The sequence below is a fragment of the Pipistrellus kuhlii genome, unplaced genomic scaffold, assembly GCF_014108245.1.
Source record: "Pipistrellus kuhlii isolate mPipKuh1 unplaced genomic scaffold, mPipKuh1.p scaffold_m20_p_11, whole genome shotgun sequence".
Classification (NCBI taxonomy): Eukaryota; Metazoa; Chordata; class Mammalia; order Chiroptera; family Vespertilionidae; genus Pipistrellus; species Pipistrellus kuhlii.
This window is the reverse complement of record NW_023425416.1, coordinates 45,273,315-45,417,493: the sequence shown is the minus strand read 5'-3', so window position 1 is coordinate 45,417,493 and position 144,179 is coordinate 45,273,315. Positions and strand designations below refer to the sequence as shown.

At 42.3% G+C, this 144,179-nt stretch overlaps 2 protein-coding genes and 1 long non-coding RNA gene across 6 annotated transcripts in view; 2 read left to right on the top strand and 1 right to left on the bottom strand.

The window, feature by feature from the left end:
- Positions 1-14,203, bottom strand: part of WDR48 (WD repeat domain 48) — a 33,350-nt gene extending 19,147 nt beyond the window's left edge. For 2 of the 4 annotated variants that reach the window (XM_036431902.1, XM_036431903.1), the window contains exons 1-5: positions 14,053-14,202; positions 4,759-4,899; positions 2,559-2,637; positions 1,392-1,474; positions 1,136-1,265 (exon numbers count right to left, since the gene is read on the bottom strand). In XM_036431902.1, the coding sequence (XP_036287795.1) occupies positions 1,136-1,265; positions 1,392-1,474; positions 2,559-2,637; positions 4,759-4,899; positions 14,053-14,100 (481 nt within the window). In that variant the 5' untranslated portion in view covers positions 14,101-14,202. Of the gene's footprint in view, positions 109-1,135; positions 1,266-1,391; positions 1,475-2,558; positions 2,638-4,758; positions 4,900-14,052 lie in introns of those variants that run through there. The other 2 variants (XM_036431904.2, XM_036431905.1) reach the window with 2 other exon arrangements.
- Positions 14,204-15,530: 1,327 nt separating this feature from the next.
- LOC123652070 lies at positions 15,531-28,598 on the top strand. The gene is made up of 3 exons (XR_006741157.1): positions 15,531-15,664; positions 17,321-17,466; positions 28,489-28,598. It is a non-coding gene; the product is annotated as an uncharacterized LOC123652070 (long non-coding RNA).
- Positions 28,599-51,843: 23,245 nt separating this feature from the next.
- On the top strand, positions 51,844-122,292 carry SCN11A (sodium voltage-gated channel alpha subunit 11). Its single transcript, XM_045579432.1, has 27 exons — positions 51,844-51,977; positions 58,568-58,841; positions 62,506-62,624; positions 63,800-63,901; positions 72,138-72,266; positions 73,737-73,840; positions 75,802-75,975; positions 76,721-76,784; positions 78,887-79,028; positions 81,147-81,344; positions 82,266-82,439; positions 85,039-85,168; positions 86,240-86,478; positions 89,843-90,010; positions 91,950-92,321; positions 93,847-94,272; positions 97,853-97,963; positions 98,904-99,018; positions 101,201-101,355; positions 104,720-104,893; positions 105,734-105,835; positions 106,300-106,569; positions 107,245-107,298; positions 108,533-108,670; positions 114,671-114,775; positions 117,783-118,053; positions 120,662-122,292. Exons 2-27 carry the CDS (start codon positions 58,575-58,577, stop codon positions 121,696-121,698), a joined length of 5,340 nt encoding a protein of 1,779 aa, XP_045435388.1. The 5' UTR covers positions 51,844-51,977; positions 58,568-58,574; the 3' UTR covers positions 121,699-122,292.
- The last annotated feature ends 21,887 nt before the right edge of the window (positions 122,293-144,179 follow it).

Here is a 144,179-nt window from a genome sequence, read left to right as displayed (position 1 = left end):
GCCGTTTTGCCTTGTTCCATCTTGCTAGTGTCTCTTTGAGGCAGGCCTTACATCTACAAAGAGGTAAATGGATCATGATAACCTCAGCAGGGACCAGCTACTGAAGCACTGAGAAAGTGCACAGGGGAAAAGTCAAGAACAAGGGGAGAATAGTGTTTAGACTTCACATATCTCCCGGGGGGGGGGGGGGGGGGGGGGGGGGAGAGGTAGAAGCAAAACAATATTAAAAAAAACTATAAACCAGCCTCCCAACGTGTCCCTCTTGGCACATACTAGGTTGTATTAGAACTGCCCTCGCTATGTCAGTGTGAGTGTTCCACAGTCATGACAAATTGAATCTATAAGACAGGGATCTAGAGGGTTCAAGCCCACATCCTGGAAACAGACTTTCCAGGCCAGGCTTGGCCCAAAAATGTGCTCCACAGAGTCCCTTCTGGCACCTGGCCTACAGGACTCGAGTAGGTTGGGCCAAGCATGAGGCTGGGTTTCAAGTTCAGACTTGGGTGGGTCTGAGCTGGTCACCTGAGATCTTAGCTGAAGAGGCATCCACACTATTGACCTGCTGTGAACGTTCTGAATCGCCCCTCGCAGCACCCTAGCCTTCCTGAACTCCTCTGGAACTGGCTGGATTCTTTGGGCTGCTCTAAAGAAGTCCTGCAAAATTCGCACTGAAAACCTTTCTTTCTTTGCTTTGGGTATTTTCCATTTGGGCCATGAACTCAAAGGTTCTTAATACACAATAACACTTTTGAAAGTCAGAAGCTGCCTCCTTTGTCAGGTAGTCACCACCTCCAGCAGCAGTGTCTGCTGAGTGTGTGGCTTTGGGCGGGCGACGCTGTGGGAGATACAAAGGAGCAGTGAGACAGACTCTCCTGCCTGCAGGAGTTCACACTGCAGCTGGGGACCTACGACATGCATGTGGACAGCGGACACCTGGAGAAGTTACCACTTTAAACACAGTGAGGAACCAGCTCCTGTCCAAGCATACTCTTGGGAGCTAGAATGCCGGAGGTAGAAGCACTCTCTAGATATGAACCACTGTCTCAATGCAAACTTATCAAAGATATCTTATAAACCATTCTTTTTAAAAATCAACTTGGAGCACTTTCAAAGACATTTTTTTCAAACACCTTACTTGTGACAGTGTTATTTGAGGCAGTCAATGCTGTTAGAGTATTCACATCCCAAAGGAATATTTGTCTGTCCAACCCAGCCGAGGCTACCAGTTCTTTATCCTTGGCATATGCTAAGGCCTTTACATAATCCTGTAACAAAACACACGTACTATGATCTACATTGTAGATCAGTAAGAAATGAGCCACTTAAAGTACTAAGACCCCAATATTACACTAAAGACACTGAAAATTGAAATATTATATTAGCTCTTTTACCTTGTGTGTCCTTAATGTTGACATACAAAATCCCTTATGTGCATTCCATACTTTTACTGTCGTGTCAGAAGAAGCAGATATTACTAGAAGAGGCAAAGAATTAATAAACACCTTAGTGATAAATACTTCAATATTTATAATATTCCTAATATTAATTCAAACATCTGTTCATGTTTATACACACATATAGTACATTTATAATCTAAAAGCTTTTTCTAGCCCTAGCTGGTTTGGCTCAGTGGATAGAGCATCGGCCTGTGGACTAAGGGGTCCCAGGTTTGATTCTGGTCAAGGACACATGCCTGGGTTGTGGGCTTGATCCACAGTGTGGATCGTGCAGGAGGCAGCCGATCAATGATTCCTCTCATCATTGATATTTCTGTCTCTCTCTCCCTTTGTCTCTGAAATCAATAAAAATAATATATATATATTTAAAAGCTTTCCCAGAACCTCTTGTATTCTGCCTCAAAATTTTAATAGCTAAGGCAAACAGTTTTTAAAGTTCCAGTTGAACTAATCTGATTAGGAAAATTTTTCTAACACAGACTGAAAAAGCAAGAAATGAATCCTACCATAATAAGAACAGAAAGAGATATTAATAAGGTTTAAAGGAGAATACATATTATATGAGTCTATTTATAGATGCTTCAAATATAGGCAAAATGAAGTGATAAGTATTTAGAAGACAGTGGGGCAAGGGATAGTGACTGAAAGGGTGGCGGGGGGGGGGGGGGGGGGGAGAGGAAACACTTCTGGTGATGTTTCTTAGATGGGTGTTCACCATGCAAACTTATATTGAGCTGTACTCTCAAGGTGTGTATGCTTTTCTGTATGTATGCTATCTATATATATAAAAGCCTAAGCAATGATGCACACTGACCACCAGGGGGCAGACGCTCAGCGCAGGAGCTGCCCCCTGGTGGTTAGTGTGCTCCCACAGCCAACATCCTGCAGTGGCCAACCTCCCAGGCGCCCCCCCCCCCCCCCCCCCCCCCCCCGGATTGGGTGAGACGGCCCTGATTGCTGACCAGGCCAAGGGACCCCACCTGTGTACAATTTCGTGTACCAGGCCTCTAGTGTTTTAATAAAAAGTTTACATGAAAAATGAAAAAATACATCAAATTAAATTAAAAGCTTCCTGGAGCCCAATATCAAAGAAATACTTACATGTTTTCCCATTACAACAGAGTACAATGTCGTTTACCCAATCGGTATGGTGCTCCATAGATGCTATGTATGGATCTTGCTGAAATAATAAAAAAAAAAATCACAGGTTATCATTAGCTTATCTTAGAGAATAAACTGTATTACAAATTATAGATATGTTTAGAATCTTCAATTAGTGTGACCCGCTGCTCTATGACCTTAAAAATCTAGCCCCAACAGCTGATAACATGTGCACAGAAGTTTTGTTTCAGGATAGTTTTATTACCATTAAAAGCCTAGGTTTCCAGGACAAATGCTTAATTTTTATGCCTAGAGTCAGTGAAGGCAACAGTGCTACAGGAAGGCGTTCCTGGAAGAGACAGGACATGGACCCATCTGCAGGCTGGGAGATGTGATCAGGGTGCCGAAGGCTCACAGCAGACAGCAGGGCAGAAACCAGGCGGCCCAGTGGTGAGGAGCCCAGCCTACTGCAGGGGGAGAGGACACTTTTGCTTTTAGCTTCCTACTGTGGTCTCTACCTTCTGAATTGAGGTCCTCCAGAGAAGAAATGGAAGCCAAGGGCTAAAGGAGTACTACTCCGGTCACCATTTCAATTCAGTAATTTGAGATCCTTCTATTCCTCTCACTTGGCTTAATTACCAAGCCAAGTATTGAGTTACATCCTACACCCAAACAGGCAAGTTCAAGACACTTCCTGGCACAGAGAATGGCACTCGCTCCAAGTCTGTTTGAGAAATGACGCTATTCAATCTTGTCACAAAACAAAGGTCAGAAAAAAAGATATTTAAGGGCAGCATAGGCGGCTTTCTAGATTCTCCTAGGTTAGTTTTTGTGAATGTTTTTCCGTAATTTGTTTGAAATATAGTACTAACAGAAACAGAGAATGAACATAATGTTAATTCCCAGGAAGGTGACATTCCAATTCAAATATAAGCTTCAAAAAGCACTTAAAAGCCATGATTTTCTTACTTTCCATGTTTCTGACATTGGGCCACCTCTATTGCCACTGTTAAAGAACCTAAAGCCCACCAGACCAAAATCCATTTAAAGAAACATCACCTAGCAAGTGTGCAAAAAAGTGGGTCTTTTTGGACTGAACATCAGACTGGCAGAGCATGCTAGCAAGCCCCAGACTGGCAGAGCATGCTAGCAAGCCCCAGACTCTGATTCTCTCAGGGTTAGCAGGGCTTTGAGGGTGGCAGTGCTCTAACTCCCCGTCACTTAGGAGCCATTTAACCATGGATTCCTGCAAGCCTGTTTTCCGCCTACGAACACGAACCGCAACAGCTGCCTCGAAGGAGGATTGTGAAAATTAAGACCATACTGGATATGAAAGTGCGAAGAGTGTCTGGTACATAGCGAGGAGCTCAATACATGTCTTTTTCTTCCCCGAACCTGCCTTTCTATGTCATTCACAGAACGGACATTCAAACAAAATAGGAAAAGAATTCCTTGCAATTTGACTGGGGGTTTGTCTTCACATGTGTTTAGATGCTGGTCCCTGGGTAAGAAAGCAGGCTTTAAATCTGCAGAAGGGCAGAACGTTCATGCCTTCATACTTTTACAACAACCTTGAAGAGATCTAATATTTGTTCAAGATTAGCCATAACTGTAAAAGCATAGTCAACCTTTTCTTGATAGCAGTAAAAAGGGTTGCCAAGAAGCCTTTTGGGAACATATTTATAGCAGAAAAATAAATGGTTGCAAGTAATTCCCCCACCAGACGAATCTCTTCATGTCTTTCTTTTTTTTTTTTTTTTTTTAATATATTTTATTGATTTTTCACAGAGAGGAAGAGAGAGGGATAGAGAGTTAGAAACATCGATGAGAGAGAATCATCGATCTGCTGCCTCTTGCACACCCCATACTGGGGATGTGCCCGCAACCAAGGTACATGCCCTTGCCCGGAATCGAACCTGGGACCTTTCAGTCCGCAGGCCGACGCTCTATCCACTGAGCCAAACCGGTCCCGGCTCTTTATGTCTTTCTTATCGCAGACCTAGTTTATGGAGTCCCTGCCTTGGCTGAAATACTTCTGAATCTCCCCTAGGGGTGTTTTTCTCGAAGGCTCCTAGAATGCTGGCTGCAAGTGTTTATCGAGTGTACCAAATAACTCTGAAACTCCGAAAGGCCTGCCAAATTAGAGCAAAATTATCGGAATATGGATTTCAAGAGTCAACTCAACCCCACCCGGCCTCACCTTGTGCTGATTGACGCTCCATATCCTGATGATGGAGTCTCGGCCGGCTGTGAAAAGCCGATTGAGGGCGGGGTCCAGCTGCAGGGCATTGACTCCATTTCGATTGTACTTCTCCACTTCATCTCGAATAACATAGGAAACCTGACAAGTGAGTCAACGTTTGCTTTTTATGAAGTGACAGAACATGCAGTAAAATGCAGCCTGCTAGCGGCAGATCTGAAATTCAAAACCCCATATTCCAATATAAAATTTATTTTTCAATCCAATAAAAACTTTACTTTACTCTATAAAACAGTGAAGAGCTGAGGAGAGAAGAATGACATTAATAAGAGCTCCTGTAACGGCTTCCTAACTGGCCTCCCACACTCTGTGGTTTGTCTTTGATCCATTTCCCACAAAGCAGCAAGCTGGAGGGTTTCAGCTCTGCTCAGAAACCTCTCCTGGGCCAGCTCTCCTGGCCTCCCGAGGTGACCAGGACTCCTCACTGCGGCTCCAAGTGCCTTGCTCACCTCTCCTGCCACTCAGCTTTGCTCACTCTGCCCTGCCCCTCGCACACACGGAGCCTCCAGAGCGTCCCCTGTCCTGGTCCCTCAGTCTGGGAGGCCTTCCTCCCCTCTCTCGGGCCACGCCTGCTGCAGCCCTTAGGTTTCTGTTTAAGTAATGTTTCCTCAAAAAGGTGTTCTCTGACCTGGCAAGCAAATGAGTTTTGGGTTCCTTTAACACCACATGTGTCAAACACAAGGCCCTCGGGCCAAATCCGTCCCGCCAGGCCTTGCAATGTGGCCCGCACCGCGCTGTCATCACTGTACTCCGCTGCGTTTCCATCACAATGACAGTTTATGACTGTTCAGTAAACCATTCGGCCCGTGATTTAGGCTGGATTTTAGATTTTGGCCCCTTCTCTGATTGAGTTCGACACCCCTACTTTAACACCATCAGCTTCTCCTTCTGAGCACTTTCCACTGTTTTGTTACTGCAGTTAACGTTCTGTTTGCTTCATGTGAAACTCAAGAGAATCAACCAATTACAATTATGCAAAAGTCCACAAACTGGCCAGCAGCCAAAAGCAAACCTTTTCTAATTTAATGAAATAAACAGTTAAGAGTGGAACAGGAGGTTCGGGGGAAGTGGGGAGATCTATTTACAATTGCAACAAGAATGAACACCTAAAAGAACCGATAGAACAGAACAATGTACATAAAAGAAAAATTTGAATAAAGGAGGTGCTATATTATGGCACAGGAAGATTCAAAATTAACAACTCTTTCCTAAATTTGTGAATTTAAACCCAACTTTGGCCATAATCCCGTTGGATTGCTTTCTAGAAGCTGACAAAACATATATTACTAGAGACCTGGTACGTGGGGTCCCTTGGCCTGGCCACAATCGAGGACATCTCGGGGGATGTCTGAGAGCTGATTTCAGCCGGATCCCTGAAGGCCAGGCCGAGGGACCCCAACAGTACATGAATCGGTGCACCAGCCCTTAGTGTGCATATAAGATCTTTGGTTAATCTCTCCCTGCCTAGCCCTCTTTGAGATTCATCAGTTTGTTCCATGTTTCCATACCTGTGAGTTGAGCGTCTGCCCCTTAGGAGTCAATGCACGTCATAGCTACCAAATGGTCGGACGGTCACTGAGATTTTTATATAGATAGATAGAAAGATTTTTAAGTAACCCCTAAATTTTTCCTAACTTGGAAAGAATATATGTCTATTATAGAAAAGATAATTGTGTGTGTGTGTGTGTGTGTGTGTATTTGGGGAATACCCAGTTATTTAAAAAAAATGAAAGCATATTCTTTAAAGATCTTAAGAGGTATTATAAAGCTAAAGGTACTAGAATTATAATAAAGTACCACAATAGGAATATATTAAATAAAATCAATGGAATAAAACAAAATCTGGAAACATTTTTTCTATTATAAATTTTTTATTTTGATTTAAACATAGTGTTTCAGATCAAGGAGGGAATGATAATTATTAAATAATAAATTATCCAGGAACATCTAGTGATTCTACTGGGAAAAATTATATATCCGTTTTCCAAATCTTAAACTAAAGTGAATTTTCATGTGGACTTAAGGTTGAAATAGAATAATTTACTCATAAAAATACATTTAAAAAGACAGGTGAATATTTACATGGACTACTTTAAGAAGGCTCTGCTAACATGACAAGAAATACAGTAATCTTTACAAAGGAAAAGAGCAATGCTGATCTGACCAAATACAAGTCAAAACCTTTTGCATGTACACAAATGTTCACCGCAGCATTCTTCACAAGAGCCAAAAAGTGCAAACAACTCAAATGTCCATCAACTGACAAAGGATAAACAAAATGTGGCATATGCATGCAGTGCAATATTTTTCAGCCATAAAAGGAGTGAAGTACTGACACATATTATAATGTGAATGAATCTTAAAAACATTGTAAGCGAAACAGGCCAGTTATAAAATGGCTCATATTTTAAGATTCTATTTATTCTAAATGATCAGAATATGTAAATCCACAGAGACTGAAAGTAGATTAGTGGTTGCCATGAGCTTGGAGGAGAGGAAAATGGGGGTGACTGTTAACGGGTACGGGGTTTCTTTTGGGGCTGATGAAAAATGTTCTGAAATTGGGTGATCAATGCACAACTTTATGAATATATTAAAAAAATCATTGAATGTATACTTTAACAGAGTGACTTTTTAATATGTGAATTGTATGTCAATAAAGCTGTTACTTTAAAAAAATGCTTTCTGAAAAGAACAGTATAAACAAGGTTAAAGGGCAAACATCTATCTGGGAAAACAATGAAATAAATATACAAGACAAAAGTTTACTCTTGATATACGATTCCTTACAACATAATAACATGTCAAACTCTCCAACAGAAAGAGGAATAAAAATCATGAAAAGGAGGTTTTTCTTAAAAAATGGCCAATGAACATAAATAATCAATGACATGAAAAGAGTCAGAGTTGTATACACAAAGACAACAAGGATGTTGTCTTAACTCAGTCCTTTGGGCACAAGTAACTGTAGCTGAAATTACTCAAGCCTGCTTAAATTGAGAAAAGAAAAATTTTAACATAAGGATACAAGATATCTAACAGCACAGGGGCAGGAAATACAGTTATGACTCACAAAAGACATTTAATAAAAATAAAATCATGACACTTTTCGCTGAAGCCTTCCAAAGGCTTTTTTTCACTACATTTAAAGTTCAAACTCCTCACATGCTTCCTGCACCTTCACATTCTCCTCAAGCTAACTCCCCGCCCCCCTTCCTTCATTGTAGTCACACCAAACTCCCGTTCCTCAACACACCCAGCTTTCTTCTTCCCGTCCCTCCCCATCTACCCATCTACGGTTCCCTAGGCCGAGAAGATTCCCCTCTCCAATCCCTCAGGCACTCTTCCCCAGCTTCCATCTTGTCTGGCTCACCTTAACCCTATGTCCTAGCAGAAAGGTCACCTCCTCTCAAAGGCCTTCCCTGATCTCCACCCTCTACCACTTACCCTCCTCATTTCTCTCAGTTCTTACCACACTCCATATTTATCTTTTTTGTCACATCTTCTTCATTCTAATGTTGCAAGAGATCAAGAAACTTGTCTGCCTTGTTCCTCCCACCACTCATTACAGTGTCTGGCATAGAAGGCATTTAATACACATTGGTTGCATGAATCAGATATTAGAAAGCCATCAGGAACCAAGTGGGCTTCAATGTCCATTTCAGTCTCTCTCAATCCCTCTTTCTCTAGGGCTTTATGACCCTTTGTCTGCTTTTCTCCACACACTTCCTTAAACAGAGACTATGTAGCGTGCAAATCTTAATTTTCAGATTTCTCGAGATTATCTGATTGGTCCAGTGGGGAAGGGTCAGTTCTCATTTCAGGCAGAAAGTTATTCTTAGCAAACAGGCCTGGGCCACTTCTTCAAAGGTGTCTCCCACAGATGTGTGGTTAAAAATGGCAAACAATTAGAAGTATCTTAATCGGATAAAATTTGGCATATTCATAAAACAGAATACTATTTAATCATTAAAAATGACGCAGATTTAGAATGAATGACATGGGAAGATAGCCATGCTATATTTAAGTGAAATGTGTGTGGTCTAACACAGCCATGTATAATAATCATTACTGTAAAAATGTTTCAGAATATTAAATATATATTTAAAAAATACATATACAAGTTTGGAAAAACACATAAAAAACTATCCCAAGCAATGGAATTATGGGACTGTCACTCACGCCTTTTTTATATGGTATGAATGTTTTACAACAGGCATATATATTACTTAGTTTTTTTAATTTATAATTTAATTTTATCTAATTCTTGCCTATACTCAGAATATAAAATACTGAAAGACTGTAATGAAAAATCACGTACCTATTGTCTGTGTAATACTCCCCACACCAGTCTCACTCCCTAGGAGTAACTCATTTCAACTCTTGGTTTCTTCTGGAGAGTTACTGCATTTCTTGAAATATTGTGTTTATTCTACAGCTTTCTGGTTTATCCATTTTATTTATTTACTTATTTATTTTTTTGGCTTATCCATTTTAGATTCACCTATTAACTCAGGCTATGGTAGATTAGGATGTAACTCTGAAACTACCCCTAATAACTCCTCTCTCTCCTCTTCTGATATAGATGTATTGCTATTTTGGTTGAATAAATAATCAGTGCTCCACTGTTGGACTTTGTAATTGCTATCTGCTGACTAGCTAAGTACTATATTATGAATACATTTCCTTCCTCGGAGAGCTTGTTCTTTTCCCTAGAGTTCTATCTTTCTTCCTTTCTTCAATGGTTTCCTCTACTTTAACTTCAATCTTCTTTAATTGCTGCACCCTATTAGATTTTACAGCAAGAATCCACCCCACCCCCTCTCCCGGGCTTGCCCCTCAGCATCCTCCACCTTGCACTCAGTCTGGGCTGGCTGCCCTCTATGTCTGCTGGCACAGCTCACCTCCAGGGCCTCCCTTTACTGCTTTTCTGGGCTACAGCCATTGTTTCCACAATTCCAACGTCTCCCTTCTTTGTTTACTCCCACCCTCTCCTTTCATGCCTCAAACCTCTCACTTCCGCCAGCTGCAGAAAGTTCTGTTTTTAAGGGCTACTATGATTAGATTGGACCCACTTGGGTAATCCAGGATAACCCTCTATTTTAAGGTCTGTAACCTTAATTATATCTGAAAAGTCCTTTTTATCAAGTAACGTAACATACAGGTTCCAGGGTTCAGGACATTTGGTGGTGAGGCATTCTGCCTACGACAGCAACAAAACACTTTATGTGAAAACACATGTGGATATATTATGGAATAAGTACAAAATTCACAACACTTTTAAGAAAAGAAGGGAGATATTGAAAGCATTTCCGGTTCCCAAAGGGGATACTCCGGGCTCTTTCCAGGCTCCCCTGAGGTGTGTGTGCATTCACTCATCTCCCTTGGGCACCTCACACACATCTAAATCATGGCATGCTCCACACCCAGCTCTTGAGGGTCCCTCCCAAAATAGCTTTTCCTGTAGTCTTCCTCATGGATGGAGTTCATGGTGACCCTATTTTCCCAGTTGCCCAGGTACACAACCTTGGTGCCATCCTTACTTTAATTTCAAGCACTTCTCACGAGCCTGGTGGGCTCTATCACACAGCATCTGGCCTTCCCACTCTGCCCTGTGCCCTGCATTCTGTTCTGAGCACAGAAGCCAGGCCAATCTTATTAACACATGTATATCCTGTATATTCTTCTGCTCAAAACCCACCTATACGTCCCATTGCGTTCTAGACCTCACTAGGCCCTGGTGCTTTGCGTGGACTGGTCTGCAGTTACCGCTCTGATTTCATCTCCTGCTCCTCCTCCCCTCACTCCCTCCCGGCCAGCCACCAAGGCATCCTCATCTCACCTCGGGACCTTTGCATCTGATATTCTCACTGGCATGCCCGCCCCTTCCCTGGCAACCTCATTTCCTCAATTCTTTTGGATCCTTACTCAGAAGCCAGCCTCTCAGCAAGGCATTCTCTGGCCACTGCAACTGAAATGTCACTTCCTCATCTTCTGCTGCTTATCACTAGCTAACTATTGATTAACCTTTAAAAACTTATTTCCTCTCAGCCTTTTATTAGGAAAAAGTTAAACACAAAAGTCGAAAGAATTACACAGCAACGATTCATATACCCGCCACATAGATCTGGTCTACAATTAACATTTCCTATACTAGTTACTTTATCTCATAGCCACCTGTTCATTTGATCCGTGTTATTTTTCAATGCCTTTCAAGGTAAGTTGCACATCATCAATGACACTTCCCCCTAAATACTTCAGCATGTATGTCTTTAACTAGAGTTCATTATTTATTCATGGCTCCTTTTTAAAAAATAAATTTTACTTAGAGTGAAATGCACAGACCTAAGTGTACATAGATACTTCTGATAAATGAATATACTACTAAGAGACTCTGAACATTGCACCATCCTAGCAAGCTGCCTCATCCTCGTCCCCAACCTCTACTCTCCAACTCCCAATCTAGATCTGATGTTTTCTCCATACATTGATTAGCTTTGCTTGTTCTATAATATCCTATAAATGAAATCACACAGCTCTTTTATGGAAGGCTACTTTTAGCTATCAAGCTAACTCAGGCTCAGTTTGGCCAAGAAAAACTGGCTAAATATCAATAATTCTCACATCTGTTTTTCCTGCTCAATCCTGTGGACCATGACCCTCTGCTCGAACCTTTATTTTTAGTGTTGACTTAAAAAGCATTCTGAAAAGCAGTCTTGCCGGATTTTTCCTACTCAGTGGTTAGTAAAAAATGCCCTCGGGCCAAACCCTGTTTAGTAAACAAGGTTTTACTGGAACACAGTCACACCTAGGCATTTAGGTATTTTCTATGGCAGAGGTCTGGTTATGACACAGAATGGCCTCCAAAGTGTAAAATCTTTACCATCTGGACCTTTGGAGAAATTTTGCAGACCCCTGTTCTAAACTGACACTGCAGGGTTTTTTGTTTGTTTAAATATATTTTTATTAATTTCAGAGAGGAAAGGGGAGGGAGAGAGAGAGATAGAAACATCAATGATGATAATCACTGATTGGCCGCCTCCGGCACGCCCGGAACTGGGGATAGAGCTTGAAGCCCAGGCATGTGCCCTTGACCGGAATCGAACCTGGAACCCTTTAGTCCACAGGCCAACGCTTTATCCATTGAGCCAAACCAGCCAGGGTGACACCACAGTTTTAATTACCCTTCCTACATAAAACGTAACTCAGATATGGCTACTTTGTAAGGATCTTTTCTTGAGGAGTCAGGATTTGGCATCATTCTACTTCCTTTAAAAAGTATCAAAGATTAATCAACCAACCCAGAATTGGGACTCAAAATGAGGACTAAACACCATACAGAGCTCTGAATAGATCTAGAATAACTAAATATTTAGCAAGGAAAAGAGTTAAGTACTGGTAGAATAGACATTTGTTGGCTGTCTCTCCATTCCTCTCCATTGGCTCCCAATGTTTTTTCTTCAAGGCAAGCAAATTCTAGGTTCGCTTGCCTTGAAGAAAGGCAAATTCTGTGGTTTTTTATATTGGTTGTAGACCTTAAGGAAAAATTCTGAAAGCAGCTAACAAGACTCACTAAATCTTGTGTTCAGCAGACTAGTCTTAGTTCTTTTGAGTGCTCTTCATAGGAAATAGTTTCAAGTCACTTTATTAATCTGATTGTCATATCTCAAACTCTAATTCTGTACTCTGATCAGTGAATGGAATTATCACCTCTCATTCTATATGCAGTAGCTCATATTCAGCTTATTAAAACACTCAGTTTTCCACACACGCTGCAGATTTATATTTGCCCATCTTATACTTTTATATTGCCTTCAAGTCTAAACACAAGACTCGGAGTGGCCTGATTAGCTCTCCTTACTACCCTAAGGAGTGTACCATTCTAGTGTCTGGAATACTGTTACCATTTTGAGTTACATTATACTCAGAAGCAGACATCCTCCCCACTAGGTTTGCATGCTGGGTTACTTAAATTCTGTCAATGATACACTTAAAAATCACCTAACAGCCCTGGCCAGGTGGCTCAGTGGGTTGGCGTGTGGTCCCATACACAAAAAGATTTGCGGTTTGGTTTCCCAGTAAGGCACACACGTAAGATGTGGTCTGATCCCCGGTGGGATGGGGCACGTACTGGAGGCAACCGATCTGTTTTTCACTTCACTCAACATCTACTGAATGCCTGGATACTGTTCTCATCAATGAGATCAATAAAACAGGGAAGTGAACTGCCCAGAGGACTTTATGGCTTACCTCACTGAAGGAACACTCACTGATTTCATCCTACATAGCATGCTGCTTTATAAAGAAAGTCCGGGTGTTACTTATTCCTACACTCTCTCCATTCTTTGCAAACCAAGTGCTCAGGCCTGTTTAATGAATTGCAAACTAAGTGCTCAGTAATGTTTAATGAATAAGGGCGCCATACCCTCACTTCTACAGAAGACATACCTGCAGCAAACACCTGTAGTAAGGCTTTACTCCCTGCATCGCTGGAAACAGCTAACAGGAACTCTCAAACGCACCCACAAAACAAAAGTAGGTTCACGAAGGCAGAAAGCACACCGGAAGGATAAGGTAACTCTTTACCCTGGGCTAACAGATGATAGAAACAGAAAATTCAAGGATGCACAGTGGAGATGAAGACGAAATTAAATTCCAAAACAGTAAAAAATCCTATTTTCCCCACTAACACCAGCCGACTCCCTCGTGGTTTCCACCCCATCAAGCAAAAAAGCTCCGGCATCAAAGACCGCCGGGGGCTCTCCCGTGCAGAAGCCCCTGCAGAAACCGCGCAGAACGGCCTATGCCCCGCCACGCCCCCGCACAGGCCCCCTTGCGCCGCGGCCGCCAACCGGCGGGGAAGCGCCCGGAGGCCTCCGCTCCGGCGCGGCGAGGGCAGCGCGCTTAGGGACCGGGAGGCAGGTGGGCGGAGAACGAGCGTCTCCCGACTTCGCAAGCCCGATCCCCCGAGAAAGCGGGTGATCGGCAACCCCGGGCTGCGAGCGGCGCACCAGAGGGTCCCGGGACAGGGCGCAGGCCGGCCGGGTGGGCCGCAGACCCCCGCCCCCTCCAGAAGCCGTTAGCGCCGCGGCCCCACCCCTCGCGACCGGCCGCGCCCCGTCCCACGCGCCCCGAGCCGCTACCCCGGCCGATCGCGGCCCGAGGCATCCGCTCGCCGGAGGAGGGCCGGGCTGGCAGCCGCGTCGGGGAGGTCGAGGAGCCGGGCTCCCATACCTGCACTTTCCTCCGCCCGGCCGTGTTCTGCCGGTGATGGGCCGCCATCTTGCATGTTGACACTCCTACGTCACTTCCGGAAGTGGCGCGGTCCGGGCGGAAGTCGCGCCTCTTCCCCTCCGGCCGAGGGCCGGCGGCGAGGCGAGGCGGGGGTTAGGCTCCCTGTGGCCGGGCCGGCGGCCCTGTGGGCGGGTAGACGGACCGGAAAGTTGTCGGGCGAGCGACATGCCGTAGGGAGCTGGTTTCCGAGCCGAGGGAGCATCCAACCCCGTTGTGTGCGCCTCTCCCCCGGCGGGTTCTCTCCCCGGTGCCACCTCCAGAGGCCCCAGCGGCGTGAGGGAAGCGCTGGAAGAATTAACAGTGCGGGCCATGGGCGGCTTGGACAGAAACCCTCCCCCCCTCCCCGCAGTTTTCCTAGATTAACCAAGGGAACCCGCAGATTTGCCATGACACCCCCTAAACTGGTTTGAAAGGAGGAAGACTGTAAAGGAGGCGGCCCCCATCTTCTGGAGGAGCCAAGTATTTGTTTACGAGTTAAAAGGATACCGTGTTTCCCTGAAAATAAGACATCCTCCGAAAATAAGACCTACTTACAAGTTTCCTTCTGAGTGAAATATAAGGCATCCCCCCGAAAATAAGGTCGTCCGTACCCCCTTCCCCCCCCCAGGCAAAACATGAGAGATTTGGTCCACTGATTCTGAAAGAAATGGAGTCACAAGAAATTCACCAGGAAATTCAGGAATTGGATTGTGATGATGATGTTCCAGATGATGATGACATGATTGTCATTGAATAAATGAGTAAATTCTTGATACTGTAGGATTCAGTTTGTCTGGTTTGTGTTGACAACTACCGTACTACCGTACCGTATACAGGTAATAAATTTCCTTTATTTTCATTTAACAATAAATGTGTACCCTATTCTTCATGGAAAAATAAGACATCCCCTGAAAATAAGACCTAGCGCATCTTTGGGAGCAAAAATTAATATAAGACACTGTCTTATTTTTGGGGAAAGAGGGTAGTAGGAAGCTGAAAAAATACATACTGCCTAAACATGTTCTCCCGGACAACTTATTATTTTTTTAAAATACATTTTACTAATATATATATTTATTTATTTAACAGAGAGGAAGAGAGAGGGACAGGGAGTTAGAAATATCGATGAGAGAATCATCGATCAGCTGCCTCCTGCACATTCCCCACTGGGGATGTGCCCGCAACCAAGGTACATGCCCTTGACCGGAATTGAACCTGGGACCTTTCAGTCCACAGGCCAAGGCTCTATCCACTGAGCCAAACTTGTTGCGGCCGGGACAACTTATTTTTAAAATATATTTTATTGATTTTTTACAGAGAGGAAGGGTGAGGGACAGAGAGTTAGAAACATTGATCAGCTGCCTCCTGCTCACCCCCTACTGGGGATGTGCCCGCAACCAAGGTACATGCCCTTGACCTGACAGGGACCCCCTCAGTCCGTTGGCCTGGGACAACTTCTTAAGTTGCAGGCGCTGAAGGAGTTGGGTTCGCTCTAGAACCTGGTTTAAATCACCTCATCCCGAGAAGCCCTTGTGGGTGAAGGTTTGACTTGGAGTTTTCCGGACACGTCTAGGTGCCAAGGACATGAGACTCTGGTGAAAGTGAATCCTTTGGAACCACCCTGCCCCCAATATAGCATCCAGGAGGCATGTGTGGCCAGTGCGCACTTGAAACATGGCCAGCTCGAATTGGGATATGTAACTAAAATGCCCACCACATTTCAGAAACTTAGTGCAAAGAAAAGGATGCAAAGAATTTCAATAATTTTCATACTGGTTACATGTGGAAATGATAATGTTTTGGATATATTGGGTCAAATAAAGATTCTTATTTTTTTACTTTTTATAACATGGCTATTAGTATATTTGAAGTTTCATATGTATTCACCTTTTTGTATAGTGCTAGGATAGATATAATGCTTAGGAAAGTTCTTGTCTAGACAAATGCCTTTTTAAGTTAATAAAGAAATGCAAATTAGAAGAGTAGAAACGAAAGGCAGAAAGCTTCGTAAGCAAAACTGGCAGTGATAACTTGTAGGAAAATTACCTGTACTGCATTTTATTACAGACACATTTATTTATTCATTTATTCAAATATTATTTAGCACCTAGTAAGTATCAGGCACTATATTAGGTACAGGGAATCGGTGTTAAGTGCACATAGTCATAGAACTTAGAATCCTGGGTACGATGGGCATTAAACATATAAATGAATATGGAGATAATTACAGTGAAGAAGGATGCTTATAAGACAGGTAATGATCCTTGAGTCAAGATCTGAGGATGGCGTTAAGGAGAGGGAATGGTCTGAGCAAAGATCTTATGGCAGGAGGGACTGTGGAATGTATATATCCTAAAGAAAGGCCGAACAGTGGTTCCATTGATTTGGAGCTGAGAATGCTATCTATTTTGCATGTCTTGTGTCACTGGATAGTCAAGAGAAGGAGAAGGACAAGGTTATGGTATTGGTGGGAGTGATTAATCCTGATAACCAAGCAGAAATAGGTTTGCTGGTATACATAAGCACTCAGATTCCTTAGAAATCAGACACACAGATTCTTTTTTTTTTTTTAATATTTTATTGATTTTGTACAGAGAGGAAGGGAGAGAGATAGAGAGTTAGAAACATCGATGAGAGAGAGTCATCGATCAGCTGCCTCTTGCACACCCCCTACTGGGGATATGCCCGCAACCAAGGTACATGCCCTTGACCGGAATCGAACCCGGGACCTTTCAGTCCCCAAGCCGACGCTCTGTCCATTGAGCCAAACCGGTCTTGGCAGACAGACACACAGATTCTTTAGAAATGAAGGTATTAGTTGAAGGTAAAGGGAACACAGAATGGCTGGTAAAGCAAGGAAGTCAGAATGGAGGTAAAATCCTCATGATCAGAGAAACAAATGAGAGGTGTCATCTCTACTTGTATTTCTTTTATCAATGTACTAGAGGCCCGTTGCACAAAATTTGCGCAAGGGGCTAGGCCCTTGCAGCTGCTGCGGCTTGCCTGGGTCTTGCAGCTCTGGCTTCATCCGGAATGACATCTGGAAGGTTGTGCGGCTGTCTGGTCTAATTAGCATATTATGCTTTTATTATTATAGATTATAGATCATGTATACTTTTATATGTTTTAACATTTATTTATTTATTTATTTATATCTCCCCCTTTCTCTTCCCTGCCTCTCTCAACTTCTATTTTCTTTCTTTAGCTTTTACTTCGCTTTTGTTAGTAGGGTGGGCTATTGTTGGTAAATTTCATTATTTAGTCCATAAGTTACAGAGGAATGGATATCACCGTGAGGTTCTAAACTTAGAAATGGATGGACAGATGTGGTAACTGATGAAACATTGGATTGACTTCCTCAGAGGGTGACAGTGAGTATGCCTTTGGTTGTGTGAAGAATAGTTGCAGTATTCTAAGTGACAACTTTTTTTGACATATAAACATTGAAAGCGGTGGTTATATTGGTGTTGGGCAGCTAAAAGGATGACTTCCTTGACATTTTTGTGGTTTTACTTACTGCTGTTCATCATTTGAATTCTCTTTCTGTGTTGGAGGAATTCCCCGCTATGTGCCTTGGTGGTGGTGAGCACTGCTTACAGAAAATGAAAACGACAGTTACTCACTTCTTTTTTTCTAGCCTTTTACAGCAAGAATGTGTGCATGTGATTAATCAAATGACATCTCATCTGTAACTTTATGAGAAACTCTGAGTCAGCACCATTCAGCCAAACTGATCCCAAATTCCTGATCTACAGGAACTGTATGAGATAATAGATGCTGACTGAAGTGTCCTAATGGTATAGGGTAATTTATTATGCTGCAATAGATAACTAATACATCCTCCCTTTTCCACAAGGAGGGGAAATGTCAGAGCACCTCCACAACTCTGCAAAGATATTTTCACCATCAGCCTCATCAAACTCCATTTAATTCTTTGTCTTCTCTTGTGTAACTGCCAGGGGGCTTATCCTGTCGGAATTCCTCTTGGCATTTCCTGCATAGAAAGCTTGGCATCGCTATTCAAAATGTAAGAAGGCTTGACACCTATTATATTGTTCTCTGATTTTGAGAACTCTCCTTAACGACAGCATGAAAACTTGACATCCTGCCAAAAAAAAAAAAAAAAAAAAAAAAAAAAAAAAAAAAATGCACACACATATTAAATAAAAATGCAGAAAAATTTAAAAGTAAATATGAAGCCTGGCCAATGTGGCTCAGGGGTTGAGTATCCATCTATGAACAAGAGGTCATTGTTCTATTCCTGATCATGGCACATGCCTGGGTTTGGGCTCGATCCCCAGTGTGCGGTATAGGCAACCAATTAATAATTCTCTTCTCCCTCTCGTTCTTGCTCTCCTCCCTCCCTCCTCCCCTTCTCTATCCCTCCCCCTTCTCCTCTCTATCCCTCCCCCCTCTCCTCTCTATCCCTCCCCCTTCTCTCTATCCCTCCCCCTTCTCCTCTCTATCCCTCCCCCTTCTCCTCTCTATCCCTCCCCCCCTCTCCTCTCTATCCCTCCCCTTCTCCTATCTATCCCTCCCTTCTCCTCTCTATCCCTCCCTCTCTCCTCTCTATCCCTCCCCTTTTCCTCTCTATCCCTCCCCCTTCTCCTCTCTATCCCTCCCCCCTCTCCTCTCTATTGCTCCCCCTCTCCCTCTTTATCTTTTTCCCTCTCTCTCCCCTTTCCCCTTTCCCCCATCTTCTTCTCTTTCCTCTCTGAAATAAATAAAAATATATTTTTTAAAAATAAAAGCAAATATGAATCCTAGAGGGCTTCTGCTTCCAAATAAACCAGGCTTGTTCTCGTTAAATCTTGCTCTGAGAGGTTGGTCCTTCCCTCTGCCAGTTACTTAAGCAAATAATAAACTTCGGTTTCTTTGTAAAGTAGAATAAAAACATTACATATCTCAAGGTAAATGAAACAATCTTAGCACAGTACCTGGTATGTGGGAAATCAATATATTTCAGGTATTATTTTTAATCATCACCTTGTTCAGGAAACAACCACAGGAGGTTGTCCGGCCACAGGAGGTTGGCTGTGGGAATGCACTGACCACCAGGGGGCAGGTCCGGCGTTGAGCATCTGCCGCCTGCTGATCAGTGTGTTATCATAGCAACCAGTCAACCAGTCATTCCGTAGATCAGTCATAATGGTCGCTTAAGCTTTTATATATAGAGTTTTTTTTTTTTTTAATATATATGTTTTTATCAATTTTAGAGAGGAAGGGAAATGGAAATAGAAACATCAGTGATGAGAGACAATCTTTGGTTGGCTGCCTTCTGCGTATCTCCCACTGGGGATCATGCCCACAACTTGGGCATGTGCCCTGACCTGGAATTGAACCGTGACTTTCTGGTTCATAGGTTGATGCTCAACCACTGAGCCACACCAGCTGGGCTCAATTGGATATTTTAAACATTAATTTTAGCCTTAGCCAGGTATCTCAGTTGGTTAAAGCATTGTCCTGATATACCAAGATTGCGGTTTTGATCTCTGGTCAGGGCACATACAAGACTCAACCAATGTATATGTAAGTAAGTGGGACAACAAATTGATGTTTCTCTCTCTCTCTCAAAAAAAAATCAATAAGTAAAATATTTTTTTTAAAAAAATATCAACTTTAAAAAGAATAGGATCTTAATGCGGAATTGCTAAGTAAATAAACTTCTTTGTGTAGGCTGTGTTATCAATCAGATTTGTGGAGAAATTGAGAAGCTGCATAATATCCTTATAACTCTTTAATGGTTCTCTATCAGGAAGGCTGTTATATATAGTAGACTACAAGATTATCCTATATAATAAAGGCCAATATGCAAATTGACCGAACAGTGGAATGACCTGTCACTATGACACACATTGATCACCAGGGAGCAGACACTCAATGCAGGAGCTTCCCCCTGGTGGTCAAGTGTATTCAGCCACTCAGCCAGAAGCCCTGAGCCAGGCAAACGGCTGGCAAGTGCTAAGGGATGTCCAACTGACGGCTTAGGTCTGCTCTCCAGGCGTAGGCCTAACCTGTCAGTTGGGCATCCCTTGAGGGCTTGTAGACTGTGAGATGGTGCAGGCCAGGCTGAGGAAATGCCCCTGAATGAATTTCATGCACCAGGCCTTTAGTAATTAAATAAGTTTGCATAAGTAAAACACTATCGTATAAACAAATATAGAGACACAGAATCACAGAATGCTTGAGATGTTTGTCAATAGTTGTGTGCTATTTTGTCTTGTCAGCAAATCTTCAGGTTTAAATACATTCTTAGAGGGCATGGAATTAAATGGCTCATCATTCCACAATGCATTTATTTTTTAACACATTGGGAAAAAATAGACGTTAGTTCTTTTATCTCTTTCTGTCTATGTTTTTTAATGTCTATATATTTTTTACAATATTAGAAATACTAACCAATCCCTTTTCCATTCCAAAAATGTTTCAGTCTTTGTCTAACTTATCCACTGGAGGGCAGTAGAGAACCATTCAGGCCATCCTTGATTTTGGACCTTCCAGACTCTTATCTGGTAAGTCAGACCTTAAAATTTAATACATATTTCCTGCTGATAAAATGCCACAATCAAAGTACCTTTTTAGGAAATCTATTTGGTCGCCTAAAATCACAAATGTAATTTTTTTGTGGTGGGACTTTTACACAGGAGCTGAACTGAGTGAGGCTTCCTAAAATGCTAGGCCGCAAAAGTAGAATGGGTGTGATTCGTATCCCACAAACTGATATATTTCATGCACTAGTGGGGGTATCCCTCAGCCCGGCCTGCGCCCTCTCACAGTCCAGGACCCCTTGGGGGATGTCCTCCTGCCTCCTTAGCACTTCTACGGAGGCGGAGGCGGGAGAGGCTGCTGCCACTGCCAGCCATGAGCCCGGCTTCTGGCTGAGTGGTGCTCCCCCTGTGGGAGTGCACTGACCACGAGTACGCATCATAGCGAACAGTCCTTCTATGGGTAGTTCCTCAATTGGCTCGATTTGCATATTAGGATTTTATTATATAGGATGTCATATTAGATTGTTAAAATTAACTATAATTTGAGCTCACAGCCAATCAAAATGATGGGAAAGTAAACCTCAGTCATTGTTAAGGCTCTCTGGCTACTGTAATCCACTCTAAAGTTACTCATCAATCCCAGGGGTCATATACTGGAGGCACCAACAATTCTCAGGCTATACTGGTTACTGCTGAGAGGCCCAGTGTTGTTTGAAAATGAACAGGCCTCTGGCACTGGGCTTTTTTTTTTTTTTTGGTTACAGCTAGAAATCCCAGTGTCCAGGCCCCACCTCCCTAAGATTACCTGCCATCATTGACCAGCTTCTATCACCAGCCTGGATGCTTTCAACAGCAGTCACAGTCCTTGACCTTGCAGAACCTCTCCTGCTCTTACTGACTTCTTCTCTGGCCTACCAAGAGAATTCATTAGTCCCCTGCACACCTGTTCCCACCCAGATTCACAGCTCAACTTCTTCAGGAAGCTTGGGCTCTCACTAAAGGCTAGACCAGGGGTAGTCTTTAAGAGCTTCTGCTTAAGGCCCAGTAATACAAAGCACTTCTGAGATCAGCAAGCACTATGGACCAGCAATCATCAGCACAAGGTTGGGAAGGAAGGAAAAGTACAGCAAAAACAAAATACACTCTAGTGTTTCTACCAATTATCCTCCGCAGAAGCTGGAATTGAAGACAATTTCCCCCTAAGTAATCGCCCTACAAAAACCACAGGCATTCTTTATGCTTCTAAACACCTTCAAAGTGCATTCAAAATTATGGTTGTGAGTCTGTAAATCTTCCTTTGCTAATTTGTTGTACATGAATGCCCGCAGAAGCTTTTGAATGGTAAATGCTGTGGGAGGGGCAGTTTCCATGGTGACTGTTCAATGCACCCTTTTTTCTTGCACTCACTCTTGTTAGATCTTCATTGCTGATCTGCTGTGAATTAGAAGGTAACAGCTTAATCACATCTGGAGGGCAGGAAGAGATGTGAGAGAGGCAGCCTTTCTCTACACAGCCACATCCTGAACCCACTGAGTTGGACTATGCTTGCCTTGTGCCATTTCTTCTTCATGGTTGCCCTGGCCCCTCTGTAGAAAAATGTACTTGCCAACACACATGACAAAGAGCCAATTTCCTTATTAAAGAAGGAGAGCTTATAAGTGACTATGAAACATACCATAATGCAATAGGAAAAGGACAAAATAGGCAAAGGACATAAACAGGTAGCTTATAAGAAAAGAAAATGAATGGCTTACATTGTCTGAAAATATACTTAATTTCATTCATAATAAAGGAAACACTTAAATTAGATTTCATTTTTCACCTACCAGGTTGAAAAAGATCTAAAAGTTTGATAATGTATAGTGTTCAGAGAAGGTGGGAAACCCATGATTTTATGCAGTTTTAGTGGGAGGATAAATCAGTATAATCTTTTTGGAAAGTAGAATTAGCAGTTCCTCTTTTATAAATTCATCCCACGAGTGTAATTACACTTGACTTAAAAATACAAGTAGAAGAATATTTATTGAAGCATTCTTGAAGCAAATGATTGGTACAGGTCAGAGTTATTGATACTTCTAAACAGTTAGGCACACAGGGCATGAGAAGCAAAAATAAAATTGAGTTTTCATCACATCCAGCGAATTGTATGCTTAATCTGATTGCTAAATGCATATTGTTAAAGGATATTTCCAAAAAAAAGAGAGAGAGAGAAAAAAAAAAGGCCCAATGGTGTGACTAAGTTGTTGAGTATCAACCTATGAACCAGGAGGTCATGGTTTGATTCCCGGTCAGGGCACATGTCTGAGTTGTGGGAAGGCTCTGTCCCCAGTATGGGGTGTGCAGGAGGCAGCCAATCAATGATTCTCTTGTTGATATTTCTATCTCTTTCTTCCTCTACCCTCTTCTCTGAAACCAATAAGAACATATTTTAAAAATTAAAAAAAGAAAAAGTAAAATCACTACTTTCATGCAGGTGTAAAATGAACATAAGTTGAAGATTTCATCTTGCTTACAATGAAGGGACTAGGCAGATATCATGATTAGTTCAAAGGATAAGTCAAAGAAGCACAAATCACATGGAGTAAAGGAATGTTAAAGCGAATGCTTGGATGGAAGCAAAACAGATTTTTTTCCACGAGTGAGTAAGGATATCTCTCCACCTGACAGAATTGACTTGCATGTAAATTGATAGGAATTATTCTGCATTGTTATCAGTTATGGGTAATTTGCAGAATTATAAAATAGCTCTCATAGAAAAAGGATCAGTAATGATGTAGGGTCTGCGACAATACAATTTTCCATTGATTGGAGCAATTTTCTATATAAGATTGAAATGATAACTGCAAGGATCTAACAATATAAAATGCTGGGGTCCCAATGACATATAAAAAAGGACATTCAAATGTATGAACATAGGTATATGAATATGTTCACATTCACATTGACTTCCTCAGTGGAGACAGAAGAAATTGGTAGTTGTGGCTGACACTGGGGAGAGGAATCTGAGACAAAAGGGGGATCTGTTTTCCACTGTAGACCTTTCTATACTGCTTGATTTTTTCTTTGCTTTGCCATGGGCATATATCAATTTTTTTTAAAAGAAAAAAGGCAATCTTTCATAAACCTTACTGTGACAAATGGTAAATAATGAAATATGTAAATCAAACATTGCAGAAAACACAAGGAGAAATAGATGGAAATGTAGTAGTCATGGCAATCCTCTTTCTGGTTTTGATGATGGAGCAGACAAAAAGTAGGACTATGGAAAGCAATTTTCAACAGTCTGCATATTAAAAGCATTTTGGGAGCTCCTTTAGAAAAGCATTTTTATTTCAAACACATGTAAAATAGATTAGTCTGATGAACTCACATGACCCACCATCCAACTTCAACACTCAACAATTCAAGACCAACAAATTCCCCATCCACTTTCCCACCCCCCCCTTTTTTTTTTTTAATATATTTTATTGATTTTTAACAGAGAGGAAGAGAGAGGGATAGAGAGTCAGAAACATCGATGAGAGAGAATCATCGATCAGCTGCCTCCTGCACACCCCCTACCGGGGATGTGCCCGCAACTCAGGTACATGCCCTTGACCGGAATCGAACCTGGGACCCTTAAGTTCGTAGGCCAATGCTCTATCCACTGAGCCAAACCGGTTTTGGCAACTTTCCCACTTTTTTATTGAAGCAAATTCCAGAAGTCATATCATTTAATCTATAAATATTTTTTCTGGTGAATAGCTCTAAAAAAATAAGAACTGTCTTTAAAGACCATAATCACAATACCATAACTATTTTAAAAATAAATTCATTAGTACAATAAAATAATTAGTACAATATCATTGTCACACCTAAAAAAAATGACAGTAATTCCTTCATCAAAGATTCAGTATTAAAATTTTTAATTGTTTCATAAATGTCCTTTTAAAAAATTTCTTTGTTTGAATTAGAATCTGAATAAAAACCACACACACTGATTATTTGATGTGTCTCTCAAGTCTGTTATAAACTATACATTACCTGGGGATCTTCTAGAAAATACTGTTGTTCAGGCTTCTTCTTGACAATGTTGAATTGAGCCCTCTGTTCCTGGAAAATAGTGATAGTTAAGACACACACACACACACACAGCCTTGTCTGCGTTCTAGAAAAGACACTGCAAAGAACCATCATTTTCCATATGACTTAGGTAAGACTCACATAGCCCCCCTCATTTACCTATGACAAGGCCAGTCACAAACCCTTGAAGTTCCCATTCTTTGTCTCATAAATAATTAGCTGAACTGCTTGTTCCACTGAGCAATCAGGACAAAATGCGTGTTAGCCAAATTTTGGTTAAGATCCTCTCCTTCTGCCAGGTCTCTGAGTTTAGTCCCACTCTCAGCAAGAGCCAGCACACAGCTAACTCCTTCTTAACCTCTCCTGAGAAAAGGCTGACCTCAGAGTTAAACATTCTCTGACCTGCTATCCCATCAGGTCACTCTTGTTTTTTCTAGTCTTGTTTACTCCTCTATACTGTAAATGAAAAATTCTTTTTGCTTAACAGGAGATGGTATGTATGGTCCGAGCTTCTCCCAATGCAGTAGACATCCTCCATCTATTGAAGGTCCCTCCTACCCTTTTCCCCCTCCCACCCTTTTCCCCCTTGCAGTCATCCTTTCCAAATAAAGTCTCTCCATAAATTTGGATTAAAAAAAAAAGTGACAATTCCAAGAACTTTTGATGTTATTAATATTTTTCTGTAGTTTATTATAATATGAAATGAGATTTGAGGACCTCGGCTTAGAGGATGTGAATAGTACAATTGCTAGGATAATCTAATACACACATGTCTGTGTTAGTCTCTGTTCCTCCAGAAAGCAAGTACTGAGGCGAGTCTTGGTGTAAATGGTTTATTTAGGAGGTAATCTCAGGAAGCACAAGAAAAAGCAGGGACAGCGAGACAGAAAGGAGGAAAACCACATCCAGGATGCATAAAGGAGTGGGCTTTCTGCTGTGGATAACAAGCTCAGTTCCTCTGGGGAACATGTACAATCGCCCTTCAGATTTGACCTCTCCAGATGACCGTCCTGTGGAGGTAAGTTGGGTATGTTTTCAGCCACACTGTTGCTCACTGAATGTATAAAGTGGCCATGAGCCAAAACCGGTTTGGCTCAGTGGATAGAGCGTTGGCCTGTGGACTGAACGGTCCCAGGTTTGATTCCAGTCAAGGGCATGCACCTTGGTTGCAGGCACATCCCTGATAGGGGGTGTGCAAGAGGCAGCTGATCGATGATTCTCTCTCATCGATGTTTCTAACTCTATCCCTCTCCCTTTCTCTCTGTAAAAAATCAACAATGTATATTAAAATAATAATAAAGTGGCCATGACATCAGGGAATTATGCCAGGCATAGACTTTTTGTCATGAAGATTGATCTGGCTATTGCTACTGTATAGTGTGCAATATGCCAACAGCAAAGGCCCATGCTTAGCCCCTCATATGACATCACCCCCTTGAGGGAAAAGCCAGACACCTGGTGGGAAGTCAGTTATACTGGAACCCTTATTGTCAAGCAGGTAGAAGCACAGAGTGACATTATGAGAGTGAGGTATGGGTTGGAGGATGAGAACGAAGGGTGGACCACACTGATCCTGTGCTTTATGCCTCGCCCTGTCCCTTCTGTGATTGCCTGGGGCTTGCCCCCTGCTAGCTTCATTTTCCAGACCCCCATGTCAGCTGGCCTCTGGCTGATTCAGCCAATGGGAGGCGCTACTGGGAGCCTGGAGAAAAAGAAAGGAAGCCAGAGAACTTCTTTCTCCCTTGCTTCCTCTCTGCCTCATTTCTGGCAGGGACCGTGTTTCTTCCATAGTCTAGTTATGGCACAGCCAAAGTTGGTGTATGTGAGTTTGTATGTGTGTTAAGTCTTTGAAACGTGTCTCTGGACCACTACTTTTACTATATCTGCCAAGAAAAAGAGAATTGGAAGACACTGTTAAGGATGCAGTCTATTAAAAGTGGTTTTCTCTAAATGGTGACATTATTGATAACTTTTCGTTATCTGGTTATTTTTTTTTAAAAGAAAAGGATGCTCCCTCTCACCTCCATTAGTGCTCTTTGATGATCAGTGCAAATTGTCACCTGGTATTTATTTTCATGGGTCCCTAATTGCAGCTAATCAAGCATTTACCTTTGCATTTATAAGCTCTTACTGCAGGTACATTTTTAGCCATCCTTAGTAAAGACACATAATTGCAGTAGAAACCATAGAAATGAGCATAAGCAAAAGTAAGAGATGAGGATCATCACTTATTACTTAGGCATACTTCCTTTTTTTCTAAGCTACATAGAGACCAGGAAGCGAAAACAGATTCTTAAGTAGAATTTATGAAGCAGGGAAGCGGGTGGCAGGGAGCCCAAATAAAAACATCATGGCATTTGCATGTAAAGAAGCCCTACCCAGTACACTAATTTTATTCAACAAATAGAATTATGTATTATTTAATTTGTAAATCTCAAAGACCAAATATTTTTTTTCTAAAATGTTCTTATTTCTATTTTTAAAGGTAAAAGAATTATCTTGTCTAGATCAGTCTGACCTGTTTTTGCTATTCAGAATAGTATTGGGAGAACATATGATAATTTTCAGACTTAATTGTAACCTTGGTGACCATCAAGTGCAGCCCTCTTATTCAACAGGAAATTGAGACCAAGTGCTTTGTTAGATGAGTAAGTGGCAGACCTAGAACCACAAACCATCCTCTTGACTCTATCTTCTCTGCTTCCTATAAATATTAGTGGTTCTCAAGTGAACAGTGGTTTTTCTTCAAGCCACATGTATCCCTTCTCAGCAACCCTGCTTTGTGATTCTTTATGCCTCTTCCCTAGATTGAGAATTTTCTGCTTCTTAAATCAAAATTTGAAATCCCAAATGTACTGTGATTGTGGTCTCTGAATCAAAAGACTAAACTGCGTGCTCTCTCTCTCTCTCTCTCTCTCTCTCTCTCTCTCTCTCTCTCTCTCTCTGTCGTTTATGAAATAGGACTTTAAAAATTTTATTTTAGAGGGAGAGATAGAAACATCTATAAGCTGCCTTCTGCGTGCCCCCTACTGGGGATAGTGTCCCAAACCCAGGCATGTGTCCTGACCAGGAATTGAACTGGCAACCTCTCTGTGCATGGGAGGACACTCAGACAACTAAGCCAAAGCAGTGTTTTCAAAGTTGAGGGCAAGCCCGGCCAGTATGGCGCAGTGGTTGAAGGTTGACCTATGAAGCACAGTTTGATTCCGGTCAGGGCACATGCCTGGGTTGTGGGGTTTATCCCCAGTAGGGGGTGTGCAAGAGGCAGCCAATCAATGATTCTTTCTCATCATTGATGTTTTTCTCTCTCTCCCTCTCCCTCTCTGAAATCAGTAAAAAAAAATATTTTTTAAAGACTTAAAAAAAATTGAGGTCAAGAAAAACAACAACACTAGAACTTCTACTTGTATTATATTTTTTCCTTTTTCAGTTTTTATCTTAAAGTTATACATGATTAAAGTCAAATAGCTCTATAGGACTCCCTGGGAAAACACTAGCCCCTCTTCTCCATTTCCCTCTCCCCAGAGGCTACCACTTCCAATTCTTTTCTCAGGCTTTTATGATTTATTTCATTCCATATCTCTAAATGACATGATTATATTTCTATATCTTCTTTTTCTTTTTTTTAATATATATTTTATTGATTTTTTACAGAGAGGGAGAGAGAGGGATAGAGAGTTAGAATCATCCACGAGAGAGAAGCATGGATCAGCTGCCACCTGCACACCCCCCACTGGGGATGTGCCCACATGCCCTTGACCGGAATCGAACCTGGGACCTTTCAGTCTGCAGGCTGATGCTCTATCCACTGAGCCAAACCAGTCTCGGCTATATCTTCTTTTTTCAGAGTTAGTTATCTATTGACTTCCTACTGCACAAGATAAGGATTTGGTGTTTTATTATAAAGCATATAATTATAAAGAATAGCCAGATGGAAGAAATGCATAGGACTAGGTATGGGGGAAGGGGTGTGGAGCTTCCATGCCCTGCCCAGGTGCACTAGCTTTCTGAACTCTGCCCTTTGGCTTTTTATGGTGGCTTCATTATGGAGGCATGATTGACTACATCTTTGGCCTTTAGTGATGACTTCAGGGGTCAGAAGGTGGGGCTGAAAGTTCCAACCCTCTAATCTCATGGTTGGTACTCCCTGTCAACCATCCCCCATCCTGAGGCTATAGGGACTTTCCAAAAATCACCCCATTAACATAAACTCAGATGTGACTGAAAGAGGCTGGCTAAAAAACGACAGACGTATCCAGGTCAGAAGCAGCAGTGCCTCCTAGAGTTGGTTGTAATGTGGACAGTAAAATCAGAAATGGAGCTTAACCTCAGTAGATGGCAGTAGTCACAAAGCAGATACTTGTGGAGTTTTGTTCTTTGTTTTTCAGTACTTTAGCTTTAGGTGTTGAACACAGCCTACGGCTTAAACACGCAGGCTCTGGAAACCACAGCCTGGATGGACCCTACAGTCCTCAGCCAGCATCACCTGGGTTGCAGGTGACCACCTTTGGCAGGGATGGACCATTCCCTCTTCTCCCGGTGTAGTCCTTTTACCCAGAAACCGCAATGCTGACTCCTGTTCATGAGCTCAGGGGAGTCTTATTATCAAAGTAATTACTATAGGAATTTGCAAAATGAAGGTCATACCAACCCGAAATGCTTAGTAACAAATTCTTATAAAGCTAGTCCCCGCTTCACACTTCCCTCTGGTTTAACACTGGCATCCATCTTCCCCCAACGATAATGTCAGACGTTTCACTGTGATTACTATGCCAACCAGTTGCAAAGTGAAATGGCCACTCTTGCAAAAGATGTGGGATTTTACTAAGATACTGAAAGTGATGGTGGAGGACTGATTCAATAATTATTAGGAAGTCTCCAAGAAATGAAGATTTGGCAGAGTTTTTTTGGTCACAAACGGGAGAGAGAAAATCAGCTTAGATAATGACGTACTGGAGACTTCAGGAAGGGATGATCAGAAAAGGGATAAAGCCTTTGACTATTTTGCAAAATTTACTTTCTTTACTGTGAAGGTCCAATGAGAAGTGACAGGTGTCATATTTTTCTATCTTACAAATTTCCCCCCTGGAAAAAGCATTCCCAAAACATGTCTTGATTCACTGTTATGTTCTAAGAATTAGTTCACCGTTGCAGTAATAATAAAAATGTGGTTAAATATAAAATAAATTTACTACCATAATTTTTAATTCTTTTAAAGATAAAGCCCCAATTCACACTCCCCCCTACTTCCCACTATTTATTATAAACTCTTGCTTCCCATTTAAATAGATTTTTTTAAAGTGACCTTTTCCTAAGACCAATTATCCTCAAAAGGTTTTTTTTTTTTTTTCCTAAAGAACTCCTTAATTGTACCCTATAAGAGCATATAGGGCCCACTAGGCATGAAAGCATTTTGAACGTGCTGTGTTTTTGGTTAGCGGAGATTGCAACCCTGGCTCCAGATCGTTGGCCCAGCTCCCTCCCTCAAGAGGAGTGAGGTTTCCTCATGAGAGTGGTATCTGCTTGTCCCAGACTTGAATCAAGGAAAGGCTGGGCTGGCTCACAGAAACTGCTCTCAGGGCTTCGTGAGAAATCCAGCTGCTGATGTAACTGGCTGTTCTTCCTCTCCTTAGCACTGCAGCCACATTTCTTAAAAAGCAGTACATGTATAAATAAAAGATGTACAAGGTGAACCAATTCTTAGGAAGCAGGGGAGGCATTCATAGTAATCACAGTGAAACTCCCCGTTTCATGGGAGGGGATTGTTAAATCAAATATTTTCTCTTGGGAAGGGGATTATTAAAATCCTTCCCTCCCCATCCATAATTTATAGACATTTAATGTATTTATTTTATAAATTAGGTGGCAAAGGTGATAGCAGGAGATCAGCTAGGAGACCATTGCAATAACTGAGGTGGGAATTGGTGGTCACTTACACCTAGGTGGAACAAAGGAAGTGTTAAGACTGATTGTCTTTGAAGATAGATCCAACATTTACCTTGATGCATTGGATATGTGATATGAAAGAAAGAGGAGTAAAGGATGATTCTTGGTTTTTGTTTGTTTGTTTGTTTGTTTGTTTGGCTACTGAAAGGACTGAGTTTCTGTCAAGGGACATGGGGAATACCAAGTGGTTTGAGCATGAAAAAATCCTATAGTTTAGCCTTTGATGTGTGAAGTTCAAGATGTCTACTATATATCCCAGTGGAGATATCAAATAGGCAGTTGAAAATATGCGTTTATAGATTAGGAGAGAGTTACAGGCTGGAGATATAAATTGATTGTCAACAGCAGATAGATGGTAGTTGACGGATGAGACGACTAAGGGTGGTAGAGGAGAGAAGAGGCCCAGGATGGAATCCAAGGGCACTAATATCTTAAGATCTTGTGGAGAATAGGAGGACACAAAAATGAAGAATGAGTAAGAGCTGCCAGAGAGGTTGGAAGAGAACTAGAAGAGTGTGGTGTATATATAAAAAAAGGTGTATATGAAAAAAGAGAATGATCAACTGTCTTCTGCAGCTAAATTATCAAAGATGTGGACTGGGAAATAGTCATCAGGTTTAACAACTTGAACTTCACTGGTGATTTAACTTGAGAAGTTTTGTTATAGGGATAGAGGCAAAGGACTCATTTGAATGGGTTCAGAGAAAACAAGAGGAAAGGAATTGGAGAAAGTAAGAATTGACAACCCTTTTGCTGCAAAGGGAAGTAAAGAATTGGGGCAGAAACTGGCAGGGGATGTGGAGTCAGAAGAAAGTTGTTTTTGTTTTTGTTTTTTGTTTTTAAATATATTTTATTGATTTTTTACAGAGAGGAAGGGAGAGAGCTAGAGAGCTAGAAATGTCGATGAGAGAGAAACATCGACCAGCTGCCTCTTGCACACCCCCTACTGGGGATGTGCCCGCAACCAATGTACATGCCCCTGACCGGAATCGAACCCGGGACCTTTCAGTTCACAGACTGATGCTCTACCATTGAGCCAAACCGGTTTCGGCGAAAGTTGTTGTTTTTTATTAACATGAGTAAATGACAACATGTTTGCAACCTGGTAGATAGAAATTATTCATTAAAGTGGAAGACATTTTTGTTGCAGAAGAGAAAAAGGGAGAAATGATGAAACTGTGTTTCTGAAGTTATAAGAGGGGATGAGACATGGGCACATGTGGAGGGGCTGGATCTAGATAGGACCATGGAGAGTCCATCCAAAGTAAAGAGGGGAGTATGGTTAGCTTTTGTGGTGTAACAAATCACCCCAAAACTTAGTGGCTTAGCGGGATGGTTGGTTCTTATCTGGGCTATCTTGACTGATCTTTCCTGAGCTTGCTGTGGTTAGCTGGTAGATTGGCTGGAAGTTGGATGATTTCAGATCATCTGATTGGCACTCATATATTATATATCTGGCAATTATCTGGTTGTCAACTGGGTGCCTCTTTGTTTCCCACATGGCCTCTTGTCTGCTGGAGGCTAGCTTGAACTTGTTTACATGGTGGTCTCCAATTTCCAAAGCTCAGCAAGGGAAGGCAAAATACAATGTGTAAATATTTTTCAAGCTTTCATTTTCTAATGTCCTACAGGCCAAAGCAAGTCATAAGGCCAACTCCATATTCAAGAGTTAAGAGAAAAAGATTCTACCTCCTAATGGGAGAAGCTGCACATTGACATTACAGTGGGAAATGGGTTCAGGGAGGGAGAGAATTGGTGGCCATCTTTGCAACTTGCTATAGGACAGAAGGCAGTGACTATGAATGCAGATGTTAATAGGTGGGTAGACGTAACTGTGGGATTCTGGGGAAATTATCTTCTAAGTGTTTAATTTTCTCAGAGGTAAGGTCTCATGTTGAAAGCCCCTCATGTTGAAAGCCCATGCCAGCCTTATGTTGATTTATTCACTGATAATGAACAACAAAACTGTCAAGAGAACCAGGTGTGTATGGCAGCTTCTGGAGTCCACCTTTGGGAAAAATGTATCCTGGGAACCACCTAACCATGAAGTCTGGGACTCCTACAAAGGGATCTAATTGGATAACTGCTGGCTGATGTCATGGAGCCTGACAGCCAGATGCATCCATTCTTGAAAAGGTCAGACTTTCCAAGTTGATTAAAATATTCTATCTGCTAGGCACCCCCTGCTTTGGATAATGCTATATGGGTGCTGCTGCGCTCTGCTCTTTGACTATTTTCTCTGTGCATCAGCCTTTTATCCACCTACTCTCCACGACATGTGTTGACAACAAGGGTGCAATGGCTCCTGTTCTTCCTGATATGGTCCTGGAGGACATTGTGACTTCTCAAACATATTTCATCCCAACATTTACCTGATGAATCTTATTAATTTAACCGCCAGTGTTTGAGAGGTGTTGACACTTGAGGTTTTCTTTCTTTGAATATATAGATTTTTTTTCAGACCTCTATTCCTTTTGGACTTACAGTGTTTCCCTATAATTTTAGGCAATCTCATTTAGTGACTAAAAGCTTCTATTGGCCTGGTTTTATGATCGATGCATGACTTGATTATTTCAGTGAAATTAATTCCTCTCCTGTTTAGTATAAAAGTGTGCATGTGGAGGGGCTGGCTCCAGACAGGACCATGGATAGTCCAGCTAAAGTAAAGAGGGGTGTTTGGTTAGCTTTTGTGGCATAACAAATCACCCCAAAACTTAGTGGCTTAGCAGGATACTAATAATTTTAGAGAGATGAAAAATAATCCAAGGTCAGCTTTATGGACTGAATGTTTGTCTCTCTGCCTCCAAATTAGTGTGTTGAAGCCCTAACCATCACCACAATAATGGCATTAGGAGGTGGGAAGTAATTTGGTTTAGATGAGGTCATGAGGGCGAAACCCTCATGATGGTATTAGTGCCCTTACAAGAAAAACCCAGAGAGCTTCCTCTCCCCACCCCTACAACCCCCACTTCTCTCTCTTTGGCAAGAAGGTGGCTGTCTGCAAACCAGGAAGTGGGCTCTCACTAGACACTGATCTTAGATTTCCCCTAGAAATTCAAGACCAGCCTCCAGAACAGTAAGAAATGATCTTGATCTTGGATTTTCCAGCCTCTAGAACTATAAGAAATAAGTTACTTAAGCTACTTAGTCTATGGTATTTGTTATAGCAGGCTGAACTGGTTAAAATAATCAGCATAACTTTGAGACACCTAAACAGTCAGAAAAGGTGAGACACGTTTTGGCTCAGTGCCTTTAAGTGGCATTTAAGATGCACTTTTGGTCAGGCTCCCTTTGCTGATTCTTGTAGCTTTGGTCCTGAATTCTTCAATGAATAAGACTCCTAGGAGTGTCCCATGTCTGGGGTCTGTTGCCCCTCATTAACCCCTTTAGAAATATTTTCTGCTCTCATGGCCAGACAAGTGCATCCCCAAGCACTTGGAAGTCACATTACCTCAAACAAACACAGTCACAGTTGATCTAAGGCAGAAAAGTGCCTTGGGAGATGACTTTTTCTCCCCCCTTTTCATTGCAATCATTTTCTGGGACTGAGTGGGCCAAGTGCAGCATAACCACTGGTCCTGAGAATCAGTCAACTCTACCTGTCCTTGAAAGTCACTGGATGCTCAGCAAGTCACCTAACCTACCTGTGCACTGGTTTCCTAATCTCTAAAATAGTGACTGCACCGCTCTGGTGGGGTTGCTCTAAGAATTAAGTGAGGTGAAAGGTGTGAAAGAGTTTTTATATGACACAGTGACTTTAAGGGTATTTTTTACTACTTAAAAAGAAACAGGTAGAAGCTAAAGGGATTTCCCCTTTTGTTGATACACAAGTTATTCATGTAATATGCATGAGCAGGAGAAAGAGGTAATGGGAAGTTGGCTGTCAAGATAGATCAGCCAGAGATATGCAGATTGTCTGTAAAGACAGATAGCAGAAGTCAGTAGTTATATTTAGTGAAATTATAAGCCTAGGGCAGAGCAGTGCCTTGTCTATCAGTGTTTCGGGGCATAAAAGCACAGAGCACTCTGGGGGAGGATTGAGCATTCAGCTTCGAGGAGGATTTGGCCACAGCCAGTCCTGAATAGATTGAAATCCAAGTCTTTACTCTCTGACTTAACCATGACAGATCAATTTATCAGGCCTTCAGTGAAAAGCTGTACCCATAGAGGATGTGTGGAATGCAAAGGATGTGTTGAACTTTGTTCCTGCACTCAAGGATCTTGAGGAGAACAGAACTGTGGGACTTATTTGCAGTCTAAACCACAGACTGCAAGTTTAATTGCTTACCGGGACCTAGCAGGGGATGCAGCCAAGGGAGCCTAGCAGTTGTAAGAAAAACAACAGCACAGAGGCAATATAAATGGCATTGACCTTAATGTGAGTGAGTAAGGGGAGTGGCAAAGGCAAAGATGGAGGCAAGCAGAGTGTGTGTCCTGTCAATGGGGCAACCTCAACTCAGCTTCCACGTTGCCTGGTAGGAATGCACACCTAGAATTTCCCACATCTTTCAGTTTGGTAAAAAAAAAACCCCAAAAAACCCCCTAAGAAATCCAGGTGTTTATATGGAATTTCACAGTTTTTGTAAATTCTCAGTTAATTTTTAAAAATTGCAAAACGTGGGTCTGTGATTCTCCTTTGTGATCTTTGCAAACATGGCGGTGAGTGGAAAGCTGGGTAAGCTTAGAGAGGAGAAAAGAGAGGTAGGGGGTCAGCCTGGCATTCTGGGCCTGAAGGATGGGCCCTTTGAATGGCCAGAGGGCAGGTCCCCAGCTCCCTCTGGGCAGAAGACAGGATTCAGAGGCTCATCATCTCTGCACACCTTTGGAGCCCAAGGACTGCATTTAACTGGTCAGCTTCCCTCTTAACAGCTGTTTCCCGTGGCAGTGGTCGGCAAACTCATTAGTCAACAGAGCTAAATATCAACAGGACAGCAATTGAAATTTTTTTGAGAGCCAAATTTTTTAAACTTAGATTTCTTCTAACGCCGCTTCTTCAAAATAGACTCGCCCAGGCCATGTGGAAGAGCCACACTCAAGGGGCCAAAGAGCCGCAAGTGGCTCCTGAGCTATAGTTTGCCGACCACTGCTGGGGAACCATGGGAGTGTGGGTAGGTGAATCTTTCCTTTGTTCATGTTACACAAAACAATATGAAATTCTAAAAGTAATTCAAGGCAAATTTTTCTAACATTTTTTCTAACATAAAAATAAGAGCTTCCCTCCCTTCCTTCCACTATTCCCCCATTTCCACTTCTAAGAGGTAATTACTGATAACGTTTTTGAGGCTGTCATTTTAGAAATATCTAAGCATACAAAACCATATGCGTGATTTATTTCCCCCCTCTCCTGGCAGATAGCAGAAAGACATGATTGACCACCAAGCAGAGAGCAGAATCCCATCTCTGCACTTTTGTGTCTCCTGCTCAGAAGGCCTTTCTCTTCCTTCTCATCTCCTCCCATTGGAAGGCCGCACAGTGTAGTGACAAGGAACACAGACTCCGAGTCAGACTTTCTGGCTCGCCATCCTGGCTCTCTCATTTACTAGCTCTAATTCTAGCTGAGTTACTCAGCCTTTTCATGCCACCATTTTCTCATCTCTTCAAGGGGATTAATGTAGAATCTGCCCCAAAGAGTTGTGAGGATTGAATGCCTTCAAGTCCATGAAAGGCCTAGGGCAGGATTTGGCACAAAGCGAGTGGGATATAAATGTTTACTATTATTATTGTTCTCAAAGGTCTGACACTCGTTTCTTTCCTGGTAAGAAACCTAGCTTGCTTTTTCCTAATCCCAACCCCTCTCCTCCTCCATTTTACCTCTTTCAGGGCTAATTATACCACCTAATGTTGGCATATTGCGGATGGAGGGCAGGCACCACGCCTCTCACTTCGAGTGTCTCTGCATGAACAGAGTTGAGCAGGAATGCAGGTGCCCAGTTCTCCAAGTCTGTGGCCTGCTCTGCCCCCTGTGGCAAGGGCTGTGAGATACAGCAGGGAGCCCGGGACCCAGGTGCCCTCACCCTCCTGTGCCTAGGCCTTAGGGTGAGAGGGAAATTGAGCGCTTTTCTTGGGTTGAGATGCTCTTTATATCCCTCAGAAGGTGCCTTGCCAAAATTTAGAGCAGTTTTAGAAATTCTCCACTAGCACGAGAGCCCTAAGGGCGGCAATGCTAGGCACTTCTCCTGTCCCCAGGGAACTGCTGAGATCATCTCAGTAAAACTTTAATGCATGGAAGTCAATTAGAGTGGAGAATTCTCCTGTAATCAAAAGAGGCGATGCTTTTATTGGAAAGGTGCAAACTAGAGGGGAAGGATGACAGCTGTGTAGGGCCCTGTAGAGCTAATGGCTCGGGCTGGGAAAATTATTTCAGCAGAGTCAGGCCATATCTACTGGACAGCAAGGCCAGGGAGGGACCAGTGGGGAAACAAGCTGTAGGTAGCCATAATGAGTATCCTTAGAGCGTGCTGATGAGTTCCCAGAGCAGGTTTACACCTTCACTTTCCTGGATCGCCCATCAGATCCACGAAGTGAGAATTACTGGCTAGCTCTCATTTTATAGAGGAGGAATGAAAGTTCAGAGAGGTTAATGTGGCCCTGGAGTGGAGAACATAGCCTGTCCACTTCTTTCCAGAAAGCAGATCTGGCTGGAGTGACGAGTGTGAAAGAGGAGGGGGAAGCTTTGCTTTCTCTAAGCACATCCTCCAAAACTGCCACCTTCTCATGGCCCGTTAAGGGAATTCTGAAAAACCGTTAGAGGAAGTCATGTGAAATTTATTACTTAAACAGATGCACAGGTTGTACATGTCTGTTCCAGTTTCTGCTGAATAACAAATCACCCCCAAAGCGGATTGTTTTCCAAGAACCATTTTATTGTACTCATAGGTTCTGCAGGTCAGGAATTCTGGCAGGGAAACAGTAGGTGTGGCTTCTCCGACCCATGGCACCTGGAGCCTCAGCTGGAGCCATACATGCAGGGACGTCACTTGAAAATTGAGGGCTGGAATCTAAAGGGCAGGGTATCACTGGCTAGATGTCCAGGATTGCACATACATGGCTGTGGGCTGATGTTGGCTGTTGGCTGGGAGCTCAGCAGGGGCTGTTGCCCAGAGCACCACATGTGGCCTTTGTAGCGTGGCAGTCTCAGGGTACTTGTGCTCTTATATGAAGGCTGACTTTCCACAGAGTGAGTATCCCAAGAGAACCAGGCAGGCCTTTTTGACCTAGCATCATTTCCAACTCCTATTGATTGGAGCAGTCACAAGCTTGTCCAGATTCAAAGGAAGGGACACAGGCCCCCACCTCTCAGTAGCGCAAAACAAACAAACAAACAAATAAATAAATGCAACTATTGCTTTTATTTTTATCTATTTAAAAAAAAAGTCTTGATTGATTTCAAAGAGGAAGGTAGAGGGAGAGATGGAAACATCAGTGATAAGAGAAAATCATGGATTGGCTGCCTCCTGCACACCCCCTACTGGAGATCGAGCCCACAACCTGGGGCATGTGCTTTTGATGGGAATCAAACCTGGGGCCCTTCAGTCCACAGGCCAACACTCTATCCACTGAGCCAAACCGGCTAGAGCTTAGCTATTGCTTTTAAACACCGCTATGTTGTCTTATTCATTTATACCCTTATTTCTTTATGATCCCATTCATCTCAAATTATTTTAGGAATTGTAGTTGGAATTGTAGTCAGCAGGCTCTAGAATCCTGCCTTGGCTTTGCCACTAAACAGCTCTGGGATATTGAACCATTCAGAGTTCTGGTTTTTAATTTCTAAAAAATCTCTTATTACAAAATAAATAAACCCTTAGCTACCTTTCATCACTTATATCTTTAAAATGTAGCTCTCCTTTTAAACTCTGCCCAGGATTACTACAAGGGATTGCAATAGTCCCAAGCTGTTGGCAGAACTCTTGTTGGGCAGAAGCTTGGTGACAATGGAGGGAGAAATGGGGAGAGGGCATTGAGGACAATGGTGGGGAGATGGAATAGGGCTGGACAGAGGTGAGATGTGTCTCCTTTCTGTCGGCCCTGCTATATTTGTGGAGATGAGGGAAGAGAGGTAGAAGGAAGCACAGAAATGCAAGGGACCACATTCCTTTTTGACCACGAGGCAGGAAGTGGTCCCGTATCTGGAAAATGCCATATGGTTCCTATTGAGCCCAGCTTCAGAGAGTCAGTGCAAACCTGGATCAAGAGCCTGAGCCACAATGCAAATGTGACAGGGTTGCTAGGATTTCACTCAGGTTTTCCCAGAATCATATGGATTTGGTCTGCATTTCAGTCCCCTCCTTGTCCTATGTTTGCTCCATTCCAAAATGCTTGATCCCTGACTCAGAGCCATTTAATCCTACTGCTTGCCTTTTTCCCGTCCCCTCCTGAGCCATCGACCATCTTTGTTGCGCAGCAGGTCACGTTTTAGGCAGCCACATAATGCCTCGCCATTGCATCTTTCAGGCGGTATTTCTGTTGTTTCCCTACTTCCAGAGAAACCTCCTTCTCTTAATAAATTAAACCTTTTGGAAAGTTTGTTCCAGGAGAACAATCCACAGGGTTCTTTCATTTCCCTTTACGTTTATAAACGAGGGGCAGCTTTAAAGGAGCTCCTCACCGTACTTTATTAGCTCTGTGGGGCTGTATTATACAAACGTGGACTTTTCCACTGAAGTCAGAGGCTCACCTACCTACCCAGAGCCCATTAAACCATTAAGAGAAAAGGTGTCTTTGTGGGCCAGGACAATCTGTGCACTTTGTTGGAAGTGAGGCTAATTTCCTCTTGCGCTGTGAAAAATGCCTCCATTAAAGGTTCCAGGAATCCTGCATCCTAAGCTGGCCCAGGTGTTGTTCCAACACGGCAGGCAGCAGGGTTCCCGTTTCCTCCTGAGCACGTGGCTTGTTGGCCCTTGCAGCCCCAAACAGGATCCGGTGCTGGCCTCAGTCTGTAATTTTGTCTTACCCTTGTTCCCATGGCTCCGAGTTATTGCTCTCTCACTTTACACCCCTCGTCAGGTTCAGGCCACTCACTGGAAGGTCTGACATTGAATGGGGCTGCTCCTGGTCCCTCCTGGTTTTTGAGCTGGAACTCTCCCCGTAGATTGCCCTGTTGCTGGCCTTATCCTTTCCCTCGGGATGGTTACTATGGCACTTGACCTCAAAAATCTGCCATAAGTCAGATGGCTTTCTGCCCTTTCTGGGGACCATGGGTGAAGTGTACAGAAAGGAACTGAAGACTGATCTCTAAACACACCAACCACCATAGTCCGGACCCAGGAGTCACTGGTTTTCTTAGCTGGTAGAGCTCTAACTTGTATCAGAGATAACTCGAAGCCATTTTCCAGTCTGTTTTTCTGAACTACTTCTTGAAAATAATTAAGGTATGAGGGGAGACAGTTATACTCTTTGCCTCTGTCCACCAGGTAGGGAGTGACATTCCTGGACAATTACAGTTGCCAGCTCTAAAAAAGCAGCTTGTAAACATGTGGTTGATGAGACTATAGAGTTTTTCCGAATGAGGAAAACAAGGAGCTGTGTAAAATAAACTATAATCTTGGAAACTGCAACCTGCTAATGGCAGATGTCTATTTCTTAGCAAGTTTGTTTAAAATGCCTACACTAGTTTAAAGCCAATCAACACTTGAATCCTGCTGAATCAGATAATACAAGGATCTGAGAATGCTTGAATCTTTCCCTGTTATCCAATATTTTATTTCTAGTCTACTTTTTCACCCCTTAAATTAGGTATTATTATTATTATTATCATTACTGTTATTAAGTTTGAAGTCAATGTTTGGTTAGCTTTACCCAGACATTAACATATTTTTACTCACCTTCCTTTCATAGGTCTCAGCCTTTCCATTTAGGAAAATCTTTCTTCAGCTTGGGGTATATTTTTTTAGAATTTTCTTTAGTGAGGGTCTTTTAGTGATAAACTTTTCTTAGGCTTTGTCTGAAACTCTTTCTTTGTATCCCACCATTATTTTTAAAAGATAGTTTTCTCCACATTTAATTTTAGACAGACATTTCCCCATTGTCACAACATTGGATGCTTTATTCTCTTCCTCTCTGGATTCCTTTATAGATATTGAGGAGCCAACCATCAATTAAATTGCCTTTTCTTTATGGCAGTTTTCAGAATCTGGTTGTTTTGGATGTTCTGAAATTTTTTTGATTAAATAATTTTAAAAAAACTTTCTTTGGATATACAGAGCTTCTTGGACTTGAAGACTGATGTTTTTCCTAACGATTCTGGGAATTTCTCCATTGTTTAATATATTTGGAATATTTTTTCTCCTCTTTCAATTATTTCCTTTTGGAACTTTAATTGGACTTATTTAGGCCTTAATCTCCCACAAGTCTCTTCACACTTCTTACTTATTTTGTATCATTTTGTGTTTCTGTGATGCACTCTGGTCTAATTTCCTTATACTTACTATCTGGTTTAAAAGTTTCTCTTCAAATGAGTTTACTCACTCTGCTGTTTTACTTTTGTATTATATTTCTAATTTGCAGTTGCTAAATATTTTAATTTCCAGCCCAGCCATTGCTCAGTGGTTGAGTGAACAGGGAGGTTATAGTTTGATTCCCAATCAGGGCATATGCTTTGGTTGTGGGCTCAGTCTCCAGTGTGGGGTGTGCAGGAGGCAGCCAAACAATGATTCTCTCTCATTGATGTTTCTATTTCCCCCTCCCTCTCCTTTTCTCTCTGAAATTAAGAAAAAAATATTTTAAAAAATATTTTAATTTTCAGATATTCTATTTGTTTCACTTAAAAATTTGCTAAGATCATTCTTTATAGTCTCTTGTTTCTCATGTTTTTAAGCATTTCTATTAGTTCTCAAGCTTCCTGTCTGATAATTCTAGTGCCTAAAATCTTTATGTTGTCTATTGCTTTGGTTCTCACTCACGGTGGCTTATTTCCTTGTATGTTTTGTGATTTTGGTTATGAACTGCTAAGTGCTATTAAACCTTATTGTGGGAACTGCTTAGAGCCTGATCAGAGTGGAATTCCTCTAGAAAGGATTTGTGTTTGCTTCTGCCAGCCTGCTTGCAGAAACATATTTTATTTCCTATTCACCTAATATTATGGGTTCAAGCCCTTGGTGCTCCAACTTTACCCAGTAGATTCCTCTTAAACACCCCATGTTCAATGGGCCCAGGTTTTCTGTCCTGCCTCACACCCCATGAAGCCATCCAAATGGAGCACGAGGTTTGCAGGGCTTGGCCTCTCAGAAAGAGCTGGTTCTAACACTTTCTTTCATCCAAGGGTTTCTGTTTTCTCTTTATCCAAAGAGTACTCAGAGATGTTTAAATGTTTTAATTTTTTAGCTTTTAATACAGCATTTAGTTGTTTCAACTGTAAGAATTATCCAAGATACCTAGCTCTCTGTACTGATAGAAACATCACTCCAGGATCTTCTTTAAGACACACACACACACACACACACACACACACACACACACACGGAGAGACTGTGAGCCTCTAATTAACAGGCTTGTGAAAATGTTTTTTCTCTTGAGATTACATTTATTTACACAAAAGCTTCACTAAAAAGTGTAGCAATTAAAAACTTTTTCTTGTGATACAACTGAAGGTTGAGAAGAGTTCTTAAATGTAACATTACATATAAATTTAATTGCCCGTTTAGGAAAAGGGACAAGCTTAGACCTGTGTTATATCTTGTAACCCTCCTTTTCTGATTCTATAATTAGGAAAATGTCTTTTGATACTGTTTGTTAAACTATCTTGTAGACAGGTCGACTTCAGCATTTTAATGTTGTCTCTCATGTCATGTAACCATAACTCTCCAAGCCTTACCAATTAATTGTCGTGCAAACATTGCTTGTCACATCCTGATCTATGTCAGTTCTGTATGTTTCTAAATTCCTTTTTCTGCTGATGGTGTTATCAGGCTTGTTTTGCCTGCCTCTTCTCCCTTTGGCCGCAGGATTATTAATAAAATCCCAGACTCTACCAGATCCTCAGTCTTAAATTAAGTGTTAGAAAGATTATTTTCTGGGCAGCCCACAATGGTTTCAAGGTACTTGTATCTGTCCTCCATGCTGAGTGAAGGCAGAAGCTCTGTCTCACTCATTTCTCTTTGTCTCCCTCCCCCACTAAGTGTTTTATAATTTCGTAGGAATGCAGGATAAATTTAGTGAATAAATAGGAATGTAAGGAAATTTCAGTCAAAATTTGCTGTTGGGGCCTTCTGGCTTTCTTTAGGGTGGGAGACATGGAGTAGGGCCCAGCAGAGACAAAGTTGGTGTTCAGAGCCTAGGAGACCTCCTGCCACTCAGCTCACCCCTCTGTTTCTCCCTCCCTCAGGCCACCTGCTGCCATCAGATCCAGCCCGAGGAGGATGAGAATGTGGGTAGATGGGACCTGGCTACCCCAGAGGCGGGGGCTGAGATTGGCCTAGTGCTTGTCATCCCCACATGATGGCTTTGTGGTCTTGGAGAAGCTCCCAGCCTGGATTGCTCCCACCTCCCACCCCATTCAGGCCCAGCATTTTCTTCCCTCCAATTAACTGTGTATAACAGTAAGGAGTGAAAACAAGTGAATTAAGTAATAATTTATCATATTCAGTTCACCATTAACAGCCTTCTAGAATTTCCTTTGCCCTTTTAAGTGAGACTTTGTTCTGTCCTCAGCTCTTCTGTGTATTCCACAAGCTTTTAGTGAGTGCCTGCCCTTCCACCCTTCCCCCCTCCTCCTGCTTTCCTTGGGCTTTAAAACATGAGTGTCTTTCTGGAAGCAGTTGAGCCATCTCCCATCTAGCATCTTTCATCCCATTTAATAGGGAACTTGGATGTTAATTTATGAGCATCAACTGCAGGCTGGGTGCTGAGAGACGGAAGGGGGAGGATACCGGTCTTTGCCCTGGCTCATCTTTTAATCTAACCGAGGTGATGAGGCTCATCCAAACATGAAATGGTCAGAGGAGGAAGCAGGGGACAGTATTTGTCAGTTCCAGCAAAGGAAGACCTTTCTGTGAGAAAAGCTCCCTGAAGGGGAGGACTTGAACTGAGTCCTGAATGTTGGTGTGAACTTGGGGAGGAAGAAGAGGAGAGGGCAGTCCGTGAAGTGGCGTGGCAGGAGCACAGTGTGAGCCATCATCTAGTGTGAGAGACGGTGAGGTGAGGAAGGTTACCCAGGTGGCCTGTATACGCATGCTCACTTCAAGGTGTTATTTGACCAAAATGTCCTGAAAATGAGGCTTCAACAACAAAAACAGCATTAACTAAGATTTCTAGGGTCCATTTTAATTCCCAAAATTAAATATAAAATTGACAGTAAAACATAAGACAATATTACCTTTAATTCTAAATTATGGCAATCCCATGAGGTGGAGGCACTTTCTTTTGGGAATAGCATATTATTAACTTGAAAGACACACTCAGATAAATTGTTTGAGATGGAATGAAAGTCCCCAAGGGCCTACATGTAAAAAAAAAGTAGAGGAGGAGGGGAATCTTTGACACTGTTATGCTCAAGGCCTCCAAAGAAATTTGCCTCATTCCTGAGAGGCAAGATGGTAGAAAATTGAAGTGAATAGAAAAACTGGGAGTCCAGTGGGGTTAGGGAAGACTAAGAGAGATCCCTGAGGGCAGATAAAAGGACACATTATTATTATTTTTAAAAAATGGTTTTATTGATTATAGAGAGTGGGAGAGATAGAAACATCAATAAGGGAGGCCCATAGTGGAGATTGTGCCCTGACTGGGAATCGAACCAGCCACCTCTGGGTGCATGGGACTGCTCAACCAACTGAGACACACCAGTCAGGGCAAAAGGACATATTCTTTTAATGGTGACAGATGGCCACAGGGCCAAGCACGCTTGGGGGTGTGGTTGGACCATCTTCTATAGAGGTAGCCAGGGAAAGATTTTAGAGAGAGAACTGAGATCATCAAATTTAAGTTTTGGCAGGGAGCAATTAACCTGAGGCCACATAGCAAAGTGAGGCGAAAGGTCCTCAATTTCCCCTGTGACACCCAGTCATTCTTATTCTGCGCTTGAGAATCAGTTAGGAGACACTGCCTCTCTTCTATGCACACTGCAAATTCATTTCTGGATGCATTTACATTTGCTCCAAAAGTACAACCAACTTCTTTCTACCTAATCGGTAAAAAGCTGAAATGGCCAAACAATGAGGCATTCATCTTCAGGGGACACTGAACCACTTTTACCACCTGCAGCATCTGAGGGACGTGCAAGAGGAGGTTAGGGACAGAAGACAGAGGGGAGCTGGGGAAGGCAGCTTCACTGGCAGGTCAGAGGCATTGCTTCCTGTTGGAACTCTCTCCCCCCCCGTGTGTCCTTTAAGGAGGGGCAGCACCAGTTATCTGATATCACAGCAGGCCACTGAGTTTTTCTTCAAAGCCTAAACCTTTTCCTCTCTCTTATATGCTTCGTGGTGCTGCCCCTTTAAAACTTTGCCTTGCCTTTCCCTTTCCTCCCTCCTTAACAAGGGCAAACTGAGAAGAATGAAGCCAGAGTAAATTGAGAAAATATTTGAAGCCTATTAAGTGTGGCTGCAAGTTTATTGTGATTCCTAAGTTAATTATATCCTTTTTGACTCCCAGCCAGTCCCTTCGCTGAGCTTCCATATAGACTTGGCCACCTATCCCAGCCTCAGGCTGGCGGCATGCCTCTGCCTGCCTTGCTCCTTCCCACCATCCCTCCTCCCATCCCTCCTGCACAGATAAGTCAGCAGTTCACTGTAGCTACTTCTTGTTGGAGTTTAAACTCAGTAGGGACTATGGTGGGTATTTGTATTGTATGTATTTGGAATTGTATGTATTTGTATCTCGTGTAGGGATAGAGACATGGTTGCTAGTAAGAGACCATATATGTAAACGTTAACTCTCACCACAGCTATATGCATTTATTTTAGCTTGTGCTTTACAAAGTATTATCCTTGGTCATCTAAATCTTGTGAATATTTTCACACTAGGTGTTATCAGGGCCATTTATGGATTAAGAAACTGAGGCTCAGAGAACAAGGTAGAATTCAAGATAGGTCTTTGATTTGTAAGTCCTGTGTGTGCTCATGTTTTCCTTCTATACTATACTGTTTTCCAAATAACAATAAAGTTGTGCCTTTGAATAACATCTAAGAGTATACAGAGGGACATTCAGACATATTGCCTCATTTATTTGGAAAATAATGTGATGTTGGTGCTATCCCAATTCCGGGGTTCTTTAGGAATTCTTCCTCCCGGATCCATCTCCAGGTTGGCAGTGGGAGCTGCATGACTCCATTGATTGGTTCAGCTCCTTCTCCAGAAATTTTGTCTGAGAATGAAAGGGACCAGCATGTAAATAAAGTGGTTGAGAGTGGCCATTTTCAGTCAGGCCAAGGAGGACCAGAGGAAGCCAGTTTACAGTAAGACAATACAACAACAACAAAAAACCCGAGGAGGGATAGACGTTTATGAGGTTCATATCTGTATTCAGTCCTTGGTTCTAGTCCATGAAGGTCTACCACCTCTTTTTCCTTGGATTCTGTATGAATCATGTTTCCTGCTAATAAAATGTCTTTTATTTGCAAAGACTGTGTGCTAAGGTGAGGATTTTGATTACTTGCAGCCAAAGTAATCCTAATAATACATATCAGAAAGTAGAAGCTAAGTGAACTAAATGTTGAAATATAGGTACGCGGAAGGAAGTGTGGATGTTAGAGAATGGGGCAGTTTTCACTGTAGTTTTGCAGGAGACCTCATGAGCTGGACATTGAGGCATTGCTTAGTGCCTACATGTATGTGAAGCCCTTTGGCAAACCCTTTGGACAGACTCGAGAATACACAGGAACCATCTATTAGGAAGTTCCCAAGTATAGTATTAATACATACCTTTTGGTATCCCTGTCACATTCCCTCAGCCGAACCCTGATTTCAGCTAAAGCTGTGGTGGACTGTTCCTGCATGCTAACAGCATCCCACCTTGAGGGGCTGGCTGTCTTGCTTTTCTTGGCTTTTCTGTCTCAGTGCTTCCTCCAAAGCCCTCAGAGCTCTCGCAGCCCATGAACAAGCATAGCCCAGAGATTTGGAGGTTGAAGGAAAAATGATCGCCTTACTGAGATTTGGAGGATCTGCTTTGAAGATGATTTATGGTTGTTTGATCAATTGATTCTGGCTATTGCAAGAAGTCTCATTGCCTCTCCACATGAAGTCTCCATATGGCTGATTGAGTATTTTCACAGCATGGTGGATGTTCAAAAGAGCAAGAAAGAAGCCACCTTACCTTTTATGACTGAGTCTCAGAAATTGCACATTGTCACTTCTGCAATGTCATGTTGGTTATACCTGTTAAATTTGGGATGAGACTATGTAGTCTCAAAATGGCTACTCTCAACCACTGTACTTACATGCTAATATAAGAGATAAGGGTCATTGGGCCATCTTGGAGGCTGCTAAATCCCTGTGTACAATCCTTAGCTGATGAGGATGTAAGCTAGAGGATAAATGCCCAGCCTCCTAATTCTCAAGTGTATTCCTTCTACATGGTTTCTCAGAGGCTCCCCAAAGAGGCTGAGCTCCAGTTGGCCATAACAATAATAATTTTAAGTGTGCACCCTCTCATGGTTTCTCCTCCTTCTTAGACTTCTATTCTTTTCTCCCTTAATCCTGTTTCCTGGGATCACTTCCAAATAAACTCCTGCATCGAAGTGCTTGTCTATCAGTAATGCTTTTGGAGAAACACAAAATAATTTTGAAATGGTGTGGAGCTGATCATAAAAGTATATGCCATAATCTGCTATTGGAATATTGATGATTACTCATGTGGAGGGAGCTCACATGTACTAGTAGAAGGATCACATAATTGGAGAAGGCTTTATGGAAGCAGCAGGAATTGAGGAATTGAGAGATCGGTAAAGGCAGTGAGAAAGAGAGCAAGAGGAGGGAGAAATATCTATAATCTCTCTATTTAAAAGCCTAATATGCTAAGTGTCTGACCATTTGTTCATCTGTTCAACCAGTCGCTATGATGTGCACTGACCACCAGGGGCAAACACTTTGACCGGTAAATTAGCTTGTTGCTGGGATCTGACCAATTGGGACTGGGTGAGATGGGCTGGACACACCCTGGAGCCCTCTGGTGGTTCCACCCCTACCAACCACCCCGATTACCCTGGCTGATTGGGACTGGGTGAGACAACCCCAATTGGCCCTAATTGGGGCTGGGCAAGATGGGCAAGATACACCCTGGAGCCAGCCTCCCATGGTCCCTACCTGGCCTAGAAAATATTTCTTCTAATTAATTTCCTTTCAATGTGCATGAATCTGTGCACTGGGCCTCTAGTACTATCAATAATAAAAAATATATGTTTAAAAAAGAGCAAGAGGAGGGCACTGTAGCAATACTCAAGAGTGTGTGCAGGGCCTGGGCATGGCAGGGCACAGAGAAGAGCTAGATATGGGTTGTTCAGGAGTGGTCAATATGTGGGATAGTATACCAGGAAGGGGCTGGGGCAGGCTGTCCATTAAGAAGGCCATTATGACAGTCTAGGTGAGAGATGAGAAGAGTTTGCATTAGGTCATGACTTGAAATGAAGGATGGGAGTAAAGAGCAAGATCTTACAAAGGAGGACATGCCAGGGCTTCCTTCCCAGGACCAGACATACCTGATATAGAAATGAGGAGCCAGTTCTGAATTTCAGAAAGGACTGCGAGGAGGTTAGCAGTTCTTTTATTCAAATAATTACTAAGCACCTATTAAATAATATGTATTGTTACAATGGGGCCATAGGAGTGAACAAGATCATGAAACTATGTCCTCAAAGAGCATGTTTCCCATAAGGATCTACCAAGAAATCTCCCTTACAAATTGAAATGCAAATGATTCCTAGGAACTGGATTCTGTACCTCCTCAGAGTAGTGTCCCCAAAATCAGTCCCAGCTAGTTCTGCCACAAAATGTTTTGTTCACTTTGGCCGCACACAACTGCTGTGACATACACCACACCCAATAACATCTTTTTATTTATGTGGATGTCTAATTGTCAATTAGATATCAGCTGTGGTACACATTAGGGAAACAGAAGACTTGGTAGTTACACATAAATATAAATTAAAAGCTTAAGACAGTGCCAGTATCCATGCCTGTTACTCAATACAAGTTCAAGTTCAAACTCCTTAGTGGTATCCAAGTGGTATGCAAGGCCATGCAAAGCATCCCTTCATCCTCCTCTTCTATTCTCCTCCTTTTGCCAATATTCCATCCTCATGGAACCACTTGACATTTTCTACACATGCCTGTGTGTCCTTATTCATACTTTTCCATCCCTACTTTGTTTGCATGTTGAGTTCTTACTCATCCTCTGAGCCTCAGCCCAAATCCCATCTCCCCTTGGAAATCTTTCCAGAATGAGTTGCTCCCTGTTCTGTGCTGTGGAGGCTCTGTTTGATTCTTGTTTGCAGCTTTTTTATTCTCTTTTTCTTGTTTTATAGTTCTTTGTATACCTTTTATCATCAATGGGCAGCATGCTCCTTAAGGGCTCAGGTCTTTGTTTGGTATCTCCAGGTGCTCTGCAGTTGTGGAGGTTCAATGTTTTCTTTGCTAAATAGACAGATGGGAGATATGGCTTTTGATGCACCGTACTTGGCCACTGATGTTAAGGCTGGTCAGCTTGTCAGATGGCAGGACTGAAACAGGCAGGGCTCTGATGTTAGTATTCTCTTATTATGAAGAGATGCCCCCACTTTTGCATCCCTGGAGCCATATATAATAGGAAGAAAAGCAAGTGAGGCTGCAAAAAACATCTGTAGTGCTCTTGGTCAAGATGCAGTTAGCGCCAGAAAATGCCAGCGTTGGTTTGAGAAATTTTGCGAGGGAAATTTTTCATTAGATGACAAGAGTGGTCGAGGCCGTGTGTCCAATTTTGATCAAGAAGCTCTTCAAGCTCTTTTGGTGCAAAATCCTCAAATTACCCAACAAGAGCTTGCGACGACTTTAAATTGTTCACAAAAAACAATTCCCAATCAATTGCGTGCACTTGGCAAAGTCCAAAAGTTTGGAAAATGGGTTCCTCATGAGTTGACCGACAACAACCGTAATCAAAGAGTCACAATTTGCAGTTCGCTCCTCTCTCGTCAAAACCGTTTGCCGTTTTTAGAGCAAATTGTTACCGGAGATGAAAAATGGGTGCTGTATGTTAATTTGAAAAGGCGGCCTCAATGGTTGGACAAAAATGAGGCTCCGCAGCCCACGCCAAAACCTGACTTGCATGCGAAAAAAGTGATGTTGTGTGTTTGGTGGAATTTTAAAGGAATTCTTCATTATGAACTTTTACCATCTACCCAAACCATTACAAGTGCAGTGTATAGTGCCCAATTGGAAAGGTTAGCCCAAGCTTTAAGAGAAAAAGAACCCGCACTGATTAATCGGAAGGGCGTAATTCTTCACCACGATATCACATGACCACATACTTCAAGAATCACTGCTAAAAAACTGCTCCAGTTGGAATGGGAAGTTCTCCCTCAACCTGCATATTCTCCTGATATTGCCCCTTCCGATTACCATTTGTTTTGTTCTTTGGAAAAAATTTAATAATGAAGAATGCCTCAAAAATGCATTGACCGAATTTTTTGCATCAAAATCACAAGAATTTTACAACAGAGGGATTAAAATGCTTCCTGAGCGTTGGGCACAAGTATTAGAAAACAACGGCAACTATATTGTTTATTAAATTTTGTTGTATTGTTTAAATAAATTCGATTTAAAAAAGTATTAGAAAACGACATTAATTATTGCTAGACCTAATAGCATTGTCACCACTCTCGGTTGCTACCACCTTGCCCAGGTGCGCTGTTCCATCTCTCAAAGGCATGCTTGGGTGGCCTGTTTGTCTATTATTCTTTGACTTAAGTTCTTCCATTTGGAATCACTTGCATTAACCTCGAAGATGGATGTAGGAAGATTCTCTGAAACTTCAGAGTTCAAAGTCTGAATATGAGTAAATAGCTTAGGAAAATAATGCTAGCAAAGAGTTTATATTTTAAAAAATCAGGGCCTTTTAAGATGTCTTCTTTACCTCTTCAAATGCATACCTTTTTTTTTTTTTTTTTTTTAATTGATGTAAAAAATGCTTACAACTCCAAGTACTTCTCCTATTCTTTGGTTTTCTCTTATTCTGAGAGTCATCCTGAAATCAGACAGGGGCTTAGATTTCTGACCACTTATGTCTGCAGTGTACCAGGCTGGTACTAGTCTCATGTCTGATTTCAGTTCCTCTCTGTGGGATCTAGGTGTTAAGTCAGCAGAGGGAAAAGAGCAGCCAGGTCTTTTCCTTCTTAAAAATTAACAGATACTTACATCTAGTGTATGCAAAGTGCTTTTACAGCTATTGTTATATTTGCTTCTTAAGACTAAGGATATTTGAAAGAATTATCCCATTTTACAGGGAGAAAAGTAAGGTTCAGTGATTTTGAATGATCCCCTCATGATCACACAGCTTATAGTGATGGAGTTGTGACTTCTGCCAGGTTTTCTGGGACTAGTATTTAGTGTCCCTTCTGACAGGACTGAAATCTGCTGATGATTCCAATCCAACACTCCTTTAAACACCTCCTTTCTATCTCCTTCTTATCTGTAAACACCCATCTTGTATCCTTCATCACAGCTGTCAGCTAGCCTATGGAAGGTGACAATGGCTGAAAACAGCTTATGGTGTGATACCTCCTAAAGAGATTTAAATTCCGTGCCCTAGAATTAACAGAACAGAAGTTTATGTGGGGAGTTTGAGTTTGATGACAGATGGATTGTGGAGATGTTTGATAGCCAAGGGGTCTTCTTGGTGTCCCTTATGTCAACCACATAACAAGCACACATTTTCCTGGGTCTGAGCCCCAGTGTTGATGGCACAAGAGAAAAGGAAGGAGGAAAAGCTGATGGGGTGACTTGTAAACAGTTTCACACGATGGGCCTCAGGAGGTCCCGGGGGGTGAGACCCTCAAGTCCCCCTGTTAGGTAGCCTACAAGATAGTCTGGATTCAGAAACACAGCATGGCTTTCAGAGACTTTTCTGTATTCTCTCACCCACTTGGATGGGGCCAAAGGAAAAACAACGAGCTGTTTCTTTATTAATGATGCTTTCTGCAGAGTTAGATTAAGCACTGATTAAAGGCAGATGCTTCCAACGTATAAATGTAAGTACCATCTCAGTCACTTCTCCGGTTACAGGGTTTCCTTTACGATTCTTTAAAATCATTTTGGCTCTCTTCCCATTTGCCTTCCTCCATGCTCTCCACCCAGCTTCTGAGCCGCTCCTCCCAGAAGGGCTCCGACTGCTTGAGAGCAGGAGCTCAGACTCGGAGAGAGACTTGCTTTGAGGAGAGAGCTTTGAGAGGGGCCACGGAGGCTGCTGTCTGGAGCCACCTCACCAAAAGGCAGGTAAGTCTGAGTTGGGGACTTCCGTATCCTCTGTTCTTTCAAGTCTGGGACTTGCTGTGTGTGTGTGTGTGTGTGTGTGTGTGTGTGTGTGTGTGTGTGTTTTCCCATCAGGATAGACTATAGGTGTCTGTAACCATTTTCTGCTCAAATTAGAGGCAGAGACCAGGTGACTCAGTGATGGGATCCACCAGGTAGTGCTCCTTTTAGATGCTCTGAGAGGGGCAGGGGGCAGGAGAGGGCTTACCACATGAACTTGGTGTTAGGAATTGAACTTGGCTAATAAAGCTGTGCTTAAGTCTTATCTCCATTATGCTGTGGTAAAAATCATCTAGATATTTTCTGAATTCCCTGTGGCCAGGTGACTTAATCAGAAATTAATGTATACTTTTTCTTTTCTCTGAAGAGCTAACACACTAATCTTGGGATTCGTTTTAGATTGAGATCAATTGTGCTCCAGTCTGTTCCTGCTCCTTTGCTTTCTCATTTTCTTATGGGATCTAAGCAAGAGGAAGCGGGTATTGTTTTTTGTTACCCACTTTAATGAACATGGTCACCAAAGTTAAGAACTTGCTGTTCAGACCACCACCCAGAACAAACAGGGACCATCTTACAGGGTACATTTTTCATTGGGCTATCTGCTTGGGAGGGAGGGAGGTCTCACGGTGGGGCCAGTGGAATGCCTCTGGGAGTGAGATGTGATTGGGGAGGCAGCAGAGAAGCTGATGTCCTGGGAAGCATGTCGCACTCAGTGAGGGTGCTGTAGACCCAGCCCAGCTGGAAGCTATGTGTCTTTCTTCTCCTGATTCCCTTCTCTCACCTCCTTGGGATGTCTTAGCTTTGAGTCTGAAGAACTAGGCAGGTAGGTGGGTTGCGGGAATGCCCCAGCACTTACCTATGTGATCATAGGCAAGTATCTCAATTTCTCTAAATTCCAATGTTTTCTTCTGTAAATGTGGATGGTTTAATATCCACTTCGTATATTTCTTGGAAAATTATGCGAGATAATCCATTTAAAGCCTTAGACACAGTGCTTAGCCCATAGCTTATAGCTGTACGAACCTCAGGGTAGACCTTTGGCATTTTGAGTTGTGTGGACCAGGTCCATGCTAACCAGTTTGGCTCCTTACCAAGAGAGAAACCTGGAGGGAAATTCTAGTCAGGAAGATATAAAACCTCTGCCTCTTAAAAGAAGGTTACAAATAATTCACCCTAATTCCAGATGAAGGATAATTTTAATCTCACGAGATTATCCCGAGAATTAAATTTTACCTGGACCAGGGTTGGTCATTAAATGACACTTATTATAGTAAAAATGTTTGTAATAAAGCATTGATTGAAAAGTTCGTGATGCACATGTATTACAATGATAGCTTACAAATTATACACAATAACACTATGGAAAAGAAATATTCCAAAATGTCAAAACTTGCATGTGTTGGGTGGCTTTAGTGTGTGGGTAATCATTTCCTTTGATTGTTTTCTAAATTTTGCTTAATGGATGACTCTATTAGCCAGGGACCTGGCAGGAAACAGATGGCACATTCAAACTGGGCATTTCGAGGATGTTTTATTAAAGGGACATTTTACAAAAGAATGGGCAGAGCTCAGTAACAGAATCAATGAGGATGCAGTTCTCAAATGTGGTGAGAGTGGGTGCCATTACGCCCCACATCTGCAGGGCTAGGGGAAGGAGGTTTTATGGAACCTGAAAGAGAGCTGAGTGGGTGGGCCATCTGACAGCTGCTATGGTCCATGGCCACAGTCAGGCAGAGAGTTGGGGAGGAAAAACCTGACCTCACTCTCCACCATTCTCTGGTCTCTTGCTGGTGCCTCCCATTGACCAAATCCAACCAGAAGCCAAAGTTCAAGGGACCCCAAAGAGAGTTCCATATGTATCAGCTTCATGGGCACTGAGCAAGGTGGAGAAGGATGGGGACAAGTCTGGAGGGCAAGCTGACAATGCCCAGCACACAAGGTTATGTCATTTTTATAATTGTGGGGAAAATCATAAATATGAAACAAAAGCCCTTGGCTATGCTTCGTGCTTTCACACCTGCATATACTTCCCTTTTTCCTCCCAGATCAGTATTTTGGATTCTTCATAACCATGCCTTTTTCGGACCCCCACAGTATCCAGTGCTTCCCCCTTGTGTACCCATACTCATCATGTGGTTTTACTTTCCATCCTTGACTTACCTGATCCCCCACACCACTACAAGACTCTGAGGGCTGGGAATGGTGTTTTATATCACTTTGCAATCCCAGAAGCATAGGAATGAATGAACAATTGGAGTTAAGATCTATATCTATATATATAAAAGCCTAAATTACCTTTATGATGGAATGACCAGAATGACCAGTCATTATGACGTGCACTGACCACCAGGGGACAGATACTCAATGCAGGAGCTGCTCCCAGCCCACAGGCCCCAATCACTGATGGTGCCTGCTGGCCAACCTCTTGATTCTCACCTCCCGCAACCCCCACCCCCCAAAAAGGCTGGCAGATCCAGATTGCCCAATCGGGGCTGGGCCCCAGGCTGGGACAGGGAACAAGAGGTAGGTGGCTATGGATGCTGGAGGCAAGGAAAGGAGAAGAGGTGGGGTGGTAGGGAGAGGGGAACCTGATCAGCCCTGATCAACGGCCAGGCCCAGAGACCACACCTGTGCACGAATTTTATGCACAAGGTCTCTAATATCTCTATAAATCTTATAGACTTGAAGTAAGGCCTGCAGCTACCTAATCTTAACTGCAAGTAAATTCCTGAGGAATTTAGGAACCCTGCTTAGGGAAGTGAAGCCTTGGTCCGCTTTCCGAGGTGTTTGTTTTCTGTCTATTCAGAGCGAGCAGGCCCATGAGCTGGCTAGGCCAGTCCTCAGAGGAGTATGAGCAGAGCCTTCTCTGACAGGCAGCTCCCACCTCTCTTGCGAATCTAGTTCATCACATCACAGAGGTCTCCCAGAGCCTTCTCCCGTCCTTCCAGTCTCTATGATTCCCATGTCAAATCACAATTCACATGTTTTAGGATGGCAAGTTGAGATTATGCTTGCTTCCTTTACAACTCAAGAAGATTTTGAGCATGTCACTATACCTGGTATTTCGACTCTGTTTTGAATCAGAGGATGTTTTGAGCCCTCAAAGGATTTTTACATTCCCTTTGCAATCCTATAAAAGTAACATGTACATGCACTAAATCAAATAGCTCAGGAGGAAAGTATGTTTGGAAGGATATAACATGAAAAATAAAATGTCTCAAACTTCACCTATATACTCAGTCCTAGTTTTAACTCTTTCAGTTTTTCAGTGTTCTAGTCATTGTTGGTTACTTCTAAATAATTCTCTTAAGACATTTCTTGATTTATGAAGTTTAAGCAGGAGTTATTGAATTGTCCCTATGTGAGATGAGGAATTTATCTTACTGATAGTAATGGTGCTGTTCTCATGATTCTTCCAATTCTTGTTATTTATATTTTTAATTGGGTTTCACACTCACTTTTCTGCATAATTTTATGGGATAGACTTATAGTTGCATTCCTTGGTTCTCCAAGTGTTTAGGATGAGGAAGTTGGTACCTCTGACCTTTCCTTTGTCTTTTCAACTCCAGCTTGCAATACAATTTTATAGCATTAATCACATTTTGATTTTATTTTGTAATTGTGATGAATTCTGCTTTATTCATAAGGGTGATTACTAAAATAAAAAAGTAGTTTATAACTTTTATGATATAATAATTTTATAGCTGCTGTTCTCTAAAACCAACCACCATATTTGGACCCATTGAGAAGGAGGTGAACTCTGATGTCTCTGTCCTTCTGCTAATGGAGAATGCTCTTAGTGTCAAGGTCAAGTGAACTCTCTTTTTTTCTAACTATACCATACTAGATGCCTGGTGCATAAAATTCATGCGTGGTGGGGGCGTGGTCCCTCAGCTTGGCCTGCAGTGATACAAGTGTTTTATGCCCGGCCTGGCCAGAGGCCCTCCGTGGCTGTGGTGGAATGCTTGCCCCATCACCACAGCAAAGAAGCAAGCATTTCACCAGGCCACTCACAATGCTTGCTCTCAGCAGCTGCTCCCCTGAGACTGGGAGACTCTGTTGGGGCTGAAAGAACTGGAAGCCACCAGCTTTGTGGTGGGGTGACAGTTAATTTGCATATTATCCTTTTATTAGATAGGATTGTATTGTGTCAGCTGTTCAAACCATTTAGTTGGCTTCATATGTAAAACATGACTTTCTGAAAAAATGATGTATTTTGATGGAATTTCTAATTACCTTTCTTTTTTTACCTAATAAGAAACTATTTTCTTATTCTTTGGTATTAATGGCTTACTTTATTCTTGAAGGATTTTTCTGAGGGCTCACTGTCTTTTAATTCTAGACAAATCAATTGCTTTTTAAGCCGATTGAAATGCAGGGATCCTTAAGTTCATTTTATTGCACTCATGTTAGGTACATTATATCTTGGATTCGATGCATATACTTCATTTTTTGATTCTCATTTTATTGTTTGGGATCATATACTCAAGTAATTTTTTTCTAAAGAGTCATTTAGTATCTGAAACATTTGCCTTCATGCTTGATTATAGTAAGGCTTGGAAAATAACTGTACTTAGCCAATTTAATTCTTCAAGCAATTTCCCATGCAATGTAATCTATTTTCTGTGCAGAAAAATGTCCAGATTAAGTATTTTTGCTATAAACTTCACAATGAAGATTTGAACAATTTCAAATTTTATCAAGTATAGTTTGTGCCGTATTGATTTTTATTAAATTTAGTTAATTTTGCATGTGCAGCCTCTGTTTCTGCAGTTCAATTTTCCTGAGTGAACTTTCATTAAAAATATTTGATTCTCCTATTAGTTTTTTCAGTTACTAACAAAATTTTATTGCATGTAATTCTATTTTGTCAGATTTATTTGAGTTGATAATTTTTATAAAGTCCTCTTTTTCCTAGGTTAGTTTTGCAGTATTCAGTGTTACTTTTAAAATGCAGTTCTTTAATTATCTCATCATCTATAACAAACTTTAATGTGTGCAGTTTCAGGGGCTGTCAGTTTTATTTTGTGTTATTTATTCTTGTCAAGACTCTTTCCCTCAAGAACTCATGCAAAATATCCCCTGATCAGAACAGCAGGGGCAGGTATCAGTTTCTTTTCTACTAGTCTCATTATTATGGCAGTAGTGTCCATTTGATTCCTTGCTGTAACTTAGAAGGTCCAGTTTTTGCATCCACAGTCTTTCTCAGCTCTTCCATTCTATATGATCAGCTAGCATACACATGTCTTTGAGTGCAAAATATTTCATCCCTATCTTGAATGTCTTTCATGAGCTATAGAGCCAAATATAATAGAGTCTCATAATATGCCCATTTCATTTATACAAATTAGATTATGTATGTTTATGAGAGACAGAAGGATGGGGTGGAAGAGAAGAAGAATGGAGGGGACACGAAGGGAGAGAGAATAAATTAAATAGTATCACCAATTCCATCATCCAGACAAATCTATGAATATAATGAATGAATGGAGCAGAATGCAGTGAATCTACAGCTCACTTGTCTCATTTCAGTTCACATACGCTTGAACCTGAATGAATGGATAGAATACAGTGAATCTAGGGTTCAGTGTTTCATTCCCTTGCACTAGGATGGCATGACTATAGGACTAGGAGGAGGGATTGTGGTTTTCTTCACCTTTGGTGCCTAGCACTGTGCCTAGAACAGACACTGAGCACAATGGTTGTTGAATGAACAAACCAATTCTATCTTGGATTCCCCTTCAGAATTCCCTGGAGTGTTTGGGAGTCAATCCTAGATTGGCATTCAGTAAATAAAAAAGGAGAGAATGGTTGACATGGGGAAATAAAGGCATTCAGCCTGAGCACTATTGCTTTTTCTCAGAATCTAGTTTTAAGACTGGGCCTGAAGAGAAAGTCCTTGTAGAAAGGCTATCAGGGATAGGGCTGTTTGGGAAAGCTATCATCACATGGTTCGATAAATCTTAATTTCTTGGGGTCTTGTTTCTGCCAGTTCTGGGTTTCAGAAGTAAAGGAGCTGGCATAGAATCATAGATGCTAGTGTAAATGTTCATGCCTCTGTTCCATGCTGATCAGAAGTGATTAAACACACATGTAATTGGTTTTGATTTTGCAAACCACTGCTATGGGCCACTTGATTCCCTATATCTTCCTCTTCCATTTACACGATGGCCACTTGACAACCATCTGCAGGCCTCACTTCAATAGTTCCACTGGTTGGGTCTTATTGTCTTACCCTATGCTAGGGTCTGAATTTTAGAGACTGCGATTATTCTGCCTCTTGTTCCAAATTCAACCTCCCACTTAGCCCTAGATTCTCCAGGAACATGTTCCTCCTTCGGTCATGCCTGTGCCCAAAGTTTCTACTTTATTTACAGTGGTGGTCACTTCTTCTGACCTGTCCCACAGCCAATAAGCTTCCAAGGCCCCTCATCTGAGTTTCAACTCTTCTAGATCCATTGATATTGTCCTTAGAGAGAGGAATTCCAGGGCAGGCTGTATGATCTTTACCTCCCAGAGCTCTCTTAGGATCTGCTACTTGTCTTTGTCTCAAGGGTGAAGATGGATGACTGGTGCTATCCAGTAATTTTCCCAGATGCGCGGAACTTCCGCCCCTTCACTTCTGATTCTCTGGCTAAAATCGAGAAGCGGATTGCCATCCAAAAGGAGAAAAAGAAGCTGAAAGACCATACAGCGGCAGAACCCCAACCTCGACCTCAACTTGACCTAAAGGCCTCCAGAAAGTTGCCCAAGCTCTATGGTGACATTCCCCGTGAACTGATAGCAAAGCCCCTGGAAGACTTGGACCCATTCTACAGAAATCATAAGGTAGTTCCATAGGGAGGCTGGGCGTTCTAAGCATGCAGCTGAAACTGGTATTACAAGGAACTCCCAACACCAATCTTGGGGTTTGAAGGGAGCAGGTTGTACTTCTCCTTTGCTATCACCCCCTATTATTGCCTTCACAATCCTGAGAACTCCTTTCAGTCTCCATTTTCTCTTTGTAATGTGTGTAATGGAGAAGAACATGAAGACTAGAAGCAGCAGAAAGGTTAAAATGAGAACAGGTTAAAATGTCAGGAAAGAGGACGGGAATAAGCAGTTAGAAAAGTTGGATGTAGGCCATTACAATGATTGGCTTTATGACTTTGGATAAATCACTTCACTGATCCTCATTTTTAATCTATAAAATGGGAATGATGCCTTCTTTCCCTACTCTACAGCATAGACATGCTATGGAAGCACTTTATAAACTGTAAAGAATACCCATGTGGAGGATTAGTATTGCTGTCTAAGATTGTCCAGTTCAGCAACAAGAGTTTACTTTGAAAACTTTTTAGTGTTAACCTTCTGAAGGTCAACACCCTAAACCAACACTTGACATATAATCAGAGCTCCATAAGTGAAGTCTAAGAATATGGTAATCAAGTGGACACATGTAGATTATACAGGGTATCCACCAAAAATGTTTACATACTTTTTTCCTGATAGCTCAATTGATTTTTCTTTTCAGATGTAACCCATTGCAATTAATTATTCAAAGTGTATATACATTTTTGGAGAGATACCCTATATAACCCCATGCCAATATGTGATAGGCTTGCTGTTTCATCTACCTGGATATAGTTCTTACAGGAAAATTCTAGTAAAAGTTCCTTAAAAAGTTTCCCAGGTGAGGAAATGTGAATTCCGGACTCCTCTGATGGCTGTTAGAAAGCCTAGGTGGGCAGTGAGGACAGTTCTCAGCAGACCATCCCTTTCAGGAAAGTCCCAGAAGATCTTGCCATTATCACCTCACTGTGGGACCCAACGAAGTGTGGAAAACCCACCTAACAGACTGAGGTCAGGGAGGAAGGAGGCTGGGGAGTTTGAGGGAAGTCCTAAGAGTATCCTTCACTAGCAACCAAGAGAAAGTCAACTCTCCGAAGAAATATTGCCTGGTTCATAAGTCCTTGAATTGGGATAGACTTAGGATTACCAGGCAAAATGAGGACTGTGTGTATAGAGGAAAGTAGGGTAAAAATGGGAAAAAGAAAGAGGAAGATAAATGAAGGAGCAAAAACAGTCTAATATTTCTCCTTCTCCGATGCCCCTGAATTCAGGGCTTCTTGAAGGCATATTGTTGGATGTGAGTTAACTGCCTCCTTCTGCCTCAAGGATGGTAGGAGACCCATGAGGCAGGCAGCAGCCTGGTGTGTTGTGGACAGTCCTAGAGGCTAGGTTCTGTTCTAGCCTGAATGGATGTTCTGGAAGTGTCTTTTCTCAGCCTGGGTCCTCCCTTCAAATCAGAAGACATGATCCTTGTTTAGAGCTCTACAGAACCATGACCTCATATGACCAGTTCTCTCAGCAGTCATGTGAGGTACGTCTAGTAGTCATTAACATGCCACCTCACAGGTGAGGAAACCATAGACCATATGGGGAAGTGTCTTATGCCAGGTCAAACAGCCAGTGAGGGGTGGACCTGGGCCTCAAATCCAAGGGCTCTTCCCATGGTCGCAGGCTACTTCCTTTCTAGGAGCTTCTATTTTGAAGAGCTACAGGGAAAGGGGTGGAAATGTGTCAGCAAGCAGGCAGGAGTCGGTACATATCATTTTAATCATTAAAACCCTGGCAAGTATAGTTAAATATACCATTAGTTGAAATACTTAAAGTAGGCAGAGGAAACATTAATAAAATATCAAAATCAAAGGGCACAGAAACAGAGCCATATCATGCCACCTACTAATTTGGAATGAGCTCCCTTAAGGATAGGTTTGCTCTCTGCCCTGAAATTGTCTTTCTATCCAAAGGAAGGGCACAGAATCCCCAAAATGGGTCTTGGGCTCCTGCACTCATTCATAGATTTTCAAGAACCCTGCATCCCATTTCATTTTATTTTAGAGGAAACAGAATATATCCTACCCATATGGTCAGCAGACAAGTTCCAGCAACTCAGTGAAATAGCTGCGGTCAGCCAAGGTACCCCTGCCCTGGGGTCTTGGGCTTTGGTGACAAGGCCTGTTTTTCCTGCCTGAGAACATGCTGGATTACATGTCAAACAGTACTTTTTACACATATGAATGGGGCAGTGATTTGGGGAGACAGGAATTACCCTTGTTCTGTGAATACTTTTATAACAGCCTAAGGACACATAAAGGAACAGCTAGATTACAATTAAATGGAAAGAGAGAGGTCTGGTGTTGATGTTAGAATCCTTCGAGTGAAGCTTGTGCAGGGGCTGCTTCATTCCCAGAGCCCAGGAGGATGTGCTCGGAGGAAATGGGTACAGGTTTGGTATTCTTTAGTGGGGCCCTATTGGGGATTGTGAGGGAGACAGTGCACCATGGAATATGTCTGTGCTGGGTTTGGCATCCCACTAAAGACCAGTGGAACTCCCAGTCATTGTGACAGACAACCAAAAAACACCACCATGCCTTTCCAGATGCCTTCTGTGGGGCTCCCCTGCCAGTTGAGTACCACAGGCAGATTTGGACATAGGGATGTCCATGGAGGGAATTGAAAAACAAACCTGGGAACCTTGATGCGTTTCTTTACTGAAGATTCTCAAGGTTAGAATTGATTGGCAGACTATCTCATGTCAAAGTGCTCAGGCATAGCAACATGGACTCTGTAGGTCCCTGACTATTCTAAGATTCATTACAAAGTTTTTATTAGTCACCAAAATAATTTAAAATCATCTGCTTAATGTGAATGTTCAATTCTGCTTCCATCTCTTGCAGTCCTGTTCTAATTCTTGTCTCTGTAGATACATGCCCTAGAGTAGGGGTGTCGAACTCAATCAGAGAAGGGGCCAAAATCTAAAATCCAGCCTAAATCGCGGGCCGAATGGTTTACTGAACAGTCATAAACTGTCATTGTGATGGAAACGCAGCGGAGTGCAGTGATGACAGCGCGGTGCAGGCCACATTGCAAGGCCTGGCGGGACGGATTTGGCCCGCGGGCCTTGTGTTTGACACATGTGCCCTAGAGCAATGATCGCCAACCTTTTGGACCTCCTGGACCACCACTGGCCCATGGACCACTGGTTGGCGACCGCTGCTCCAAAAGTGGTCCGCTAAACTTTTGGACTTCACGAGCCACCAGTGGTAGGTGACTGTTGCCCTAGAGTACAGCACGAAGAGCTTTGTTTGGCTCAGCTATTACTCTTCACACCTCTTTTCTGTATTTGCAGGGCCCATGTGTTCCATCTCTGGGGCCTCCGGAGTATTCCACTAGGTGAATAGGCGGTAGCATAAAGCTTATTTTAGGCTCTGAGTGAGACCCAGGCCACTGGGGACACCTGTCGGCTTCCAGAGTAACAGTGTTGGCTGGTCAGAAAGTGCCCCAGGCTTTAGAGTGCTAGCTGTCTAATCAGAAGCTGTAGTTATAACAAATAAGCCTAAGCCAATACCTCAATGCATGGTTCCGCTGAATTTTCTCGAAATGAACTCATGATAAATACTATTTTGTCACAGTGTTGTAATTCCTGTGTGTGTTTGGTCTTTTGCAGACGTTTATGGTGCTGAACAAAAAGAGAATAATCTACCGCTTCAGTGCCAAACGCGCCTTGTTCATTTTGGGCCCTTTCAATTCAGTACGAAGCTTAGCCATCAGAATCTCTGTCCATTCATATCCTTTTGTTGCATCTTTTATGAGGTCCAGGTCAAGTGAAAAGTGCATGCGCGCCAGGGCGTTTGCATGTTTCTTGAGTGGAAACAGCTCATTTTTTCAATAAATACGTACTGGTCGAGGGCAGCAGTGTGCTAGTGTTGGGTGTGAACAAGGCGTGGCCCCTGCCCTGGGAAGGAGCCAAGTCAAAGGCAGTCAGTTTCTTTAGTGAGATGGGTGGTTTGGAAGTGGTATTGTGGAGAGGCACCCACTGCTTTGGAGGCATCAGCAATGGCCTCCTGGAGAAAGGAACATCTCAGTTGAGACTCAAACAAAGGTTGTAAACTGCCAACCTGTGCTTAGCTGATAAGTGTGTTGCACCTACACAATGTTTAAAACTTCTCAGAAACACCCTCTAATGTTAAATGTCCGGGTTTCAGTGGAACCTGTTAAGCTGGACTTGCATTCCCATCTGTCCAAGTCGTTGTAGTGAGAAACTGGAGCCTCTTTCAGAGGGGCGTGTGCACTCTATTTCACCACATGTTCACACCCCCCCCCCCTCCCACCCTGCAGCCCAGCATTTCACCTAGTTATGTGACTTTCCAGGCTCTGGAGACTGAGTTTACACCCTCAGTCTTAAGGATAAAGACGGGGAGGAATCATTGGTATTGCGGATATGTGCATGGGTGGTGGAGTTTTAGACTAGGGGAGGTGTGAGAAACATGGATTGATAGACAGAATGCAGTGCTGGAGAGAAAGAGAAGAAATAACTCTTTAGGTTGGTTTCCCTAGAAGCAGAGCCTGAGAGAGGGATTTTTACTTGGGTGCTTTAGTAGAGGAGTGCTCTCTAGAGAAGGGGAAAGGGAAGCAGGATGGAGCAAAAGGAGAAATCAAACAAGGACGGGGTCTCAGCTGAGTTTGAGAGCTCTGGGGCACCAATTGTACCCCAGAACTGCCACGCCTGGAGGCAAGGGCCTGTTTTTTGAGTGAGTCTCAAGTCAACCAGACAGCCCTCTGTGTGCGGAGTCTGCCATTCCCCTAAGGAAGGGAATAGATAACTATGAGCTGTTGTCAGCCAACATTCCGTTAGGTGCAGCTGCAGAGAAGGGGACCTGGAGGGGCACCCGTGGCTCCACTATGTTAACTACTAGCACTTGCCATCCTGCAGTGTACCTGCCTTAACAGATGCTGGTCACATTGTTCAGCATGTTCATCATTTGCACTGTCATCATCAACTGCATATTCATGGCCACGACTCATCGGAAAGACAACATTATTATAGATACCGAACTTGCTGAGTAAGTGTCTGCCCTGTTTTTAAACAAGTACATCTAAAAAAAAAAAAAAGTTATAACTTTTTAGCTATATAATATATATATAGAGATTTTAGCTATATAGAGAAAGAAAAAGTCACCCATAAACCCAATTCCCCAAAACAGTGGTGGGACAGTCCATTTTATTTTTGTATATTTGTGTTTTTTATGTCTTTAAAGGCCTTTTAAAACACATTGGTAATTAACAGCATACATATGAATTTTATACGTAGCTTTTAAGTGGGTTTCTTTGTCTTACAAGGGCTTTATGAGAATCTATTTTGATAGCTATATTATGTTTGGTCAGGTTAATAAACCATAAATTACTTAACCATTTCAGCATTTTTGCTACTATAAATAGTATTGCAACAAGCATTTTTTTTGCATAAAACTTCCTTTCAAAAGCTATTATTTTCTTAGAATAGAGTCTTAAAAATGCATTCACTAGATCAAAAGGTACATTTTAGTGCTTAAAAATATGTATTGACAAAATATTTCCTCAAAAGTGTATAGCAATTTAATCTGCCTTCAGTAGTATATTCTGACAACCAGTTGTACTACATTCTTGCTAGCATTACATTTTTTTCTTCATTAATTTATGAAGTTAAAATTACTTGCATTTCATTAATTTCCAGATGGGTTGAATTTTTTGTTGTTGTGTTATTTGTGAATTGTGTATTTCCATCTTTGCCCATGTGTCATTTTTTTTTTTTTTTTTCTGGTCAGTTTGAGTGAGCTTTTTGTATAGTTAAAATAACAACTTCTTGTACTTTTTAATTGCTTATTCAGACATAAAAGTTAATTTTTTTTAACTTAGAAAGTTCTGTATTTTGATAAATATTCTTTTATATGTTGTCCTAATTTTTCTGGATTTGACATATTTACTGCTTTCATCTTTCAGGAATATATTGAATAATAAATTGAATAAATAATATGACTATTCATTTTTTTAAAAATATATTTTTATTGATTTTGTACAGAGAGGAAGGGAGAGAGATAAAGAGTTAGAAACATCGATGAGAGAGAGTCATCGACCAGCTGCCTCTTGCACACCCCCCACTGGGGATATGCACGCAACTAAGGTACATGCCCTTGACCGGAATCGAACCCGGGACCTTTCAGTCCCCAAGCCGACGCTCTATCCATTGAGCCAAACTGGTTTCGGCTGACTATTCATTTTTATCACATATTTAACTATGTGATTAAAACCACTGCACTCAATATGTGGAACATTCCAAATACCCCCCAGAGTTTTCTCATGTCTCTTTGAGGTTCAGTCTTCTGCCCACCACTCCCAGCCCTAAGCAAATGCTGAACTGCATTTTGTCACTCTAGACTCGTTTTGCCTCTCCTAGAATTTTATATAAATGGAACCATATAGTATTATGATACTATACTTTTGTGCCTGGCTTCTTTTACTTAGTGTAATGTTTTGAGGTGCATTTATGCTGTTGTATGTTTCACTAGCATTTTTATTTTCACTGCTGAGTTGTATCCCATTGTATGGCTGCACCACAATTGGTTGTCCCATTCACCTGTTGAGGATTGTTTCCAGTTTTTGTACATACAAAGTTGTTATGAATATTTCTGTATGAAAGTCTTTTTGTGGATATATGTTTGCATTTCTCTTGGAGAAGTATCTAGTAGTGGAATTGTTGAGTCTTAAAATAATTATATTTTAAGTAATTTTGTAAGAAACTGACACCGTTTTCCAAAGTGGCTGTGCTGCTTTACATTCTTGCCAGCAATATATGAGAGGTTTAAAGCCCTTATTAATTTTCTCCCTCAATTTAATTTAATTTTTAATTTGCTCTTCTATGTCTAGCTTCTTAAGGTAGAAAATTAAATACTTGGTTTTAGATCTTTCTACTTTTCTTATATAAATGTATAAAGTTATAAATTTCCATGTAAGCATTGCTTTAGTTGTACCCCACAGATTTTGATAGTTATGTTTTCATTACCTTTCAGTTCAAAATATCGTCCACTTATCTTGTGATTTCTTCTTTGTCCTAATGTGTTATTTAGAAGTGTGTTTTGAAATCTCTAATTATTTCACCTTTTTCTAGTTGTCTTATTGTTATTGATTTATAATTTAACTCTGTTGAGGTTAGAGAATATACTTTTCTCAAAGATTTTAGTCTTTTGAAATCAAGAGAAACTTGTTTTATGGTCAACCTTGGGAATGGTTCATGTGTACTTGAAAAGAGTGTAGATTTTGGAGTTGTTTGGTCTGATATTCTGTAAATGGCTCATTAAGTTAGGGTGTTCAATATGTTATTTTGACCTTTTATAACTTTCCTGCTTCTATTAGTGCTCCTATGAATCACTGAAGAGAGGCTTGGCCTTTCCATCTGTGGTTATGGATTTGTTCATTCTCCCTTTCTTTTTTGTTAAATTTTGGTTCATGTATTTGCAGCACTGTTATTAGGCACATGAACATGGATGATTATCTTCCTGGTATATGCATTCTTTTATCACTATGAAATGTTCTTTGTCTCTATAATACTCCTTTTAACATTTGTTTTGTTTGATATTACTATAGCTACTTAAGCTTTCTTATGCTCATTGTTTGGATGGTATATCTTTTTCTATCCTTTTTATTTTCCACACTTTTGTTCTTTTATATTTAAAGTGTATCTCTTGTAAAGAACACATAGTTGGTTTTGTGGAGTTTTTTTAAACAATCTATCAATCCAATCTCTGTGGGCTTTTTTGTTTTGTTTTGTTTGTTTGTTTTTGTTAATCCTCACCCAAAGATATTTTTCCGTTGGTATTTAGGGAGAGTGGAAGAGAAAGGGAAAGGCATAGAGGAATATCTATGTGAGGGAAACACATTGATTGGTTGCCTTCTGCATGAGCCCCAACCAGGGCTTGGGCTGGGGAGGAGCCTGCAACCGAGGTACGTGTCCTTGACAGGAATTGAACCTGGGACCCTTTGGTCCACAGGCCAACGTTCCTAAACACTGAGTAAAACTGGCCAATCTCTGTTGTGTGTGTTTTTTTTTTTAAACTGGAATATTTAGTTCACTTGCATTTAATGTAATTTTGGGTAGGCTTGAATTTAGGCCTATTGTTTTTCTATTGATCTTACTTTTTATGTTGTTCACGTGCTCTTCTGTTCTCTATTCTTATCTTCCTTTGTGTTAATCAGGGATGGTTAATGTGTCTTTTTAATTCTCTACTGGCTTTTTAGCTTTACTTCTTTGTGTTATTTTTTAGTGGTTGTGCCCTCTCTGATGGTGAGCTGCCAGCCAGCTCAAGGGCAGTGCCCTGGAACAGGGGGCATGTATACCCCTGGAATAGCAACCATCTTGTCAGTATCACTGGGGAAAATGGTTTTCCCTCCAAGAGTTGCTGTTCCATGTGAGGAGCTAACTGAATGCAGGGGCTACTGCTCATTGTTTACAGCAGTGCCCCTGGAAGCTTCTGTGGGGAAGACTGGGACCTGTGGAGCAAACAGTCCCAGGAGGTCGAATTGCTCCAGGCCTAGCAGTGGTTTGCCCAGCCCTGCACTTCTGCAGAGATGTAATGAGTCCTCCCTTCCCATTAAGGAGAAGCAGTGGCCCAACTGAAAGCTAATTTGCTCAAGGCCATTTTCACCACTAAAAGACCCATAAGGCAGAGATATGGAAAAACAAAAAACAAACCTTGTCTAGGCTGTAGGGAAGCAGAGAAGCTAGAGGTAGGGATGGGAGGTGGGGAAAGCTGCTGCTGTCCCCTGGTGGCATTTGGAGCGGTAGTGGATGCATGAAAGTGGGGCTGGGAGGAGGGTGTTGAAAATGTCCTCAGAAAAGGAAGCGTGTAGTTGAGTGGTTAGACCAATGGGAGAGAGTTTCTTCAGCATTCTTTGGTTAGAAAAATATTAAATGGAGGAGATTAAATCCAAGTTAATAGCTCTCAGAGAATGAATGCAGAAGTCCTCCAGGACCAGGCAATGGTATCCTGATAAGCTATTTGGACAGCACCTATGGCCCTGCTGGATACTCTAGCTATGCTTGGATTGACAGTGGCACACTCTAAAGGTCTGATGAGTTGGGATCTCCCTGTTTAAGGATCTTCTAAGCCCTGCTTCATACTGGTGAGCATAGCTCTTACTCCATATCACATGACATCTTGGTCTGCTTGTCCCACCATTTGGCCAGGCTCCTGCAGAAAAGAGAGAACAATGGGGTCAGGAGATGGGAGGCTACATAATCAGGTTGAAATGACAGTCATGGGCTGCTGTCTCTTTTGCTTGAGATCTAAATGAAGATTTTAAAAAATCCCTCAAATCTGCAATTACAGCCTTTTCCAAAATACTTATAACTTCATAAATTATATTTGAGTTTAAAAAATGGTATTTCAAAACAGACATTAATCTTTAATGTTCATCTATTACTAAAAGGTGGTCAGTTTAGAAAAGGGCCGAAGCTTACCTGTGGCAGCCTCATGACCATTTCTTCTCTTGGTCTTGGCTGCTTTGGGATTTTTCAAGTTCTCAAGACCTTAGTTCTATAGCTTTGAGGGCTAACAATGGCTGGATATTCTACCAGAAAAGGTCCACTTTTAATCTGAACAGATTGTTTGCATGGATTGTTTGACCCCAAAAGTGGAACTAGTGTGCTTGTGCATGTGTGTGTGTGGGGGGGGGGGGGAGAGGAAGGAAGAGAAAGAGAGAGAGAGAGAGAGAGAGAGAGAGAGAGAGAGAGAGAGAGAGAGAGCAAGCATGTAGACCCAGTATTTTTGATACTTTGGGATTATAACAAGAGAAATAAGGTATTATGTTTTGGTTTTTTTGGAGGAGGAAGGTGAAGAAGGGAAAAAAAATAGACATGGTGAAGGACTCAGGGAAGAAAATGAAAATGGTTTAGCCCAGACAGCATGGCTCAGTGGTTGACCATCGACCTATGAACCAGGAGGTTACAGTTTGATTTCCCTATCAGGGCACATGCCCGGACTGCAAGCTTGATCTTCAGTGTGGGGTGTGCAAGAGGCAGCTGATCAATGACTTTCTCTCATCATTGATGTTTCTATCTCTCCCTCTTCTTTTCAGAAATCAATAAAAAGAAAAGAAAAGAAAATAGTTAACAAAAAAAGTGGTTCTCTAGCTGGTTTGGCTCAGGAGATATTGTGTTGACCCTTGGACTGAAGGTCCTGGTTTGATTCAGGTCAAGGGCATGTACCTTGGTTGTAGGCTCAATTCCCAGTTCCAGTAAGGGCTTGTGCAGGAGATAACCAATTGATGTGTCTCTCTCACATAAAAGTTTTTCTCTCTCTGCCTCTCCCCATCCTTTCCACTTTCTCTAAAAAAATCAATGGAAAAATATCCTCAGGTGAGGATTAACAAAGAAAAAATGTGGCAAAATACGCATTACATAAAATATACCATATATATATTTTTAAAATATATTTTATTGATTTTGTACAGAAAGGAAGGGAGAGAGATAGAGAATTAGAAACATCGATGAGAGAGAGTCATCGATCAGCTGCCTCTTGCACACCCCCTACTGGGGATATGCCCGCAACCAAGGTACATGCCCTTGACCGGAATCGAATCTGGGACCTTTCAGTCCCCAAGCCGACGCTCTATCCATTGAGCCAAACCGTATTCAGCAAATATACCATCTTAACCATTTTAAGTGTACAGTTCACTGGTATTAAGTTACATTCACATGGTTGTGCAACCATTACCACCATTCATATCTAGAAATCTTTTCAAAGCTGAAACTCTGTACCCATCCTTTACAATCCTATATAATAAAAACCTAATATGCTAAGCAACTAGTCGTCTGATCATCCATTCAACCAACCAGAGCTTAATATGCTAATGATATGCTAATGTACCTCAACTACTTGCCATGACATGCACTGACTACCAGGGGGCAGATATTCCAACCAGTATGTTAGCTTGCTGCTGGGGTCCAGCCTATCAGGACTGTACAAGATGGGCCAGATACACCCTGGAGCCCTCCTGCGGTCCCTCCCTGGCTGGGGTAACCTCCTGCATCCTTCCCCAGCCCGATTGTGCACCAGTGGGGTCCCTTGGCCTGGCCTGCTCCCTCTCGCAATCCAGGACACCTCAGGGGACCCCACTGGTGCACAAATTCGTGCACTGGGCCTCTAGTTAAAACAATAACTCCCCATTCTGCCCTCCCCTTCATTTCCTGGCAAACACCATTCTACTTTCCATCTCTGTGTGGTATTTGACTGCTCTAGATGCCTTATATAAGTGGAATTATACAGTGTTTGCCTTTTTGTAACTGGTTTATTTCCCTTACCATAATGACCTTAAGCTTCATCCATGTTGTAACATGTGACAGGATTTCCTTCCTTTTAAAGAATGAATAATACGCCCTGGCTGGTTTGGCTCAGTGGATAGAGCATTGGCCTGCGGACTAAAGGGTCCCAGATTTGATTCCAGTAAGGGGCATGTGCCTTGGTTGCAGGCACATTCCCAGTAAGAGGTGTGCAGGAAGCAGCTGATCGATGTTTCTCTCTCATCAATTTTTCTGACTCTCTCTTCCTCTCTGTAAAAAATCAAGAAAATACATTAAAAAGAAAATAAAGGATTAATACTATCCCATTGTGTATACCACATTTTCTTGATCTATTCATCTGTATCAATGGATATTTGGGTTGCTTCCACTTCTTGACTATTGTGAATAGTGCTGCTATAAACATGGGTGTAGAAATATCTCTTCAAGACTGTGCTTTCAACAATATATATATATCTCCAAATGTAGGATTGCTGGATCACATGGCAATTCTATTTTACAGTTTTTACAGTTTTTAAAGAACCTCCATACTATTTTCCATTTTACAATCCCACCTATGGTGCACAAGGGTTTCAGTTTTTCCATATTCTTGTAAACACTTGTATTTTCTGTTTTTTGTTTTTTGTTTTTAAGTAGCCATCCTAATGGATACAAAGTAATAAATCACGATGGTTTTGGTTTGCATTTCCCTGATGATTTGTAATATTGAGCATCTCTTCATATTCTCGCTGGCCTTTTGTATATCATCCTTAGAGAAATATCTTATTAATTTTAGTGAGAGGAAGGGAGGGGAAGAGAGAGAGAGAAAATTAAATGATGAGAATCATTGGTCAGCTGTCTCCTGAAAGCCCCCTACTGGGGATCGAGCCCACAACCCAGCATGTGCTCTGACCGGGAATCAAATTGGGACCTCCTGGTTCTTGGGTTAACGCCCAACCACTGAACCACACCGGCTGGGCAGTTTGACCATTTTTAAATTGTATTATTTGTTTTTGTTGTTGTTGAGTCATAGAAATTCTTTATGTAATCTGGATATTAACCTCTCATCAGATAAATGATTTTAAAATATCTTATTCTCAGAGTTTTATGCTTTCTGGTTGTATGTTTAGTTTTTTAATCTATTTTGAGTTAATTTTTGTACATGATATAAGATAAGGGTCCTACTTTATCCTTTTGCATGTGGATATTGAACTTCCCCAGCATCATTTTGTTGAAGAGACTGTTCTTTTTATGTTTAATAGTCTTGGCACCCTTGTTGAAAATCATTTGACCATATATGTGAGGACATATTTCTGGGCTTTCTATTCCAGTTTTGATTTTTTTTTGATTTTGTGATAAGTTTTTATATAATGATGTGTGAGACCTCAGACTTTGTTATTTTCCAAGATTCTTTAGGCTATTCATGGTTCCTTGAGATAGTTACATGATTTCAGGATGCATTTATTTTTATTTCTGTAAAAAATGTTATTGAGATTTTGATAGGGATTGCATTAAATCTATAGATCACTTTGAGTATGAACACCTTAACAACATTAACTCTTTCAATCTATGAAAATGGGATGTGGAAAGATTTAGGTTTTAGCCTTATGATTTTCTTTCTTTTTTCTTTGCCATCATCTCCTTCTGTACATGAGTAACAACTGCAGAAAAGCCATGACAAACTATATTCCCAAGTCCAAGGGCCCCATCTTGGCTGAAACTCTTGCTCAAGAATAGCTGTGAAGCTAGGCATTGTAAAGTGGCTTTACAACTTTATCCATGGGCCCGTTTTTCAGAAATTCTAACTACCGGAACTTGCTTAAAGAGCTTGCCTTTCTGAACTCTGGTTTGCTAAAGATTAGATTGTTAAATGTCACACTGAAATGGATAAAACCTAATCAAGACCAGATGAGACAGGAAGGCTCTCTGCTTTTCACATCATTTATATTCCTTCTTATTCTGAATGATATTTGATATTTACTTTATAGGTATATATTCACTGGGATTTATGTTTTTGAAGCTTTGATAAAAATATTGGCAAGAGGTTTTATCCTGGATGAGTTTTCTTTTCTTCGAGATCCATGGAACTGGCTGGACTCCGTCGTCATTGCAACAGCGTAAGAATGCTAAAGATTTTTATTGAAGAGTCTTGGGGCTTCGTGTGAATCCACATGTGTAGCTAAGTGTGGTCTAATAATGCCTTAGAGCTCTGAGGACAGTGTTGGTTGACCCTAAACAGCACCATGTAGTCAATTGGCGAGAGGCCTCCATGTACAAAGCCATTTCTAGGCCAACCCTCATGTTCTCATTCCTTCAGTCATTAATTCACCAAACACTGGCCTACCATGGGCCAGGTTCTGTGTAAGATACAGGGCTTGCGATAATAAAAAAACAAAACAAACACACCTCATTCTCAGTCCGGATGAGAAGAGAAACAATTAGTGACCATTACAAAAACAAAACAAACACACCTCATTCTCAGTCCGGATGAGAAGAGAAACAATTAGTGACCATTACAATCAGGCACAGTGAGTGTTAAGATAGGAGTGGTGCATGTATTAGGCTGTCAGAGCATGTATCAGGCTGTCAGAGCATGTATGGAGCTGTCAAAGTATGTATCAGGCTGCCAAGACATGTATGGGGCTGTCAGCACATGTATTGGGCTGCTAGAGCATGTATGGGGCTGTCAGAGTATATATCAGGCTGTCAGAGCATATATGGGGCTGTCAAAGTATGTATCAGGCTGTCAGAGCATGTAGGAGGAACCAAGGAATCTAAAAAATCTTTAGCTACTACAAGGTCACAAAGAGTTTCTCTCATGTTGCCTTCTGGCATTTTTATAGTTGTGACTCTTACGTTGAAGTCCATGGTCCATTTTGAGTTCAATATTGTGTATATTGTATATGACAGGTGAAAATGGAAGTTTTTCCTGAAGGAAGGGACATCAGTTTGGCATCTGAGTGATGAGGCAGAGTCAGCAAAATAAAAAGCAAGAAAAGAAATGGTTTATTGCAGGCACAGTAACAACAAACCTTTAATTAAGTTGTCAAGCCAGCCATTATTTTAAGTACTTGCATATATTTTCATATTTAGTATTCACAAAAGCCCTTTGAGGTAATTGTTATTCATTTCAGAGTTTTACATTTGAAGGTCTACAATCGGATGCTCAAGGCTATTGAAAGGTGGTGTAGTAAAGCAGTGAATAGTGCCGGCCCAAGGAGACAGACCATCTGTGTACCTTATAGGCTTGGCCACATATTGAGACCTTAGCGTAGTGCGTGGGGCCAATCAATAAATGTTTCAATTGTTTTATAATAACCATGGATATAGCCACAACTATTTCAAGGTATCCTTACCTTTATCCAGATATCAAGATTAGTTGAGAACAGCCTCCTGTACAATCTCTGGTGCATAGCAAAAGAGAATATCACGAGACCCTGAGATGAAAGTGGGCTTGGGAAGGTGAGGCCCAGATTCCATTTCTGTGGACCCAGGGCCCACGCTATGCTTACTTGTGCCTTATGGAGGTGTGCAGTGCAACTGCAGGACTGAGCAAGCCCAGGCTTTTCCTGTGCCTTGTCTTGTAGGTTTGTGCCATTATTACCATTTATCAAGGTCAACAGCATCAGTCTGTCATCCCTGCGTACCTTCCGAGTGTTCAGAGCTTTGAAAGCCATTTCAGTAGTTTCAGGTAAGTCACTCTAACTTTCAACATTGATTCTTAGTGGGAGAGAATATTCTTTTATATTTATAATTTCTCCAAATGTCATATAAACCAAAATCAAACAAACAAACAAACAAACAAACTCTTCTTTTACTTTTCATTTGAGTGTTCAACAAGTATGTATTGCACAGGCACTATGCTAGCTGCCTGGGATATATCAGTGAGCAAACAGACAAAGATCCCTGCCCTCATGGAGTTTATATTTTTTCCTTTTTTCTCTCTTTACAAAAAAAAAAATCAAAAAAAAAATCCCTTTCTGGAGTTCTTTCCTTCCATCTTTCCTACCCCTCTATACCTTATGTTAATAGCTTAGCTACTGTATCAGAACTACAGGCAATTTGGGTCTTTTCAAACGGAGCAATGGGTTAGATTTTGAAACTCCATAAAAGTAATTACACTGTGATAAGGAAACTGGCAGTCACAGGACAATTATGTAGAATTTGTTTCTCTTCCTCCTCCTCTTCTTCTTTTGCAAAGTGGACCTTGGTTTCCCAGATGGATTTAGGGGCTTTCTGCATGAGCTGAGTCTCTCGTATTATCATGCAAGTAACAATAGAATTTCACTTACTAGTAGTGGCCTTATTGTTTCCTTTTCCATCTCTAAGCAGGTGACTGTAGTCTCCCTTCTGATTCATGAGCACGTGGGATCCCTGAATGTTTTTTGGAAGTGAAGGTGTAAGGCACAATCTTTCTAAGGGACTATGTAAAAATTATTCAGGAATCACAATCATCTTCTTTCATTCAATTCTTCTTGCACTGGAGAAGACTCAGGTCTCTTATAGATTAAATTTGGACTTGGATGAGGTTGTAGCAATTTCTTGTTTGGCTGCAATTGGGGACATAACAAATGCCCCAGGTTGGCCTCATGGCTTCTCCCCATGTGACATTACACGTTGTGGGAAGGTTATCTATGGAGGATGCTGCTGCCTTGTATTCTCAAGTCTACCATGTATGGTTTATACAAATCAATTGAAACTTTGTCAGGTAGTGTCATCCCACATGCTATAGTTCACATCTGGTTATCTCTCCAGCTATGTTGAGAGCAGAGCCCCTGACTCAGTTGTGAGCTAGGCTGACTTGTGGCTCCTCACCAGATTGTGCACATCTTTTCCAACTGGTACACCATGGTGGTAACTTGAAACCAGGGGGAGAGAGGTATATGGAGGAAGAGGAATCTACACTACAGAATTCAGCAAAGAAGGAAATCTATAAACGCTTTAAATGAAGAGTTTCCCATACCATCCTTGCCCTCCCCCCACTCCAGCCTTCCCTAGGAATTGATTTTAAATATTTGCCAGCACACTATAAGACTATGTTCTTATTTGTAGCTTTGGCATTCTAACAGTGTGCCATGGACACTGTAGGTGCTCAATAGATTTTTTTTTGAATGAATGAAAAAAAAAATTGAGTTTTTTTTTTTTTTTTTTCCTAGGACAGCTTTCTTATTTGAGTCCACACAAGGCTCCTCTTTCAGCTTACTGCCCTGACACCTCATATACCTTGTAGTAGGTAGTGACTACTAAATGTTAAATATAACCGTGCTCCTTTTCTTGGATGGCCTCATTCTAACCTTAATGATATATGTGCCTCCCCTCCAGCTGTGGTAGTGCCTACACAGTTGTCATAGTTACTCCCATATGGCATATTTCTGCTCAAAGTCTTCTCATTTATTTTCATAGCATCCCCGTGGCAGACCTAGGGCAGGGATGGGGAGCTGAGTCCTAGACATGTGGAGTACTCTGATGTCACACAACCTCTAAGGCACAGAGTTGGAACTAGAACTCATGGCATCAGAATCCTAGGCCAGGCCCATTTCCTGTTCCAGCCTGCAATCAGATAGCTTCTGAGGCCATGGCTGCTCCCTCCCGTGTCTGCCTCTAGCCTGCGACTGAGTGGGGGCTTCTCTCCACACCTGTCCTCCTCCTCAGGTCTGAAGGTCATTGTGGGGGCCTTGCTGCGCTCTGTGAAGAAGCTTGTCGACGTGTTGATCCTGACTCTCTTTTGCCTCAGCATCTTCGCCCTGGTAGGTCAGCAGCTCTTCATGGGAAGTCTGAATCTGAAATGTGTCAAGAAGGACTGCTTGAACATCAGTAACCGTGACGGTAAATACCCTGCTTTTCATTCCTTAGTTTGAGCATAGTTAACTATTTTTATTCCCACTCATACCATTTATATGTGTGTATTACAGAGTCTCTTAGGAGCAGGGCGTAACCTCATTCACCCAGGGTTCTCCTGTGGGCAGATGCATGTCTTAGAGAATTGCCTTATTCTGAGGGTTTCTATGGGGGGGAGGGGGAGAAGCCCAAAGTCACATCCTTAAGAACAGTGTTAGCTCCCATCCTTTCCACAGAGATTTCCACCCACTTCTTTAACATGTTTTGCCCAGATTTGGCCAAAGCAAACTAGCCAGTGCCCAGCCCTCAGCTCTGAGTATGTTCTCCAACGGTATCGTTTCTTTCTGCCTTGTGCCCTCTGCACACTGGGGCTGATCCTACTCTCATTTCATGTGGCGAATCTCATGTGGCCCCACTTTCTCCATGTTTGTCTGGGCTTATGAGCTACTCATGGGCTGAGTCTGTGACCACTTCATGGGGTGGTCTCACCAGTTTTATGTCCCAAGGAGCAAAGTGGTGGTGATGTCACTGCTTTCCCTCCTCTGGCTTCTTTCCTTTCCCTCCTTTTCTCTTGCTATTTTCTGATGGCCTGGGTTCCCTATAGTTCCTCTCTAGACACCCATTTTAATCATTTTAGAGGGTTCTGAACCATCTATTTTAAGTATAACATGGCATATTTGCTTCTCCCTTTCATTTTTAAAAAAATCTGAGTTTAATATTCTTTTCTTCTCAGACTATTGCTTTGAAAAGAAAGATTCCACTGAATTCAGGATGTGTGGCACCTGGTGGGGTGACAAGTAAGAAGATTATATTCTCCATTTTTCTCTCAAGCAGAGCAACTCTAGACCTTTTAAAGTGATGTGGCAAGCAGTCTTCACCTAATGATTTGTGGAAGCTAGTGATGGCAGTTCTCAAACAGTACTGATTTTTTCATATGTCTAAGCAATTTTAGATGTGCATTGTTAAATTAAAAAAATAATACAATTACAAAAATCATTAGTAGCATTAAAAGATAAAGTTGAGGAAATAGCAGCAACAAAAGACAGAGATAGAAATATCACAATAAATACCAATCCAAAAGTTCTTTTGACAAAGTAGGAATTCAAGAAATATAACATAGAAAAAACAAAAAGGAAGAAATTATCAGAGAAATAATACAGAAAATTTCCTTGGGATTAACAATGCAACTCCCTTGGTATCCCATAAAGTGCCCAGTACAACAAATGAATAAGACCATGCCAAGTACATTACTGTGGCATTGCAGAATCTTTGAGGAGTGGGGGAAACCAAAGAGAAAAAGGTAATGGACAAATAATGAAAATTAATATGAGATCAGAATTCCCACTAGCAACACAGGATAGTAGCTGAGCAGTACCTTTGTATTTCTAAGGAAAAATAATTTTCAACCCAGAATTCTATTTCTGGCCAAACTATCAATCAACTATGAAGATAGAATAAAGTTATACTCATATATGCAAAACCACTCAGCCTTCTTAGGAAGCTACTTGAGATCTGCTCCAGAAAAATGAGGAAGTAAAACTTGGAAAGGGAAACAACACAAGAGTCAAGAAAAAATATATTCAACTCAAGAGAGACATTGACATGGGCCACAGTATTTTTCTATAAAGAGAAATACAAATAGTGATGAAGCAGGATGAGATTAACCACCATAGTAGGAAGTTAATCAACAAGTATCAATGTATCAATTCAATATTAGCATAAGTATTATATTTAGAGATGTGGATGTAAAATGCTTAAAAGTTGTTGAATTTGAGATGTGTAAGTGATGATTACAGAATGATAGCATGGTTTTTATTATAAGCATAGATGTCATGTGATTTTTTAAATCACATATGCTTTAATTTGATAAAATACTGTATTTATTAAAAATTAAGAAAGCGCATGCCCTGGCGGGGTGGCTCAGTAGGTTTAGTGTTGTCCCATACACCAAAAGGTTGTATTAGAAAATAGAACCTGGGTTCTTCCAGGTCAGGGCACTCACATACCTAGGTTGTGGGTTTGATTCCCGGTTGGAGTGAGTACAGGAGGCAACTGGTTGATGATTCTCGCTCTCTCTCTTCCTCCCTTCTCCTTATCTCTCTAAAAATCAATAAAAGCATATCCTCAGGTGCTGTTTAAATAAAAAAGGAAGTGCATATCCTTAGTATATCATCAAGATACACTTAATGATGTGTGCTTTGGTGATGTGGGTAAAGACCTATGTGCACCATATCCATTGTTTGTAGAGTAAAACCCCAATGTTTGTAAAGGCAAAAGAGTGTTAACTGAAATGTCAATATTCATCATTACTAGAGCAGTTAGATTCATCATGGGATTATAAGACATGAAAATAAATGGGGTATCTCCATTTCTTCATATCCCAAATGAGATATGCTGATATGGAAAGATCTTCAAGATACATTGCTCCATGAAAAAAAGCAAGACTCATGAGAATGTTTAAAGAATGCTTCCAATGTATTATAGACGATATGTGTTGATATATATATGTGCTTCTACAATCATAGAAAACTTCTGGAAAGTCACAAAATAAGTTAAGCTGTTGCCTCTAGGAAGTAGAACTGGGGGTTGGAGGAGAGAGAGAGACTTGATATTTATTGTATGACCTTTGCTACTGTTAATTGCCCACTATGTTATTGCACTTAAATTTTCAAAGAAAAAATAGCTAATATGAATTTCCTAATCAACCTATTTGAAAAGAGTTGATGGGTACCCACAATAAGGTATAGGTGGGGAGGGTTGACAGACAGGGATGGCCACTCTACAAATACTGACTTCACCTAGGACTTTTGTGTGTGAGCCCATGGCCCTCAGATGAGCCAGTGCTATGCAGTGGAGTGAAGTTTTGTTCTTTCTCTGTTCCCTTGTTTCCCATATCTAGTACCTGTTCCCAACAGTTTGTATGCGACCACACCCACAAGAATCCAGACTACAACTTTACAAATTTCGATAACTTTGGCTGGTCTTTTCTTGCCATGTTCCGGCTTATGACCCAAGATTCCTGGGAGAAGCTTTATCGACAGGTTATCTATTTTTTTTTATTCTTTAAATTTCTGTCATTTATTTATAACCTTCCATCTGTTCTTCTCCTTTGTCACCTATTCTCCACCTTAACAGTGGTACTGTTACATTATGCTGTATAAATTCTATTAGGAACATAAAATGAAAGACATAATACCGTATTTTCCGGCGTATAAGACGACTTTTGAAATGAAAAAGTCAACCAAAAAAAAAATATATATATATATATATATATATATATATATATATATATATATATATATATATATTGGGTCGGCAGCTAAGTAATTGCGGATTTTTTAAAGAAAATCAAAGACAATTTTTTCATGGAACTAAATAACTTTATTCTGTAATGTATTGCCCATTTTGATCAATGACCTCTTGCCATCTTTCAGGCAGCATCATAATCCCACGTTCAAAAAACTTCTGGTTTTTATTAGCAAAAAACTGAATCAGGTACGATTTGACATCATCATCATTATTGAAATTTTTACCATTCAAGGAGTTTTGTAAAGATCGAAACAAAAAGTAATCAGATGGTGCAAGGTCAGGACTATATGGTGGATGTGGCAAAACATCCCATCCAAGCTCCATTAATTTTTGCCGAGTGACCAAAGATGTGTGTGGCCTTGCATTGTCATGATGGAATACAACACCTTTTCAATTTGTCAATTCGGGCCGCTTTTCTTCAACTGCATTGTTTAATTTCGTTAGTTGTTCAATGTAGACATCAGAATTGATCGTTCGGTTGGGTGGTAAGAGTTCAAAGTAGACAATTCCTTTGTAATCCTACCAAACTGATAACAAAACCTTCTTTTGATGAATATCAGCTTTTGATGTTGTTTGAGTTGGTTCACCTGGCCTGCTCCACGATCTTTTCCGCTTGATATTGTTGTAAACAACCCATTTTTCATCGCCAGTTATCAGTCGTTTTAAAAATGGACCATTTTCATTACGTTTCTTTAGCAAATCGCAGCTGCTAATGCGTTGCGTTAACTGTGATTCTTTCAGTTCGCGAGGAACCCATGTATCGAGTTTTTGAACATAGCCAAGTTGTTTTAAGTGATTTTCAATGCATGTATGTGATACATGAAGCTTCTCTGCAATCTCACGTGTTGTACTGTGACAGTCCGAATTGATTATTGCTTTGATTAGGGCGTCATCAACTTCAACTGGACGACCAGAGCGTTTTTCATCTTTGAGTGAAAAATCACCAGAACGAAATTTGGCAAACCAATTTTGACACTGCTGTTATTTTAAGGCTTCGTCACCATAAACAGCACATAACTTTTTATGAGCTTGCGATGCGTTTTTCCCTTTGCGGAAATAAAAAAGCAAAATATGACGAAAATGTTCCTTTTGATTTTCCATTTTTCAACGAACGCCAAACGAAAACTACAAAACAGATCAAAAAACTTTTTTTACTGATTAACAGCTGAATAGCCAACTATCAAATAACAAAATGTGTTTTACATTTGTACTACGTCTGCAAACCTAAAAATTCAACTGAAGCCATATATGTGTGAAACCAGCAATTACTTAGTTGCCGACCCAATATATATATTGGAGGGTCATCTTATATGCCGAGTATATCCCGAAAATAGGCGAATATAGGCCTAAACCTATGTTTTAACTGTAAAATTAGGGGGTCGTCTTATACACCCGGTCGTCTTTTTCGGTTGACTTTTTTTGTTTCAAAGGTCATATTATACGCCGGAAAATGCGGTATATGAAAGAATAGTGCACACGCCTTTCTCTTCCTAGAAATATGACAGTTCTCCATATCTCCTCCTGCCTGAAGTTCCACCACTAGTTCTTCAGTTTCCATGAAGCATTGCTGTCGTTCTTGCCTGTTTAATATTAAAATGCAAATACTCTGGAGAAATTCATAGGAAATTCACTGGGATTTCCATGGGAATGGATGGATGGCATCTTCTCCCTGAGAGATAGGGCATCAGGAGTCCCTGGGTAACTGAGGAGGCTGTAGATGAGGCTGTGGGCAGCTGAGCCAACTACTGCTGGGGAAGACCAATTGGTGCTGTACAATTTCTACTTGAAATGATGGTCACCGCTACGTGGAAGAAGGCTTCAGATGCCAGCGTGTGCTTTGTCCCTTGCAGACCTTGCGTACCTCGGGGCCCTTTGCAGTCTTCTTCTTTGTGGTGGTCATCTTCCTGGGCTCTTTCTACCTCATTAACTTAACCCTGGCTGTTGTCACCATGGCTTATGAGGAACAGAACAAGAATGTAGCTGCGGAGACGGAGGCCAAGGAGAAGATGTTCCAGGAAGCCCAGCAACTGTTAAGAGAGGAAAAGGAGGTAGGAGCTTCTGGGGTCAGATTGTGGGCTCTACTTAGGGAAACTCCAGAGGCCATGGGGCCTGAGGCTCGGGCCTCTGGTCACAGCACTTGTCCTACTGGTGCTTTGCTGAGTATTTAAACCCCTTGCAGACTGGCTCTGCTGCTATCTCTCACTAAGATGTCTAGACACAGGGCTCTTGGGAACAGGGAACCTTTGGTTTAGTTACTCTTTGACCTTCTGAAACCTGAGCCTTCTAGGACAGATTCCAAATTGCTGGCTAGAAGAGATATAGATATAGATATAGATATAGATATAGATATAGATATAGATATAGATATAGATATAGATAAATATAGAATCTCCAGGTTTTGCTTTAGACTTTATTGTGGGAATCTGGAAATGTTTATGTTCTGGACCTTGCTTGAGAGGGTCTGGGTAGCTCTAGAGACAACAGCCATAAACATCTCTCCCTTCTTCAAATTCCTGTCTCATAGAGAAGCCATTCTCATTGCTTTCCTGGTATCCTTACATTTTTCCAGTTCAATTCTAAGATTTTCAGGGCAGGGACCATGTTTTATACTCCTTCTCACCTTCCATAGATATATCTCAGGGGGAAACCTATTGTACCTCCTTAATATCTACATCACAGGCACATACATTTATTGAGTTCCTAGCAATATGGACACTGTGCTAAGGGTTAGTGACACAAACATATGAAAGAGTCTACTCTGCCGCTGAGAGCTGCAATCTCTGTGGACAAACAGGATGTGTTCCCCAGATAAATAATGACAAGGCTAGCATATTCCAATTAGGTGATGAGCAATCTGCATGGCACAGTGCTACCAGAAAAGGGGAGAGAATGCTCACAAAGGCTGGGTTCATTTGCAGTGTTTCATAGGGAGGTATAACCTGTTTATTAATTACTTTTCCCTTTCTAAGGCTCTGGTTGCCATGGGAATTGACAGAAGTTCGCTCAATTCTCTTGAAGCATCATCTTTTTCCCCAAAGAAGAGAAAGCTATTTGGCAATAAGAAAAGGAAGTCCTTCTTTTTCAGAGAGCCTGGGAAAGAACAGGTTCCAGGATCAGATTCTGACGAAGATTCCCCCAAAAAGGTAAGTGTTGGCCAAGGAATTAATGATGGGTCACTCTAATTGAAAGGATTCATTCATTTATTTACTCGTTTATCCACTCTTCCATTTGTACATACTTTCCTTCACCCATGTGTCTGTCTATTCAGTTACCAATTATTTACAAATATCTATTTAAAATGTTGACAGTTTACTATCTGAGTGCACTGGGGTCGGTTACAGGGGATACATGAGATGTGTAAGACAAACAACTAATGATGAAGATATACTACACTGCAGACAGTTGCTGTTCAGTGTGATGACTGATGTGATGATTGCTGTGGGAGAACAGTGTTCCCTTCCAAGCAAACCCTGAGACATCTGAGTGCAAGTAGATTCCTTGGAAAGTGATCCCAGGAAGCACTGAGAGGGGAGGAGAGAAGTAATACATGGAGGGTAGCCAATGGAAGTGCCTTATCAAGCCATTTGCCACAGAAGATACTTGTGGTTTAACTTCCCTATAGTGGGGGTGCTAGGATATGTATATACCAACTTTGGTCCATCATTGGTTAAAGACTGCTAAGGTGAAAAGACAGTAATTTTTTGGTATTTTTAACTTGCTGTGTAGTAGGGCAGAGAAAGCCTTTAGGTGAGGCCCAAGGACATATGGATGGGACCAAAAACAGCATCTGCTTCAGATAACCAACCCAATGACAGTGGCTTAAACTGTGGTGAGAGCAGGGAGGATGAGGCGAGATGAACAGATTAACAGAGTACCGTGATCTGAAGAAGGTAAAATTTGGCAATTGACTAGATATAGAGAGTAGGGATGATGCCCACTTTATGGCTTTGGTGGTTGACTTGATGGAAGGTAATTTACTGAGACAGAAAAGGAACTTGTCCTGGAGATGTTGAAGATGGCAAGTTCAGTTTTGGAGTGTCAAGTTTGATGTACTTATGGATCATCCAAGCAGAGTAGCCAATTGGATATACAGAAATGAAGTTATTGGGGAATGTGCAATAGAAAATACTAGTAAAAAGCGATTCTTATCATTAAGGTAGGAGATGTTGAAACATGTTTTACTTGTAGACAAAGGAATCAGAAACAGGGGAAATATTGAAGATAAGGCTATGGAATAATGGCTATGGCCACTTTCCTGGGATGGGAGGGAGAGGATGCAGGCAGCAGGTGTATGTGCATATCTGAGGACCTGGAGGTGTCGGAGGGAAGGAGTTGAGGGGCCTTTGCAGAAGTAGATGAACAGATATCATCTACTGCTGCGAGTAGTTCTCTGGTGGAGTGACAGAGTGTAGAGGCTTCTTTCCTGTCAGAACATAGCATATTGAAGAGACTGCAAATACTTTTTTTTTTTTTAATTCCTCACCCGAGGACATTTTTCCATTGATTTTTAGAGAGAGTGGAAGAGAGAGAGGGAAAGGCAGAGAAAAATATCAATGTGAAAGAAACACTTCAATTGGTTGCCACCTGCACGAGGAGACTGGGAAGGAGACTGCAACCTAGGTATGTGCCCTTGACCAGAATCAAACCTGAGAGCGCTGGTCTTCAGGCCAAAGCTTTAACGACCGAGCCAAACTGGCTAGGGTTTCAAATACTTTTTTTTTTCTTTCTTTTTTTTCCTTTCAGTATTTTGAAAGTTTCTCCTTGTTCTACAAAGACAAAGACCCGGACACCTAATATAAAGGGTCTTTGCCCTTCAATTAGAACAGGAGATAGCCACATAAAGATTACAGTTTGCCTTTAGAACAGGTGATCACAGAAAAATAGTTCCCTTTGGGGCTCTGGTTGGTCAGAACTTCGGGGAAATAAATCATTGTGTATACTCGAGGTTCCTGGATAGCTGAAGGTTTATGTTCTTTAATCTCCAGAGAATTTAGGATTATAGGTAAGTAAGCTCTTGAGCACAGCCTGAGAGACTGCTTGCAGATCAGTACATAGGTCTTATGATATTTATTTTGATTGTTCTCTTCCAAAATAGTTACTGTTTCCAAATCTATTTAGGTAGCCATTTAAGGCACTTCACTCTCTGGCTCCAATCCACTTTTCTAAATTTATCTCTCCCTCTCAAGCATTGTTTCCAAATTAGATTTTTTTTTATTGCTTTCATATCCAGAATCACTGATCATTAGTGTTTTTGTTTTTGTTTTGTTTTTCCCTTTTTAAAACAACAACAACAAATGTTTATTGTTACATAGCTCTTTGAGTTTGAAATCCAAAATAAAGTTGTTGGTAGGACCAAACTTCCTCTGAAGCCTCTAAGGCAAACTCTTCCTTGCCCATTCTTAGCTTTTGATGGGTTGCCAGCAATCATTGGTATGTTGATTAGTTTTTATAAATTTTTGTTTGCTTTTGTTGACAATGAATAAATCACAGAGGAAAAAAAATTTCTGTAGATAGGCCTATAGAAATGTGCACCCATAAGAAACATGAGTGGTCAAAGCATATTTCTCTTATTTATTATATATGAAATAAGAGAACTGAACATCTGTCATGATCTTGAAATGAGTCATCCTTTGTAAAATATTGAACACCTTTGTTGATGTAGTATTGAAACTCAGTAATTTGTGAACTTTTGAAGAGAGGTGTCCCCTTCCCTTAGAAGAGCCATTATGTCCTCTTTTATAGCCACACCTCCTAGAGCAAACCAAACGACTGTCTCAGAACCTGTCAGTGGACTTCTATGAGGACCATAGAGACCCCTTTCAAAGGCAGAGGGCGCTCAGTGCTGTCAGCATCCTCACCATCACCATGCAGGGTAAGTTCTGCCTCCCAACCCAAGGGAGAGCGTAACTTCAATCGTGTCCTTCCATTCTTCCTCTCTTCAGTGTCCCCCCAAGTCCTCTGCAACCCATGTACTTCTTGCAGTGATTTCCTGTGCCTTTTTGGAGCATGTAAGCCAAATTATTTGGAAGAAGGAGACTTTCCTGTAGGCCCACCCTGAGTTGGCACTTGGATTGGACCAAGAGCACACACAGAACCTCTTGATTAGGCGAGGCAGTCACAGGAGGTCTTGGTGACAATGATACTCAGCCTAGAAGAGCAGACATAGAAGTTTCTATCCTGTTTCCCCAAAAACAAGACAGTGTCTTATATTAATTTTTGCTCCCAAAGATGCACTAGGTCTTATTTTCAGGGGATGTCTTATCTCTCCATGCGCTAGGTCTTATTTTTGGAGGATGTCTTATTTTTGGGGAAACAATGGCAGTTGTCATTGATGTTAGAGTTAGGAATGTGGCATGGACAATAGGAGACCTGTGTAAACAGGCTGAATCCATCTGATGGACCTGGTTAACAACAGGTAATAAGGGTTGGTGTTCAAGGACAGGGTCATATGGGTCACTTAGCACTTTTGTGCCTATTGAATCACCTCATTTGGCCTGTATGAGTTTCTGAAATGGTTCCAGGGAAATCAGAGCTACAGCTGCTTTCAGACCTGAACTCAACCAGCTTATAGAATGCTGCTTATCTCTGAGTAAAGATGCTCCTGTCTGAATATCTCTCCTGCCCCCGAGCCCTGAAAGCTCTTGTGCCTCTGTTACAGTTGTCAGCATGGTCTGCCCTGAGTGAACATAGCATGGGCTTGAGTCTCTCTCTCCCAGGGGTTCACAATATAATGACTTGTATACAAGCATAAAGACTCAATGTACTTGATTATACCACAAGCAAGTTGTATGTGAAAAACCTTTCTGGCTACACCAATCAAGTCTTCTTGGCTGGTCATGTTGTGTCACAAGAGATCCTGGGGAAGAGGAAGAAAGGAATACAGAGAGCAGTCAGACCAGTTCAGAGATCACTCCTCAACTGCTCTTTCATTCTCCTTCTCCAGAACAAGAAAAATCCCAGGAGCCTTGCCTCCCATGTGGGAAAAATCTGGCATCCAAATACCTCATTTGGGATTGTAGCCCCCAGTGGCTACGCTTTAAGAAGACCTTGAGAACTGTGATGACCGACCCCTTTACTGAGCTGATCATCACCACCTGCATCATAATCAACACTGTCTTCTTGGCCATGGAGCATCACAACATGAAGAAGAGTTTTGAGTTGATGTTGCAAACAGGAAATTTGGTAACTTTAGGCTTTTTATAATATAAAACACATTTCAGACTTTGAATTCTCTCTTTCAAAGTCTAAGCATTTTGTAAGTGGCCCAACCTAACCTCGATCTTTGGTCCTCTTATGTGGAAAAGAGTGAAAAGGTAACTTTTAGGATTTTGCATTTACCCAGTTCAGTAATTCCCCATGGTCTCTGTGCTGACCCCTCTAGTATATTAAGGTGTCTTTTAAGTCATCCAGAATCACCCAGTGGTAAGCCAGAAGCAAGTAAACATCTTAAAATGTCAACCATTTGGGATGATTAAGAAAACATTAACTATATCCAGAGTCCCTTTGTAATGGTGGTCCCTGGTGATACTGATGACATCATTTGTCACAAAATAATGTGATTGCCATTACTAGGCATTATTCCCCTGGAAAGATGAGTCAGGGTCTGGCAGCTGTGGGAGGTTTGCTTTCTGGGAAAGAGGTGTCTGGAGCTGGAGGGGTGGGGTGGGGTAGGGTTTCATGTTTCCATTTGGATGAATCTAGTCTTAGTTAGATTGGGTAAACTGAAATAAGAGAGTGTACTGCATAATTCCTGCAGAAGGCATTTTCTCCCAAAGGAAAATTAGTCTTCCAAATATCATAAATAACAAATAATTACTCATTGAATGATCTACCTTAATTAGTTCATGAGTTAATAGGCTAAAACTCTTACCAAAATGTCTAGTCCTTTCTTCTTAAAGCTTTATTTTATTTTTTTTCAATTAAAAAAGCAACACATCCTTTTAAAAATTTTAAAAATAAGGGAAAATACAAAGAAAAATATAAAGAGAGTCATTTCCAATGGTTCTACTAGCAAAGATAATAATTATTTAGCATTGCAGAGTGCTTCCAGGCAATATGTGTGTGTGTGTATATATATATATGCATGTATTTTAATTCTTTTTTTTACATTGATGAGAACCCACTGTACCTGTTGAATCAGAAGTTGGCCCACAGAGCTACTTCTATGCATCAAATTTAGGATGGGGTAGAACTGGAGATGGGAAACCTCTCATCCTCAGTCCCACATTCCTCCTAGGAGGATCAGGGCTCCAGTGAGACTACAATGCAGGATCACGGTGGCTCTCCTTAGAGACAGTCTGTCTCTAAGTTCCTTTCCCCATACTGCCTTTCAGAAGAAATGCCCTGTGAGTGTGCATGAATCACATTCGATTCCATGCTACATGATAAACCTAACACATACTGTACCTTCTGACAGGTGGGTTCTAGGCTAGTGTATTCAGCTAGTTCCTGCTCAGGTACTCCAAAAATGGGCTGATGGTATTGTTTCACTTGGAAGCTGAATGCTGTACCTTCATAGCCATGCTTCCTACCTCAACAGTCAGCAGACCCATCTTTCAGCACCTCCTCATGATGGATGGTTATTGGATAAGTTCCAGAGAATGCCCAAAGAACCCAGAGTTACCGCCCTGGACCGGGCTTTGCAATTGCAGAGGTGGTCTGTCCATCACTTTATCAGCTGGTCCAACTATGGAGAGTGACAAAAGCCCCCTCTCAGATTTCCCACTGGCAAGGCATCCTGGATTTTGAGATGAAGCTGCATTTTTTAGTCAGAAGCTGGCTCATTAAATCACTTTCTTCTTCACTCTGTCCAGAGGCAGAAAGAAGCACAGGGACATTGTTGGTGTCTGAGGACACGGGCAGCACCTGCACCCCAACTCCTGAAAATTGATGAGAAACATAGCGCTGGCCACCTTGCCTGTGTTCCATTTCATGTGCACTATGCCCCAACACAAAGGTGGCAGCCACCCATCTATTATATCCCTATGTTGCTGATAGCATGTGAACCTTGAGTTCCAAAGAACACATCTACACCTCCCTCCTCTGATGGGTAGACTTATAGGACTGGACTTGGAAATGGACTCTCTAGATTCCAGGATTGCTCGAATCAAGGGAGTACATTAAGATCAAGAGCCCACCCATAGCGGTGGAACTGGACTGCAAAACCAATGATCCCAAGGCATCAGGGAGACTATAGTCTAGATACCTACCGGTAAAGCCTGAAGGCACAGGAGGAAGAGGAGTGTGTCAAAAGGGGACAGGGATCAGTCCAGCATAGTGAACTAGAACAGGCAACACTGCCTGCCTTTAGGTATTGGGTGTGGCATTGGGCAGGGGTCAACAGCAATATTTAAAGGGAAAAGATCCCTTGATTTCTTTTTATTTGCCTATTATGGATTTATCTGTTCCTATCCTTTTAACTTATGTCATTTTATTTTAGGGATTAAAAAAAAATAAATCATAAGTAATTATTTATAAAAAATAGATCATGTTACTTTTAATAGGGAGATTTAATCATTAATGGGTTGTTGTTGTTTTTCCCAGAATTGTAGAGGAGAGTCTTATAACTGACAGCATTTTTAAAGACTTTAACCTTTTTATATTACCTTGTCATTTTCATACTGTTGTTTTTCTCCTTTTTATTTCTGTGTGTGTGTGAGATGGAGAATGTGCTGTTTGCTATCAGGATAGGCTTTGATTTATCTTCTGAAAGATAGTTTTGAATTTAGCTACTACTTATTCAACATTGTGCAGGTTCCTTAAGCCTGTATTTACCTGATTATCAAAAATAAGGCAAAAATTATTTTTGTCTATGGTGGTATAATTTAGCATTTTTAAAAACTGTTACTTCTCCTTTTGATTCTTTGATGTTTTGTTCTGGAATGAAGAGCCCTGCATTCCAAATGAGTTTTTAGGGTTATGTTCCAACTCACCAATCCTCCTTTCAACTATATTCAACCTCAGGTTTATCCTGTGAGTTGCCCAAAGGTACTTTTCTGTCCCTAGTAATGTTTTTAGTTCTCTGTTCTGGGCCCCTTTTACATTTTTCTTTCTTTTCTGATCGAGGTACTAAGATTGAGTGGTCAGGTGAGCTCCTCCTGGATTCTGGTTTATAGAGGTTATCTGTCTTTAATTCATAGAGCTGTTGTGTAGTTCCCCTTTTTAGAGTTCTTACCCCCTGGTATTTTTAAAGAATTTAATGGAATTGATACTTGCTATCATTCTGCCATCTACCAAGAAGCCAGCTTTGCTTTAATTTCAACAGAATGAGAAATATTTTTTCTCCATCCTGAGGTGTCTGTGAGCTTGGTAACACTGAACTGGGCACTATGGAAGGGGATGGAGAGAGAGCAAAGGTAGAGTAAGGTTCATGCTATAGCAGTTAAATATTTCTTTTAACATTGTGCAACCAGGAGAATGCATTATATTTCTTTGTAACTCCTGTAATTCCTTGGAACCATTTTTCCCCCCTGGAACCATTCTTAACGTGTGTGTGTATCCAAGAAGAGGTGGCTTCCTTTCCCCACTTTTCTTTGTCTCAATATAGGTTTTCACCGGCATTTTTATAGCAGAAATGTGCCTAAAAATCATTGCGCTCGATCCCTACCACTACTTTCGCCGAGGCTGGAACATTTTTGACTTCATTGTTGCTCTTCTGAGTTTTGTAGATGTGATGATGCCAAAAAGTTTGCCAGTTTTCCGTTCCTTCAGAGTGGTAAGGCACTTACTTTCTTATTTTGCTGAATAACTTAGCATCCAGGATTGAAAAGAGTCTTCAGTGAGTTCAGTGGTTAATTTGGATTAATGAGTTCATCTTCCTTTAATCAGAGAACCCAAAATGTACTCCTCTTCCTACTCAGGTCTTTAATAAATGCCCTCGGGAGTCCCAGGGGCCTTCTCGCAAATGAACCCCTACTCTCCCCTCCACCCTTCCAAGATGAGCCTTTAGGCAACCAGTTGCAAAGTGTGGCTTACAGTGTCAGGCCTCTGCCCTTTGTCACCCTAACGATCTCTTTCTCCACGGAGCTCTCAGCTAGACACCCTCACTTCAGGGCTCACCAAGGGGGTTTAGAATCCAGAGCCCAGGAAGGGGATGGGCAGTGCTGGTGGCAGGTGCTTTCTCACAAGTCCCTCCTCAGGGCTGCCAGTGCCACATTCCACATGTCACAGCCATTGAAGGCATCCTGGCAACCTGAGCAGAGTATCTAGTATTAACTGACACAGGAAATGCTCAGACATGAGGAAAGCACTATCTTCAAGGAGTTATAGTCTAGGGATGATGCAAGACAGGCCCAGGAATGACCATGAAGCAAAGTAGAGTGTGACCAAGCCCACAAGAGGTAGGATAGAAATCATAGAGAAATCACATCTGAGCGGGAAATATGGAACCACAAAAGGTGGCCTTTTGTCCTCTCTCAAAGGTTAATTTGGCATGGATAGGATTTCTAAGTCTATAGAGTGAGACCTTTGGTTCTGTTACTTACGTAAGTGTGCATTTGATACTTGGGATTTATCAGGAGAGCACACTGCTCAAAGTCAGGCATTCTTAGGCTGCTCTGCTAAAGTTTCATGGGTGCTCAGGTGAGCAAAATAGGCTTATTATCGATACATCCACACACTTAGCGAGGAACTCTGGCGTTGTCTGCATATGAGACACAGTTTCTCCCAGCTCCCCTCTGAGCAGACAGTCTTTCTCTTGGGACATAAGACTTTCTGACCTGCAATATTTCCACCCCCAGATAGTTGATACCTAACAAAATTATACTTTGGACTTAAACCACAGTTTATATTGAAAGTTAATATAAAAATAACCCATGAAACTAATTGCTGTGTTTTCTCCAAGGTTAATGTCTCTAACATATCTGTAAGGTTTCATGGAGGAAATTCCTCTTTGGAAAAAAGTGTGTGTGTTTTGAGTAACCGATTGCCAGTCCTCTCCTGAGTAAAAACATTATATGACATTCATCATTGTCATAAAGTTTAGATTTAGAGTTGTGATCTGAATAATATAGTGCAGGAGTTTGCAAAACTTTGCTTTAAAAGGCCAAATGGTAAATATCTTTGACCTCATAGGTCATGTGGTCTCTGTGAAAACCATTCTGCTTTGTCATTGTAATACAAATGTAGTCCTAGATGTTGGAAAATGAATGGACATGGCTGTGTTCCAATAAAACTTTACAAGTGTGGAAATTTGAACTTCATATAATTTTTATGTGTAATAAAATTATCCTTCTCTTGATTATTTTTCAACCATTTAAAAATGTAAAAAATGTCCTTATCCCTCAGTTCGTATAAAAACAGGCAATGGGATGGATTTGATCCTCAGGCCTGAGATTTTTGCCTCTGATACATATTTTATAAAATAAGCATGTATGTACATGTCCATCTTTAAATGATAAAGACCCCAAAGTCTTTATCATTTAAAAATAACTAGAACAAAATATTTTCATTTTTAAAACCAAATTAGATACAGGAGAGTGTCAGATTGGGATATGGAGTTGGTGGCAATGTTTGGTATGGATTGGCTTTGAAAAGATTTTTGAAAGTCATAAATGCTGTGGCTTGAGCCCATGCCATTTGTTTTGTGACTGAACAGATAGAATTCGTCCTTACCTGGCTTTTCTTCCATTTGTGTTCATTGTCTGTATCTACAGCTGAGAGTCTTCAAGTTGGCCAAATCTTGGCCGACTTTAAACACACTGATTAAGATCATCGGCCACTCTGTTGGAGCCCTTGGAAACCTGACTGTGGTCCTGGCCATTGTGATCTTCATTTTCTCCGTAGTTGGCATGCAGCTGTTTGGCTCCAGTTTCAGTTGTGTAAAGAAAAATCCAATAGCCTGCAATGCTACGACAGACCCATGTCTTCGACGCTGGCACATGGGGGATTTCTACCACTCCTTCCTGGTGGTGTTCCGCATCCTCTGCGGGGAATGGATCGAGAACATGTGGGAATGTATGCTAGAAGCTGATAAATACCTGTGCATTGTTGTCTTCTTGTTGATCATGGTGATAGGAAAACTCGTGGTAAGTGTCTTAGACTTTTTAACATGAAAGTACATGAACTAAAGAAACACATTAGCTTGTTTTGCAACATTTCACTAGTGACATTCTTTTATTTTATTTTATATTTTATTGATTTTTTACAGAGAGGAAGGGAGAAGGATAGATAGTTAGAAACATCGATGAGAGAGAATCATCGATCAGCTGCCTCTTGCACACCCCCTACTGGATATGTGCCCGCAACCAAGGTACATGCCCTTGACCGGAATCGAACCCAGGACCTTTTGGTCCACAGGCCAACATTCTATCCACTGAGCCAAACTGGTTTCGGCGACTAGTGACATTCTTATTCTAAACAGAATATGATGATGTTATATAATATTAGTAATTTGTGTTTGAATTTGGCTTGAGGCAAGTATGATAAGCATGAAACAAAACCTCCTTGTCACAATAGTGCTTGTGTTGACTGATGTCCCAAAAGCTATTTTACCCCAGGTGATAGTATTCTAAGATAATCATCATATTCTCTTTGCCAGTGGTTGGCTGAGGGAGGGGTTTGTGACTAAATTTGGTCAATATGATGTAAAGGGATGTCCACTAGGTTTCTTATTCTTAAAAAAAAAAAAAAAAAAGTGATACAAAGTTGAGAAGAGCAGGACACCACCAATGGGAATAAGGAAGGGATTAGTAAAAAAGGATTTGTGTAAGATATGGCATTTAAAAGGCAAGGAGACCTGAGCAGATGGAGGAGAGCTTGAGCAAAGATCCAGAGTTGGTAGTTCTCATGGTGAAGGTGAAAAATATTGGCTCTATCCATTCACATTCACCAAGATACTTCTCCCCAAAGGATGTATATTTTTGAGCTGGTGAGAGCCACAGATGAGTTTGAGGAGGTAAAGATGATGAATTAGGGGTGTGTGAATGTAAGCAAAAATCCCAAGTAGGGAGCTGTGGAGATGATCTGAATTTAAAGGGATATGTGCTTCAATAGAAGAGTTGTAGATATTTGATTCAAATCCTCCTGCCTCAGTGCCAGTACTTACTGCAGTTCAGGCAGTGGGATCTAAAGAGCCTGCACAAAGTACATCAAGTCTCCAATTTTGCAAACAGAAGAGGACCCCACAGCAGTCTTAGACATCAGGCCCATGTCCCTGTGGGCAGTTCCAACAAGTGTCAAAGCTTATGATTCTGGCTGATTCACAAGGAATATACTTTTGATTATACTACATGGTCACACTGTTCTGCTTTACTCTGGCCAGAGTCTACAATAGGTATTGCTTATATGTAGATAAGTTGGATTTGGATTTGGCTGTTTGTACCCCTTAACATCAGTTTTTCTTTTGTCTTATCTAGCTATCTCAATTACTCCTCAATCTCTTCTCCTTTTAATTATTTTATAGATGAAATTTCTTGGGAAATAGAAGGACATAGAAATTTCATTTGATTTGGTTTTGGGTCTTGGGGAAAATTGTTCTGGAAATCCTACTGTATCCTTTTGTTTGCTAAATTGTCCATTCTGCTTGTGCTCCCCACTCCAACCCTTCCCCAGGTACTCAACCTCTTCATTGCCTTGCTGCTCAATTCCTTCAGCAATGAGGAGAAGGATGGAAACTCGGATGTAGAGGCCAGGAAAACCAAAGTCCAGCTAGCCCTGGATCGCTTCCATCGGGCTTTCCATTTTGTGTTATGTACTCTGGAGCAATTTTGTCGCAAACGATGCAGGAGGCAAAAGTCACCAAAGCAAAAAGAGGTGGAAGAGGGCTCTTCTGCAGAGAACAAAGATGTCATTCCCATGGTCGTGGAGATTAAAAAAGGCCCAGAGATCTGGGAAGAGTCCAGTGTACTAACTCCTGCACCAAAACCCTTGCGTGCTGGGCCCGATCGGACTTGGTTGGCCCCACTCGCAGAGGAAGAAGATGTTCAGTCTCCTGTAGACAAGGAACAGAATGGCACACAATCTGAGGCTGAGAAGCAGGTATGAAGGTTCACACATAGACTTAGAGGTTGTGCAGAGCTACAGTTGCTACAGAGCACTGGTTGCCATGGGGCACTGGTTGCACTATGCATGGATTATAAGGGTAGAATAGGTGGTGGCCATATGCCCATCCCAGGGCTGTGCTGATCATGGCCCTATACATGTGACACGGATGAGAGGTGTCAGAGAAGTTCAGAGGGGAGCGAGATGAGCGTACCCTAGGGCAACGGGAGAATCAAGTGCCTTTAGTTGGGCCCTAAAAGAATTTGGGTTGGATAAAGATGAGGAAAGAGTGCGGAAGGTGACGTGAATAGCATAGAAAAAGAGACAGTGACAGGAAAAAACTCAGAAGGGTCTTGGGGAAATTGTTCAGGAAACCTACTGTATCCTTTCATTTGCTAAATTGGCCATTCTGCTTGTGCCCCACTCCAACCCCTCCCCAGGTACTCAACCTCTTCGTTGCCTTGCTGATCTCTTCAGGGATCAGTGGTGGGGCTCATGGGTGAGGAGTAGTGGGAGATGAGGGCTGTCAATTTCTTTTACCCGTATGCTGCACCTTTATAATTGCACCATGGGTCTTGGGTATTCCCTTCTGGGTTATTTTTCCTCCATATTTTTCTCTTTGCTTTTTAGTTTTGGAGGTTTCTGTGCAGATATCCTCAGCTGTGTCCAGTCTACTAAAGCCCATCAGTGGCATTCTTAAATTTTGTTACATTTTTTACCTCTAGAGTTTCTTTTTTGTTCTTTCTTAGAATTTCCATTGCTCTGATTAAATTGCCTGTGTATTCTCACATGCTGTCCACTGCATCCATTAGAGCCCTTAGCATTTTAATCATGTTGTTTTAAATTCCTGGTCTGATTAATTTGAATGTCCTTGCCATATTGAGTCTGGTTCTGATGCCTGCTCTGCCTCTTTAAATGACATTTTTTGCCTTTTAGTATTGTTGGAACTTTTTTTTTCTTCATACTTGGACATGATGTATTGGTAATGAAACTGCTGTAAACAGGCCTTTAGTTATATGTTGGTGAGGTGTGGGGGGGTACAGAAGAGTTCTATCGGAGAGAAAAAGGGAGAGGAAAGAATTCACAAGTATATGGAAATTAAGGAAAACATTCTTAAATAACCAAGTCAAAGGAGAAATCACAAAAATATTTTAAATACTTAAAGATAAATAGAAATGAAAATATAATATGCCAAAATTGTTGGCTGCAGTTGGCTGCTCTCCCTCTTTTTCTCCCTCTCCTTCCTCTATGTTGAGGTCTCAGGCTTTCAGTGAGCCTGAGCTTCTGGACTCTGGACTCCACAGTGCCTCTCAGTAGCCCTGTCCTTAGGTGGGACAGAATGGCTAGAGTAAGCTGGAGTTGGCTATTTCCTTCCTTCCACTTGGAAATCTAGAGCTGGCTGGAATCAGGTATTATCTTTCCCCCAGGTCAGTAAGACCGTGATAAAACCCAGCAGGTTAGGTTCTGATTAACTAATTTCTCTTGGGGGCAAGGCTTGTTAGGAAGAACAGAATACTCTCATACCTTTCAAAATGATTTCTTTTACCCTGCCCCTGCTGAAAACATAAGCGGATTTTTCTTCAATATTCACTCTGGGAACCTGCTAGAGCTCCAAGAGGTAAAACTCACAAAAGGGGCCCCACCTGCAGATAGCCCTACGAGCTTTTATCTCTTAAACTTGTCCACACTTAGCCTGCAGTTTGTGGAAAAACTCAACATAAAACAAATCTGGAGAAAATACTATAGAAAACAGTGCAGCCATCTTGTGGTGGTCATCTTATGATGATGTCTTGTGATGTCACCTAGGCTTTTATTATATAGAATTATTTCTGAGTAAATTTTATTAGCAGTTTGTCAATTATAGTTCAGGTTTCCCTACTCTAACACTGTTTTTATGGAGTGTTTTTTTTTTTTTTTCTTCTCCCTGGGCTTCTGCTCTAATAAGTTGTGGTTTGGGGCTGAGGTCAGCATTTGCCCTCAACCTCACTTTTCTTGTGGACATAAAAAGGGTTGTTAATCTTCTAGTTTGTACAGCTTTTTACTTGTTAGGATGGAGTGTTGAAACCTCCAGATATCAGACTACAACTGGAAGTTTCTGGGAAGTTTCTAAATTATAAATTCAATCTCTTTACTTGCTATAGGGCTATTCAGGTTTTCTATTTCTGATGGGTCTGTTGTGGTAGAGTTTTTATTTTTTTTCTAGAAATATGTCTGTTTTATTAAAGTTATCTAATTTGTTGACATAGAGTTTTTTTGTTTGTTTTTTCTTGAGTAAATTCACCTCCCACTAGTTACTTTGGAGATGGGGAGCAGCTATTTATTTTATGGTTATCTCATACTAGGTGTACCGGTTAAAAATGCGGTTTTGTTTTTTTCACTAGATGGAGTTACACATATGTTGATATATATACTGTATATGTGATTTGATATGTATGCAATTTTGTTGTATTGACAACAAGCTTCAATACTTCATATGTTACATTTGCTGAAGGCGTTAACATCATAGATAGTTTTACACTTAAAAATATTGAATTTTGTGCCAAAAAAAATTTGTGGATAGAACTTTTTGGATATCCCTGCAAGTCATTGGATACAATATTTATTTATTTATAATTTATTTTATGTAATAATACATTTTCATATTTTCTTTTATGCCTTTTGATTTTGATAAACCAACCTATTTTCCAAAAATTTCTTTTCACTTCTTTACTCATCTGTTTTTACATCAAGTTAAGAATTTTATTTTTACTATATTCTGGTACTGTATTAATTTTTCAGGGGTAGATAATTATACCAATACCATTTATTAAATAATCTATTATTTAGTTGTGAATTGAAAGGTCACAATAAGTTTTACCTCTAAATTTTTTGATAAGTATTGTGCCAGAACCATATTATGATTATATTAGAGGTTCAGTGCATGAAATTCATGCATGGGAGGGATGTCCCTCAACCCGGCCTGAACCCTGTCCTATCTAAGACAACTCTGGGGATGTCTGACTTCCAGTTTACAGTCAGACATCCCTCTCACAATCCAGGACCACTGGCTCCTAACCGCTCTCCTGCCTGATTGCCCCCAACTGCCTTCCCCTGCTGGCCTCATGGCCCTCAACTATCCTCTCCTGCCAGCCTGATCACCCACAACTGCCCTTCCCTACCACTACCTGCCTCCTCTGTTCGAAGTGGCAGAGACACCGAGAACGCCTCCTCTGTGCCACACAGAGCCGCAAGACCCCCAGGCCTCACCATGCAGAGAGGCAACTGGGCCCTGCCTCCACTGTGCATGCGGCCATCTTGTGGTGGCCATCTTGTGATGATGTCGTGTGATGCCCCCTAGGCTTTTATTATATAGGATTGTTTCTGAGTAAATTTTGTTACCTGTTTTCTATAGTATTTTCTCCAGATTTGTTTTATGTTGAGTTTTTCCACAAACAATTTTAAAAACTAAAAAGAAAAAGAATAACAATGTCACAATTTTCATAACAAATAGAAAACCAAAGAGACTGCAGTATTGTTTAATCTCAAGCGAGATTTCCATGAGGAATGTTAACTCTACTCTGGGCTTCTCTGTATTCAGGTCTATGAGCTTAATCAGGAAGACAAGTCCACCAGTCCAAGAGTTCAAAATGTGGAAATTGAGTTGTTCTCTGAAGATGATACTAATGTATCAGCACAGAATGCCCGAAAGGTAATTTCCCCAGCATGTTCCCAGATCATCCATACTCTTTTTCTAAGAGAGCCATTATGGAAAAATATCAAGGCTAGTGCAGAGAAAACTTCGAGGGTCACATCTTAAGCAAAGGTATACCAAGGTTTCTCAACTTCTCCACTATGACATTTGGGGCAGGATAATTCTTTGTTGTGGTGGGCTGTTCTGTGTATTTTAGGATGCTATATCCCAGTAGCATTCCCCAGTTGTGAAAATAAAAGATTTCTCTAGGTTTTGCCAAAATATATCCTGGAGGGGGAAATCATTGAGAACCACTGGTATAGGCCTGTTATTGCAGGAGTTGGGATAGCTGAATATTACAGTCTCAGGAAAGTAGTCTTCTCCTCATCACCTGTTTCCCTGTGTGGGGTTAGGCAGCTGACCGGGGTATGATTTGAAGGGAGGAAAAGGTTGAGATACTATGTCTTTATACTCCTTCGCTTTACTCCACCAGGGAAGAGCAATTAGAGAATTCTCTCCTGAAGTCAGGGCTGGTCAGAGCATTTGGAAAAGGACCCAATAAGAGGGATACTTTCTTTTTTTTAAAATTTAATATATTATATTATTTTTTTTACAGAGAGGAAGAGAGTGGGATAGAGAGTTAGAAACACTGATGAGAGAGAAAATCATCGATCAGCTGCCTCTCGCACCCCCCCAACTGGGGATGTGCCCACAACCAAGGTACATGCCCTTGACCAGAATCAAACCTGGGACCTTTCAGTCTGCAGGCCAACGCTCTATCCACTGAGCCAAACCAGTTTCGGTGAGGGATACTTTCTTGATGCCCCTCATACCTACAGGCCTTTGCCTGGTTATTTTCATACCTAAAAAGTCATACTTTTTATAAGGTATTAGGTACCACAATGGTGAGAGAGGGTGTTGATAAATGATTCTCCCTTTCCTTTGCTCTGATGTACAGAAGTCTGATGCTATCAGTGTGCTTTCGGAATGTAGCACCATCGACCCGCAAGATCCCTTTCGGCGGAAACCTGAAATGGTTCCCCAAAAGGAACCAGAGAGATGTTTTCCCAAAGGTGAGTGGTAGTATTCCTGCGTCCAACTCACAGAATACTTGGATGGGATTCTGTTATTCTTTGAAGCTCTATGGTTTTAATACATTTATTCTTCCTACTTCTACTGGAGACAAAAGTGAAGAGAGGTCACTCACAGGTTCTTGGGGTCATTATCAGCTGTAGTCTTAATTTGGGTAAGCTCAGCTTACAGAGACCAACAACCGGGGTAGAAACTCCAGAAAACTTTCCAGAAAGCCCACTGAGCCAATATGCCCACCACTTTGTAGAGTCCCCTGTACATCAGTTGTAGGATACACTTGAGTCATGGACTAAAAGAACTTGACTGTAAGTTTAGGGTTGACTGAAACCCCTGCCAGGCCTCCAACTCATTCCTCAAGATTCTTCTCTGAACACAGGATAACACTGTAGCTAAGAGCTTTGTCTCAGGAGCCAGACCACCTGAGCTCAAATTCTGGCTTCTCAGTGTTTAGCTTCTTTAACCTCTCTGTGCCTCATTTACAAAATGGTACAGTAATAGTACCTGCCAAAAAGGGTTGTTATCAGTATGAAATGAATGAATGTAAATCACTTAGAAGAGTGCCTGGCACATAATAAGCAATCAACAAATGCAGCATTTTATGATTCCTTGAGTGGATGTAGTGGTTTCTTCCTCTGTGCTTTCATTATTTTCTGTATTCACTGAAGGGAATTTATTTCTGTCCATCTCTCCCATGAGGTTCTTAAACACAAAAGCAATAACTTACTCAATATTGTATATCTAGTGCGAGATTAGAACCTGCCCAGATTATGGGCTCAATAAATGTTAAGCACATAAACAAGTAATGTACAAATGAATAAATGAATCTAAAAATTAAAAATTTCTCCATCAGTTTGGGACTAGATTGGGTTCAGAAGGAACACTAAGAATGAGTTTTCGTGTTGTTTGACAGCTCTAAAGCTGCCCAGGGGGTCAGGGGTTAGGCTAGGGCTAGATTGCTATTCTATTTACTTACATTTGGACTGGTCTTTGAGGTATGGCCAGAATGTCAGCAATGGAGATGAAGGCAAAAGGGGAGGATGGTTCTAGAAGAAGAGGGGAGTAGGGTAAGAGAAATACACTTTTAGGAAAATTAATTTATTGATGTTCTGAAAGATGGAGAGAGGTAAGGGACAGACTGAGGAAACCTCACAGTGATTTAGGAAGATGATGAGAAAAGGAGTAGAATGCTATAGTCACCATGAAGTATGTACCCACAGAATTTAGGAGGAGATCAGGAGACAAGGTGAAAGGTGATGTGATTCATCTGGCTTGAGTATGTTGGGACCAAATGCTCAGTTATTTGTAAGTATCTTGACAAATGATCAAACTCTCCCATGGGTGGTTGACAAAGCCTGTGTCCATCCACGCCTCATCCCCTACAGTTCTCAGGACACTTTTTACTATTGCCAAAAACATTACTGCATAACCAACAACCACGAGACCTCAGTAGCATACAGTGATAAACATGATTCAGCTCATCTAGGCTGACTACCTCTGCTGATCTTGGCTGGCTTTATTCATGTGAGTGGTACTAACTAGGAGTTGGTTGATCTAGCCTGGGTTTAACTGCAATTTGGCTTTGTGTAACATGTCCTCTTCCTGGAACCAGTTAGCTGACCTGAATGCACCTTTCTTTAAAAAAAAGGGGGGTGGGTGGTGAGGCAGGGGTGAGGGTGGGGGGCTTATTGATTTCAGAGAGGAAGGGTGAGGGAGAGAGAGTTAGGAGCATCAACGATGAGAGAAAAATCATTGATCAGCTGCCTCCTGCACACTCCACTGGGGATTGAGCCCAGAACCCGAGCATGTGCCCTGCCTGGGAATTGGAAATGTGACCTCCTGGATCATAGGTTGACACTCACCACTGAGCCACACCGGTCTGGCATATACACCTTTTTTTATGGAGATGATGGAGGAGAGTGATAGAAACATGCAAGGCTGCTTAGGGTCTAGGCTCAGAACTGGCTCCCTCTGCTCTGTTGGCCAAATCAAATTACATGACTGAGCCCAGATTCAAAGGGTTGGAAAAAAGACTCTACATCTTTAGTGTGAGGAATTGCAAAATCACAGAGCAAGGGGCACGTGTACAGGGAGGGGTGAAGAGCCGGGTTGTTAATGTACTTTACCTCAGACACTAACGGCAGCGCTACTGCCCGTTCCTTATAGGCCTGGCTTGCTGCTTCCCATGCTGTGCTGTGAACAAGAGAAAGTCCCCCTGGATCTTATGGTGGAACCTGCGGAAAACCTGCTACCAAATAGTGAAACACAGCTGGTTTGAGAGCTTTATTATCTTTGTGATTCTGCTGAGCAGTGGGGCATTGGTAAATTATCACGTCGTGTGGGGACATTGGGGAACAAGGCAGCTGGGGGAGCTGCATTCTGACTTCACCTTTATGGGGCTGTGAACGTGGGGGGAATAGACACTAGTGGGCTCTTTACTGCTGGCTCCCCTTGGGGATAGGATTTTGCAGAACAACCTCTGGAGTCATGCTGCACGTGGGAAGCCCCCAAGCCAAAGGCACTTTACCTCCAGGGAATCGTGACCCAGCCTAGCACTCTAACGTGGCCCCTGAAGTCCGGCCCTTTACCCCAGGTCTGTCTGACATTCTTGGAGGATTTCTAGACATTTTCACTATATCCTACCAGTTTCCTCCTTTAGACAGCAACACTCCTACTCTCTCTTTCCTTGAAGACCATAATGCTGCTTTCTAAAAGATAAAATGTGAGAAGGCTACAGGGACCCAGAGGAGGGTATGCTAAGTTGTCTTAGTGTTTTCCATCACTTATAATCCCTTGAGAGGAGAGACAAAGAAATGCCGCTTTATGTACATGGCAGATCCTTCCAAACCGAGGTGTCTTGTGTGAGGTCTGGAAATAACTGAATCCATCAGCCTCCAGAACCACATAGTCATAAACTCCTTCCAGCTCTCTATCCTCACATTTTGGTCCTTTTTGCTCCCCTGCTTCACCTCCCCCTTTGCTCTTATCACCAATCTCTCTCTCTCTCATTTTTCCTTCTCTCTTTCTCCTTGCTTCCCTGCTTCCCTCCCTCCTTCTACCTTGTGTCTTCCCTTAAAATGGCCATACTATAGAACCAAATTGTCTTCCTACTTGATATGTCAAGTAAATGGAGCCCTGGGCTCCTCCTTTTGAATTTGGAGTGACAGACATCTTGCAGTATGTTCCTAGCAAATAGAATGGGACAAGGAACTGTCTAGCTTCTTTACCTCTGCCATTCTGGTTAGTGCCTACACCTGTGCAATCTCTGGGTCAAAGGACATGAGCACATCCTGGGGCCCATCATAGGCTATGACCAACGGTGTCCTCATTTATCTGCTCACCACAATGTAAATTATTCCTCCATCAAAAGAGCAGATCTCTCTAAAGCTATCAAGAGAAGTTCCTTGATTAATTTCTATTGCTAGTCCTTGGCCTTTGGTTTCCTATAGTCTTCTGGTGATTATAATCTCACTAGCTGACTACTCATTCAAGTGGTAAGGGGTTATAATTTACCCCACAAATGGTACTGGGTGTCTACCAAGCCCTGTGCTAGTCAGTGGGAAAGCAGTGGTGTTATCAAAAGGCCACACATGCCCCATGGCACCATGTGAAAAAAGGTATAATCAGAAAAGTAGCAGGGAACACACAATCCTCCTCTTTCTCATCTGCTTTCAGCTGAGGCAAGAGTAGGCAGGACAGAGAGAGTTAAACACACAAGCAGAGGTTCTGGAGAGGGACCCATGCCCTATTTCACTATACATTATTTGCAGAGAAATAGAGAAAAGAAACACCTTGTTGATTGCCAGCGGCCTTAGTTATCACATGGAAGTTTATTAAAAATGCAGAGTCTTGAGCCCAGCCCAGACTTGCTAAATCAGAACCTAGGTGATTTGGGGCTCACTAGAGTTTGAGAAGCTCTGGTGTGGGAACCTATGTAATAATGGGAGCTTCCTGGGTTAGTAAATGGCCTCATGATAATGTGGAAGCCCCCAAAGAGCAGATGCTGATTATCAGCTTACTCTTCCATTGAGCTAACTCAGACCTGCGGAGCCAGCTTGTGCCAAGTTTCCAAAATGAGAGAGAAAATGAGCTTCCAAAGCCATTTATGCTTGACTCTCTTGAAGAGACAAACACACGGATAAGTTCCTGACTTCCAGGAGCTTGGAGTTCAGTAGGAAAGACATAATTGCCAGACCCCCCATGACATATGGGGTCTGGCAATTATAGACCAGGACTATAGTGTTATACTCAGAGAAGCATTGAGCAACATGGGGCTGTGTAGGGTCGCAGCTAACCCAATCTCAGTGGAAGGATAGTTTCCTATGGAAAAGATCAGCTAATATAAGATCGAAGGGCTGACAAGGACTATGGAGCAGAGGCAGAACAGAGATGGAGGCCCTTCCCTAGTCAGTTCCACTGGGGAGTTGGAAGCAAGACTTACTCTTTTGATTTCTTTTCCCCCAGAGCCTTGGGACTGTGGAAATCTCAGTCCTGACAGCAGGGCTGCTTGCTTTCTTGCTTTCTGTGTTTGCCCAAATGTCCTGGCAGATTTATTTATTTATTATTATTGTTTTTTTAAATGACAACTTTCTTTAGGCATTTTCTTTTCGTTCTTTCTTTTTTTTTTTTTTCTTTTTTCTTTTTTCTTTTTTTTTTTTTAAATATTTTATTGATTTTTCTTACAGAGAGGAAAAAAGAGAGATAGAGAGCTAGAAACGTCAATGAGAGAGAAACATTGACCAGCTGCCTCTTGCACAACCCCTACCGGGGATGTGTCCGCAATAAATGTACATGCCCTTGACCTGAATTGAACCTGGGACCTTTAAGTCCGCAGACCGACGCTTTACCGCTGAGCCAAACCGGTTTCAGCTGTCCTGGCAGATTTAGTGGCAAGACCCTTCTCTCCTTCCTTTCATCTTCAGTAACTCTGTGAAGGCCCAAAAAACCCCCCAAAAAACAAACAACAGTGTGCATCCTCATTCTATAGACCCCAAAGATGCACACACACATCTGAGGTGAAGGAAATATTTGTACGTAGCATGAAAATGGGTCTCTCTGAAAGCTAGAGTGTCTTGCTTTCATAGTCACAATTAATGAATGTTTAGTTTTCAAAGCAATTTACATTGGGAGCTCTAGCCCATAGCATCTCGAACTTTTGCATGTTATGGAGCACACACAAAATGATCATGTGTGTAGGGAACACTGAGGCATGTAGATAAGGCTGTTTGTGGTAGGAGACGATGGGCCTTGGGGTGGGCCAGCTTAAGAATGCGGACTAAGATGTTTGAATTTGATGTTATAAGCAACAGAGAGCCACTGAATAGAGCCCCTAAGTAATTAGGAGGACATAAGAGATGGTGTGTGTGTGCCATTCAGTGGTTTTAGAAAAGTCAGCAGGAGAAGACAAGGAAATGGTATGGTGATTTGTTAGGAAGATGTTTTTATATTCCAGAAGCCAGTGACGAGAGCCTGGGGAACATAGTGGCAACAGAAGTTTAGAAATAGGATTTTTCTTCTTCCAGTTTTACTTAAAGAATTGATTCCATTGGAAAAATTCAGCCTTAATATCTGTTGAGCAAAACTTTATCCCCAGGAGAGATACTACTTTATTTGGAAAAGAAAAAGTAAAGTCAGCAAGGATACCTGTGCGAATATTCAGCCTGGCCTATGGCTTTATCATTTCAGATATTTGAAGATATTCACCTTAGTAAACAACCCAAAATCCAAGAATTACTTAATTGTACTGACAATATTTTCACATACATTTTTATCCTGGAGATGGGTCTGAAATGGGTGGCCTTTGGATTTCGGAAGTATTTCACCAGTGCCTGGTGCTGGCTTGATTTCATCATTGTGATTGTAAGTGTACCATCTCTCTTAAGGGCTAAAGGAGGGTGGTGTCTGCATCTTTATCTCCAGCAATTTAGGAAAAAAATAAGAGAGAAAATGACAAAGCTGATGGGGTGAAATGTTAATAATCAATGTGTATTTCTTTTATTTTTAAAAAAATATTTTTATTGATTTCAAAGAAGAAGGGAGAGGGAGAGATAGAAACATCAATGATAAGAGAGAATCATTGACTGGCTGCCTCCTTCACAACCCTGGCAGGTGCCCTTGACTAGAATCGAACCAGGGATCCTTCAGTTCGCAAGCCAATGCTCTATCCACTGAGCAAAACCAGCTAGGGCCATCAGTGTGTATTTATAAGAACAAAGATATTATCTCACATAGTCACGGTGCAATTCTGACATAAATTTAATAAGATCCAATACTAAAAAAAATCCATTTTCATATTTTGTCAATTGTTATAACAAATTCCTTTATAGTTAATTTTATGTATTCCACCCATCACTATCTCCCCTTTTCCATAACTCACCCCAATCCAGTATCCAATTCAGGACCCCACATGACACATCATTGACATGATTCTTTGGTTTCCTTTAATTCACAACAATTTTACTTGTGAACTCAACTTTACTTTTCATTAAACAACTAATGCAAATGCATCATTCTTACCTGCATGAACTATAGTTTTGCCAGACAAGGAGGAAAGAGCCTCTCCATCTGTTCTTTCCCTTCCAGCAGTGTCTATGTGTCTAGATAAGCCACCTGCCTCTTAGAATGAAGGCTATTAACCCTACATTGTCTTCTCTGAGCATTCAGCAGGCATACTACCCAGCAGGCTTCTCTTCCCACCAGGTGTCTGTGACCAGTCTCATTGACTTAAAGGCCTTGAAATCCTTCCGGACTCTTCGCGCACTGAGGCCCCTGCGAGCTCTGTCCCAGTTTGAAGGCATGAAGGTACATTCTTCAAGTGCATGGGAGGTACTTCCTTCAGCTAGCAGGGAAAGGTGGAGCATTTCTCTCTGGGCCAAGAGGGCTTTCCTTAAATTGCCAAGCTTTTCTTGGATTCCTTCCCATCCAGCCCATTGCTTAGAATGTGAGAAATGGAGAAAAGTGTAAGATAAAGCCACCATCCTAAAAGAGCTTCTGTGATGTGGACTATGGCTTCCCTTGAATGCTAGGGCAGGTGTCCCATGCGTCTCCAATACCATCATCAGAGGACACTTCTCAAGAGATCCTTAATGGCAATGAAAGGACCCGTTACCTATGCAGTTGAGAGCAGGGCTTGTCGTGGAATTTGGGGAGGACCAGGGTGGCGGGTAGAAACAGGAGTTCCAGGAGCCTCAGGCCTATCCTGGGACAAACAAGAGCATGACGAGTCTTACACATCTGTTGTTTTTCTTCTGTTTTGTTTCCTTAAGGTGGTAGTTAATGCTCTCATAGGTGCCATACCTGCCATTCTGAATGTTTTGCTTGTCTGCCTCATTTTCTGGCTTATATTTTGTATCCTGGGAGTAAACTTGTTTTCCGGAAGATTTGGAAGATGCATGAATACAACTAACCCAGCTTTACTTATAAATTACACCATTATCGCAAACCGAAGTCAATGTATAAGTGAAAATCTCACCTGGGACAACCTGAGAGTCAACTTTGACAATGTGGGAATGGCTTACCTCGCCCTGCTGCAAGTGGTAAGTGCTGTCAGCATGTTTGTCACTCAGGAAAATCATAAATTATTTTTCGATGAATAAAAATACAGTGACTCCTGAGGCAACAGAATCAAATCCCAATTTCTCATGTGAGAGCCAGTGGAATTGCTCGTCACTAAGCATCCCCAATTTGATTTTCTACTGAGCCTCAACCTTCAAGTGATGCCTCTGTAGGGTCTGTCCCTCCTACTCTGCCATGAGTGATGCCTTGTTCTTCAGAGCTCCAATCAGAGAGGAGAGGAGCCTCCGAGGCCCTGCTGCACCATGAGTAACAGTTTCTTGTGGGAAGTCAGTCCCAGGCCAAGCCACAGCTGCCAGGTCTTGGACTGACAGTGAAGACAGATGTGGCATCAGGAGAGAGCCTTAAACAGGCTCTTTTCAGAAATTGATTTGTAGCTCCGCTAGCAATTTTTAAGGCAGAACTTTCTTGTTTCTAAACTTTCTATTTTGTATAAATTAAGAAGAAGAAAAATCCAAGACACCCATCCTTGCATTCCTTTCTACTGTCCTTTTATTTGGACATTCTGTCCTGGAAGAACATGGTGGTACATCATCTTACACACATCTGCCCACTGGCCTTGCTTGCTTTTGCCTGGGACCTATATGTTGATGGCAAGTCTATAATTGTGTTCATGTTTACTTACTTTTTTGTTGCAGGCAACATTTAAGGGCTGGACAGATATTATGCATGCAGCTGTCGATGCCAGAGAGGTGAGCTTGTGTTCTACCATGTTCTCGAGTGCTGGGGTCAAAACAGGGATGTTATGACTACATCCTAGCATGCTCCAAAGTCCAGTCCTCTTTCTCCATAGTGGCCAAACAGAAACCACTCATGTAGGAGATGGAGCCAGAAACAGCAACAGAATCACAGGATGCCTTGATTTTCTTCTCACACCTTTTCTCCAAATGAGTGGGTAGTCAGAAGCCATTTTTCAAAAGGGTACTTGCCCTTGACTAGGAAAATTGTAAGATGGGACTAGGTGTGAGCATGACAGCCCCTCTCATGGCTTCAGGCTCTCCCAAGACTAAAGGGGTTTCTGATGGTTGTCAACATTTGAATTCTAGTTAAATAGAAAGTGATCATGGATTCCCAAAATTAGACAAATACTCAGCGATCTCTTTTATTTCTATTTCCCAATTGGAAAATTGAGGAATTGAAAGGATAAGTGTTGTCCAAAGTCATATTGTGAACAGATGGTTGAATCAAGAAAGGAATCAGCATTGTTTGATTTTTTTTTTTATCATCACACACGTGTGTGTGATGTTCCATTTGAGAGTCTTTAGAGTTGATGTCTGGCACATAGCAGGTGTTCAGTATATGTGAGCTGTAGTAGCAATAGAAGTGCTATGAGTAGTTATATGAGTGGTAGAGCCAATTTATAACCAAGGAAATATTTAAAAATATTAATGTGCTCATTTTCTTTTTGGTCTGAGTATATCTAAGTCACATGAGAACTGAAAAAAGTTTGAGACCCTCTCTCTTTCTGTGGCATCTGATGCTTTGAGTCACACTTTGAGCCGGGGATCTTGGTTTTAAATAATTTGTGTCCATTCTGGAGCTTGATCATTCATTCATTCATTCATTCATTCATTCGTGATATGCTACATGTCACAAGGTATGCTAGGCATCAGGGATTCAAGAGTGACAGGACATACGCATAAATTAAATACGATGAGGGCTCTGTATGAAGGATGTAATTGTTCAGCAGGAGTTGGCAGTTAGTCTGCCTCTGGTAGTCTCACCTCCAGTCTGGCTCCCTCCCACTGCATGTTACCCTGAGCTAGGGGAAACTGAGGGGCTTTCTGCAAGCACCATGGCTGTCTGGAGTGGGCTGAGGAGTTAATGCTGATGCTGAGAAATACTTGGTCTTCTAGATGAGATAGTTAATATGGCTTATATTTCTCTCCAGTAATTATTTTCTTCTCTCATTAAAAAAATCCCTAGAAAGAAGCCCAGCCAGCATTTGAGACGAACATATACATGTACCTTTACTTTGTATTTTTTATCATATTTGGCTCATTCTTCACTCTGAATCTCTTTATTGGCGTTATAATTGATAACTTCAACCATCAGCAGAAAAAGATAAGTATCGGGGTTGCCCTGGTTTGGTATTTTACTTCTCTTCTCCAAAGCACTTGAGTGAAACATAATCCTGGTCTAGGTTGTTGTGCAGAGTAGCCTTTATCATCAGCATGAGAACAAAGAGGGGGCCATTTGGAGATGGAGCTTGAAGATGTGGCTAAAAAGGGACTTAAAAGAGCTGGGTTTTATTAAAGTTTAATAATTAAACCATTGTTTTTTTAAAATATATTTTTATTGATTTTTTACAGAGAGGAAGAGAGAGGGATAGAAAGCTAGAAACATCGATGAGAGTCAGTCAATCAGCTGCCTCTTGCACACCCCCTACTGGGGATATGCCCGCAACCAAGGTACATGCCCCTTGACCGGAATCGAACCTGTGACCCTTCAGTCCGCAGGCCGACCCTCTATCCATTGTGCCAAACCAGTTTTCGGCTTAAACCATTGTTTTATCTCTCCATTCCTCTCTTTAACACAAAGGACATTGTTGAACCCTGATAAAAAGGCAACTACCAGAATCAGTATTTATGACACTACAGTGATATATTAGTAATCTTTCAAGTGTAACTTGTTACCCAGAATAAAAAGAATACTCTCTATAAAAACAAACAAATAAATAAGTAAGTAAATAAGTAAATAAATAATTTTAAAAAGCCCTAACTGGTTTGGCTTAGTGAATAGAGCATAAGCCTGGGACTGAAGAGTCCCAGGTTCAATTGTGGTCAAGGGCATATACCTGGCTTGTGGGCTCAATCCCCAGTAGGGGGCATGCAGGAGGCAGCCAATCAATGATTCTCTCATTGATGTTTTCTATCTCTCCCTCTTGCTTCTTCTCTGAAATCAATAAAAATAAATACGAAGAAGGAAGGAGGGAAGGAAAGAGGGAAGGGAGAAGGGAAGGAAGGGAGGAAGGAAGGAAGGAAGGAAGGAAGGAAGGAAGGAAGGAAGGAAGGAGGGAGGGAGGGAGGGAGGGAGGGAGGAGGGAGGGAGGGAGGGAGGGAGGGAGGGAAGGGAAAGAAAGAATACTTTTCCCTATAGCAAACTGTGTCCTGGCACCCAACACCCAAACTCTGCAGATTAATTGGAACAACTAGAAAAGAAGATGGTTGGGAAAGAGGCAGATTGTTTTAGGGAAATTTCCTATGCACTGTAACAAACAAGCTTTTTTTCTGATTTTACCGTTCATAGTAAATGTGGAAGATAAAAAAAAATGTAAATCATCCAAAAGGTGACCACCAAATGATAGCCATTTTGGGATTAGCCTCATCTTTTTGGTACAATCCATCCCAGTTACTTCCCAACTAAATATGTATTCCTTTTACGCAGTTGAGATTGCATGGTATTTTAAATTTTATAGAGCCCCCCCCCCTTCCCATTAGTCATGGGTCATGAAATCATCTTTGTTGTAAGAATTTTGGACACTGAATTACATCCCATACTATGGATAGATCATAATTTATCCTGATCATTCTCCCCTTTCCTAGACATTTAGTTCAGTTCTAAATTTCTTGCTCTCCTAAAACTGTCACAAACATTCTTGAACTTCTCTCTGTGTATCTGATTATTTCCTCAGGATAAGTTCTTAAATTTAAGGCATTAAAGATATACTATCAAATAACTTTCAGAAATAGTGCTGGGTATGCTCCTTTTGCTAGATAACAAAATGCTTCTTTGTTCTTTTCTTATCACTCTGGCTTTTATAATTTTTTAAAATCTTTTCTAGCTTGATGAATAACAGTGTTATCTCATTGCTTTATATTCACTTACATGATCATTTGTGAGGTTATATATGGTTTCACAGGATGGTGGCCATAAGCATTTTTCTCTTAAGAATTCTGTTTTTAGCCTTTGTCTCTTTTTAAAATTGAGATTTTTCATATTTTTCTTATATTTTTATATAGTTAGTCCACTTTGTGACTTGTTTCTTGTATTTTTGTAGTGACCTTTTTGACTTACAGACATTTAGCATATTCATGGAGTCAAACTCCCAATCTTAACCTTTTTGACTTCTTTTGTATTTCTGAATTCTAAAAACAGGTAACTAAATATTATTCACCTTTGGTTTTCCCAGTTTGGGGGGGCTCTTTTTTATTTTTCCTGTTAAACTCTTTTAACCCATCTAGAATATACCTTGATACTGATGAGCCTTCCTAGTATCTGCAGGGAGAGCCATTCACCACCCTTACGCAACTATTAGTCACTGCTGTTAGTCGGGAGTGTGCTATATGGAGTCACCTCTGCAATATGCAGCTTGATTGCAATCAATACCTGCAATTTAGGTGTCAGGCCTTATGATTTTAGGTTTCAGCTTACATTTGAAATCACTATTCTGATTAGTCTATAGCAATTTTGTTTTGTTTCATGTTTATTACAGAAAATTTCAAACATGCACAAGAGCATACTAAAATGAACCAAACTACCTATCACCCATCACAATATTTATTGATTTAAGAGCATCCTTATGCTATCTGGCCTCACCCAAACCTGCCACCAGGTTTTTTTGTTTTGGTTTTTTTGTTTTGTTTTGTTTTATTTTGTTGTTGTTTTTGTAGCACTAACCAGATACATCATACCATTTCACCCACAGGTTTTGAGAACATATAATAGCTCTATTTAAGCATAACCACAAATCAGTTATCTCACCTAAAAAGATGAATATGAATTCTTTAAATTTGTCAAATATCCAGACCAGGTTCAAATTTCTCCCAGTCTTTCATTTTCTTAAAATACTTATTTGTTCTTTCATTGATTAATTCGTGTGTATTAAATTTACTTTCTTTTCAAATCAAGATTCAAATAAGGCCCTCCCACTTGATGGCTTCCTTGCTCTCTGGAATAATGAGATGTGCCAGGCCTAGTCAGACCCTTCCTGTCCCAGATCTGGAATCAGCCGTTCTCTAAGGAGCGCTGGGTTTGTTGTGTGAGGTGGTGTTCCAAGACCGCAGTTTGGAATGCTCATTGTCATTGTTTCGAGGCTTTTTCAGTGGACAGAGCTACTTCACATTTAGGGCTCCTGGGAGATATATGTGGAAATATGAATACTGACCATTCAAATTCAGGACTCTGAGGTTTCCATTTAACCGATACATCTGTATCTCCTCCTTTCTACACTGGTTCTCATGGGCACAGGAGATGACAGCAGTACCATTTCCCATACTTACTCATTTTCTTTATCCCACAACCCACACTTAGGACAGGCTCAGAAAAAACAGTGTTAATACTATCATAATGCATATCATTACTAAAGACACTTGTGTCTGCCAGGCATCCTGAAACAACCTGATTAACTTCTAAGGCTCTATTTTTATTTTATTTTTACTTTGGTACCATACACATAGCACAAAATTGACCATCTTAACCATTTTTATCATACAGTTCAGTGGTATTAAATACATTCATCACTACTATCTCTCTTAATAACTCTTTTCATCTTGTAACACGGAAACTCGGTACCCATTAAACAATAACTCCCATTCTTCTTCCCCAGCCCCTGGCAACTACCCTTCTACTTCCTATCTCTATGACTTTCACTACTCTAAATATTTCATATAAGTGAAATCTTACAGTATTTGTCTTTTCGTGACTGGCTTGTTTCATTTAGCATTATATTCTTGAGTTCATTTTGTTAGTTTATTTGTCTTATTTGTTGCTTTCTGTTTTATATTTACACTAGACTGTAGGGGTGTCGAACTCAGTCAGAGAAGGGGCCAAAATCTAAAATCCAGCCTAAATCGCGGGCCGAATGGTTTACTGAACAGTCATAAACTGTCATTGTGATGGAAACGCAGCGGAGTGCAGTGATGACAGCGCGGTGCGGGCCACATTGCAAGGCCTGGCGGGATGGATTTGGCCCGCGGGCCTTGTGTTTGACACATGTGCACTAGAGGAACAGTGCACAAAAGTTGTGCACTTGGAGTGGGTGTGTCCCTCAGCTTGGACTGCACTCTCTCACAGTCTGGGAGCCCTGAGGGGATGTCTGGCTGATGGCTTAGGCCTGCTCCCTACAGGAGCAGAGGCAGGAAAGACTCCCTCCACTGCTGCTGCACTAGCCATCCATGAGCCTGGCTTCTGGCTGAGTGGCACTCTCCCTGTGGGAGCACACTGCCCACCAGGGGGCAGCTCTTGCATTGAGCATCTGTCCCCTGGTGGTCGATGTGGATCATAGCAACTGATCGTTCTGCTGTTTGGTTGATTTGCATATTAGCCTTTTATTATATAGAATAATGCCTTATTATGGGCAAGGCCTCTAATTCAATTTTTTTGGTAGTTAAAGGGAGGGGCAGAATTTTCACTTGAACCTGAAGCTAAAATTGCCCTCAGGTAAAAAATCTGCATAACACTGAGACACATCTTGGTGAGGCTCATTCTGAACACTCAAACTGTTTTATTATGTGTATAAGTATTGGGAATCATCTTATCTCTTTAGCGAAAGGAACCTTTTGTTTTGTTACAATGACTAACTTTATCTCATGAATTGTATTTTGGCTTTAAGCTTGTTTCCAGTATTCACACGGGAATGTAAATTGGTACAGCACTATGGAAAACAGCATGGAGGTTCCTCAAAAAATTAAGAATAGGGCACCATATGACCCAGCAATCCTTCTTCTGGGTATCTACCCCCAAAATTTGAAAAAATTTATTCATAAAGATATATGTTTCTTTGTTCATTGCAGCATTTTTCATGCTTGCTAAGACACAGAAACAACCTAAATGTCCTTTGATGATGCACTAAATTTTTGTGAAGTTTAATTTATTTTTTCTTCTGTCTTTGGTGCAATACTAAAGAAATTATTGCCAAATCCAATGTAATGAAGCTTTTGTCTTATTTTCTTCTTAGAGTTTTGCTGTTTTAGATTTTATATTTATGTCTTTGTTCCATTTTGAGTTAATTTTTTATATATGTAGTCAAGTAAGGATTTATTTTTATTCTTTTGCATGCAGATATCCATTTTCCCAGTGCTAGCTTTCCTAGTCTTTGAAAAGGCTGTCCCAGGGCTGTATATTTTTGGTCCATACTGGTAGTGTAAATTCAAATCCCATACCCACATCAAGGCAGGCCTGGATTCACAAATTATCAGGGAAGATTGGGTATGCACACTGAGACAGCTTCCTAGTTGTCTCTCATTGCCAACAAATTCTGTCATCTTCATCTTTTCATTGGCAGCACTTGGAAAGTTCAGGTTCATACAGGACTTCAGCAGAAGCCCATGTCGTTTCTCCCATGACCCCTTGTGGTTATTAAAGTCCAAGGTTCTAGTTTTTACAGAGATTAGAAAATGCTCCTACACCAACTGTGGCTTTAGAATTAATTTACTGCTCTGTCTTATTTTTTAAAATCTCTCTTGATTTTTAGACCCTAGAGATTTTCCTTACTTTGGTAAGGAAAATTGAATTGTTCAACTATACAATTTAAAGGAATTCTCTTCTGTTTTATCCATCTAAAATGTCTATATATTTTACTTAAAGTCCCTTAAAACTTTCAGAAATGAAAAATCTAGTTCATTTTTCTATTCTTTCTTGCTCAGTAGTGAAAACCCTTAAAGCTATCTATTATAATTTTTACTTCTGAAAATGGCTCTGGTCAGATTCTGTGAAATTTTATTAGTAGTGAGTTATATATTCATTCATTTAAGAGAATTTTAATTGCCACTGAGTGGGATTTTTTTTTTTAAATTGTGTCACTCATTTATATTTTTGTTGCACTGTGGTTTGATTTATGCAACCTGAAATATTTCCAGTTTTGTAAAGATTCTTTAGATGTTTGCAAATAATTTATCTTTGTTTATATTCTAAAAATTATATATAATTGATAAAAAGTAATATTTTTCCCCTATTCCTTAATTTAAACCCGGTTTCCTTTCAGCCCTCCCATAGAGTTCAGCTTCTTTTGCTTCCCATTGAAATTTTAAGAATTAATGATAGAAGTGAAATATAACTTTATTTCTGACAATTCAGAATATGTTCCTAAAACTGTTAATAATAACTCGCCTCTTCTTCATATACTTAGGTGGCCAAGACATTTTTATGACAGAAGAACAGAAGAAATACTATAATGCAATGAAAAAGTTAGGATCCAAAAAACCTCAAAAGCCCATTCCAAGGCCTCTGGTAAGAGAAGTCATTGTTTCTAAATACACAGCTCATTACGTGGTTATGAGGAACTCAGATGTCAACACTCCTGCTCTTCTTTAATTTTTAAAATTTACAGACTTTTCCAAGAACAATAAAAACCCAGATGCACAGGTGTATGTCTCAAGTCCTTAGGAAAATTAGACCCTCATATTCAATAGTAAGAGTCTGGGTAACAACTTTTCTTGCTTTTTCGTGAGCACACAACAGGTGCTTAGTATATACTCATTGCAATGACGAGAAGTTAGCAGACTTTTTTTTTTTCATTGAATTTATTGGGGTAACATTGGTTCACAAAACCATCCAGGCTTTGAGTGTACAACTCAACAAAACATCACCTGCACACTGCATCATGCACCCATCCCCCCGAGCAAAGTCTCCTTCCGTCTCCATCTCCTCACCGCCTGTGCCACCTTCACCTCACCAACCCCCTTTCCCTTCGACTGTCACTATGCTGTTGTCTGTGTCTGTTAACAGACCGTTTTAATTTCATCTTGACCAGTTTAAAATGTATTTATAATATATTTAGTCAACTTTTTCAGCTGTGAAGTTGAGGCCATGCATACTCACCTTCACTTCACAAATGTTTATGATAAACTTTCTCTGTCAGGCTCTGGCAAACATTTCCTGAGAAAGGTCAGGCAGTAAATATTTTCGGCTTTGCAGGCCTTATGGTCTCGGCTGCTACTGCTCTGTCTGCCATTGTGCCAGAAAAGTAGCCACAGACGACACAGAACATATGTGTGTGACTGTATTCCAGTACACCTTGATGTAGAGACATTGATGTTTGGGTTTCATATATGTTTCATATGTCAAAACGTTATTCTTCTTTCGAGGTTTTTCTCAAACATTTAAAAGACATAAAATCCATTCTGAGCTCCCAGGTTATATAAAAACAGCCGGTGGGCCAGATTTGGTCTATGGGTGTAGTTTACTGATCCTGCTTTAACTGGTATGAAAGGGCGGCTCAGTGCTCACAGTCTAATCGAAGGGCTGGCATTTGAGAGCATTCAATTATAAAGTCATACAACAAGCACCGTTGGTAGCTCTGACAAGTGAGTTTGAAGACTTTCAAGGTGGAGAGGGTCAGCGGGGACAGCAGAATGGAAGAAGGGCTTGAGAACTGAAGTGTGCGGAGGATTTTGAGATTTTCATTTGAACATATAATAGGTTCCAAAGGATGTTAAGTTTACTGCTGTTCCCAGCATGCAGAATGGAGACTGGCATCAAATGTGTCCTCTGTATAGTTTGTTTGTTTTTGCTTTTCAGATCACGTGTATTTATTTAATTGTTTAAAGTTTTACATATGCCTCCTTTTCTCTCAGTTGACCTCCTTTCCCCCAGCCATTCCCACCCTGGGCAACCCCTCACTGCTCTAGTGTCTGTGTCCATTGGTTATATTAATATGCATGCATATAAGTCCTTCAGTTGCTCTCTAATGCCACCCCCATCACTTGCCATTTGTCTCTGGATCAATTCTCGTTCATCAAATTACTATGTTGATCATTATATCCCACATATGAGTAAGATCATGTGATATTTATTTTTTCCAATGAGCTTATTTCACTTAGCATAATGCTCTCCAGTTTCATCCATGCTGTTGCAAATGATAAAAGTTCCTTCTTTTTTACAGCGACATAGTGTTCTATTGTGTAGATGTACCACAGTTTTTTAATTTCCTCATCTGCTGATGGGCGCTTAGGCTGTTTCCAAATCTTAGTCATTGTAAATGCTGCTGCTATGAACATAGGGGTACATATATCCTTTCTGATTGGTGTTTCTGGTTTCTTGGGATATGTTCTAGAAGTGGGATCACTGGGTCAAATGCGAGTTCCATGAAAGAATGTTTTAGGGCACATGCACACAGCCCATCCCAGTAGGATTAAGTATTTGTGTTGCACTAAAAATGTCTGAGAATGGCAGGGCTCAGTATCTAGAGTTTATATAATGAAGAATTTTTGACCAAGGAGTTAATGATGGAATTCTATTTGGGGAGATTAAATCTGTCAACAGTAAGTGTCAACTCCCCTAAATCTAGCTTTTAGGTACCAATCTCACCTACTGGCACTAATTTCACTTTGAAATTTTTATCTGAACTTGAGCCGACACAAAAGACACAGATAATTTTTACTTACATGTATGTGCTATACAATCACTAACTCAACACCAGTTGGTCCCAGATTTGGAATTAATTCTACTCATGAGACACAGTATGTTTCCCCATAATTACCAGTCTATTACATGAAGGATATGGAGCTAGCAATGCATCATACAGCTGGACAAAAGTTCCAATGACACAAATGCAGCGTCTAGGCCATCTATATACAAACAGTATACAAGTTCACTATTGGTAATAGCATCAAGTAAACAACTTTTCTGTTTCCTTGTTTAGTAATCATTGGATCAGAATCCTATTTACCTAACCTTATCTGCAGGTGGAACAAAAATTAGAAACTCGGCATCTAAGAATTGCTTGAATGTAGTTTTGGTTAAGAGTAAGGTTTGATTATTTTGAACTGACAAGTGGAGCCTTGGAGGTGATAATTCCATTTTGTCCAACATAATTATGTGAGCAGGTATTCTCTGCATTAATGGTATTGAAATAAAAATATAGAAACAGATGAAACATAGAGACCAAAGTTTATCTTTTTATTATTAAATCCAACATGAGCTGTTTTATTTTGCAAAACATCTTCCATCACATCAAAATTACATTGTTACTAAGAATTTTATTTATTTATACTTTTTTGTTTTAAAATAAAATTAAAGCTATAAGCCTAAAGCTTAAAAACCAATTATTTAATTTAATTTAAAGAAATGAAAATATTATAAAGAATATTTTGCTCTTTAAAAAGAGTTTGTGCATTTTCCAAGAAGCTGCTTTAATTGTAAGAGAAAATATATTCTATTGTATATGCCTTTTTTGTTTGTTATTTCATCCTTACAACTCCAAGTGATCTATGATACCTTTCTTTTTCTCTCTCAGAACAAATGCCAGGGTCTCGTATTTGACATGGTCACAAACCAGCTCTTTGATGTCTTCATCATCGTCTTCATTCTCCTCAACATGGTTACCATGATGGCTGAGTCAGATGGCCAGTCTAAATACATGAAATCCATCCTTGAGCATCTCAACCTGGCCTTTGTGGTCATCTTCACAATTGAGTGTCTCATCAAAATCTTTGCTTTGAGGCAGTACTACTTCACCAATGGCTGGAATTTGTTTGATTGTTTGATCGTGGTCGTTTCTATTGTTAGTAAGTATAATCAGTAGCCAGAGGGGTGTTAATCTGAGAGCCAGGAGTAAATTTGTATTATTACTTGGAAGTATGTCCAAACTTTCCATAAAGCAAAAAATGAGGCTTAATGTGATTTCTGAAAACATAGGTGTGCTAATGCCATTCTTTACCGGGAAGTTGACAGGTGATAGAGTAATTTCCATTCCCTTGACTGTCTACCCAGTTGGAGTAGAGAGTTAAATAACAATGTGGGTCATTTAGTCAATGGAGATAGACAAAATTAAGGTGACTTAGAAGTCTCTGTGGGGTTACCTGGTTAATCTTGGTAACTGAGTCAGAGTTCTACCTTCCCTATGAAATTATAAGCCCTAACGAACATTTTATAATTTTAAGGATTGGCATTTAGTTTCCATATTTTTCTTTAGTTCAAAATCCATGAACTATGCTTATCTCTACTGCTTGGACCCCATTCACCAGCTAAGCTCACTCTATAACCAGTATATTTTTCCTAACCATAGGCAGAATTAACTATAAGGTTTATGAAAGAAGAATGGGTTGGGGGAGAGGGTTATTGCCATATACCTTTATTCTTCATGCTTAACCATCGAGTTTACTCTGAGTTTTTGAAGTCTGCTTTTAACTAAACCAACAATTTGACTTTTTATAATTGTGTAAAATTGCCCGGGGGCCTCTCTTATAATTCAAAAAGCAGTGGAAACAATAACAACTGATTTCACAGGTGGAAGCTTTTGTGCTATTTCAGAAAGGATGCATTAAACAGATATTTTGGATAAAAATATTTTGGTTCCTATCACTGCAGCAATGCCATTTTTCAGAGAGCAAGTTCATAGGCTATTCTGGCTTCTAAGCCATGTAGATAAAGTTTACAAATAGGTCCTTCCATGTGCTTACAGTTAAATAGATCTTTAATTTTTATTAGTCAGTTCCAATCATAAATTCTGGTGAAATTGACGGAGGCAACTGTGTTAGGAAGTGGTGGTTGGATGATTCTGGGGCAGCCCTCTTTTAGTTTACAGAGTCCTTTCTCCACTATGCAGAGAGCAACTCGTCCACTCAACTCTATTGAACTCCTTCCAGGAGGTGCCAGGCATCGTACAGTTTGTAGAAACATCTCTGACTTCCATCCCTTAAACAAATATTAGGCTATTGCAGTTAAACTGGAGAACATTTTTCACTGGAGAACTTTTTGCTCCAGTGGTTGAGGAAATATGCACATTGAGCCAAATCCTGCTTACCAAAGGCAGCATTTTAAAAAATTCTTTGGCAGTAGGTCTGCCATTCAACTCTTAGCCGCTACACTTTCTCAAGCTCTTTCCTAAGCTTCTAGAGAAATATACAAGGAGAGTGAGCCACAGTGAGTCTCTCTCTAGGAGTTAACAATCAAGTGATTAAGACCTACTCACCTTAAAGAGTCAGAAACAGAGAAATTAATTGAACACCAAAGTACATGGTACACAGACGATTGGTCTCAGCGATGGGACAGATTACTGTGGACTTGATTACTTAAAGTACTATTCCTGGAGGGGGTGGGCCTTAAAGGATGGACCTCCTCCAGTGGTTGCTAACTTGGTACTTAATGAATTCTACATCTCACCAGGGCAGGCTGCCCAAGTACAATAGCATGTGAATTAAACTTCTTGGGCACAATTGGGCAGTCAGTGAAATATGTCATAAATTAGTTCTTACTAGTCATTAAAAGGACTTTGGAGGACCACCAGAGCAAGGCCATGTCTTCACATTCCAACCATTCTATGATATAGAGGCCAGAAAGTGAGTTGTTTTAAATCTTTGTTTCACTTTCCCACAGAGTAGGCAATGAGAGAAGAGAGTGACATTTTAGGCCAAATATTAGGCAGTTTTCAGAAACCTCTGCTTGAGATGCCATTTCTGAGGTGTCTACCACAACAGAGAAAGTATCTCTAACTTAGTCCCTGAAATTTTTTGAGTTTGGACTCAGGAATCCTTAGAATTAACATATTAACAAACATATGAGAGATCCATGGCAGCTTTAGCCCAAAGATGAGCATCCTAACACTACCATCTCCTGGCCACACCTATGGCAAGCTGTGTTCAAATTCCTCTATACAAATAAGAACCTGTTACTTTAAGGAACTTTGAGGTTAGGTTTTCCACAATTTCCACTGAAACTCTTCCTCAAGCCAGCCTTCATTAGCAGAAATTTCTCTTTGTACTCTAATCTAAAAGTCTCTATCTGCAGTTCATCTGTTTTCCACTCTATACATCCAATAAAAGTGGAAAACTATTATATTATTACCCCACGAATGACTTTAAATGCCCAACATAGATTATATATTTCAAGTTCATGAAATAACTCACAAAGTAGCCTTTCATAAGCTACATTTTCTTTCCTTTCCTTGGGTCTTTAGGTCCCACCTAAAACTGTGTGGCCCTTGGAAATTGTTTTCCAAGTTAAGGTACAAATACATATTTCCCCTTATATGGGTAAAGAAAATTCTTAATTTTGTGCGTAAATTAAAAGGTATTGATAAAAGTCAGTCCCACTAAGATTCCAAGGCAGGAGAGACAGTCTGGTCTAAAACCGGATGCCTGCTAGAAATTGACGGGCTCTTCTCCTCTTCCTCAGGCACAATGATTTCTGCTTTAGAACACCAGGATCACATTCCTTTCCCTCCGACACTCTTCAGAATCGTCCGCTTGGCTCGGATTGGCAGGATCCTGAGGCTTGTCCGGGCGGCACGAGGAATCAGGACTCTCCTTTTTGCTCTGATGATGTCCCTTCCCTCCCTGTTCAACATCGGCCTTCTACTCTTCCTGGTTATGTTTATTTATGCCATTTTTGGTATGAACTCTTTCTGTACAGTGAAGGAAGACTCTGGGATTGATGACATATTTAACTTCAAAACTTTTGCAGGCAGCTTACTCTGTCTCTTCCAAATAACCACCTCAGCAGGTTGGGACACCCTCCTCAACCCCATGTTGAAATCTGAAGATCCAAGTAACTCCAACAAAGAGAACTATCACCTCCCTACCATAGCCATCATCTACTTTGTCAGTTACATCATCATCTCCTTTCTCATTGTTGTCAACATGTACATTGCTGTGATTCTAGAAAACTTCAATACAGCCACCGAAGAAAGTGAGGACCCTTTGGGTGAAGATGACTTTGAAATGTTCTACGAAGTCTGGGAAAAATTTGACCCGGAAGCCACACAATTTATCAAATATGCTGCCCTTTCTGACTTTGCTGATGCCCTTCCCGAACCGTTGCGTGTGGCAAAGCCAAATAAATATCAATTCCTCATCATGGACTTGCCCATGGTAAGCGGAGATCGCCTCCACTGCCTGGACATTCTCTTCGCTTTCACCACGAGGGTACTCGGCGACTCCACTGGCCTGGACAGCATGAAGACGATGATGGAGGAGAAGTTCATGGAAGCCAACCCTCTGAAGAAGTTATACGAACCCATAGTCACCACCACCAAGAGGACAGAGGAGGAGCGATGTGCTGCTGTCATTCAGAAGGCCTTTCGGAAGTACGTGGTGATGGTGAAGACGAACAAGTGTGCCTTGGAAGAGAGGCCACAGTCACCGCCCCAGACCCTCTGCAACGGAGACTTGTCTGGCTCCGGGGCAGCTGAGGGCAAGGTCCACTGTGACTGAGCCCCTCACTGCCACCCCTACCTTACAGCCTCACGGCCTCTGAGCACCGGGGACCCACAGCCCAGCGTGTGAACAAACAGTGGACTAATTGAACTAGTTATTCCATTTTTTTGGATAAAAGAAGTGCTATTTCAGGGCTCACTTCAAATGGTGTCTACAGTGCTATGAGATGAAGCTACCTGACTATAAGCACTGGTACTGTTTTAACCAGAAAGGGCTGGAGAGGACACACTAATGCTAGGATTGAAACACGGTTCGAATTATATCAAAACAAAAGAATAAGAAAGAAACAAAAAACATTAAAATTTTTAATTGTTTTTCCATATGCTTTGAGGTACATTATCTAATATCTTTGTTTAATGTTTTCCCCAATGCAAGTATGTGGCTTATCACATAGAGCTCTTTTGCATGCTAAGTAGTAAAAATTCAAAACCTGTCAATAAAAAAATAGCTCACTACAGGTATTTTTACCAACATTAGATAGTTGTTCATTTCAAACCCAAAAGCATGATCTTGACTTGTCAATTACCACCATATCTTTCACCAGCTGCAATCTCTGTTAAATATATTTGGATAAATAAACAAACAAACAAACAAACGAGGTTTTCCATTTTGCATTTTATTCAGAAAGTACACCAAAAAGCCTATTGTTTGGTGGTTGTGTAAGCAGTGGTTTAAATGTGGTGCTTTGCTTGGAATTAAAGGTGGAAGCAAGTGGTATACTAATAAGTGGTTACTAATAAGTAACAGTTGACTCTTCAGGAAAAAGAAAAGCCAGGATTTGTCGTATTTGCTGATCTCTGTGGCGAATACCTCCATTCCGGCTGCTTTAAGCTACTGACATGTCTCTGCAGATGGCGTTGGGAAGAAGTGTCCAGCATCCGGTCTCACAGGCTGGCCCCAGCCGGCTCCAGCACACCGCTGGCTGGAACCAATGAGAAAGGCTCGTGTGACTTTGGTAACAAATATGCAGAGGGCCCCTTCCATGGAGACAGCACCCTCTCAGCAGCACCTGGACCCTGGGATGTAGACGCCATGGGACACAGTGGTTAGCTGGTGACCTTAGCCACTGGATGGACCCTACACTTAGTTCTGGTTGGATGTCTGCTTGAAAAGCAGCCCAGAGAACAACTCAGGCCTATCAAGAGGGCCTGGCCCCAGGGCTAGCTCAGGACCTCCCTAAAAACTGGAGATACCCCGAGGCCAAATAAGACATTAGGCCAGCAGCCCCCAGAGACTGGACTGGGGGCACAGAACCTGCATTGTGATCATGTAAGTGTGAGGGAAACCCTGCAGAACTAGCCCTGGAGCCCTGTACCTCACCCGGCCTGGCAAAGCTGATGTTTCTACCAGCAGCCTGGGGTCTGAGGGTTGAGCCTCTGACTGTACCCTGGAGGCATGGCCAGTGCCGGACACTGTGGCACACTGAAGGGCGATCATTTTCAACATGTGCAAGGTCTAACCGTGACACAGTGTACTTGTGTCCAGGGCCTGGGTTTCCTGAGTTTTGTAGGCAGCCTTGTGTTCTGGAGAGTTGGCAAAACTAATAATAGCATTATCTAATCATTGTCAAGATCTAATTTTTACTTAGTGGTTGCTGGGCACCAGGCACTGGCTAAGCATTTGTCATGAGTAATCTCATTTGACCCTCACAATAACCCTGTGAGTGTGCGGTCACTAGCCTGGTGGAGCCTGAGTCTTTGTGCCCTGCTGGGAAGCGGGGGGGGGGGGGGGGGGGGGGTGTCCCACTAGCAGTAAACATTTGAGGCGCGGCCACAGGGCCCTCATCAAGAGCTACGGGGCCCGTGGAAGTCACCGTTCTAATGTTGTGGCCAGTTCTGCCTGCAGCATTGGGGATGGCCTATGTATTCCATAAAAGCTGCCTCGGATTACGAACTCTGGGTGTCTTACAGTTCCCGACCGAGTTATCTGAAAGAGATGGCTGGCCATCGCTCCAGCAGGGATACCTCCTGGGTGGAGGTAGGGGAGGGCCTGGGACAATACGATCGTGCCCATTCAGATAACAATTTAGGAGCTTAGATATGATCTCTTCTGCGCAGAAGCGTTGGCTCTCCCCGCAGACACATGTTCACCCCCCAGAAGGCAGCCTTTGGCGGGGGCTGGATTCCTGGAGCCAGCTCCTGGGGAGAGCACAAGGTCTGTTTGGCTTTTGAGAGAGGCTGAGCCACGCTCCGTTCACTAGAGGGCAGCAAACGCCCGACCACGGTCTTTTCTGAGAGCCGCACGGCATTTGTGTGAGCCTGGCGGTCTGAGAGCTCCTGCAGGGGGACAGGAAATGCTGAGTTATCCAAACCCTGGACGGGTGATAGAAAGCGCATACTCCCCAAAAGCAGCTCTCACTGTGCCGGACCCGGGATACCCCCAGGAGGCGGAGTGGCTGGGCTGAGCTCTGCCCTGCAGGGCCCTGTAGGGCCCTGCAAACCCTACAGCCCCTGACGCCAGTCCTCTTCTCAGAGCCTGCGCTTCTGCAGGCACACCAGCCTGCTCATGCCATCTACAGACGTGCCCGAGGGCCAGGTGGTACCACCTTGTATAAGCTGTTTCTCACCGCTGGTCCTTAACCTCAAGTGCATACATGCCTACGGGGGACTTAGACATGTGTTCATGGGATGATAATACAATGCAGTATGACTAGGGCCATCAACCACGGACAGGCCTCAGCTCTGTGAGGGTGAACGGAGGAGGCTCATGGGGACACCAGAGAGAGAGGCATGGATATGAGCTGAGTAGATGTGGGGGACTGTGATCGGGAGGGGTCCGGGGGTGTGTCTGAAGTGAAGGAGACAGTGCAGGGTGGAAGGAGTGTAGAAAATGAAGGAAGTGCAGCTGCAGAGTGAGGGGACAGGCCGCAGCCGAGTCTTAGCCAGAGAGCCCGGAAAGCCGGTGAGGAGTTACCATAGATTGCGGTACCAGGGAGGCACTGACGGTGGTTGGGGGGATGGGGGGAGAGTAAAGAGGAAAACCAGGCAGAGTACGAGGGCAGAGCAGAGGAGAGACCAGAACACTGCTGGGGAAGAGGCCTGAATGAGGAGGGAGGCAGGGGCACTGCTGTGACTAGGATGCTTGTGCTCAATGACTGGCTTGGGGGGAGGAGGCCAGGGGAACCTTTATTTTCATGGCAGCTAAGGGAAAATTAATTCATTTGGAAGGTTAACTGCCACCATATTTTGAATTTCATGAAGAAAGGCCTGCTGCTTACATCTGTAGCTGCTGATGGCGTACACACGGTCCATATGCCAGGCCCACATGACAATATCCAGCCAGACCTGGAACCTGAGGACAAGGCATGGACAGGACACAAAACGCCCCCAGCAGCAGATAAGATCAAGGAGGAGCAAGCATCGCCAGGCCCAGCAGGAGGCAGAGGGCTCTCCTGGGGGGCACACTCCTCAGGGACTAGAGAGGAGGAGGAGTGAGACCGTTCAGGGGCGGGTGTGGGGAGGTAAGTGAAGGTAAACACCCCCGCCATGCAGTGTGGGCACAGAGCAGGCTTCACTAGACATTCACCGCTGATAAGATGAGGTCCGCCCCCCCCCCCCCCCCCCTGCCTTTTCATCCTTCCCCCAAGGAGCGTGCAAGGAACCTGGGCACCAGCAGGGACCTGTTCCAGAAAAATCCCCACTCTCTTCCTTCACCTCTCTATTGAGCCAGCATGGGAGCTTGCCTCTTAAACAACTCAGGAGGCAGCTGCTCCTCCCCCCACCAACCACCCCTGGAGCTGTCCTGGAATGTCAGCTACCAGCCACCACTGCCCTTAAGGAAGTTGAAATCCTGTTACAGCTCCTCTGGCTCATGGAGGGGGAGCCACTGGGCCCAGATAGCTTGTTGCCTGGCAACCCAGGTAGACACTCCAGGGTCATTCAGTGGGCAGTCCCGTCCCTCACTGCACAGGCAGTAATCAAAGAGGCGTGAGGACACAAGGGCTAACATTTATTGAGCACTTACTCTGGGCTCGGTAGCCACTTTACCGGGATTGCCTTCTTTCATCTCCACGACAGCTCTGTTAAAGAAAACCCGACTTTTTTTTTTTTTTTTTTGATTTTTTTTAAAGAGAGGAAGGGAGAGGGATAGAGAGTTAGAAACATCGAGGAGAGAGAATCATCGACCAGCTGCCTCCTGCACACCCGCAACTAGGGATGTGCTCACAACCAAGGTACATGCCCTTGACCAGAACCGAACCTGGGACCTTTCAGTGGTGCTCTTTTCATATTTTAAAATCACTTCTGGAGCCAAGTCACACTGATGGCTCATACTCTGCTTTCCCCAGCTTTATGGAGGTGTAATGGACAAATAAAAATTGTCTATGTATAGGGTGTGCCATGTAATGGTTTGCTGTCCATATACATTGTGAAATAATTACTGCAATCATGTCAGCCCGCATATCCACCGTGTCTCATAGTGTGTTTGGGTTTGGGTGTGCTGACAAAACTTAAGCTCTACTCTCTTCGCAAATTTCTAGTACACAATACAGTATCTAGGGCAGTGGTCGGCAAACTCGTTAGTCCACAGAGCCAAATAGCAACAGGACAATGATTGAAATTTCTTTTTTGAGAGCCACATTTTTAAAACTTAAATTTCTTCTAATGCCACTTCTTCAAAATAGACTCGCCCAGGCCGTGGTATTTTGTGGAAGAGCCACACTCAAGGGGCCATAGAGCCGCATGTGGCTCACGAGCCATGGTTTGCCGACCACAGAATTAAGGTCACTGTACTGCACATTAGACGCCCCAGAACGTTTGTACCCTTTGACCAACATCTCCCCATTTTTCCCATTCCCTCCCCACCCCCTCGCTGCTGGTAACCGCCATTCTACTCTCTGTTTCCATGAGTTCAAGTTCTTTCGATTCCACACATCCCTGAGGTCATTCAGTGTTTGTGTCTGGCTTATTTCACTTAGCATAATGTCGCCCGGGTTTACCCACATTGTCCCAAATGACAGGATCTTCTTTTTCATAGATATTCCATCGTATATAATACATACTCTGCATTTTCTTCTTTATCATTTTAAAAATTGTTTTAATTGATTTTTATTGTTGAGAGTATTACAGATATCCCCCATTCCCACCCCCCACCATAGCCCTCTCCACCTGGCTCCCACTTCACCCCAGGCCTTCACTTCACTATTGCCTGAGTCCATGGGCTATGCATATCCTATATAATAAAAGGATAAAATGCAAATCAACCAAACGGTGGAATGACTGGTCACTATGATGCACACTGACCACTAGGGGGCAGGCGCTCAACACAGGAGCTGCCCTCTGGTGGTCAGTGCACTCCCACAGGGGGAGCTCTGCTCAGCTGGAGGCTGGGCTCATGGCTAGTGAGTGCAGCAGCAGTGGGGGGGAGCCTCTCCCACTTCCATAGTAGCACTAAGGATGTCCACCTGATGGCTCCAGGACTGCAAGAGGAGGGCACAGGCTGGGCTGAGGGACAACCCCAAGTGCATGAATATCATGCACTGGGCCTCTAGTATGCATATAAATTCTTTGGTTAATCTTGTCCCCTCCACCCTTTGAGATTTGTCAGTCTGTTTCCATGTCTCTGGACCTATTTTGTTCTTCAGTTTATTTTGTTCATTAGATTCCATATATAAGTGAAATCATGTGATGTTTGTCTTTCTCTATCTGGCTTATTTCATGTGGCATAATAATCTCCAGGTCCATCCATGTTGTCTCAAAGGGTAAAGTAGCCTTCCTTTTTTACAGCGGCATAGTGTTCCACAGTGTAAATGTACCACAGCCTTTTATCCACTTATCTACTGATGGGCACTTGGGCTGTTTCTAGATATTAACTATTGTAAGTAACACTGCTGTGGCTATTCAGGGTCTTTTCTGGTTCCAAATAAATTTTTGGAATAGTTGCTCTAGATCTGTGGAATATGCCTTTCGTATTTTCATGGAGGTTGTGTTAAATCTATACATTGCATTGAGTAGCATGGACACTTTTATGATGTTAATCCTTCCAACCTGTGAATACAGTACATGCTTCCGCTTGTTTGTATCTTCCTCTATTCCTTTTTTTCAATGTCCTATAGTTTTCCAAGCACAGGTCTTTTACCTCCTTGGTTAAATTTATTCCTAGGTATCTTATTTTGTTGTTATTGTTGCAATAATAAACGAGATTGTTTTCTTAGTTTCTCTTTCCAATGGGTCATTACTGGTGTTTTCATGTCCTTTTCTGTGCTGTTGAAGTCCTCACCAAGTTCCTCAAGCATCCTTATAACCATTGTTTTACAGAACTTCATATCTAGTCGTTTGCTTGTTTCGATTTAATTTAGTTCCTTTTCTGGAGATGACTCATGCTTTTTCATTTGGGACCTGTGTCCTTGTCCCCTCATTTTAGCTCCTCCCCTGTGTTTGTTTCTATGTATTAAGTAGAGCTGCTACATCTCCTGGACCTGGTAGAGTGGCCTTATGCAGCTGGTGTCTTGTAGGGCTCAGTCACCCAGCTTCCCATGTCACCCGTGCTGGGCACTCACTCCACGTGCACCCCCTGTGTAGGCTCTGTGCACCCTCCTGTTGTAGTTGAACCTTGATTGCTGTTGACACATCGCTGGGAGGGACTGACTCCCAGGCCAATCAACTACAAGGATCAGCTGCTACTACACTGGAGGAGCTGGTGTGCCGGGGCCAACCCCGGGAGCAGGACTTGCTTCAGGGGGGCTTTGGTCCCTACCAAGTCTTCCCCTTGAGTGTGTAGCTCACGGAAGTGGATGGGTTATAACCTGATATGGTCTGAAGCTGACCCGTGGGCACACTAGCTCTGGAGGGACCACTTGGCAAGAGGTTTGAGGTATGCCAAGGGCAGGTGCTGCTTGTTTGAGAGATTTTTAGAGAAGTCCAAAGCATGAGGCATGAGAGACCACTTGTATGGAAAAGCAATTAGAAACACCTGGGTTGGCCTGCAAATTGGGTGGAGCGGGGCTGACTGTGTTAGCAAGGTCAATGGAGACCCAAGTTTGGCGACTGCCTGCCAGCTCTGTAGGCGGAGGGCTCAGCAAAGCCACAATGGACCCTGCCAGCGCTTGTGTCTGGGAGAAAGCTGCCTCTCCAGTTCTCGCCCTGATGCCAGACAATTTCGTTTCTCCCCTGGGTCCCTGGGCCTCTGGCACCGCTGTCCCAGCGCTGGAACTTGGAGCAAGTGAGCGGAGTAAGTCCGTGCGTGGGCCCTTAAGAGCAACGCCTAGCATGGCAGCAGCCCGTCGTTGCACTCACCCACAGTCTGGTTTTTACTTCCAGAAGTCGTGGGGACTGTTCTCCCCAGCACCGGAACCTGGGCTGGGGCTCTGATGTGAGGCTGGGACCCCTGGCTCCTTAGCGGGGAGCTCCGCAGCAGAGATATTCCTCTCGATGTTTATCGTCCACATGTGGATGTGGGTCTCGACCCTTCCTGCCAGCCTCCATTTGGCTGCTTCTTTATCCTTCATGACTGGATCCCTGTGTAGCTAGATTTCAGACATTCTGAATGACGGTTTCCCAGTAATTTAGTTGTAATTTTGATGGGGTTGTGGGAGGTTCGAGCACCACATTTGCCTACGAGCTGCCACCTACATTTTCTTTAAGTATTCATTTATGGGTAGACACTTAGGTTGTCTGCATAACTTGTCTGTTGTGAATAGCGCTGCAGTGAACACTGGAGTTCAGATCTCTCTTTGAGATTTATATCCAGTGGTGGGTTTGCTGGGTTGTATAGTTGTCCTATTTTTTTTTTTTTTTTGAGGAAACTTCATACTGTTTTTCATAATGGCTGCATCAATTTACATTCCCATTCAACAGTGTACAAGATTCCCTTTGTTTCCTCATCCACATTTTATCATGCTAGTATCTTGTGTTTTTTGTAATAGTCATGCTAGTGATGTCACATTTAGTTATCTCATTTGCATTTCCCTGGTGATTGGTGATATTGAGCACTTTGTCATATACCTGTTGGCCATTTGTATGTCTTCTTCGAGGAAATATCTCCTCAGGCCCTTTTTTAATTGGGTTATTTAGATTTTTGCCATTGAGTTAAGAGTTCTTTATATTAACTCCTTATCTGATATATAGTTTGCAAATATTTTCTCCCATTCTATATGTTGCCTTTTCTTTTTATTGATTTTTTTTTTCCTTTGCAGAAGCTTTTGAGTTTGATGTAGTGCCATCTGTTTATTTTTACTTCTGTTGCCTTTGGTTTTGGTGTCATATCCAAAAAAAAATTATTGCCAAGGCCAATGTCAAGAGTTTTATGGTTTCTGGTTTTAGGTTTAAATCCTTAATCTATTGTGAGGTTTTTTGTTTGTTTGGTTTTTTTTTTTTGATCTTTTTTGATATGGTGTGAGATAAGAGTATAATGTCAATCTTTTGCAAGTGGATATTCAATTTTCCTAAAACCATTTATTCAAGTGACTACCCTTTCCCCATTGTCTATTCTTGGCACTCTTATCAGATTAATTGATTGAACATATGTGGATTTATTTTAGGACTCTAGATTCCCTTCCATTGGTCTATTATATGTCAGTGGTCGGCAAACCGCGACTCACGAGCCACATGTGGCTCTTTGGCCCCTTGAGTGTGGCTCTTCCACAAAATACCATGTGCGGGTGAGCATGTACAGTGCGATTGAAACTTCGTGGCCCATGCGCACAAGTCGCTTTTCAGCCTGGGTGTGTCTATTTTGAAGAAGTGGGTCTAACGCTGAGCCACATCCAAGGAGCCAAAGAGATGCATGTGGCTCGTGAGCCTGTTTGCCAACCACTGGTCTATGTGACTGTTTTTATGCTAGTACCATACTATTTTAAATATTATAACTTTGTAATATAGCTTGAAATTGGGAAGTGTTATGCCTCCAGCTTTGTTCTTCTTTCTTAAGATTGCTTTTGTTATTTGGAGTCTTTTGTAGTTTCATACAGACTTCAAGGTTACTTTTTCTGTTTCCGTGGGATCGATGCCATTGGAATTCTGATAGGGATTTCACTGAATCTGTAGCTTGCTTTGGGTAATGTGGACGTTTCCACAATATTAATTCTTCCCATCTGAGAAAAGAGGATATTTTTTCATTTAATTGTGTTTTCTTCCTTTTATTTCATCAATGTCTAATGCTTTTCAGTATACAATTCTTTCACCTCCTTCATTATATTTATTCCTAACTATTTTATTGCTTGTTGTATTATAAATGAAATTTTCTTAATTTCTTTTTTGGGCCGGGACCTGTTTGGCTCAATGAATAGAGCGTCGGCTTGGGGACTGAAGGGCCCCGGGTTCGATTCCGGTCAAGGGCATGTACCTTGGTTGCGGGCATATCTTCAGTAGGGGATGTGCAAGAGGCAGCTGATCGATGACTCTCTCTCATCGATGTTTCTAATTCTCTATCTCGCTCCTTTCCTCTCTGTACAACAATCAATAAAATATATTTTTTTAAAAATTTCTTTTTTGGGTAGTTTGTTGTTAGTGTATAGAAACACAGCTGATTTTTCTATGCTAATTTTGTAACCTGCAATTTTACTGAATTCATTTGTTAGTTCTAATAGTTTGAATTTTCTATATGTATGATTATGTCATCTGCAAACAGAGACGATTTAACTTCCTTTCTGATTTTGATGACTCTTATTTATTTTTTTCTTGCCTAATTGCTCTGGGTAGACCTTCAATACTGTGCTGAATAGAAGTGTTGAGATCGGGAAACCTAGTCTTGTTTCTGATCTTAAATAAAAAGCTTTCAGCTTTTTCTCATTGAGTATGATGTTAATTGTAGGCTTGTCATATATGGCCTTTATTCTCTTAAGGTACATTCCTTCCATACCTAGTTTGTTAAGAGTTATTATCATGAAAGGATGTTGAATTTTTCAAATGCTTTTTCTGCATCTATTTCGATGATGATATGATTTTTATCCTTCATTTTGTTAATGTGCTGTATCAACTTTATTGGCTTGTATATGTTGAACCATCCTTGAACCATCCTTGCATCCCAGTTAATTCTTTTAATGTGTATGATCCTTTTAATGTGCTGTTGAATTTGGTTTGGCAGTACTTTTTTTTTAATATATTTTATTGATTTTTGTACAGAGAGGAAGGGAGAGAGATAGAGAGTTAGAAACATCGATGAGAGAGAGTCATCGATCAGCTGCCTCTTGCACACCCCCTACTGGGGATATGCCCGCAACCAAGGTACATGCCCTTGACTGGAATCAAACCCGGGGCCCTTCAGTCCCCAAGCCAACGCTCTATCCATTGAGCCTAACCGGTCTCAGCGGTTTGGTAGTACTTTTTAAGGATATTTGCATCTATGTTCATTAGAGATATTTGCCTGTAATTTTGTTTTCTTAAAGTGTCCTTGTCTGGCTTTGGTATCGTAATAATGCTGGCTTCATAGAATAAGTTTAGAAGTGTTCCCTCCTCTTCAAATTTATGGAAGAGTTTCAGAACGATTGGCATTAATTCTTTTTTAAATGTTTGGTAGAAGTCACAGGATTCTGTGCTTTTCTTTGTTGGAAAGTTTTTGATTACTGGTCTAATCTCCTTATTAATTATTTGTCTGTTTAGATTTTCTGTTTCTTCATTATTCATTCTTGGTAGGTTGCATGTTTCTAGGAATTTATCCATTTCTTCTAAGCTATCCCATTTATTGACGTATAATTGTTCACAATAGTCTCTTAGGATGGTTTGTATTTCTGTGGTATAACTTGTAGTGCCTCCTCTTTCATTTATAATTATGTTCATCTGAGTCCTCTCCCTTTTTTCCTGGTGAAGCCGCTAGCAGTTTGTCAGTTTTGTTTATCTTTTCACCAAACCAACTCTTGGTTTTGTTGATTTTTTCCCCTATTATCCTTTTAGTCTTTAGTTCATTAATTTCTGCTCTAATCTTTATTTCCTTCCTTTTGCTAACTTTGGGCTTAGTTTATTCTTTTTCTAGTTCTTTGAGGTGCAGTTAGTTTTTTTTACTTGAATCTTTTTTAAAAATTATTATTAACATAGGCATTTGTCACTCTAAACTTTGCCTTTAGAACTACTTTTGCAGTATCTCAAATATTTTGGTAGGTTTTGTCTTTATTTTTGCTTGTCTCAAGTCAAATTTTGATTTCCACTTTGATTTCATACTTGACCCACTTGACCACTTGACCATACTTGATCACTCTTCTGGAGTGTATTGTTTAATTTCCTAATTCACATTATTTGTGAATTTTCTAATTTCCCCCCTATTATTGATTCTAAGTTTCATGCCATTATGGTTTGAAAGACACTTCATATGATTTTAATCTTCTTAGATTTGTTAAGACTTGCTTTGTCCTCAACATATAATATATCCTGGAGTATGTTCAGTGTGTACTTGAGAAGAATGTGTATTCTGGTGCTGTTGGACAGAATGTGCCTTATACAGTGTCTGTCTGTTAGGTCTATTTGCACTATAGAGTTATGCAAGTTCTCTATTTCCTTATTGATTTTCTGTTGATCTATCCAATGTTAAAAGCGGAGTATGAAAATCCCCTACTGTTATTATACTGCTATTTATTTCTCCTTTCAGTTGTTAGTATTTGCTTTAAATATTTAGGTGCTCCAATGTTGGGCTCATATGTATTTATGCTCCTTATGTCCTCCTAATGAATTGATCACTTTATCATTATATAGTGACCTTCTTTGTCTCTTTGATCAATTTTGATGAAAGTCTATTTTATTGATAGAAGTATAACCATGCCAGCTCTATTTTGTATTATTTGCGTAGAATATCTTCTGCACTTTCAACCTGTGTGTGTCCTTAAAGTGAAAGCGAGTCTCTCATAGGCAGCACATCTTTTCATGTTTTCTTAATCTACTCTCTGTGTCTTTTGATTAGAGAAGTTAATGAACTAAGCCAATTGCACGTAAGTAATTATTGGCAAGTAAGGATTTATTATTGCCATTTTGCTGATCGTTTTTTCACTCTTGTGTAGTTTCTTTGTTCATTTCTTTCTTACTTTCTTCGTTTGTGGCTTATTTTTTATTGTGGTACGGTTTAATTCCTTTCCTCATATATTTTTGTATCTACTAGAGGTGTCTTTTTCTGTGGGTTTACATGAGACATAGTTATAACAGTCTATTTGAAACTGATAACAACTTACCTCCATTTGCATAAAACGCTATAGTTTCATTTTTCCTCCCTCTGTGTTTTATGATATTAATGTCAAACTTTGTCTTTTTATATTGTGCACCCATTAACAAATTATTATAGCTATCGTTATTTTTAATAGCTGATATACTAGAGATAAAAGGTTTTTTTACACACCACAATTCCAGTGTTAGAGTATTCCGAGTTTGACTTTATATATACCAGTGAGTTTCATATGTTTTCATGTTGGGACTTAGCATCCTTCCATTTCAACCTGAAGAACTCCCTTTAGCTTTTTCTGTAAAGTAGTTGTGGTGGTGATAAACTCCTTTAGTTTTTGTTTATTTGGGCATGTCTTCATCTTTCTCATTTCTAAAGCCCAGTTTTACTGGCTATAGTATTCTTGGATTTCAAAATTAAAACATGTGCTCTTAAAGGATACTATTAAGAAAACGAACAGGAAGCCACAGATTGGGAGAAAATATCTTCAAAACATATATCAGACAAAGCACTTTTATCTAGAATATGCAAAGGGTTCTTCTAGCTCAGGTGTCGGCAACCTGCGGCTCCAGAGCCACATGCGGCTCTTTTGAAGCTTTACCGCGGGGCTCCGACAACTTGCAAGCCTGTGTGAAAATGAAGGTAATGTCTTACAGCCCTGATGTGCTGACACTGTGCACTGAGGTTCAGGAGCAAAAATCCCGTTAACCAGGTAAATTAAATATTTTAATTAGCTATTAATTTGCAAAAATATATTTTACATTGTTAAGTGAAAAAGTCCTTTTTTTCTTCAGATTGACAGCTAACTGCACAATCCGGTATATAGCATTAAGGTAAGAAACAATATATGCAGTGTTATATTTGTTTTAAATGTCGCAATGGTTTTGTGGCTCCCGGGTTTTTTTTTTCCCTTCGGAAACAGGTCCAAGTGGCTCTTTAAGTCTTAAAGGTTGCAGACGCCTGTTCTAGCTCAATAACAAGGAGGAATGCAATCTAATAAAAAATTGAAATAATAAAAGGTTTGAATAGATGGCAGAAGACACATACATGACAAGATTTTCAGCATCACTACTCATTAGACAAAGGCAAATTAAAACCTCAATGAGACACCTCTACATGCCTGGGTATGACAAAAAGAAAAAGAAAGGGAAGGAAAGGAAATAGGAAAAAGAGGGAAAAACAGAGAAAAGACTAACTGCATCAAGGTGGGTGAGAATGTGGAGCAACTGGACCAGTCATACATGCCTGGTTGGAAAATTGGGGCAGATATTTTGCAGGATAGTGTAGTTCCTTTTTAACGAAGTCAAACATATGCCTATAACACAACCCAATCATCCCACTCCTGAGTAGCTATCCAATGGAAAGGAAAGTATATGCCCAGACAAAGACTTGTCCACACATATTAATAGCAGCTTTATTTTTAACAGCCCAAACTGCCAATAACCCAAATGTCCATTAACAGGTGAACAACAAATAAATTGTGGTTATCCATTTAATGCTATGCTACTCAGTGCGAAGGAATGAACTACTGACACATGCAATGATATGGAAGAGTTTAAAAAACTTCCTGATAAGTGAAAGAAACAAAATAAAAACAAGTACCTACTGTGTGGTTCCATTTACATAAAACCTTATAAAAGGCACACTGGTGTGTACCGACAGGAAGTAAACCAGTGGTAACCTGGGGTGGGGAAAGGGTTAAAAGAGAGGAAAGGGGGAGTGAGGAAAGCCCTTTGGGGATGATGAATATACTCACCATTTTGATTATGCCGATAGTTGTGTTTTTGTTTTTTTTATATATAACAAGTGAATAGCAGATGTAAAAATTTATCAAATTGAGTACTTTAAATATGTGTGGTTTATAGTAGGTCAATTATTGTTCAATACACCGTTTTTTTAAAAAGTCCAGTTCTTGAGTTTTTTAATGGAAATCTCAAGCCTCTGGATGGCTATTTGAGCACTAAGGTCTGAAGGGAGAGGCTGCTGCTATTCTAAGCCAAGGCACCTGCCCACCTCCCCGGGGAGACACGTCAAACAGAGGTGATCCCCAAACAAAGGCGTGGCTGCCTGGACATTCGGAAAGCAGCCCGTGGACTAAGAATTGGGACGGATAACGCCCTCCTTAAAGAATGACAAAGCTCCAAACAATGTCAAGACATCCCCTTGTCCAGCTGTCATGCAGAAAGGAAAATGGATGCTCAGAGCTCCGAGATGATTGAAACAAGGTCCATGAAGGATGGTAGGACAGGTTTAGGGACAAAATGGTGCACGTGTTCAGGGGAGGGAAGGGGTGCTGTGAGCACAGATGGACTTCTCTGTCTCTCTCCTACCCATGCAGAAGTCACTCACGCACAGGCGTGACTGCTTGTGGGCTGCTGGGTGGGTGGTCGTAGGCCCCTTCCCCTCGTCTCCACCCACCAGGATGAGCGAGAACCAGTGGTCGCTGCTCGCTGTACCCTGGCCTGCACTCTCCCGGGGCCTCACCCCTCGCCTGGCTCCCCGAGGGAGGGCTCCATCCTGCTGCTGGGAGGACAGGCTTTCTGCACCCAGACGCTGCCTGCCCCGAGAGGCAGTAAATGCCAGGCACTCTCCTTTTCCCTGCAGACCTCGTGAGCTCATTCTGGTAAAAGTTTAATGCCTAAAGTCAATTACGCTTAAGGATGCTCTGATGAGCCCCTCAACAGCCTTTTCTCAGGGCCGTTCCGGCCTGCGGCTGCTTCCCACTCCCCCCACACGCTGCTGAGAAAACCTCATTGCCCCTCCTGGCCCCCAGCTTGCTGGGTGACCTTGAGAGAGGCCCACCCCCTCAGTGGGCCTGGCTTTGACCTTCACACAAAGGAAGGGCTGCCTTGGATGCTCTCGGAGGCGTGTGCTGGGCTTGTTCATCCCTCCGGCCCCTCCGCTCTGGGTGAGCCAAGCAGCAGCAGGAACGGGAGGACCCCTCCATGCTGGAGGCCTGTGGGGGCAGAAGTGCCAACAAGCAGAGCTGTTGTAAAAGGGGAGATATTCTGGGTGGGCTTTCGTTCATCGAGTGGGAAAACACTATCAGAGACATGCGAAGAACTATCCAGTGCACAGTCCCGGCTACGGTGGCCTGGCCGCCTTCCCTGCATGGCATCCAACTCCACCGCAGCTGAGAGCCTTTCGTCAGCCTGGCCCTTATGTGCCCCAGATGTGCCACAGCTGGCTCCAGGCTCTTGCTGAGGGCTCAGGCAGGCCCCGGGGAGAGAAGGAGTGGAGGTGACTAGGTTGTCCTGTGATGGCCAGTGAGGCACAATTCACCTCTCACCTGGCCACTCATTGCTTCCAGTCCTGGTCTGCCAGTCCTCGGGCTGGGCTTTGCATATTTCTCCTGCTCTCACATCCTCCTCCTGCAACTCCCTCCCCTTGAGAGCCCTCCCCTTCTTGTCCCCTTCCCAAAGCAACTCTGGAAGCTTCTCCACTTCACTCTGAGATGGCAAACTGCGGCTCGAGAGCCACATGTGGCTCTTTGGCCCCTTGAGTGTGGCTCTTCCACAAAATACCATGGCCTGGGAGAGTCTATTTTGAAGAAGTGGTGTTAGAAGAAGTTTAAGTTTAAAAGATTTGGCTCTCAAAAGAAATTTCAATCGTTGTACTCTTGATATGTGGCTCTGTTGACTAATGAATTTGCCGACCACTGGCCTAGAGGATTCCTGTTCCCCCCTCCCCATACCCCGTCTCCATGTATCCCAACCCTGTGAGGGGAACAGCGTGGGCACAGGGTGGAGGAGGCTCTGGCTAGGAACATGGGCTTGGTCTGCGGCCCATGATCTGTACCTGCCCCCATCCTGCCACCGGTCAAATGCTGGCGGCCCTGGGAGATGCATTCCAAGTCCAGAAAGAAGGTGGCTCTCTTGAGACAGGAAGCCCGTTTCTGGTCCACCTGATCGGGGTGGAGGCTGCTTCAGAAAGGTGGAGCAGTGCGTGAACCAGGGGTCCCCTCTTTCTAGACAGGACGCCCTCATGTGACTCTCCTCAGACCATTATTTTCTACTCCGGCTGCAATGATGTCCTTTGCTGTGTGTTGACTAGGGATGGTATTGACCTGATGAGGCGTGGGCACTGAGCAGACAGGATGGATGTTGCTGACTCCCGGAGAGAGCCTTTGGAAGTGGCCAGAGGAGATGTAGGAAGCGGGGATTAGAGGCATGGCCACTGTGACTCTTCAGTTGTTGGGCCACAAGGCAAGTTGGAGGGGAGGGGGTCCACAGGGGAGGAGCCAGGGCAGCTTGGGCAGCTAGAGATCATTTGGGGGGACTGGTTGGGATCCACGTACCCACACCCTCACCTGAGATCCCTTTCTGCCCATGTCCTCTCTCACTGGGGTCCAGGGAGACAGCCGAGTAGGACGCACTTGCTGCCTAACTTCCAGTTGGGTTCACAGATGGGAGGCACCAGCAGGAGACTGAAGGGAAGGAAGAGGTGGAGCAGGGTATTGCCCCGCCTCCTGCTTGCTCAGGGTTGCTGCTAGCAAGGACCACGCTCCTCTAGGACCACACAGCTCCGGCTAGCATCCTCTGGGAGTCAGTGACATCCATCCTATTCGGTCAGTGCCTCTGGTCTAGGGCAGGAATGTGGCTGCCATCGCTGGTCCCTGGGTGCCTGCAGGGTAGCCCTCAGGCATTTGGCCTCCTGGTGTTCCTTCCCTCAGGTTGTCCCCTCCTGCACTGTCCCAGGTTTGTCCGGCATGCCCGGCAGCACACATGATGGCATGCCACTTTGGGGATTAGACCAAGAGAGCCTGCAGTTTCAGTCTTGAGAACCCTCTTTCTCTTTCTCCTGGGTCACTCATTCTGGGCGAGGCAGGATGCTGGGTCGTGAGCAGCCCTATGGAGAGGTCCACAAGACAAAACACTGATGTTTCTAACAGTCAGCAAGGGTCCTGGCTCGCCAACAATCCCCTGAGTGAGTCTGGAAGTAGATCCGTAGCCCCAGGCAAGTCTTGAAATGCCAGCAGCCCCTATGGACAGCTGGCTGCCACCTCCTGAAAGACACAAGAGTCCCAGCCACCCAGCTAAGCCCCTCCCAGATGCTCATAACTCTGTGAGGTCATAGTGTCTGGTGGTTTAAACTGCGGACTGTTGGGGTAACTTGTTACACAGTAGTAGGTGACGAACACAGTGGCTGTCTAACGGGCTTACGGCAGAAGCTGCTGTGAAAAAGTTTAATACCTTAACAATGTTGAGGTGGTTCCGGCATGTTCCATCTGAGTATTTTCTGACGGGTCCCCCTCCTGAAGATCTGGGTCTGGGGTAGGTCTGCTGTCCTTATTGGGGCCTTGAACCAGACAGGCCTAGGGATGGATGAGGAAATAGGAGAAGCGGGAGGAGAAGGAGGGGAAGGAGAAGGGCAGTGAGGGGAGGCTCACAGGGAGTCAGGATGGAAGGTTCAGGCCCGAGTTGGTCCACAGGAACCCAGGAGAGACACCTGCCTGTCTCCACCTGCTCATGGGAAGCGATCGAGGTGAGATCCCGAGCGCCCAGGACCGGGGAGAGTCCCGGGCTGCCGGTTGGATGGGGTTAATGTAGCAGGATTCCCAGGTGCGTTTTCCGTGAGGCACGGATTCCTAAGGGCCCTGCTCCGGTTCGGCGTGTACCCTGCCGCGGAAGCAGCGTGCCAGCGGTGCCCGGCCCACGGAGGACCAGCCGGGAGCGGCCAGCTCCCTCCGGGGGCGGACACTCTGCTCCCGCAGCGGGCCGGCAGCCTCCCATTACTGCGCAGGGGGCCCTTTTGTGCGGCAGAGTGGCCTCGGGGTGCCCTCTGTGAGTCATTTCCTGTTGTTCTGCTCGGAGAAGCCCTGCCATTCTGGAAAGCCAGATTTGACATTTTTGCAGGAGGAACTTCTGGGCCTTTTGGTCAAGGAGAAAGGCAGGGATCCTTTTTTCTATGTTTACAAAGCCATTAATTGGACTTTTTATAAAATTAGCCTCCATTAGGAGCTCGGCTGGAATGGGAGAGCAGCCTTATTTAATACAAAGCACCGCTCTTAAAGGGTTCTTTTCAGTGACCAAGTGCTCAGTGGCCAGGGGGCTGGTAAGGTGGGCTCTGCCCCTTCTGCTGCCGAAAGCCAGCGGCACGGACTCAGGGCGCGCTTAGTGGTCCCTGGGCACCTCCCTGTGCCCACTCCCGCTGCAGAGAGAGAAGGGGCAGGGGTGGGGGTGGGGGGGAGGAAAGCGTGGTCCAGAGCCATCCTCAGGGCCCGCCTGCAACCCCTGCTTCTGTCTGCCTCTCCGCTGCCACTCTTTTCTTTTTCTTTCACCCGAGGATATTTCCCCATTCATTTTTAGACAGAGTGGAAGGGAGGGGGTGAGAGACAGAGAGAAACACTGATGTGAGAGAGACGCATAGATTGGTTGCTTCCCACAAGGCCCCCTACTGGGGCCAGATATTGAGCCCCTGCAGCTGAGGTCCATGCCCTTGACCCAAGTCACACCTGGAACCCTTCAGTCCACAGGCCTACGCTACAAGCACTGAATCAAACCAACTATGGCCCTGGTCGGCAAACTGAGGCTCATGAGCCACATGCAGCTGTTTGGCCCCTTAAGTGTAGCTCTTCCACAAAATACCATGGCCTGGGCGAGTCTTTGTTGAAGACGTGGCCTTGGAAGAAGTTTAGGTTTAAAAAAATGTGGCTCTCGAAAGAAATTTCAGTCGTCGTCCTGTTGCTATTTGGCTCTGTGGACTCATGAGTTTGCTGAACATCGAACTAAGGGCATGGCTGTGATGCTTCAGTGGGCCTCTGTTTCAAGCCGTTGTCGGGAAAGTCCAGCTGACACAGTGGCTCAGTCGTCAGCAGCGAAGGGTGATGCCATGTACCTGATCGCAGTCCTCCAGAGTGCTCGAGAAAGGGCAAATTCTGAAATAAATGCTAGTCTTGCCTCAAGAAGAGACAGGAGTAGGGGTTTGGACTGTGCGTGTTAGGACCACACCAGGCAACTCCTGGGGCTCACGGGTGCTGCTGGACAGGGTAAGCTTGCCAATGACCTCTGGCTGCCCTCCTGCCCACCCCTGGGTCTCCCGCACCCCACTTTTGCACCCTCCGCATCTGGAGGAGCCCAGGTACAGCCCCAGCCTACGCTCCCCTCCCTCCCCCACTTCCCGGGTGACGCCGTCAGTTGAACTTTCTGTTCTGCGCGCAGGAAGCGTACCTACCCAGGGATCTGAGATGCTTTTCCCTTTTCCAGTCCCTTCTGAGCAGAGAGACAAGGCATGGCCAGCACACACACTTCTCCTTTCCCCAACCACAGCCTCTCAGTAGACACAGCTCCCACCCAGCCACCGCTGTCCCTCAGCTCCGTCCTGGCACTGCCGTCTTGGCTGGCCATGGGGCAGACAGGTTGTCCTGGAATGACATGTGCCAAGTGCGTGAACCTTCACATCCCAAACCGTGAGCTTGTGGAGGGAGAGGCAGTCTGAGTGCCTCCCCTGGAATCCAGCTCTGTGCACAGCTCCTGGTACAGGGAGCCTCCCGCACAGGCCACTGCCCTGGCCTTGCCCACCGGCCTCTGCCTGCATCTTTCCCGGGTCAGGAGGGCACCATTTCCGATCAGTGAGCTCGGGCATCCCACTGTCCTCCTCAGGAAACTCTCTCGCAAGAGAGCCCACTTCTAACCAGTCCTCCACCGAGTTCTAATCAAAGTAATAGCTTCCCGTTGCAGAAAACTAGGGAAGCACGGGAAATGAACTGCATTATTCAAAGTACATTTTCAAAATCTCTTCCAGTTGTGACTTCATTCATTCATTCATTCCTTCAGCAAACACTTGAGCTAACGGTTCTCTCCCAAAATCAGTGTGAGAGAGGGAGGACACAAATGTCCCAGAGCAATTCTCACTCTGCGTGGAACCTTATGTTGGCTTCAATTAAATATATATTATATTGAAATGCTCCTTGGGCTCACATTTCATCTTGGATTGAAATGTCCATTAGCAGCCATTCCGTATTTCCTTTGTCCATTTAGATGGAATCGTATTCTGAGCTCGCGATCCTCCTGGGGCCAGGGCTGCTCTCAGAGCACACCCTGACTCTCAGCCATCGCTGAGTTCTTCCTTCAACTCCGGGCTAAGAGGTTTGAGGTCCCAAATGCTTTCTCTTCTTATAAAAATCTCTTCGCCCAACTCCTACCGAATCCACGTCGGGCGCTGCATTTTCCCTTTGCGCCTCGCTCTGAAAAGGGAAAGCTATTGGGCCTTCAGATCTCCTTGCTGGTGCTGAATTGAGGCATCTTTTCTTCTACCTGTTTTCCCCTCCCCCCCTCTTACTTTGACATAATGAAAACAGGTATCAATTATGACTCTAAAAACAATTGTCATTGAAATGAATGGGAATCTATTTCAAAGAGAATGTGAGCGATCATGCACCTGTCTCCTGCCAGCGCTGCCCCCATCCGCTCCTATAACCTGGAGCTTGAGGTGGAGGATAAAGTCCCATCTTCTCTGGTATTCAAATCCACGTGGCTCCAGCTCCATCCTGTTCTCGTGAGGGCATCTTTCTCTCCTAGTGCCGCCTGCTCATGCAAAGTTCAAGAATCCCAATGATGTTTGCTGTACGTTGGAACCCCAAGGGGAAAAGTCATGGTATGACCCCATTTCCTCCCAGGGGATGCTTTGTCCCCTAGGCAGAGTGCCTCTCTCATCCCAGCAGCCTTCCTGTCTGAGGAGTTCTGGGTGGGAGGTGGTTCCATGGACCTCATGCCTGCAGAGAGCCAGGCCTCCCAAACATCCTGTTACACCTTCCCGCCATGCAGTGGGCACTGCAGGTCCTGGAGGGCCTCCTCCTCGGGGGTCTCAGCTAAGCTCCTGGATCCAGTCTTGGCTTCAGCACTAATTAGCTGCAACCTTGGGATCCCCTCCCTGATCTCCAGGCTTATTATCTGCAAAGTTGGCACCAAAAAAAGCCCACTGAGAGCGGTAGCCATTCTCAGCCGTGGCTCCTGGAGCCAGAGGGACCTCATTTCCCCGCCGGAGTCAGTAGCGCCCCTCACAGGGAGAGGGGTCTGCTGGGGAAGCTGATCCTGAAGCCTCAGAAAGCTGGGGTACCCATGAGCCCCTGCTCCTGCCACACCCCCTGGGCTCGTCAGGAATGGAGAAGCTCACCCCTCCCCTGACCTCCGGAGTCAGAATCCCAGGGTGCAGCCCAGGAATCTGTGTTAACAAGCACTCCAGGTGATTCTCAGGCACACGAGGTTGGAGGACCACTGTTCCAAAGCATCTTCTCACCTTCTCCTCAACCCCACCCCTGAGACCCAGGAGACAACAGATGGGGTCTCCTGGCCCCAGGTGGAATGTCACTCAGCACTGCCTTTCAACCCGCTCCAAGACTCCCTCTCACAGTCCCCTGGCCAGCTCAGCCACTCTGCCCTTCTCCACAATGCCACCTCCCTCTCCAGACTGCTTCAGGAACCCCCTGTGCCATCAGCTTCACCAGCCCCACCTCTCTCTGGCTCTGTGCGACTTCCCTCTCCTTCCTGTTGCGGCCCACAGGACTCCGTCCTTCTGTCCATCTGTCATCCTGGTCTCCTTTTCCAGACCCTCCCTCAACCTCCTAACATCCTGGTTGTGAGACAGACTCGTCTACTTCAAGCCCTGCCCTACAATGGCACTGAGATCCAGGCATGGGCCCTCTTGCCTGGGAGACTCGATGTCCTCCTCTGGGAAATGGGGATGGCAGCACCTGTCCCCCAGGGCTGTGGCAGGACGGAGAGGAGGTCCTGGCACATGCCCGGCATGTCTTGGCTGCTAAGCCATGAGCTGTCAGGAGGTGGAGAGAGAAAGAGTCCACTTCCCGAGGGCACTTACAAGGGCAGAGAAGGGGGTGGTGGTGCTGGAGGAAGATCAGCCACAGGAGTTACAAGCAGGCCCTAGGCTCAGCGCCCCATCTCTCTCCCACTTTCACCGCCAGCCTCACCCCTGGTACATGGGGCTCCTGGCAGGTGGTGGAGCCTTGTTTACAGACCCATAGTCACCCCTAAGCCTTCCTGTGACCCGGGGGCCTCCGGCTGAGCTGTGAGAGCTGCGATGAGGAAGGAGGCCATTCTGCCTGGAGAACACTTCCCCAGAGTTAGTCCTTCCTGTCTCTGGTTCCAAGTTCCACTGCGGCTGCACTCGCTGCATTGTACTCATCAGCTAGAGGTCTGTCCCCCTATCTCCTCCTTCAGGGCAGGGACTATCCCCAGGCCCTGGCACAGACACACGTCCCATACATGATACAGAAAGCCCCTCGGCCCCAAGTTCTCAAATCTACCTTTTTTGGGGGAGGTGCGGGACTAGGACACCAGAAACTCAGTCTTTCTTCCAAAGGCTCTGAGCCCAAGAGGCACTGCCTAAATTGCAGGGCAGGTTGGATCTGGGGATCTGACCACAGACAGCGTGTGCCCACAGCCGTC

What these genes read in the sequence shown, in the direction of transcription:
- SCN11A (XM_045579432.1), top strand. Translation starts at nt 58,575, where the DNA reads ATGGATGACTGGTGCTATCCAGTAATTTTCCCAGATGCGCGGAACTTC. An exon ending in AGCCATTTCAGTAGTTTCAG is followed by an intron (nt 73,841 to 75,801) that starts GTAAGTCACTCT and finishes CCTCCTCCTCAG; the next exon opens with GTCTGAAGGTCATTGTGGGG. An exon ending in CAGCTGTCGATGCCAGAGAG is followed by an intron (nt 107,299 to 108,532) that starts GTGAGCTTGTGT and finishes AAAAATCCCTAG; the next exon opens with AAAGAAGCCCAGCCAGCATT.